Source organism: Anopheles funestus, unplaced genomic scaffold (genome assembly GCF_943734845.2).
Source record: "Anopheles funestus unplaced genomic scaffold, idAnoFuneDA-416_04 scaffold_12_ctg1, whole genome shotgun sequence".
Lineage (NCBI taxonomy): Eukaryota > Metazoa > Arthropoda > Insecta > Diptera > Culicidae > Anopheles > Anopheles funestus.
In genome coordinates this window covers 7,244-132,290 of record NW_026045352.1, presented here as the reverse complement: position 1 = coordinate 132,290, position 125,047 = coordinate 7,244, and the positions used below count along the sequence as shown (strand labels likewise).

The 125,047-nt window shown below is 46.9% G+C and overlaps 1 protein-coding gene and 2 long non-coding RNA genes across 3 annotated transcripts in view; 1 reads left to right on the top strand and 2 right to left on the bottom strand.

Moving 5' to 3' along the window:
* The first annotated feature begins 11,234 nt into the window (after positions 1 to 11,234).
* Positions 11,235 to 15,187, top strand: LOC125774492 (uncharacterized). Its single transcript, XM_049444666.1, has 4 exons — positions 11,235 to 12,140; positions 12,275 to 13,100; positions 13,365 to 13,793; positions 14,955 to 15,187. The coding sequence occupies exons 1-4, from the start codon at positions 11,235 to 11,237 to the stop codon at positions 15,185 to 15,187; spliced, it is 2,394 nt and encodes a 797-aa protein (XP_049300623.1).
* An 8,821-nt stretch (positions 15,188 to 24,008) lies between these two features.
* LOC125774483 (uncharacterized) lies at positions 24,009 to 106,469 on the bottom strand. The gene is made up of 3 exons (XR_007420959.1): positions 105,831 to 106,469; positions 56,654 to 56,919; positions 24,009 to 24,749 (listed from the first exon to the last, which is right to left on the bottom strand). It is a non-coding gene; the product is annotated as an uncharacterized LOC125774483 (long non-coding RNA).
* A 13,780-nt stretch (positions 106,470 to 120,249) lies between these two features.
* Positions 120,250 to 125,047, bottom strand: part of LOC125774482 (uncharacterized) — an 8,242-nt gene continuing 3,444 nt past the window's right edge. Inside the window, exon 3 of the long non-coding RNA XR_007420958.1 lies at positions 120,250 to 120,304. This is a non-coding gene — a long non-coding RNA (uncharacterized LOC125774482). The remainder of the gene's footprint in view (positions 120,305 to 125,047) is intronic.

Genomic DNA, 125,047 nt, shown 5'->3' with positions numbered 1-125,047 from the left:
ACCTTAGCCAAGACACCTTAGCCAAGACACCTTAGCCAAGACACCTTAGCCAAGACACCTTACCCAAGACACATTAGCCAAGACACCTTAGCCGAGACACATTAGCCAAGACACATTAGCCAAGACACCTTAGCCAAGACACATTAGCCAAGACACCTTAGCCAAGACACCTTAGCCAAGACACATTAGTCAAGACACCTTAGCCAAGACACCTTAGCCAAGACACATTAGCCAAGACACATTAGCCAAGACACCTTAGCCAAGACACCTTAGCCAAGACACATTAGCCAAGACACATTAGCCAAGACACCTTAGCCAAGACACCTTAGCCAAGACACATTAGCCAAGACACCTTAGCCAAGACACATTAGCCAAGACACCTTAGCCAAGACACCTTAGCCAAGACACATTAGTTAAGACACCTTAGCCAAGACACCTTAGCCAAGACACATTAGCCAAGACACATTAGCCAAGACACCTTAGCCAAGACACCTTAGCCAAGACACATTAGCCAAGACACATTAGCCAAGACACCTTAGCCAAGACACCTTAGCCAAGACACCTTAGCCAAGACACATTAGCCAAGACACCTTAGCCAAGACACCTTAGCCAAGACACCTTAGCCAAGACACCTTAGCCAAGACACCTTAGCCAAGACACCTTAGCCAAGACACCTTACCCAAGACACATTAGCCAAGACACATTAGCCAAGACACCTTAGCCAAGACACCTTAGCCAAGACACCTTAGCCAAGACACCTTAGCCAAGACACCTTAGCCAAGACACCTTAGCCAAGACACATTAGCCAAGACACCTTAGCCAAGACACATTAGCCAAGACACCTTAGCCAAGACACATTAGCCAAGACACCTTAGCCAAGACACCTTAGCCAAGACACCTTAGCCAAGACACCTTAGCCAAGACACCTTAGCCAAGACACATTAGCCAAGACACATTAGCCAAGACACATTAGCCAAGACACCTTAGCCAAGCACCTTAGCCAAGACACATTAGCCAAGACACATTTGCCAAGACACCTTAGCCAAGACACCTTAGCCAAGACACCTTAGCCAAGACACCTTAGCCAAGACACATTAGCCAAGACACCTTAGCCAAGACACCTTAGCCAAGACACCTTAGCCAAGACACCTTAGCCAAGACACCTTAGCCAAGACACCTTAGCCAAGACACCTTACCCAAGACACATTAGCCAAGACACATTAGCCAAGACACCTTAGCCAAGCACCTTAGCCAAGACACCTTAGCCAAGACACATTAGCCAAGACACCTTAGCCAAGACACCTCAGCCAAGACACCTTAGCCAAGACACATTAGCCAAGACACCTTAGCCAAGACACCTTAGCCAAGACACCTTAGCCAAGACACCTTAGCCAAGACACATTAGCCAAGACACCTTAGCCAAGACACATTAGCCAAGACACCTTAGCCAAGACACATTAGCCAAGACACCTTAGCCAAGACACCTCAGCCAAGACACATTAGCCAAGACACATTAGTCAAGACACCTTAGCCAAGACACCTTACCCAAGACACATTAGCCAAGACACCTTAGCCAAGACACATTAGCCAAGACACCTTTGCCAAGACACATTAGCCAAGACACCTTAGCCGAGACACATTAGCCAAGACACCTTAGCCGAGACACATTAGCCAAGACACATTAGCCAAGACACCTTAGCCAAGACACATTAGCCAAGACACCTTAGCCAAGACACCTTAGCCAAGACACATTAGTCAAGACACCTTAGCCAAGACACCTTAGCCAAGACACATTAGCCAAGACACATTAGCCAAGACACCTTAGCCAAGACACATTAGCCAAGACACCTTAGCCAAGACACCTTAGCCAAGACACCTTAGCCAAGACACATTAGCCAAGACACCTTAGCCAAGACACCTTAGCCAAGACACCTTAGCCAAGACACCTTAGCCAAGACACCTTAGCCAAGACACCTTAGCCAAGACACCTTACCCAAGACACATTAGCCAAGACACATTAGCCAAGACACATTAGCCAAGACACCTTAGCCAAGCACCTTAGCCAAGACACATTAGCCAAGACACCTTAGCCAAGACACATTAGCCAAGACACCTTAGCCAAGACACCTTAGCCGAGACACATTAGCCAAGACACATTAGCCAAGACACATAAGCCGAGACACATCAGCCAAGACACCTTAGCCGAGACACATTAGCCAAGACACATTAGCCAAGACACATTAGCCAAGACACATTAGCCAAGACACCATAGCCAAGACACCTTAGCCAAGACACATTAGCCAAGACACATTAGCCAAGACACATTAGCTGAGACACCTTAGCCAAGACACCTTAGCCGAGACACATTAGCCAAGACACCTTAGCCAAGACACCTTAGCCAAGACACCTTAGCCAAGACACATTAGCCAAGACACCTTAGCCAAGACACATTAGTCAAGACACCTTAGCCAAGACACCTTAGCCAAGACACCTTAGCCAAGACACCTTAGCCAAGACACATTAGCCAAGACACATTAGCCAAGACACCTTAGCCAAGACACCTTAGCCAAGACACCTTAGCCAAGACACCTTAGCCAAGACACATTAGCCAAGACACATTAGCCAAGACACCTTAGCCAAGACACCTTAGCCAAGACACATTTGCCAAGACACCTTAGCCAAGACACCTTAGCCAAGACACATTAGCCAAGACACATTAGCCAAGACACCTTAGCCAAGACACCTTAGCCAAGACACCTTAGCCAAGACACCTTAGCCAAGACACCTTAGCCAAGACACCTTAGCCAAGACACCTTAGCCAAGACACATTAGCCAAGACACCTTAGCCAAGACACCTTAGCCAAGACACCTTAGCCAAGACACATTAGCCAAGACACCTTAGCCAAGACACCTTAGCCAAGACACATTAGCCAAGACACCTTAGCCAAGACACCTTAGCCAAGACACCTTAGCCAAGACACCTTAGCCAAGACACATTAGTCAAGACACATTAGCCAAGACACCTTAGCCAAGACACCTTAGCCAAGACACCTTAGCCAAGACACCTTAGCCAAGACACCTTAGCCAAGACACATTAGCCAAGACACCATAGCCAAGACAACTTAGCCGAGACACATTAGCCAAGACACATTAGCCAAGACACCTTAGCCAAGACACATTAGCCAAGACACCTTAGCCAAGACACCTTAGCCAAGACACATTAGTCAAGACACCTTAGCCAAGACACCTTAGCCAAGACACATTAGCCAAGACACATTAGCCAAGACACCTTAGCCAAGACACCTTAGCCAAGACACCTTAGCCAAGACACATTAGCCAAGACACATTAGCCAAGACACCTTAGCCAAGACACCTTAGCCAAGACACCTTAGCCAAGACACATTAGCCAAGACACCTTAGCCAAGACACCTTAGCCAAGACACCTTAGCCAAGACACCTTAGCCAAGACACCTTAGCCAAGACACCTTAGCCAAGACACATTAGCCAAGACACATTAGCCAAGACACCTTAGCCAAGACACCTTAGCCAAGACACATTTGCCAAGACACCTTAGCCAAGACACCTTAGCCAAGACACATTAGCCAAGACACATTAGCCAAGACACCTTAGCCAAGACACCTTAGCCAAGACACCTTAGCCAAGACACCTTAGCCAAGACACCTTAGCCAAGACACCTTAGCCAAGACACATTAGCCAAGACACCTTAGCCAAGACACCTTAGCCAAGACACCTTAGCCAAGACACATTAGCCAAGACACCTTAGCCAAGACACCTTAGCCAAGACACATTAGCCAAGACACCTTAGCCAAGACACCTTAGCCAAGACACCTTAGCCAAGACACCTTAGCCAAGACACCTTAGCCAAGACACCTTACCCAAGACACATTAGCCAAGACACCTTAGCCGAGACACATTAGCCAAGACACATTAGCCAAGACACCTTAGCCAAGACACATTAGCCAAGACACCTTAGCCAAGACACCTTAGCCAAGACACATTAGTCAAGACACCTTAGCCAAGACACCTTAGCCAAGACACATTAGCCAAGACACATTAGCCAAGACACCTTAGCCAAGACACCTTAGCCAAGACACATTAGCCAAGACACATTAGCCAAGACACCTTAGCCAAGACACCTTAGCCAAGACACATTAGCCAAGACACCTTAGCCAAGACACATTAGCCAAGACACCTTAGCCAAGACACCTTAGCCAAGACACATTAGTTAAGACACCTTAGCCAAGACACCTTAGCCAAGACACATTAGCCAAGACACATTAGCCAAGACACCTTAGCCAAGACACCTTAGCCAAGACACATTAGCCAAGACACATTAGCCAAGACACCTTAGCCAAGACACCTTAGCCAAGACACCTTAGCCAAGACACATTAGCCAAGACACCTTAGCCAAGACACCTTAGCCAAGACACCTTAGCCAAGACACCTTAGCCAAGACACCTTAGCCAAGACACCTTAGCCAAGACACCTTACCCAAGACACATTAGCCAAGACACATTAGCCAAGACACATTAGCCAAGACACCTTAGCCAAGCATCTTAGCCAAGACACATTAGCCAAGACACCTTAGCCAAGACACATTAGCCAAGACACCTTAGCCAAGACACATTAGCCAAGACACCTTAGCCAAGACACCTTAGCCAAGACACCTTAGCCAAGACACCTTAGCCAAGACACCTTAGCCAAGACACCTTAGCCAAGACACATTAGCCAAGACACATTAGCCAAGACACATTAGCCAAGACACCTTAGCCAAGCACCTTAGCCAAGACACATTAGCCAAGACACATTTGCCAAGACACCTTAGCCAAGACACCTTAGCCAAGACACCTTAGCCAAGACACCTTAGCCAAGACACATTAGCCAAGACACCTTAGCCAAGACACCTTAGCCAAGACACCTTAGCCAAGACACCTTAGCCAAGACACCTTAGCCAAGACACCTTAGCCAAGACACCTTACCCAAGACACATTAGCCAAGACACATTAGCCAAGACACCTTAGCCAAGCACCTTAGCCAAGACACCTTAGCCAAGACACATTAGTCAAGACACCTTAGCCAAGACACCTTACCCAAGACACATTAGCCAAGACACCTTAGCCAAGACACATTAGCCAAGACACCTTAGCCAAGACACATTAGCCAAGACACCTTAGCCGAGACACATTAGCCAAGACACCTTAGCCGAGACACATTAGCCAAGACACATTAGCCAAGACACCTTAGCCAAGACACATTAGCCAAGACACCTTAGCCAAGACACCTTAGCCAAGACACATTAGTCAAGACACCTTAGCCAAGACACCTTAGCCAAGACACATTAGCCAAGACACATTAGCCAAGACACCTTAGCCAAGACACCTTAGCCAAGACACATTAGCCAAGACACATTAGCCAAGACACCTTAGCCAAGACACCTTAGCCAAGACACCTTAGCCAAGACACATTAGCCAAGACACCTTAGCCAAGACACCTTAGCCAAGACACCTTAGCCAAGACACCTTAGCCAAGACACCTTAGCCAAGACACCTTAGCCAAGACACCTTACCCAAGACACATTAGCCAAGACACATTAGCCAAGACACATTAGCCAAGACACCTTAGCCAAGCACCTTAGCCAAGACACATTAGCCAAGACACCTTAGCCAAGACACATTAGCCAAGACACCTTAGCCAAGACACCTTAGCCGAGACACATTAGCCAAGACACATTAGCCAAGACACATAAGCCGAGACACATCAGCCAAGACACCTTAGCCGAGACACATTAGCCAAGACACATTAGCCAAGACACATTAGCCAAGACACATTAGCCAAGACACCATAGCCAAGACACCTTAGCCAAGACACATTAGCCAAGACACATTAGCCAAGACACATTAGCTGAGACACCTTAGCCAAGACACCTTAGCCGAGACACATTAGCCAAGACACCTTAGCCAAGACACCTTAGCCAAGACACCTTAGCCAAGACACATTAGCCAAGACACCTTAGCCAAGACACATTAGTCAAGACACCTTAGCCGAGACACCTTAGCCAAGACACCTTAGCCAAGACACATTAGCCAAGACACATTAGCCAAGACACCTTAGCCAAGACACCTTAGCCAAGACACCTTAGCCAAGACACATTAGCCAAGACACCTTAGCCAAGACACATTAGCCAAGACACCTTAGCCGAGACACATTAGCCAAGACACTTTAGCCAAGACACCTTAGCCAAGACACCTTAGCCAAGACACCTTAGCCAAGACACCTTAGCCAAGACACCTTAGCCAAGACACATTAGCCAAGACACATTAGCCAAGACACCTTAGCCAAGACACCTTAGCCAAGACACCTTAGCCAAGACACCTTAGCCAAGACACATTAGCCAAGACACATTAGCCAAGACACATTAGCCAAGACACCTTAGCCAAGACACCTTAGCCAAGACACATTTGCCAAGACACCTTAGCCAAGACACCTTAGCCAAGACACATTAGCCAAGACACATTAGCCAAGACACCTTAGCCAAGACACCTTAGCCAAGACACCTTAGCCAAGACACCTTAGCCAAGACACCTTAGCCAAGACACCTTAGCCAAGACACCTTAGCCAAGACACATTAGCCAAGACACCTTAGCCAAGACACCTTAGCCAAGACACCTTAGCCAAGACACATTAGCCAAGACACCTTAGCCAAGACACCTTAGCCAAGACACATTAGCCAAGACACCTTAGCCAAGACACCTTAGCCAAGACACCTTAGCCAAGACACCTTAGCCAAGACACATTAGTCAAGACACATTAGCCAAGACACCTTAGCCAAGACACCTTAGCCAAGACACCTTAGCCAAGACACCTTAGCCAAGACACCTTAGCCAAGACACATTAGCCAAGACACCATAGCCAAGACAACTTAGCCGAGACACATTAGCCAAGACACATTAGCCAAGACACCTTAGCCAAGACACATTAGCCAAGACACCTTAGCCAAGACACCTTAGCCAAGACACATTAGTCAAGACACCTTAGCCAAGACACCTTAGCCAAGACACATTAGCCAAGACACATTAGCCAAGACACCTTAGCCAAGACACCTTAGCCAAGACACCTTAGCCAAGACACATTAGCCAAGACACATTAGCCAAGACACCTTAGCCAAGACACCTTAGCCAAGACACCTTAGCCAAGACACATTAGCCAAGACACCTTAGCCAAGACACCTTAGCCAAGACACCTTAGCCAAGACACCTTAGCCAAGACACATTAGCCAAGACACCTTAGCCAAGACACATTAGCCAAGACACATTAGCCAAGACACCTTAGCCAAGACACCTTAGCCAAGACACATTTGCCAAGACACCTTAGCCAAGACACCTTAGCCAAGACACATTAGCCAAGACACATTAGCCAAGACACCTTAGCCAAGACACCTTAGCCAAGACACCTTAGCCAAGACACCTTAGCCAAGACACCTTAGCCAAGACACCTTAGCCAAGACACATTAGCCAAGACACCTTAGCCAAGACACCTTAGCCAAGACACCTTAGCCAAGACACATTAGCCAAGACACCTTAGCCAAGACACCTTAGCCAAGACACATTAGCCAAGACACCTTAGCCAAGACACCTTAGCCAAGACACCTTAGCCAAGACACCTTAGCCAAGACACATTAGTCAAGACACATTAGCCAAGACACCTTAGCCAAGACACCTTAGCCAAGACACCTTAGCCAAGACACCTTAGCCAAGACACCTTAGCCAAGACACCTTAGCCAAGACACCTTAGCCAAGACACCTTAGCCAAGACACATTAGCCAAGACACCATAGCCAAGACACCTTAGCCGAGACACATTAGCCAAGACACATTAGCCAAGACACCTTAGCCAAGACACATTAGCCAAGACACCTTAGCCAAGACACCTTAGCCAAGACACATTAGTCAAGACACCTTAGCCAAGACACCTTAGCCAAGACACATTAGCCAAGACACATTAGCCACGACACCTTAGCCAAGACACCTTAGCCAAGACACCTTAGCCAAGACACATTAGCCAAGACACCTTAGCCAAGACACCTTAGCCAACACACCTTAGCCAAGACACCTTAGCCAAGACACATTAGCCGAGACACCTTAGCCAAGACACCTTAGCCAAGACACCTTAGCCAAGACACCTTAGCCAAGACACCTTAGCCAAGACACCTTAGAAAAGACACCTTAGCCAAGACACCTTAGCCAAGACACCTCAGAAAAGACACATTAGCCAAGACACATTAGCCAAGACACCTTAGCCAAGACACCTTAGCCAAGACACCTTAGCCAAGACACCTTAGACAAGACACCTTAGCCAAGACACATTAGCCAAGACACCTTAGCCAAGACACCTTAGCCAAGACACCTTAGCCAAGACACATTAGCTAAGTCACCTTAGCCAAGACACCTTAGCCAAGACACCTTAGCCAAGACACCTTAGCCAAGACACCTTAGCCAAGACACATTAGCCAAGACACCTTAGCCAAGACACATTAGCCAAGACACCTTAGCCAAGACACCTTAGAAAAGACACATTAGCCAAGACACATTAGCCAAGACACCTTAGCCAAGACACCTTAGCCAAGACACCTTAGCCAAGACACATTAGCCAAGACACATTAGCCAAGACACATTAGCCAAGACACATTAGCCAAGACACCTTAGCCAAGACACCTTAGCCAAGACACATTAGCCAAGACACCTTAGCCAAGACACATTAGCCAAGACACATTAGCCAAGACACATTAGCCAAGACACATTAGCCAAGACACCTTAGCCAAGTCACCTTACCCAAGACACATTAGCCAAGACACCTTAGCCAAGACACATTAGCCAAGGCACCTTAGCCAAGACACCATAGCCAAGACACCTTAGCCAAGACACCTTAGCCAAGACACCTTAGCCAAGACACATTAGCCAAGACACCTTAGCCAAGACACATTAGCCAAGACACCTTAGCCAAGACACCTTAGCCAAGACACATTAGTCAAGACACCTTAGCCAAGACACCTTAGCCAAGACACCTTAGCCAAGACACATTAGTCAAGACACCTTAGCCAAGACACCTTAGCCAAGACACATTAGTCAAGACACCTTAGCCAAGACACCTTAGCCAAGACACCTTAGCCAAGACACATTAGCCAAGACACATAAGCCGAGACACATCAGCCAAGACACCTTAGCCGAGACACATTAGCCAAGACACCTTAGCCAAGACACATTAGCCAAGACACATTAGCCAAGACACCATAGCCAAGACACCTTAGCCAAGACACATTAGCCAAGACACCTTAGCCAAGACACATTAGCCAAGACACATTAGCCAAGAGACCTTAGCCAAGACACCTTAGCCGAGACACCTTAGCCAAGACACATTAGCCAAGACACATTAGCCGAGACACCATAGCCAAGACACCTTAGCCGAGACACATTAGCCAAGACACATTAGCCAAGACACCTTAGCCAAGACACATTAGCCAAGACACCTTAGTCAAGACACCTTAGCCAAGACACATTAGTCAAGACACCTTAGCCAAGACACCTTAGCCAAGACACATTAGCCAAGACACATTAGCCAAGACACCTTAGCCAAGACACCTTAGCCAAGACACCTTAGCCAAGACACATTAGCCGTGACACATTAGCCAAGACACCTTAGCCAAGACACATTAGCCAAGACACCTTAGCCAAGACACCTTAGCCAAGACACCTTAGCCAAGACACCTTAGCCAAGACACATTAGCCAAGACACCTTAGCCAAGACACCTTAGCCAAGACACATTAGCCAAGACACCTTAGCCAAGACACCTTAGCCAAGACACCTTAGCCAAGACACCTTAGCCAAGACACATTAGCCGTGACACATTAGCCAAGACACCTTAGCCAAGACACCTTAGCCAAGACACATTAGCCAAGACACCTTAGCCAAGACACCTTAGCCAAGACACCTTAGCCAAGACACCTTAGCCAAGACACCTTAGCCAAGACACCTTAGCCAAGACACCTTAGCCAAGACACCTTAGCCAAGACACCTTAGCCAAGACACCTTAGCCAAGACACATTAGCCAAGATACTGAGTCGGTAGCAGTCAGTGCTAGCAGACGTGAAACTGTTAGCTCTGTTGTTATTCACTAGTGACTGTTGTAAAAGTGACGCTTATACGCCGAATTGTTTTAAACCCTAAAGTTTGGGTCGTGAGGTCGAAGTTCCAGTAGTGGTTTCCTTGGTTCAGCGGAGGATTGTGCTGTGATTTGGGCGTGATTCATTCCTGCGTCCCGGCGGTTACGCCCGGCGGACAGCATTGGTCAACACAAACCAGCTGCCTAGCCGACAAGTGATCACCTGGAGATCTGCTAAGTTGGTGCTGTGATTGGTGCGCTCAGTCCGTGAACGTTTTGTGTTTTGTTTGTAAACAGTCGGTGCGTGCTAGCAACAACAAAATTGATAGTCTCTGTTTGGGTTAAGTTGCGTCGATTTTCGCACATTGAGGCTCTGCTACGCTACGTTCATGCGTTGGTGTTAGTGTGCTCGGCCTAGTTGTTCCACAAACATTAGTGAAGAGAAGTGCTTGTTTGGTTTAGTGCTACGCGATCGTCGCCTCCGATCCTGTTTGACTCCCGAGAGTGTGAGTGTCGTGAGTTACCGCGAGTTTCCCCTCAGCGTGGCTTGGCCGCTGTTAAGCTCCTTCTACACGTCTGCTACTTCATGCACTAAATGAGTGCGCGTTGAAAAAATGAGTGAGCACGACACAAGCCAATCAAATGCAGGCTTGGGCACGGCGCTGAAGGACTTCTTCCGTAAGAGCAGCAAGACTGTACGCTCACCCCCTAGTGGGAACGTACAGAACAATGAAGCTGATTGCAGAGAAGAAGAAGTAGTGGCAGGTAAGGAAGTTACTGCCAGTTATGCAGGAGTGGCGAAAAATATCGCCTGCAGCCAGGGAGCCGGAACGGGGTGTGATGAAACCCAACCAGCGGCGGAAACGGGTGGTTCCATGCAAGTAGGCAGAAGTAAGCTGAAAGAAGCCCTGGAGACAGCGAGGGAGTTGCATCTCTTCACCAAAGACCGCAACGATGTTCACGCCCCCATCAAGAGGATGTCGGTTAAAATTTTAACCGATCTCAGCAGCGTGGAACGTGAACTACTTACATGGAAGATGCGAGTAGAAAGAGCATAAATGCTGCTTAGCGAGGCTAAATCGAGTTGCAGCGAGACGGTGACACCACTGACGCAAACCGCGGGTTCATCTAAACGGGGGAGAAGTGCGATAACCCCGGAAGTGGTACCATCGGTGCAGAAGAAGCCTAAAAGTGACGCTTCGGGGAACCTCGTAACCGAAACTCCCATAACCGAAACGTCCGACGAACTGCCGTGGACCACCATCGTTAAGCGGAGGCAGCAAGAGCCCAAGAAGACGACTACCGAGCAAGCGGGTAAGGCAGCAGTCCTGCCAAAGATGGCCTCTCAAACGCGCCACAAAACGGAAGCGATAGTAGTGGGGCTCAAAGAAAAGGAGTCGTACGCCGACATTCTGCGAAGGGTGAAGGCGGATCCGAAACTGCAATCGCTTGGGAAGCAAGTTTCCAAGGTTAGACGCACGAGGGAGGGAAACCTGATTTTCGAGCTGAAGCGAGACAATGCAGTAAGCGGTAGCGACTTCAAGGACCTGCTACAGGATTCCGTGGGAGAAGTCGGTCAGGTCACAGTGCGAGGAAATGTTGCGACACTTGAAATTCGCGACATAGACGAGGTGACTAGCCCGGAAGATGTTGAACGCGCGCTAAAAGCGAGATTCGAACTCGGTACCACTCGCCTCGACATCAACATAAAGCCGGCATTCAACGGAACGCAGACAGCCTGCATAAAAATGGCAGCCAAGCAAGCGCTGCTTATAGCGGCAGCGAGAGAGGTAGAAATTGACTGGTCAATTTGCCGAATCCACATTCTGCCACAATCGCGAAGGTGTTTCCGCTGCTGGGAATACAACCATGTGCAGCGAGACTGCAAGGGACCGGATAGGAGAAACAACTGTCTGCGGTGCGGCGAGGAGGGCCACCAGGCTCGCACGTGCACCAAACCGGCAGTATGCCTAGTATGTGCTCCAGGCAACAATGCTCACCAGGTCGGAGGAACGTATTGTCCAGCAGCCCAGAAAGCATGGAGATAGTGCAAGTAAACCTGAATCACTGCGAGGCTGCACAAGATCTTTTGTGTCAGGTAGTGGTTGAGGAAAAGGGCGATGTGGTCATTCTGTCGGAGCCGTATCAAGCACCGAAAGGCGGCAGCAACAACTGGGTTTCGGACAAAACAGGCAAGGCTGCAATCTGGGCTGCGGGAAGATTCCCGATTCAGAGAGTGGTCTCCTGTACATTCGAGGGTTTCGTGATCGCCGAAGTAAACGGAGTGTGCATCTGCAGCAGCTACGCACCGCCAAGCTGGGAGCTGAAAAGGTTCAACGAGATGTTGGACAACCTAGTCGCTGAACTCAGTGGGATTAGCGACGTGATCATCGCCGGAGACTTTAACGCATGGGCCGTTGAATGGGGGAGCATTCGCACGAACAACAGGGGAGAAGCGATACTGGAGAGTTTCGCCCGGCTGAACGTTGTCCTGGGAAACGTTGGCTCCACTCCTACATTCAGCAGGAACGACAGGACGTCGATTATCGACATTACGTTCTGTAGTCCCGTCCTGGCGCAACACCTAAACTGGCGAGTGAGCGATACGTATACCCTGAGCGATCATCGAGTTGTCCGGTATAGCATCGGGAAAAAGCGCATAACACTGCAGGTTCCGTCAAACAAAATGCGAGGCTGGAAAACCCGGATGCTCAACAAAGAACTTTTCTTGGAAGCGCTTAACTTCGGCGATTTTGGAATAGTTCGAAATGCTCCAGATCTTGTAGCTGCTCTGTCCACGGCGTGTGATGCCACGATGCCCCGTAGAAAGCCACCCCGTCATTCCCGTACTCCTGCCTACTGGTGGGACTCTACCATCGCGAAGTTCCGGTCTGATTGCTTGGCAGCCCGCAGAAAAATGCAACGTGAGAGGTGTCCGAAACGAAGACTGCAGCTGAGAGACGCCTACGTTACGGCTAGGTCGGTCTTAAAGAGAGAGATTAAGTCGAGCAAACGGCGTTACTTTCTTCAATTATGCGCAGCAGTCGCTCGGAAGCCATGGGGTTCTGCTTTCAAGGAGCTGATGGGGAAAGGCAGAACACATGAACCCGTCGAGCGTTGCCCTGTTGTGCTTAAAAGCATCATCGAAAGATTGTTCCCGACGCACAACCCTCCGGTACTAAACCCAGCGTTCACAGTCCCGGAGTCCGAACCTGAGCCGATTACAGTCGACGAGATCCTCAGGATCGCTGACCGCCTCAAACCAGGAAAAGCACCCGGGCCGGATGGACTTCCTAACGAGGCAGTCATGGTGGCCATGAAAGCGTATCCGGCAGTGTTCCAAACCGTGCTGCAGACCACTCTCCTGTCTGGGCAGTTCCCGTCGTTGTGGAAGAAGCAAAAGCTGGTTCTAATACCAAAGCCGGGCAAGCCACCGGGTGACCCGTCAGCCTTCAGGCCGTTGGGTCTCATCGACACCATGGCTAAGGTTCAGGAGATGACGCTTCTGGATCGTTTGGTTCAATACACGGAAGGCGAACACGGGCTTTCTGAGCGCCAGTTCGGTTTTCGGAAGAAGCGCTCAACGGTTGACGCAGTACTGGCGGTGCTCGAGAAAGGCAACGCAGCGTTTCGTCGGAAAAGGTGTGGTGCTCGCTACTGTGCAGTCGTCACTATAGACGTCAAAAACGCATTCAACAGCGCTAGTTGGGAGGCGATAGCAGTTGCGTTGGAGAACATGAGGGTTCCCCCGTATTTGTGCAGGGTGCTGAGGAGCTACCTCCACGGCCGCGTTTTGCAGTACGAAACAGGCGAGGGGGTTAAAACGTCCACCATTACAGCCGGAGTTCCACAGGGATCAGTTCTTGGTCCCACCCTGTGGAACGTCATGTATAACGGAGTACTAACCCTCGCTCTTCCTCCAAAAACTGAGCTCACCGGCTTTGCAGACGACATTGCGTTAACAGTCACCGGCGAATCCATCGAGGAGGTTAAGATGTTAGCCACGGATGCTGTCGGTAGAATCGATGAATGGATGAAAGCAGCCTGCTTAGAAATTGCGCACGCGAAAACAGAGTTCATACTCATCAGCAGCCATAAGGAAGTGCAGAAGGCATCGATACTGGTGGGCTCAGAGCACATTGAGTCCGTCAGGAATCTCAAATACCTTGGGATTCGAATCAATGACCGGCTGAAATTCAAGCACCATCTAGATGATGCATGCAATAAAGCCATGAAGACCGCAAATGCATTGGCATCATTCATGCCAAACATAGGTGGACCCAGCAGCAGCATACGACGTCTTCACGCAAGCGTTGCCATATCCGTTATAAGATATGGTGCGCCAGTCTGGGCGCATATTCTGTCGGAAAAGCAGCACCAGAATACTGTACGTAGAGTACATCGGCGATTGGCCATGCGTGTTGCTAGTGCTTACCGTACCATCTCGTACGATGCGGTTTGCGTGATATCGGGTATGATGCCCCTATGCATCATTCTTGAGGAGGACTTGGAGAATTTCCGGACGGCACGTGAGGGGGAACCTCTCACTGCAGCTGTGAAGAAACGCATCAGGGCAGAGACGACGCAGAAATGGCAGAGCAGCTGGTCAAGTTCATCAACAGGCAGATGGACCTATTCGCTGATTCCCGATGTTGCGGCATGGGTTGGAAGGACGCATGGTGACGTAGACTTCTTCGTCACGCAGATTCTTTCCGGCCATGGCTGCTTCCGGAGCTACTTGCATAGGTTTACGCACGCGTCTTCGCCGCGGTGCCCAGCTTGTCCGGACGCCGACGAGACGGCAGAACATGTCATGTTCGGCTGTCCAAGGTTCATCGCCGAACGTCAGCAGCTGAACGACATGTGCGATACGGAGGTTGGGCACTCAAACTTGGTGCAGCTGATGCTCCAGAACAGCAATATGTGGGAGGCTGCGTCGTCGATGATGCGCCAGGTCGTTACAAAGCTGCAGCGGTGGTGGAGAGAAGACCAGATGCATGGTCTTGCCTGAGTGTTTAGTGTGAAGTGTTGTGTTGTTTGTGTGTGCGTGTGTGACCGCCCAGTGTAAAACCTACATGTGCTCGAGAGTGTTATATGTTGCTAGTACGTACCAAGTAGACTAAGTGCACAGCACTGCCCCTCCCATGAAGTAATACCGCGAGGTGATTCCGTGGGAGGGTGCACAGGGTTCAAGGAGAGTTTTTTACTGGGTAAAAATCCCATGTCCCCCACTGTGGGTGTCTTTCGAAGATTTTAAACTCCTTGTAAAAAAAAAAAAAAAAAAAAAAAAAAAAAAAAAAAAAAAAAAAAAAAAAAAACATTAGCCGAGACACCTTAGCCAAGACACCTTAGCCAAGACACCTTAGCCGAGACACATTAGCCAAGACACATTAGCCAAGACACTTTAGCCAAGACACATTAGCCAAGACACCTTAGCCAAGACACATTAGCCAAGACACCTTAGCCAAGACACATTAGCCAAGACACCTTAGCCAAGACACCTTAGCCAAGACACTTTAGCCGAGACACATTAGCCAAGACACCTTAGCCAAGACACCTTAGCCAAGACACCTTAGCCAAGACACCTTAGCCAAGACACATTAGCCAAGACACATTAGCCAAGACACCTTAGCCAAGACACCTTAGCCAAGACACCTTAGCCGAGACACATTAGCCAAGACACATTAGCCAAGACACATTAGCCAAGACACCTTAGCCAAGACACCTTAGCCAAGACACCTTAGCCAAGACACCTTAGCCAAGACACTTTAGCCGAGACACATTAGCCAAGACACCTTAGCCAAGACACCTTAGCCAAGACACATTAGCCAAGACACCTTAGCCGAGACACATTAGCCAAGACACCTAAGCTAAGACACCTTAGCCAAGACACATTAGCCGAGACACCTTAGCCAAGACACCTTAGCCAAGACACCTTAGCCGAGACACATTAGCCAAGACACATTAGCCAAGACACTTTAGCCAAGACACCTTAGCCAAGACACCTGAGCCAAGACACCTTAGCCAAGACACATTAGCCAAGACACCTTAGCCAAGACACATTAGCCAAGACACCTTAGCCAAGACACCTTAGCCAAGACACCTTAGCCAAGACACCTTAGCCAAGACACCTTAGCCAAGACACTTTAGCCGAGACACATTAGCCAAGACACCTTAGCCAAGACACCTTAGCCAAGACACATTAGCCAAGACACCTTAGCCAAAACACATTAGCCAAGACACTTTAGCTAAGACATCTTAGCTAAGACACCTTAGCCAAGACACATTAGCCGAGACACCTTAGCCAAGACACCTTAGCCAAGACACCTTAGCCAAGACACCTTAGCCAACACACATTAGCCAAGACACCTTAGCCGAGACACCTTAGCCAAGACACCTTAGCCAAGACACCTTAGCCAAGACACCTTAGCCAAGACACCTTAGCCAAGACACCTTAGCCAAGACACATTAGCCAAGACACCTTAGCCAAGACACATTAGCCAAGACACCTTAGCCGAGACACATTAGCCAAGACACCTTAGCCAAGACACCTTAGCCAAGACACCTTAGCCAAGACACCTTAGCCAAGACACATTAGCCAAGACACCTTAGCCGAAACACATTAGCCAAGACACCTTAGCCAAGACACCTTAGCCAAGACACCTTAGCCAAGACACCTTAGCCAAGACACATTAGCCAAGACACCTTAGCCGAGACACATTAGCCAAGACACCTTAGCCAAGACACATTAGCCAAGACACATTAGCCAAGACACCTTAGCCAAGACACCTTAGCCAAGACACATTAGCCGAGACACCTTAGCCAAGACACCTTAGCCAAGACACCTTAGCCAAGACACCTTAGCCAAGACACCTTAGCCAAGACACATTAGCCAAGACACCTTAGCCAAGACACCTTAGCCAAAACACTTTAGCCAAGACACATTAGCCAAGACACCTTAGCCAAGACACCTTAGCCAAGACACCTTAGCCAAGACACCTTAGCCAAGACACATTAGCCAAGACACCTTAGCCAAGACACCTTAGCCGAAACACCTTAGCCAAAACACCTTAGCCAAGACACCTTAGCCGAGACACATTAGCCAAGACACATTAGCCAAGACACCTTAGCCAAGACACCTTAGCCGAGACACATTAGCCAAGACACCTTAGCCAAGACACTTTAGCCAAGACACATTAGCCAAGACACCTTAGCCAAGACACATTAGCCAAGACACCTTAGCCAAAACACATTAGCCAAGACATCTTAGCTAAGACACCTTAGCCAAGACACATTAGCCGAGACACCTTAGCCAAGACACCTTAGCCAAGACACCTTAGCCGAGACACATTAGCCAAGACACCTTAGCCAAGACACTTTAGCCAAGACACATTAGCCAAGACACCTTAGCCAAGACACCTTAGCCGAGACACATTAGCCAAGACACCTTAGCCAAGACACATTAGCCAAGACACCTTAGCCAAGACACCTTAGCCAAGACACCTTAGCCAAGACACCTTAGCCAAGACACCTTAGCCAAGACACCTTAGCCAAGACACTTAAGCCGAGACACATTAGCCAAGACACCTTAGCCAAGACACCTTAGCCAAGACACATTAGCCAAGACACCTTAGCCAAAACACATTAGCCAAGACACCTAAGCTAAGACACCTTAGCCAAGACACATTAGCGGAGACACCTTAGCCAAGACACCTTAGCCGAGACACATTAGCCAAGACACCTTAGCCAAGACACCTTAGCCGAGACACATTAGCCAAGACACATTAGCCAAGACACCTTAGCCAAGACACCTTAGCCGAGACACATTAGCCAAGACACCTTAGCCAAGACACTTTAGCCAAGACACATTAGCCAAGACACCTTAGCCAAGACACATTAGCCAAGACACCTTAGCCAAAACACATTAGCCAAGACATCTTAGCTAAGACACCTTAGCCAAGACACCTTAGCCGAGACACCTTAGCCAAGACACCTTAGCCAAGACACCTTAGCCAAGACACTTTAGCCGAGACACATTAGCCAAGACACCTTAGCCAAGACACCTTAGCCAAGACACATTAGCCAAGACACCTTAGCCGAGACACATTAGCCAAGACACCTAAGCTAAGACACCTTAGCCAAGACACATTAGCCGAGACACCTTAGCCAAGACACCTTAGCCAAGACACCTTAGCCGAGACACATTAGCCAAGACACATTAGCCAAGACACTTTAGCCAAGACACCTTAGCCAAGACACCTGAGCCAAGACACCTTAGCCAAGACACATTAGCCAAGACACCTTAGCCAAGACACCTTAGCCAAGACACCTTAGCCAAGACACCTTAGCCAAGACACCTTAGCCAAGACACTTTAGCCGAGACACATTAGCCAAGACACCTTAGCCAAGACACCTTAGCCAAGACACATTAGCCAAGACACCTTAGCCAAAACACATTAGCCAAGACACTTTAGCTAAGACATCTTAGCTAAGACACCTTAGCCAAGACACATTAGCCGAGACACCTTAGCCAAGACACCTTAGCCAAGACACCTTAGCCAAGACACCTTAGCCAACACACATTAGCCAAGACACCTTAGCCGAGACACCTTAGCCAAGACACCTTAGCCAAGACACCTTAGCCAAGACACCTTAGCCAAGACACCTTAGCCAAGACACCTTAGCCAAGACACCTTAGCCAAGACACATTAGCCAAGACACCTTAGCCAAGACACATTAGCCAAGACACCTTAGCCGAGACACATTAGCCAAGACACCTTAGCCAAGACACCTTAGCCAAGACACCTTAGCCAAGACACCTTAGCCAAGACACATTAGCCAAGACACCTTAGCCGAGACACATTAGCCAAGACACCTTAGCCAAGACACCTTAGCCAAGACACCTTAGCCAAGACACCTTAGCCAAGACACATTAGCCAAGACACCTTAGCCGAGACACATTAGCCAAGACACCTTAGCCAAGACACATTAGCCAAGACACATTAGCCAAGACACCTTAGCCAAGACACCTTAGCCAAGACACATTAGCCGAGACACCTTAGCCAAGACACCTTAGCCAAGACACCTTAGCCAAGACACCTTAGCCAAGACACCTTAGCCAAGACACCTTAGCCAAGACACATTAGCCAAGACACCTTAGCCAAGACACCTTAGCCAAAACACTTTAGCCAAGACACATTAGCCAAGACACCTTAGCCAAGACACCTTAGCCAAGACACCTTAGCCAAGACACATTAGCCAAGACACCTTAGCCAAGACACCTTAGCCAAAACACCTTAGCCAAGACACCTTAGCCGAGACACATTAGCCAAGACACATTAGCCAAGACACCTTAGCCAAGACACCTTAGCCGAGACACATTAGCCAAGACACCTTAGCCAAGACACTTTAGCCAAGACACATTAGCCAAGACACCTTAGCCAAGACACATTAGCCAAGACACCTTAGCCAAAACACATTAGCCAAGACATCTTAGCTAAGACACCTTAGCCAAGACACATTAGCCGAGACACCTTAGCCAAGACACCTTAGCCAAGACACCTTAGCCGAGACACATTAGCCAAGACACCTTAGCCAAGACACAATAGCCAAGACACATTAGCCAAGACACCTTAGCCAAGACACCTTAGCCGAGACACATTAGCCAAGACACCTTAGCCAAGACACATTAGCCAAGACACCTTAGCCAAGACACCTTAGCCAAGACACCTTAGCCAAGACACCTTAGCCAAGACACCTTAGCCAAGACACCTTAGCCAAGACACTTTAGCCGAGACACATTAGCCAAGACACCTTAGCCAAGACACCTTAGCCAAGACACATTAGCCGAGACACCTTAGCCAAGACACCTTAGCCAAGACACCTTAGCCGAGACACATTAGCCAAGACACCTTAGCCAAGACACATCAGCCAAGACACATTAGCCAAGACACCTTAGCCAAGACACCTTAGCCGAGACACATTAGCCAAGACACCTTAGCCAAGACACCTTAGCCGAGACACATTAGCCAAGACACATTAGCCAAGACACATTAGCCAAGACACCTTAGCCAAGACACCTTAGCCAAGACACCTTAGCCAAGACACCTTAGCCAAGACACTTTAGCCGAGACACATTAGCCAAGACACCTTAGCCAAGACACCTTAGCCAAGACACATTAGCCAAGACACCTTAGCCGAGACACATTAGCCAAGACACCTAAGCTAAGACACCTTAGCCAAGACACATTAGCCGAGACACCTTAGCCGAGACACCTTAGCCAAGACACCTTAGCCAAGACACCTTAGCCAAGACACCTTAGCCAAGACACTTTAGCCAAGACACTTTAGCCGAGACACATTAGCCAAGACACCTTAGCCAAGACACCTTAGCCAAGACACCTTAGCCAAGACACCTTAGCCAAGACACTTTAGCCAAGACACCTTAGCCAAGACACCTTAGCCAAGACACCTTAGCCAAGACACCTTAGCCAAGACACTTTAGCCGAGACACATTAGCCAAGACACCTTAGCCAAGACACCTTAGCCAAGACACATTAGCCAAGACACCTTAGCCGAGACACATTAGCCAAGACACCTAAGCTAAGACACCTTAGCCAAGACACATTAGCCGAGACACCTTAGCCAAGACACCTTAGCCAAGACACCTTAGCCGAGACACATTAGCCAAGACACCTTAGCCAAGACACAATAGCCAAGACACATTAGCCAAGACACCTTAGCCAAGACACCTTAGCCGAGACACATTAGCCAAGACACCTTAGCCAAGACACATTAGCCAAGACACCTTAGCCAAGACACATTAGCCAAGACACATTAGCCAAGACACTTTAGCCAAGACACCTTAGCCAAGACACCTGAGCCAAGACACCTTAGCCAAGACACATTAGCCAAGACACCTTAGCCAAGACACCTTAGCCAAGACACCTTAGCCAAGACACCTTAGCCAAGACACCTAAGCCAAGACACTTTAGCCGAGACACATTAGCCAAGACACCTTAGCCAAGACACCTTAGCCAAGACACATTAGCCAAGACACCTTAGCCAAAACACATTAGCCAAGACACTTTAGCTAAGACATCTTAGCTAAGACACCTTAGCCAAGACACATTAGCCGAGACACCTTAGCCAAGACACCTTAGCCAAGACACCTTAGCCAAGACACCTTAGCCAACACACATTAGCCAAGACACCTTAGCCGAGACACCTTAGCCAAGACACCTTAGCCAAGACACCTTAGCCAAGACACCTTAGCCAAGACACCTTAGCCAAGACACCTTAGCCAAGACACCTTAGCCAAGACACATTAGCCAAGACACCTTAGCCAAGACACATTAGCCAAGACACCTTAGCCGAGACACATTAGCCAAGACACCTTAGCCAAGACACCTTAGCCAAGACACCTTAGCCAAGACACCTTAGCCAAGACACATTAGCCAAGACACCTTAGCCGAGACACATTAGCCAAGACACCTTAGCCAAGACACCTTAGCCAAGACACCTTAGCCAAGACACCTTAGCCAAGACACATTAGCCAAGACACCTTAGCCGAGACACATTAGCCAAGACACCTTAGCCAAGACACATTAGCCAAGACACATTAGCCAAGACACCTTAGCCAAGACACCTTAGCCAAGACACATTAGCCGAGACACCTTAGCCAAGACACCTTAGCCAAGACACCTTAGCCAAGACACCTTAGCCAAGACACCTTAGCCAAGACACCTTAGCCAAGACACATTAGCCAAGACACCTTAGCCAAGACACATTAGCCAAGACACATTAGCCAAGACACCTTAGCCAAGACACCTTAGCCAAGACACCTTAGCCAAGACACCTTAGCCAAGACACATTAGCCAAGACACCTTAGCCAAGACACCTTAGCCAAAACACCTTAGCCAAAACACCTTAGCCAAGACACCTTAGCCGAGACACATTAGCCAAGACACATTAGCCAAGACACCTTAGCCAAGACACCTTAGCCGAGACACATTAGCCAAGACACCTTAGCCAAGACACCTTAGCCAAGACACCTTAGCCGAGACACAATAGCCAAGACACATTAGCCAAGACACCTTAGCCAAGACACCTTAGCCGAGACACATTAGCCAAGACACCTTAGCCAAGACACTTTAGCCAAGACACATTAGCCAAGACACCTTAGCCAAGACACATTAGCCAAGACACCTTAGCCAAAACACATTAGCCAAGACATCTTAGCTAAGACACCTTAGCCAAGACACATTAGCCGAGACACCTTAGCCAAGACACCTTAGCCAAGACACCTTAGCCGAGACACATTAGCCAAGACACCTTAGCCAAGACACTTTAGCCAAGACACATTAGCCAAGACACCTTAGCCAAGACACCTTAGCCGAGACACATTAGCCAAGACACCTTAGCCAAGACACATTAGCCAAGACACCTTAGCCAAGACACCTTAGCCAAGACACCTTAGCCAAGACACCTTAGCCAAGACACCTTAGCCAAGACACCTTAGCCAAGACACCTTAGCCAAGACACATTAGCCAAGACACCTTAGCCAAAACACATTAGCCAAGACACCTAAGCTAAGACACCTTAGCCAAGACACATTAGCGGAGACACCTTAGCCAAGACACCTTAGCCGAGACACATTAGCCAAGACACCTTAGCCAAGACACCTTAGCCGAGACACATTAGCCAAGACACATTAGCCAAGACACCTTAGCCAAGACACCTTAGCCGAGACACATCAGCCAAGACACCTTAGCCAAGACACTTTAGCCAAGACACATTAGCCAAGACACCTTAGCCAAGACACATTAGCCAAGACACCTTAGCCAAAACACATTAGCCAAGACATCTTAGCTAAGACACCTTAGCCAAGACACATTAGCCGAGACACCTTAGCCAAGACACCTTAGCCAAGACACCTTAGCCGAGACACATTAGCCAAGACACATTAGCCAAGACACTTTAGCCAAGACACCTTAGCCAAGACACCTGAGCCAAGACACCTTAGCCAAGACACATTAGCCAAGACACCTTAGCCAAGACACCTTAGCCGAGACACATTAGCCAAGACACCTTAGCCGAGACACATTAGCCAAGACACCTTAGCCGAGACACATTAGCCAAGACACCTTAGCCAAGACACCTTAGCCAAGACACCTTAGCCAAGACACCTTAGCCGAGACACATTAGCCAAGACACCTTAGCCAAGACACATTAGCCAAGACACCTTAGCCAAGACACCTTAGCCAAGACACATTAGCCAAGACACCTTAGCCAAGACACCTTAGCCAAAACACTTTAGCCAAGACACATTAGCCGAGACACATTAGCCAAGACACCTTAGCCAAGACACATTAGCCAAGACACCTTAGCCAAGACACATTAGCCAAGACACCTTAGCCGAGACACCTTAGCCAAGACACCTTAGCCAAGACACCTTAGCCAAGACACCTTAGCCAAGACACCTTAGCCAAGACACCTTAGCCAAGACACATTAGCCAAGACACCTTAGCCAAGACACATTAGCCAAGACACCTTAGCCGAGACACATTAGCCAAGACACCTTAGCCAAGACACCTTAGCCAAGACACCTTAGCCAAGACACATTAGCCAAGACACCTTAGCCAAGACACCTTAGCCAAAACACTTTAGCCAAGACACATTAGCCAAGACACCTTAGCCGAGACACATTAGCAAAGACACCTTAGCCAAGACACATTAGCCAAGACACCTTAGCCAAAACACATTAGCCAAGACATCTTAGCTAAGACACCTTAGCCAAGACACATTAGCCGAGACACCTTAGCCAAGACACCTTAGCCAAGACACCTTAGCCGAGACACATTAGCCAAGACACCTTAGCCAAGACACCTTAGCCAAGACACCTTAGCCAAGACACATTAGCCAAGACACCTTAGCCAAGACACATTAGCCAAGACACCTTAGCCAAGACACCTTAGCCAAGACACATTAGCCAAGACACACTAGCCAAGACACATTAGCCAAGACACCTTAGCCAAGACACCTTAGCCAAGACACATTAGCCAAGACACCTTAGCCAAGACACTTTAGCCAAGACACATTAGCCAAGACACCTTAGCCAAGACACCTTAGCCAAGACACATTAGCCAAGACACCTTAGCCAAGACACCTTAGCCAAGACACCTTAGCCAAGACACTTTAGCCGAGACACATTAGCCAAGACACATTAGCCAAGACACCTTAGCCAAGACACATTAGCCAAGACACCTTAGCCAAGACACATTAGCCAAGACACCTTAGCCGAGACACATTAGCCAAGACACCTTAGCCAAGACACCTTAGCCAAGACACCTTAGCCAAGACACATTAGCCGAGACACCTTAGCCAAGACACCTTAGCCAAGACACCTTAGCCGAGACACATTAGCCAAGACACCTTAGCCAAGACACTTTAGCCAAGACACATTAGCCAAGACACCTTAGCCAAGACACTTTAGCCAAGACACCTTAGCCGAGACACATTAGCCAAGACACCTTAGCCGAGACACATTAGTCAAGACACCTTAGCCAAGACACCTTAGCCAAGACACCTTAGCCAAGACACCTTAGCCGAGACACATTAGCCAAGACACCTTAGCCAAGACACATTAGCCAAGACACCTTAGCCAAGACACCTTAGCCAAGACACATTAGCCAAGACACCTTAGCCGAGACACATTAGCCAAGACACCTTAGCCAAGACACCTTAGCCAAGACACCTTAGCCAAGACACCTTAGCCAAGACACCTTAGCCAAGACACCTTAGCCAAGACACCTTAGCCAAGACACATTAGCCAAGACACCTTAGCCAAGACACATTAGCCAAGACACCTTAGCCGAGACACATTAGCCAAGACACCTTAGCCAAGACACCTTAGCCAAGACACCTTAGCCAAGACACATTAGCCAAGACACATTAGCCAAGACACCTTAGCCAAGACACCTTAGCCAAAACACTTTAGCCAAGACACATTAGCCGAGACACATTAGCCAAGACACCTTAGCCAAGACACCTTAGCCAAGACACATTAGCCAAGACACATTAGCCAAGACACCTTAGCCAAGACACCTTAGCCAAAACACTTTAGCCAAGACACATTAGCCGAGACACATTAGCCAAGACACCTTAGCCAAGACACATTAGCCAAGACACCTTAGCCAAGACACATTAGCCAAGACACCTTAGCCGAGACACCTTAGCCAAGACACCTTAGCCAAGACACTTTAGCCAAGACACCTTAGCCAAGACACCTTAGCCAAGACACCTTAGCCAAGACACATTAGCCAAGACACCTTAGCCAAGACACATTAGCCAAGACACCTTAGCCGAGACACATTAGCCAAGACACCTTAGCCAAGACACTTTAGCCAAGACACCTTAGCCGAGACACATTAGCCAAGACACCTTAGCCGAGACACATTAGCCAAGACACCTTAGCCAAGACACCTTAGCCAAGACACCTTAGCCAAGACACCTTAGCCAAGACACCTTAGCCAAGACACATTAGCCAAGACACCTTAGCCAAGACACCTTAGCCAAGACACATTAGCCAAGACACCTTAGCCGAGACACATTAGCCAAGACACCTTAGCCAAGACACCTTAGCCAAGACACCTTAGCCAAGACACCTTAGCCAAGACACCTTAGCCAAGACACCTTAGCCAAGACACCTTAGCCAAGACACATTAGCCAAGACACCTTAGCCAAGACACATTAGCCAAGACACCTTAGCCAAGACACATTAGCCAAGACACCTTAGCCAAGACACCTTAGCCAAGACACCTTAGCCAAGACACCTTAGCCAAGACACTTTAGCCGAGACACATTAGCCAAGACACCTTAGCCAAGACACCTTAGCCGAGACACCTTAGCCAAGACACCTTAGCCAAGACACCTTAGCCAAGACACATTAGCCAAGACACACTAGCCAAGACACATTAGCCAAGACACCTTAGCCAAGACACCTTAGCCAAGACACATTAGCCAAGACACCTTAGCCAAGACACATTAGCCAAGACACCTTAGCCGAGACACATTAGCCAAGACACCTTAGCCAAGACACCTTAGCCAAGACACCTTAGCCAAGACACCTTAGCCAAGACACCTTAGCCAAGACACCTTAGCCAAGACACCTTAGCCAAGACACATTAGCCAAGACACATTAGCCAAGACACCTTAGCCAAGACACATTAGCCAAGACACCTTAGCCGAGACACATTAGCCAAGACACCTTAGCCAAGACACCTTAGCCAAGACACCTTAGCCAAGACACATTAGCCAAGACACATTAGCCAAGACACCTTAGCCAAGACACCTTAGCCAAAACACTTTAGCCAAGACACCTTAGCCGAGACACATTAGCCAAGACACCTTAGCCAAGACACATTAGCCAAGACACATTAGCCAAGACACCTTAGCCAAGACACCTTAGCCAAGACACCTTAGCCAAGACACATTAGCCGAGACACCTTAGCCAAGACACATTAGCCAAGACACCTTAGCCAAGACACCTTAGCCAAGACACCTTAGCCGAGACACATTAGCCAAGACACATTAGCCAAGACACCTTAGCCAAGACACCTTAGCCAAAACACTTTAGCCAAGACACATTAGCCAAGACACCTTAGCCGAGACACATTAGCAAAGACACCTTAGCCAAGACACATTAGCCAAGACACCTTAGCCAAAACACATTAGCCAAGACATCTTAGCTAAGACACCTTAGCCAAGACACATTAGCCGAGACACCTTAGCCAAGACACCTTAGCCAAGACACCTTAGCCGAGACACATTAGCCAAGACACCTTAGCCAAGACACCTTAGCCAAGACACCTTAGCCAAGACACATTAGCCAAGACACCTTAGCCAAGACACATTAGCCAAGACACCTTAGCCAAGACACCTTAGCCAAGACACATTAGCCAAGACACACTAGCCAAGACACATTAGCCAAGACACCTTAGCCAAGACACCTTAGCCAAGACACATTAGCCAAGACACCTTAGCCAAGACACTTTAGCCAAGACACATTAGCCAAGACACCTTAGCCAAGACACCTTAGCCAAGACACATTAGCCAAGACACACTAGCCAAGACACATTAGCCAAGACACCTTAGCCAAGACACCTTAGCCAAGACACATTAGCCAAGACACCTTAGCCAAGACACTTTAGCCAAGACACATTAGCCAAGACACCTTAGCCAAGACACCTTAGCCGAGACACATTAGCCAAGACACCTTAGCCAAGACACATTAGCCAAGACACCTTAGCCAAGACACCTTAGCCAAGACACCTTAGCCAAGACACCTTAGCCAAGACACCTTAGCCAAGACACTTTAGCCGAGACACATTAGCCAAGACACCTTAGCCAAGACACCTTAGCCAAGACACATTAGCCAAGACACATTAGCCAAGACACCTTAGCCAAGACACATTAGCCAAGACACCTTAGCCAAGACACATTAGCCAAGACACCTTAGCCAAGACAAATCAGCCGAGACACATTAGCCAAGACACCTTAGCCAAGACACATTAGCCGAGACACCTTAGCCAAGACACCTTAGCCAAGACACCTTAGCCGAGACACATTAGCCAAGACACCTTAGCCAAGACACCTTAGCCAAGACACATTAGCCAAGACACATTAGCCAAGACACCTTAGCCAAGACACCTTAGCCAAGACACCTTAGCCGAGACACATTAGCCAAGACACCTTAGCCAAGACACTTTAGCCAAGACACATTAGCCAAGACACCTTAGCCAAGACACCTTAGCCGAGACACATTAGCCAAGACACCTTAGCCAAGACACTTTAGCCAAGACACATTAGCCAAGACACCTTAGCCAAGACACCTTAGCCGAGACACATTAGCCAAGACACCTTAGCCAAGACACATTAGCCAAGACACCTTAGCCAAGACACCTTAGCCAAGACACCTTAGCCAAGACACCTTAGCCAAGACACCTTAGCCAAGACACCTTAGCCAAGACACTTTAGCCGAGACACATTAGCCAAGACACCTTAGCCAAGACACCTTAGCCAAGACACATTAGCCAAGACACCTTAGCCAAAACACATTAGCCAAGACACCTAAGCTAAGACACCTTAGCCAAGACACATTAGCGGAGACACCTTAGCCAAGACACCTTAGCCAAGACACATTAGCCAAGACACCTTAGCCAAGACACATTAGCCGAGACACCTTAGCCAAGACACATTAGCCAAGACACCTTAGCCAAGACACATTAGCCAAGACACCTTAGCCAAGACACATTAGCCAAGACACCTTAGCCAAGACACATTAGCCAAGACACCTTAGCCAAGACAAATCAGCCGAGACACATTAGCCAAGACACCTTAGCCAAGACACATTAGCCGAGACACCTTAGCCAAGACACCTTAGCCAAGACACTTTAGCCGAGACACATTAGCCAAGACACCTTAGCCAAGACACCTTAGCCAAGACACATTAGCCAAGACACATTAGCCAAGACACCTTAGCCAAGACACCTTAGCCAAGACACCTTAGCCGAGACACATTAGCTAAGACACCTTAGCCAAGACACTTTAGCCAAGACACATTAGCCAAGACACCTTAGCCAAGACACATTAGCCGAGACACCTTAGCCAAGACACCTTAGCCAAGACACCTTAGCCGAGACACATTAGCCAAGACACATTAGCCAAGACACTTTAGCCAAGACACCTTAGCCAAGACACCTTAGCCAAGACACTTTAGCCGAGACACATTAGCCAAGACACCTTAGCCAAGACACCTTAGCCAAGACACATTAGCCAAGACACCTTAGCCGAGACACATTAGCCAAGACATCTTAGCTAAGACACCTTAGCCAAGACACATTAGCCGAGACACCTTAGCCAAGACACCTTAGCCAAGACACCTTAGCCGAGACACATTAGCCAAGACACCTTAGCCAAGACACTTTAGCCAAGACACATTAGCCAAGACACCTTAGCCAAGACACCTTAGCCGAGACACATTAGCCAAGACACCTTAGCCAAGACACATTAGCCAAGACACCTTAGCCAAGACACCTTAGCCAAGACACCTTAGCCAAGACACCTTAGCCAAGACACCTTAGCCAAGACACCTTAACCAAGACACCTTAGCCAAGACACTTTAGCCGAGACACATTAGCCAAGACACCTTAGCCAAGACACCTTAGCCAAGACACATTAGCCAAGACACCTTAGCCAAAACACATTAGCCAAGACACCTAAGCTAAGACACCTTAGCCAAGACACATTAGCGGAGACACCTTAGCCAAGACACCTTAGCCAAGACACCTTAGCCGAGACACATTAGCCGAGACACCTTAGCCAAGACACCTTAGCCAAGACACCTTAGCCAACACACATTAGCCAAGACACCTTAGCCGAGACACCTTAGCCAAGACACCTTAGCCAAGACACATTAGCCAAGACACATTAGCCAAGACACCTTAGCCAAGACACCTTAGCCAAGACACCTTAGCCAAGACACATTAGCCAAGACACCTTAGCCAAGACACATTAGCCAAGACACCTTAGCCAAGACACCTTAGCCAAGACACCTTAGCCAAGACACCTTAGCCAAGACACCTTAGCCAAGACACATTAGCCAAGACACCTTAGCCAAAACACATTAGCCAAGACACCTTAGCCGAGACACCTTAGCCAAGACACATTAGCCGAGACACCTTAGCCAAGACACCTTAGCCAAGACACCTTAGCCAAGACACCTTAGCCAAGACACCTTAGCCAAGACACTTTAGCCAAGACACATTAGCCAAGACACATTAGCCAAGACACCTTAGCCAAGACACATTAGCCAAGACACCTTAGCCAAGACACCTTAGCCAAGACACATTAGCCAAGACACCTTAGCCAAGACACCTTAGCCAAGACACCTTAGCCAAGACACTTTAGCCGAGACACCTTAGCCAAGACACATTAGCCAAGACACCTTAGCCAAAACACATTAGCCAAGACACCTAAGCTAAGACACCTTAGCCAAGACACCTTAGCCGAGACACCTTAGCCAAGACACCTTAGCCAAGACACCTTAGCCGAGACACATTAGCCAAGACACCTTAGCCAAGACACTTTAGCCAAGACACATTAGCCAAGACACCTTAGCCAAGACACCTTAGCCGAGACACATTAGCCAAGACACCTTAGCCAAGACACATTAGCCAAGACACCTTAGCCAAGACACCTTAGCCAAGACACCTTAGCCAAGACACCTTAGCCAAGACACCTTAGCCAAGACACCTTAGCCAAGACACTTTAGCCGAGACACATTAGCCAAGACACCTTAGCCAAGACACCTTAGCCAAGACACATTAGCCAAGACACCTTAGCCAAAACACATTAGCCAAGACACCTAAGCTAAGACATCTTAGCTAAGACACCTTAGCCAAGACACATTAGCCGAGACACCTTAGCCAAGACACCTTAGCCAAGACACCTTAGCCAACACACATTAGCCAAGACACCTTAGCCGAGACACCTTAGCCAAGACACCTTAGCCAAGACACCTTAGCCAAGACACCTTAGCCAAGACACCTTAGCCAAGACACCTTAGCCAAGACACCTTAGCCAAGACACATTAGCCAAGACACCTTAGCCAAGACACCTTAGCCAAGACACCTTAGCCAAGACACCTTAGCCAAGACACATAAGCCAAGACACCTTAGCCAAGACACCTTAGCCAAAACACCTTAGCCAAGACACCTTAGCCAAGACACCTTAGCCGAGACACATTAGCAAAGACACCTTAGCCAAGACACATTAGCTAAGACACATTAGCCAAGACACCTTAGCCAAGACACCTTAGCCAAGACACATTAGCCGAGACACATTAGCCAAGACACATTAGCCAAGACACCTTAGCCAAGACACCTTAGCCGAGACACATTAGCCAAGACACCTTAGCCAAGACACTTTAGCCAAGACACATTAGCCAAGACACCTTAGCCAAGACACCTTAGCCAAGACACCTTAGCCAAGACACCTTAGCCAAGACACATTAGCCAAGACACCTTAGCCAAAACACATTAGCCAAGACATCTTAGCTAAGACACCTTAGCCAAGACACATTAGCCGAGACACCTTAGCCAAGACACCTTAGCCAAGACACCTTAGCCGAGACACATTAGCCAAGACACCTTAGCCAAGACACTTTAGCCAAGACACATTAGCCAAGACACCTTAGCCAAGACACCTTAGCCGAGACACATTAGCCAAGACACCTTAGCCGAGACACATAAGCCAAGACACATTAGCCAAGACACCTTAGCCAAGACACCTTAGCCAAGACACCTTAGCCAAGACACATTAGCCAAGACACCTTAGCCAAAACACATTAGCCAAGACACCTTAGCCAAGACACCTTAGCCAAGACACATTAGCCGAGACACCTTAGCCAAGACACCTTAGCCAAGACACCTTAGCCGAGACACATTAGCCAAGACACCTTAGCCAAGACACTTTAGCCAAGACACATTAGCCAAGACACCTTAGCCAAGACACCTTAGCCGAGACACATTAGCCAAGACACCTTAGCCGAGACACATAAGCCAAGACACATTAGCCAAGACACCTTAGCCAAGACACCTTAGCCAAGACACCTTAGCCAAGACACCTTAGCCAAGACACCTTAGCCAAGACACCTTAGCCAAGACACCTTAGCCAAGACACCTTAGCCAAGACACATTAGCCAAGACACATTAGCCAAGACACCTTAGCCAAGACACCTTAGCCAAGACACCTTAGCCAAGACACATTAGCCAAGACACCTTAGCCAAGACACATTAGCCAAGACACCTTAGCCAAGACACCTTAGCCAAGACACCTTAGCCAAGACACCTTAGCCAAGACACCTTAGCCAAGACACCTTAGCCAAGACACCTTAGCCAAGACACATAAGCCAAGACACCTTAGCCAGGACACCTTAGCCAAAACACCTTAGCCAAGACACCTTAGCCAAGACACCTTAGCCGAGACACATTAGCAAAGACACCTTAGCCAAGACACATTAGCTAAGACACATTAGCCAAGACACCTTAGCCAAGACACCTTAGCCAAGACACATTAGCCGAGACACATTAGCCAAGACACATTAGCCAAGACACCTTAGCCAAGACACCTTAGCCGAGACACATTAGCCAAGACACCTTAGCCAAGACACTTTAGCCAAGACACATTAGCCAAGACACCTTAGCCAAGACACCTTAGCCAAGACACCTTAGCCAAGACACCTTAGCCAAGACACCTTAGCCAAGACACCTTAGCCAAAACACATTAGCCAAGACATCTTAGCTAAGACACCTTAGCCAAGACACATTAGCCGAGACACCTTAGCCAAGACACCTTAGCCAAGACACCTTAGCCGAGACACATTAGCCAAGACACCTTAGCCAAGACACTTTAGCCAAGACACATTAGCCAAGACACCTTAGCCAAGACACCTTAGCCGAGACACATTAGCCAAGACACCTTAGCCGAGACACATAAGCCAAGACACATTAGCCAAGACACCTTAGCCAAGACACCTTAGCCAAGACACCTTAGCCAAGACACATTAGCCAAGACACCTTAGCCAAAACACATTAGCCAAGACACCTTAGCCAAGACACCTTAGCCAAGACACATTAGCCGAGACACCTTAGCCAAGACACCTTAGCCAAGACACCTTAGCCGAGACACATTAGCCAAGACACCTTAGCCAAGACACTTTAGCCAAGACACATTAGCCAAGAAACCTTAGCCAAGACACCTTAGCCGAGACACATTAGCCAAGACACCTTAGCCGAGACACATAAGCCAAGACACATTAGCCAAGACACCTTAGCCAAGACACCTTAGCCAAGACACCTTAGCCAAGACACCTTAGCCAAGACACCTTAGCCAAGACACCTTAGCCAAGACACCTTAGCCAAGACACCTTAGCCAAGACACATTAGCCAAGACACATTAGCCAAGACACCTTAGCCAAGACACCTTAGCCAAGACACCTTAGCCAAGACACATTAGCCAAGACACCTTAGCCAAGACACATTAGCCAAGACACCTTAGCCAAGACACCTTAGCCAAGACACCTTAGCCAAGACACCTTAGCCAAGACACCTTAGCCAAGACACCTTAGCCAAGACACATTAGCCAAGACACATTAGCCAAGACACCTTAGCCAAGACACCTTAGCCAAGACACCTTAGCCAAGACACATTAGCCAAGACACCTTAGCCAAGACACATTAGCCAAGACACCTTAGCCAAGACACCTTAGCCAAGACACCTTAGCCAAGACACCTTAGCCAAGACACATTAGCCAAGACACCTTAGCCAAAACACATTAGCCAAGACACCTTAGCCAAGACACCTTAGCCAAGACACCTTAGCCAAGACACCTTAGCCAAGACACATTAGCCAAGACATTTTAGCCAAGACACCTTAGCCGAGACACATTAGCCAAGACACCTTAGTCAAGACACATTAGCCAAGACACATTAGCCAAGACACCTTAGCCGAGACACATTAGCCAAGACACCTTAGCCAAGACACCTTAGCCAAGACACATTAGCCAAGACACATTAGCCGAGACACCTTAGCCAAGACACCTTAGCCAAGACACCTTAGCCAAGACACATTAGCCAAGACACCTTAGCCAAGACACTTTAGCCAAGACACATTAGCCAAGACACCTTAGCCAATACACCTTAGCCAAGACACCTTAGCCAAAACACCTTAGCCAAGACACATTAGCCAAGACACCTTAGCCAAGACACCTTAGCCAAGACACATTAGCCAAGACACATTAGCCAAGACACCTTAGCCAAGACACCTTAACCAAGACACCTTAGCCGAGACACATTAGCCAAGACACCTTAGCCAAGACACATTAGCCAAGACACCTTAGCCAAGACACCTTAGCCAAGACACCTTAGCCAAGACACCTTAGCCAAGACACCTTAGCCAAGACACCTTAGCCAAGACACTTTAGCCGAGACACATTAGCCAAGACACCTTAGCCGAGACACCTTAGCCAAGACACATTAGCCAAGACACCTTAGCCAAGACACATTAGCCGAGACACCTTAGCCAAAACACCTTAGCCAAGACACCTTAGCCGAGACACATTAACCAAGACACCTTAGCCAAGACACCTTAGCCAAAACACATTAGCCAAGACATCTTAGCTAAGACACCTTAGCCAAGACACATTAGCCGAGACACCTTAGCCAAGACACCTTAGCCAAGACACCTTAGCCAAGACACCTTAGCCAAGACACCTTAGCCAAGACACATTAGCCAAGACACCTTAGCCAAGACACCTTAGCCAAGACACCTTAGCCAAAACACTTTAGCCAAGACACATTAGCCAAGACACCTTAGCCAAGACACCTTAGCCAAGACACATTAGCCAAGACACCTTAGCCAAGACACCTTAGCCAAGACACCTTAGCCAAGACACCTTAGCCAAGACACCTTAGCCAAGACACCTTAGCCAAGACACCTTAGCCAACACACATTAGCCAAGACACCTTAGCCGAGACACCTTAGCCAAGACACCTTAGCCAAGACACCTTAGCCAAGACACCTTAGCCAAGACACCTTAGCCAAGACACCTTAGCCAAGACACCTTAGCCAAGACACATTAGCCAAGACACCTTAGCCAAGACACATTAGCCAAGACACCTTAGCCAAGACACCTTAGCCAAGACACCTTAGCCAAGACACATTAGCCAAGACACCTTAGCCAAGACACCTTAGCCAAAACACTTTAGCCAAGACACATTAGCCAAGACACCTTAGCCGAGACACATTAGCCAAGACACCTTAGCCAAGACACATTAGCCAAGACACATTAGCCAAGACACCTTAGCCAAGACACCTTAGCCAAGACACATTAGCCGAGACACATTAGCCAAGACACATTAGCCAAGACACCTTAGCCAAGACACCTTAGCCAAGACACCTTAGCCAAGACACATTAGCCAAGACACCTTAGCCAAAACACATTAGCCAAGACATCTTAGCTAAGACACCTTAGCCAAGACACATTAGCCGAGACACCTTAGCCAAGACACCTTAGCCAAGACACCTTAGCCGAGACACATTAGCCAAGACACCTTAGCCAAGACACCTTAGCCAAGACACCTTAGCCAAGACACCTTAGCCAAGACACCTTAGCCAAGACACCTTAGCCAAGACACCTTAGCCAAGACACATTAGCCAAGACACCTTAGCCAAGACACCTTAGCCAAGACACCTTAGCCAAGACACCTTAGCCAAGACACATTAGCCAAGACACCTTAGCCAAAACACATTAGCCAAGACATCTTAGCTAAGACACCTTAGCCAAGACACATTAGCCGAGACACCTTAGCCAAGACACCTTAGCCAAGACACCTTAGCCAAGACACCTTAGCCAAGACACCTTAGCCAAGACACATTAGCCAAGACACCTTAGCCAAGACACCTTAGCCAAGACACCTTAGCCAAGACACCTTAGCCAAGACACCTTAGCCAAGACACCTTAGCCAAGACACTTTAGCCGAGACACATTAGCCAAGACACCTTAGCCAAGACACCTTAGCCAAGACACATTAGCCAAGACACCTTAGCCAAGACACATTAGCCAAGACACCTAAGCTAAGACACCTTAGCCAAGACACATTAGCCGAGACACCTTAGCCAAGACACCTTAGCCAAGACACCTTAGCCGAGACACATTAGCCAAGACACCTTAGCCAAGACACTTTAGCCAAGACACATTAGCCAAGACACCTTACCCAAGACACCTTAGCCAAGACACCTTAGCCAAGACACCTTAGCCAAGACACATTAGCCAAGACACCTTAGCCAAGACACCTTAGCCAAGACACCTTAGCCAAGACACCTTAGCCAAGACACCTTAGCCAAGACACATTAGCCAAGACACCTTAGCCAAGACACCTTAGCCAAGACACCTTAGCCAAGACACATTAGCCAAGACACCTTAGCCAAGACACATTAGCCAAGACACCTTAGCCAAGACACCTTAGCCAAGACACCTTAGCCAAGACACCTTAGCCAAGACACATTAGCCAAGACACCTTAGCCAAAACACATTAGCCAAGACATCTTAGCTAAGACACCTTAGCCAAGACACATTAGCCGAGACACCTTAGCCAAGACACCTTAGCCAAGACACCTTAGCCAAGACACCTTAGCCAAGACACCTTAGCCAAGACACCTTAGCCAAGACACATTAGCCAAGACACCTTAGCCAAGACACATTAGCCAAGACACCTTAGCCAAGACACCTTAGCCAAGACACCTTAGCCAAGACACCTTAGCCAAGACACCTTAGCCAAAACACATTAGCCAAGACATCTTAGCTAAGACACCTTAGCCAAGACACATTAGCCGAGACACCTTAGCCAAGACACCTTAGCCAAGACACCTTAGCCGAGACACATTAGCCAAGACACCTTAGCCAAGACACCTTAGCCAAGACACCTTAGCCAAGACACCTTAGCCAAGACACTTTAGCCGAGACACATTAGCCAAGACACCTTAGCCAAGACACCTTAGCCAAGACACATTAGCCAAGACACCTTAGCCAAAACACATTAGCCAAGACACCTAAGCTAAGACACCTTAGCCAAGACACATTAGCCGAGACACCTTAGCCAAGACACCTTAGCCAAGACACCTTAGCCAAGACACCTTAGCCAAGACACATTAGCCAAGACACCTTAGCCAAGACACATTAGCCAAGACACCTTAGCCAAGACACCTTAGCCAAGACACCTTAGCCAAGACACCTTAGCCAAGACACCTTAGCCAAGACACATTAGCCAAGACACCTTAGCCAAAACACATTAGCCAAGACATCTTAGCTAAGACACCTTAGCCAAGACACATTAGCCGAGACACCTTAGCCAAGACACATTAGCCAAGACACCTTAGCCGAGACACCTTAGCCAAGACACCTTAGCCAAGACACCTTAGCCAAGACACCTTAGCCAAGACACCTTAGCCAAGACACTTTAGCCGAGACACATTAGCCAAGACACCTTAGCCAAGACACCTTAGCCAAGACACATTAGCCAAGACACCTTAGCCAAAACACATTAGCCAAGACACCTAAGCTAAGACACCTTAGCCAAGACACATTAGCCGAGACACCTTAGCCAAGACACCTTAGCCAAGACACCTTAGCCGAGACACATTAGCCAAGACACCTTAGCCAAGACACTTTAGCCAAGACACATTAGCCAAGACACCTTAGCCAAGACACCTTAGCCGAGACACATTAGCCAAAACACCTTAGCCAAGACACCTTAGCCAAGACACCTTAGCCAAGACACCTTAGCCAAGACACCTTAGCCAAGACACCTTAGCCAAGACACCTTAGCCAAGACACATTAGCCAAGACACCTTAGCCAAGACACATTAGCCAAGACACCTTAGCCAAGACACCTTAGCCAAGACACATTAGCCGAGACACCTTAGCCAAGACACCTTAGCCAAGACACCTTAGCCAAGACACTTTAGCCAAGACACCTTAGGCAAGACACTTTAGCCAAGACACATTAGCCAAGACACCTTAGCCAAGACACCTTAGCCGAGACACATTAGCCAAGACACCTTAGCCAAGACACATTAGCCAAGACACCTTAGCCAAGACACCTTAGCCAAGACACCTTAGCCAAGACACCTTAGCCAAGACACCTTAGCCAAGACACCTTAGCCAAGACACTTTAGCCGAGACACATTAGCCAAGACACCTTAGCCAAGACACCTTAGCCAAGACACATTAGCCAAGACACCTTAGCCAAAACACATTAGCAAAGACACCTAAGCCAAGACACCTTAGCCAAGACACATTAGCCGAGACACCTTAGCCAAGACACCTTAGCCAAGACACCTTAGCCGAGACACATTAGCCAAGACACCTTAGCCAAGACACTTTAGACAAGACACATTAGCCAAGACACCTTAGCCAAGACACCTTAGCCAAGACACCTTAGCCAAGACACCTTAGCCAAGACACATTAGCCAAGACACCTTAGCCAAGACACCTTAGCCAAGACACCTTAGCCAAGACACATTAGCCAAGACACATTAGCCAAGACACCTTAGCCAAGACACCTTAGCCAAGACACCTTAGCCAAGACACATTAGCCAAGACACCTTAGCCAAGACACATTAGCCAAGACACCTTAGCCAAGACACCTTAGCCAAGACACCTTAGCCAAGACACCTTAGCCAAGACACCTTAGCCAAGACACCTTAGCCAAGACACATTAGCCAAGACACCTTAGCCAAAACACATTAGCCAAGACATCTTAGCTAAGACACCTTAGCCAAGACACATTAGCCGAGACACCTTAGCCAAGACACCTTAGCCAAGACACCTTAGCCGAGACACATTAGCCAAGACACCTTAGCCAAGACACTTTAGCCAAGACACATTAGCCAAGACACCTTAGCCAAGACACCTTAGCCGAGACACATTAGCCAAGACACCTTAGCCAAGACACATTAGCCAAGACACCTTAGCCAAGACACCTTAGCTAAGACACCTTAGCCAAGACACCTTAGCCAAGACACCTTAGCCAAGACACCTTAGCCAAGACACCTTAGCCAAGACACTTTAGCCGAGACACATTAGCCAAGACACCTTAGCCAAGACACCTTAGCCAAGACACATTAGCCAAGACACCTTAGCCAAAACACATTAGCCAAGACACCTTAGCCAAGACACATTAGCCAAGACACCTTAGCCAAGACACTTTAGCCAAGACACTTTAGCCAAGACACCTTAGCCAAGACACTTTAGCCAAGACACATTAGCCAAGACACCTTAGCCAAGACACCTTAGCCGAGACACATTAGCCAAGACACCTTAGCCAAGACACATTAGCCAAGACACCTTAGCCAAGACACCTTAGCTAAGACACCTTAGCCAAGACACCTTAGCCAAGACACCTTAGCCAAGACACCTTAGCCAAGACACCTTAGCCAAGACACTTTAGCCGAGACACATTAGCCAAGACACCTTAGCCAAGACACCTTAGCCAAGACACATTAGCCAAGACACCTTAGCCAAAACACATTAGCCAAGACACCTTAGCCAAGACACATTAGCCAAGACACCTTAGCCAAGACACTTTAGCCAAGACACTTTAGCCAAGACACCTTAGCCAAGACACCTTAGCCAAGACACATTAGCCAAGACACATAAGCCAACACACATTAGCCAAGACACCTTAGCCAAGACACCTTAGCCAGGACACATTAGCCAAGACACATTAGCCAAGACACATTAGCCAAGACACCTTAGCCAAGACACCTTAGCCAAGACACCTTAGCCAAGACACCTTAGCCAAGACACCTTAGCCAAGACACATTAGCCAAGACACATTAGCCAAGACACCTTAGCCAAGACACCTTAGCCAAGACACCTTAGCCAAGACACATTAGCCAAGACACCTTAGCCAAGACACATTAGCCAAGACACCTTAGCCAAGACACCTTAGCCAAGACACCTTAGCCAAGACACATTAGCCAAGACACCTTAGCCAAAACACATTAGCCAAGACATCTTAGCTAAGACACCTTAGCCAAGACACATTAGCCGAGACACCTTAGCCAAGACACCTTAGCCAAGACACCTTAGCCGAGACACATTAGCCAAGACACCTTAGCCAAGACACTTTAGCCAAGACACATTAGCCAAGACACCTTAGCCAAGACACCTTAGCCGAGACACATTAGCCAAGACACCTTAGCCAAGACACCTTAGCCAAGACACCTTAGCCAAGACACCTTAGCAAAGACACCTTAGCCAAGACACATTAGCCAAGACACATTAGCCAAGACACCTTAGCCAAGACACCTTAGCCAAGACACCTTAGCCAAGACACATTAGCCAAGACACCTTAGCCAAGACACATTAGCCAAGACACCTTAGCCAAGACACCTTAGCCAAGACACTTTAGCCAAGACACATTAGCCAAGACACCTTAGCCAAGACACCTTAGCCAAGACACCTTAGCCAAGACACCTTTGCCAAGACACCTTAGCTAAGACACCTTAGCCAAGACACCTTAGCCAAGACACCTTAGCCAAGACACCTTAGCCAAGACACATTAGCCAAGACACCTTAGCCAAGACACATTAGCCAAGACACCTTAGCCAAGACACATTAGCCAAGACACCTTAGCCAAGACACATTAGCCAAGACACTTTATCCAAGACACCTTAGCCAAGACACCTTAGTCAAGACACTTTAGCCAAGACACCTTAGCCGAGACACCTTAGCCAAAACACATTAGCCAAGACACCTTAGCCAAGACACCTTAGCCAAGACACCTTAGCCAAGACACATTAGCCAAGACACCTTAGCCAAGACACATTAGCCAAGACACCTTAGCCAAGACACCTTAGCCAAGACACCTTAGCCAAGACACCTTAGCCAAGACACATTAGCCAAGACACCTTAGCCAAAACACATTAGCCAAGACATCTTAGCTAAGACACCTTAGCCAAGACACATTAGCCGAGACACATTAGCCAAGACACCTTAGCCGAGACACATTAGCCAAGACACCTTAGCCAAGACACATTAGCCAAGACACCTTAGCCAAGACACCTTAGCCAAGACACCTTAGCCAAGACACCTTAGCCAAGACACCTTAGCCAAGACACTTTAGCCGAGACACATTAGCCAAGACACCTTAGCCAAGACACCTTAGCCAAGCCACATTAGCCAAGACACCTTAGCCAAAACACATTAGCCAAGACACCTAAGCTAAGACACCTTAGCCAAGACACATTAGCCGAGACACCTTAGCCAAGACACCTTAGCCAAGACACCTTAGCCAAGACACCTTAGCCAAGACACCTTAGCCAAGACACCTTAGCCAAGACACCTTAGCCAAGACACATTAGCCAAGACACCTTAGCCAAGACACCTTAGCCAAGACACCTTAGCCAAGACACATTAGCCAAGACACCTTAGCCAAGACACATTAGCCAAGACACCTTAGCCAAGACACCTTAGCCAAGACACCTTAGCCAAGACACCTTAGCCAAGACACATTAGCCAAGACACCTTAGCCAAGACACCTTAGCCAAGACACCTTAGCCAAGACACCTTAGCCAAGACACCTTAGCCAAGACACCTTAGCCAAGACACTTTAGCCGAGACACATTAGCCAAGACACCTTAGCCAAGACACCTTAGCCAAGCCACATTAGCCAAGACACCTTAGCCAAAACACATTAGCCAAGACACCTAAGCTAAGACACCTTAGCCAAGACACCTTAGCCGAGACACCTTAGCCAAGACACCTTAGCCAAGACACCTTAGCCAAGACACCTTAGCCAAGACACCTTAGCCAAGACACCTTAGCCAAGACACCTTAGCCAAGACACATTAGCCAAGACACCTTAGCCGAGACACATTAGCCAAGACACCTTAGCCAAGACACATTAGCCAAGACACCTTAGCCAAGACACCTTAGCCAAGACACCTTAGCCAAGACACCTTAGCCAAGACACCTTAGCCAAGACACCTTAGCCAAGACACTTTAGCCGAGACACATTAGCCAAGACACCTTAGCCAAGACACCTTAGCCAAGCCACATTAGCCAAGACACCTTAGCCAAAACACATTAGCCAAGACACCTAAGCTAAGACACCTTAGCCAAGACACATTAGCCGAGACACCTTAGCCAAGACACCTTAGCCAAGACACCTTAGCCAAGACACCTTAGCCAAGACACCTTAGCCAAGACACCTTAGCCAAGACACCTTAGCCAAGACACATTAGCCAAGACACCTTAGCCAAGACACCTTAGCCAAGACACCTTAGCCAAGACACATTAGCCAAGACACCTTAGCCAAGACACATTAGCCAAGACACCTTAGCCAAGACACCTTAGCCAAGACACCTTAGCCAAGACACATTAGCCAAGACACATTAGCCAAGACACCTTAGCCAAAACACATTAGCCAAGACATCTTAGCTAAGACACCTTAGCCAAGACACATTAGCCGAGACACATTAGCCAAGACACCTTAGCCGAGACACATTAGCCAAGACACCTTAGCCAAGACACATTAGCCAAGACACCTTAGCCAAGACACCTTAGCCAAGACACCTTAGCCAAGACACCTTAGCCAAGACACCTTAGCCAAGACACTTTAGCCGAGACACATTAGCCAAGACACCTTAGCCAAGACACCTTAGCCAAGCCACATTAGCCAAGACACCTTAGCCAAAACACATTAGCCAAGACACCTAAGCTAAGACACCTTAGCCAAGACACATTAGCCGAGACACCTTAGCCAAGACACCTTAGCCAAGACACCTTAGCCGAGACACATTAGCCAAGACACCTTAGCCAAGACACTTTAGCCAAGACACATTAGCCAAGACACCTTAGCCAAGACACCTTAGCCAAGACACCTTAGCCAAGACACCTTAGCCAAGACACCTTAGCCAAGACACATTAGCCAAGACACCTTAGCCAAGACACCTTAGCCAAGACACCTTAGCCAAGACACCTTAGCCAAGACACCCTAGCCAAGACACATTAGCCAAGACACATTAGCCAAGACACCTTAGCCAAGACACCTTAGCCAAGACACCTTAGCCAAGACACATTAGCCAAGACACCTTAGCCAAGACACATTAGCCAAGACACCTTAGCCAAGACACCTTAGCCAAGACACCTTAGCCAAGACACCTTAGCCAAGACACCTTAGCCAAGACACATTAGCCAAGACACCTTAGCCAAAACACATTAGCCAAGACATCTTAGCTAAGACACCTTAGCCAAGACACATTAGCCGAAACACCTTAGCCAAGACACCTTAGCCAAGACACCTTAGCCGAGACACATTAGCCAAGACACCTTAGCCAAGACACATTAGCCAAGACACATTAGCCAAGACACCTTAGCCAAGACACCTTAGCCGAGACACATTAGCCAAGACACCTTAGCCAAGACACATTAGCCAAGACACCTTAGCCAAGACACCTTAGCCAAGACACCTTAGCCAAGACACCTTAGCCAAGACACCTTAGCCAAGACACTTTAGCCGAGACACATTAGCCAAGACACCTTAGCCAAGACACATTAGCCAAGACACATTAGCCAAGACACCTTAGCCAAAACACATAAGCCAAGACACCTAAGCTAAGACACCTTAGCCAAGACACATTAGCCGAGACACCTTAGCCAAGACACTTTAGCCAAGACACCTTAGCCGAGACACATTAGCCAAGACACCTTAGTCAAGACACATTAGCCAAGACACCTTAGCCAAGACACCTTAGCCAAGACACCTTAGCCAAGACACCTTAGCCAAGACACCTTAGCCAAGACACATTAGCCAAGACACCTTAGCCAAGACACCTTAGCCAAGACACCTTAGCCAAGACACATTAGCCAAGACACCTTAGCCAAGACACATTAGCCAAGACACCTTAGCCGAGACACCTTAGCCAAGACACCTTAGCCAAGACACCTTAGCCAAGACACCTTAGCCAAGACACATTAGCCAAGACACCTTAGCCAAAACACATTAGCCAAGACATCTTAGCTAAGACACCTTAGCCAAGACACATAAGCCGAGACACCTTAGCCAAGACACCTTAGCCAAGACACCTTAGCCGAGACACATTAGCCAAGACACCTTAGCCAAGACACTTTAGCCAAGACACATTAGCCAAGACACCTTAGCCAAGACACCTTAGCCGAGACACATTAGCCAAGACACCTTAGCCAAGACACCTTAGCCAAGACACCTTAGCCAAGACACCTTAGCCAAGACACCTTAGCCAAGACACCTTAGCCAAGACACCTTAGCCAAGAAACTTTAGCCGAGACACATTAGCCAAGACACCTTAGCCAAGACACCTTAGCCAAGACACATTAGCCAAGACACCTTAGCCAAAACACATTAGCCAAGACACCTAAGCTAAGACACCTTAGCCAAGACACATTAGCCAAGACACCTTAGCCAAGACACCTTAGCCGAGACACATTAGCCAAGACACCTTAGCCAAGACACATTAGCCAAGACACCTTAGCCAAGACACCTTAGCCAAGACACCTTAGCCAAGACACCTTAGCCAAGACTCCTTAGCCAAGACACCTTAGCCAAGACACCTTAGCCAAGACACATTAGCCAAGACACCTTAGCCAAAACACATTAGCCAAGGCATCTTAGCTAAGACACCTTAGCCAAGACACATTAGCCGAGACACCTTAGCCAAGACACCTTAGCCAAGACACCTTAGCCGAGACACATTAGCCAAGACACCTTAGCCAAGACACTTTAGCCAAGACACATTAGCCAAGACACCTTAGCCAAGACACATTAGCCAAGACACCTTAGCCAAAACACATTAGCCAAGACATCTTAGCTAAGACACCTTAGCCAAGACACATTAGCCGAGACACCTTAGCCAAGACACCTTAGCCAAGACACCTTAGCCGAGACACATTAGCCAAGACACCTTAGCCAAGACACTTTAGCCAAGACACATTAGCCAAGACACATTAGCCAAGACACCTAAGCTAAGACACCTTAGCCAAGACACATTAGCCGAGACACCTTAGCCAAGACACCTTAGCCAAGACACCTTAGCCGAGACACATTAGCCAAGACACCTTAGCCAAGACACTTTATTCAAGACACATTAGCCAAGACACCTTAGCCAAGACACCTTAGCCAAGACACCTTAGCCAAGACACATTAGCCAAGACACCTTAGCCAAGACACCTTAGCCAAGACACCTTAGCCAAGACACCTTAGCCAAGACACCTTAGCCAAGACACATTAGCCAAGACACCTTAGCCAAGACACCTTAGCCAAGACACATTAGCCAAGACACCTTAGCCAAGACACATTAGCCAAGACACCTTAGCCAAGACACCTTAGCCAAGACACCTTAGCCAAGACACCTTAGCCAAGACACCTTAGCCAAGACACATTAGCCAAGACACCTTAGCCAAAACACATTAGCCAAGACATCTTAGCTAAGACACCTTAGCCAAGACACATTAGCCGAGGCACCTTAGCCGAGACACCTTAGCCAAGACACCTTAGCCGAGACACATTAGCCAAGACACCTTAGCCAAGACACTTTAGCCAAGACACATTAGCCAAGACACCTTAGCCAAGACACCTTAGCCGAGACACATTAGCCAAGACACCTTAGCCAAGACACATTAGCCAAGACACCTTAGCCAAGACACCTTAGCCAAGACACCTTAGCCAAGACACCTTAGCCAAGACACCTTAGCCAAGACACCTTAGCCAAGACACTTTAGCCGAGACACATTAGCCAAGACACCTTAGCCAAGACTCTTAGCCAAGACACATTAGCCAAGACACCTTAGCCAAAACACATAAGCCAAGACACCTAAGCTAAGACACCTTAGCCAAGACACATTAGCCGAGACACCTTAGCCAAGACACCTTAGCCAAGACACCTTAGCCGAGACACATTAGCCAAGACACCTTAGCCAAGACACATTAGCCAAGACACCTTAGCCAAGACACCTTAGCCAAGACACCTTAGCCAAGACACCTTAGCCAAGACACCTTAGCCAAGACACATTAGCCAAGACACATTAGCCAAGACACCTTAGCCAAGACACCTTAGCCAAGACACCTTAGCCAAGACACATTAGCCAAGACATCTTAGCCAAAACACATTAGCCAAGACATCTTAGCTAAGACACCTTAGCCAAGACACCTTAGCCAAGACACCTTAGCCAAGACACATTAGCCAAGACACCTTAGCCAAGACACCTTAGCCAAGACACCTTAGCCAAGACACCTTAGCCAAGACACATTAGCCAAGACACCTTAGCCAAAACACATTAGCCAAGACATCTTAGCTAAGACACCTTAGCCAAGACAAATTAGCCGAGGCACCTTAGCCGAGACACCTTAGCCAAGACACCTTAGCCGAGACACATTAGCCAAGACACCTTAACCAAGACACATTAGCCAAGACACCTTAGCCAAGACACCTTAGCCAAGACACCTTAGCCAAGACACCTTAGCCAAGACACCTTAGCCAAGACACTTTAGCCGAGACACATTAGCCAAGACACCTTAGCCAAGACTCTTAGCCAAGACACATTAGCCAAGACACCTTAGCCAAAACACATAAGCCAAGACACCTAAGCTAAGACACCTTAGCCAAGACACATTAGCCGAGACACCTTAGCCAAGACACCTTAGCCAAGACACCTTAGCCGAGACACATTAGCCAAGACACCTTAGCCAAGACACATTAGCCAAGACACCTTAGCCAAGACACCTTAGCCAAGACACCTTAGCCAAGACACCTTAGCCAAGACACCTTAGCCAAGACACATTAGCCAAGACACATTAGCCAAGACACCTTAGCCAAGACACCTTAGCCAAGACACCTTAGCCAAGACACCTTAGCCAAGACACCTTAGCCAAGACACATTAGCCAAGACACCTTAGCCAAGACACCTTAGCCAAGACACCTTAGCCAAGACACCTTAGCCAAGACACCTTAGCCAAGACACATTAGCCAAGACATCTTAGCCAAAACACATTAGCCAAGACATCTTAGCTAAGACACCTTAGCCAAGACACCTTAGCCAAGACACCTTAGCCAAGACACATTAGCCAAGACACCTTAGCCAAGACACCTTAGCCAAGACACCTTAGCCAAGACACCTTAGCCAAGACACCTTAGCCAAGACACATTAGCCAAGACACCTTAGCCAAAACACATTAGCCAAGACATCTTAGCTAAGACACCTTAGCCAAGACAAATTAGCCGAGGCACCTTAGCCGAGACACTTTAGCCAAGACACTTTAGCCAAGACACATTAGCCAAGACACCTTAGCCAAGACACCTTAGCCGAGACACATTAGCCAAGACACCTTAGCCAAGACACATTAGCCAAGACACCTTAGCCAAGACACCTTAGCCAAGACACCTTAGCCAAGACACCTTAGCCAAGACACCTTAGCCAAGACACCTTAGCCAAGACACCCTAGCCAAGACACCTTAGCCAAGACACCTTAGCCAAGACACATTAGCCAAGACACCTTAGCCAAAACACATAAGCCAAGACACCTAAGCTAAGACACCTTAGCCAAGACACATTAGCCGAGACACCTTAGCCAAGACACCTTAGCCAAGACACCTTAGCCGAGACACATTAGCCAAGACACCTTAGCCAAGACACATTAGCCAAGACACCTTAGCCAAGACACCTTAGCCAAGACACCTTAGCCAAGACACCTTAGCCAAGACACCTTAGCCAAGACACATTAGCCAAGACACATTAGCCAAGACACCTTAGCCAAGACACCTTAGCCAAGACACCTTAGCCAAGACACCTTAGCCAAGACACCTTAGCCAAGACACATTAGCCAAGACACCTTAGCCAAGACACCTTAGCCAAGACACCTTAGCCAAGACACCTTAGCCAAGACACCTTAGCCAAGACACATTAGCCAAGACATCTTAGCCAAAACACATTAGCCAAGACATCTTAGCTAAGACACCTTAGCCAAGACACCTTAGCCAAGACACCTTAGCCAAGACACCTTAGCCAAGACACATTAGCCAAGACACATTAGCCAAGACACATTAGCCGAGACACATTAGCCAAGACACATTAGCCAAGACATCTTAGCCAAGACACCTTAGCCAAGACACATTAGCCAAGACACCTTAGCCAAGACACATTAGCCAAGACACATTAGCCAAGACACATTAGCCGAGACACATTAGCCAAGACACATTAGCCAAGACGCCTTAGCCAAGACACCTAAGCCAAGACACCTTAGCCAAGACACATTAGCCAAGACACATTAGCCAAGACACATTAGCCGAGACACATTAGCCAAGACACATTAGCCAAGACATCTTAGCCAAGACACCTTAGCCATGACACATTAGCCAAGACACATTAGCCAAGACACCTTAGCCAAGACTCATTAGCCAAGACACATTAGCCAAGACACCTTAACCAAGACACATTAGCCAAGACACCTTAGCCAAGACACATTAGCCAAGACACCTTAGCCAAGACACATTAGCCAAGACATCTTAGCCAAGACACCTTAGCCAAGACACCTTAGCCAAGACACATTAGCCAAGACACCTTAGCAAAGACACCTTAGCCAAGACACATTAGCCAAGACACATTAGCCAAGACACCTTAGCCAAGACACCTTAGCCAAGACACCTAAGCCAAGACACCTTAGCCAAGACACATTAGCCAAGACACATTAGCCAAGACACATTAGCCGAGACACATTAGCCAAGACACATTAGCCAAGACATCTTAGCCAAGACACCTTAGCCATGACACATTAGCCAAGACACCTTAGCCAAGACACCTTAGCCAAGACTCATTAGCCAAGACACATTAGCCAAGACACCTTAACCAAGACACATTAGCCAAGACACCTTAGCCAAGACACATTAGCCAAGACACCTTAGCCAAGACACCTTAGCCAAGACACCTTAGCCAAGACACATTAGCCAAGACACCTTAGCCAAGACACCTTAGTCAAGACTCCTTAGCCAAGACACATTAGCCAAGACACCTTAGCCAAGACACATTAGCCAAGACACATTAGCCAAGACACCTTAGCCAAGACACCTTAGCCAAGACACCTTAGCCAAGACACCATAGCCAAGACACCATAGCCAAGACACATTTGCCAAGACACATTTGCCAAGACACCTTAGCTAAGACATTTTAGCCAAGACACCTTAGCCAAGACACATTAGCCAAGACACATTAGCCAAGACACCTTAGCAAAGACACCTTAGCCAAGACACATTAGCCAAGACACATTAGCCGAGACACATTAGCCGAAACACCTTAGCCAAGACACATTAGCCAAGACACATTAGCCAAGACACCTTAGCCAAGACACATTAGCCAAGACACCTTAGCCAAGACACAATAGCCAAGACACATTAGCCAAGACACATTAGCCAAGACACATTAGCCAAACACCTTAGCCAAGACACCTAAGCCAAGACACCTTAGCCAAGACACATTAGCCAAGACACATTAGCCAAGACACATTAGCCGAGACACCTTAGCCAAGACACATTAGCCAAGACATCTTAGCCAAGACACCTTAGCCATGACACATTAGCCAAGACACATTAGCCAAGACACCTTAGCCAAGACACATTATCCGAGACACCTTAGCCAAGACACCTTAGCCAAGACACATTAGCCAAGACACCTTAGCCAAGACACATTAGCCGAGACACATTAGCCAAGACACCTTAGCCAAGACACCTTAGCCAAGACACCTAAGCCAAGACACCTTAGCCAAGACACATTAGCCAAGACACATTAGCCAAGACACATTAGCCGAGACACATTAGCCAAGACACATTAGCCAAGACATCTTAGCCAAGACACATTAGCCATGACACATTAGCCAAGACACCTTAGCCAAGACACCTTAGCCAAGACACCTAAGCCAAGACACCTTAGCCAAGACACATTAGCCAAGACACATTAGCCAAGACACATTAGCCGAGACACATTAGCCAAGACACATTAGCCAAGACATCTTAGCCAAGACACCTTAGCCATGACACATTAGCCAAGACACCTTAGCCAAGACACATTAGCCAAGACACCTTAGCCAAGACACCTTAGCCAAGACACCTTAGCCAAGACTCCTTAGCCAAGACACATTAGCCAAGACACCTTAGCCAAGACACCTTAGCCAAGACACATTAGCCAAGACACCTTAGCCAAGACACCTTAGCCAAGACACATTAGCCAAGACACCTTAGCAAAGACACCTTAGCCAAGACACATTAGCCAAGACACATTAGCCAAGACACATTAGCCGAAACACCTTAGCCAAGACACATTAGCCAAGACACATTAGCCAAGACACCTTAGCCAAGACACATTAGCCAAGACACATTAGCCAAGACACAATAGCCAAGACACATTAGCCAAGACACATTAGCCAAGACACATTAGCCAAGACACATTAGCCAAACACCTTAGCCAAGACACCTAAGCCAAGACACCTTAGCCAAGACACATTAGCCAAGACACATTAGCCAAGACACATTAGCCGAGACACCTTAGCCAAGACACATTAGCCAAGACATCTTAGCCAAGACACCTTAGCCAAGAAACCATAGTCAAGACACATTAGCCAAGACACCTTAGCCAAGACACATTATCCGAGACACCTTAGCCAAGACACATTAGCCGAGACACATTAGCCAAGACACCTTAGCCAAGACACCTTAGCCAAGACACCTAAGCCAAGACACCTTAGCCAAGACACATTAGCCAAGACACATTAGCCAAGACACATTAGCCGAGACACATTAGCCAAGACACATTAGCCAAGACATCTTAGCCAAGACACATTAGCCATGACACATTAGCCAAGACACCTTAGCCAAGACACATTAGCCAAGACACCTTAGCCAAGACACATTAGCCGAGACACATTAGCCGAAACACCTTAGCCAAGACACATTAGCCGAGACACATTAGCCAAGACACATTAGCCAAGACATCTTAGCCAAGACACCTTACCCATGACACATTAGCCAAGACACCTTAGCCAAGACACATTAGCCAAGACACCTTAGCCAAGACACCTTAGCCAAGACACCTTAGCCAAGACTCCTTAGCCAAGACACATTAGCCAAGACACCTTAGCCAAGACACCTTAGCCAAGACACATTAGCCAAGACACCTTAGCCAAGACACCTTAGCCAAGACACCTTAGCCAAGACACATTAGCCAAGACACATTAGCCAAGACACATTTGCCAAGACACATTTGCCAAGACACCTTAGCTAAGACACCTTAGCCAAGACACCTTAGCCAAGACTCATTAGCCAAGACACATTAGCCAAGACACCTTAACAAAGACACATTAGCCAAGACACCTTAGCCAAGACACATTAGCCAAGACACCTTAGCCAAGACACATTAGCCAAGACATCTTAGCCAAGACACCTTAGCCAAGACACCTTAGCCAAGACACATTAGCCATGACACATTAGCCAAGACACCTTAGCCAAGACACATTAGCCAAGACACCTTAGCCAAGACACATTAGCCGAGACACATTAGCCGAAACACCTTAGCCAAGACACATTAGCCGAGACACATTAGCCAAGACACATTAGCCAAGACATCTTAGCCAAGACACCTTAGCCATGACACATTAGCCAAGACACCTTAGCCAAGACACATTAGCCAAGACACCTTAGCCAAGACACCTTAGCCAAGACACCTTAGCCAAGACTCCTTAGCCAAGACACCTTAGCCAAGACACCTTAGCCAAGACACCTTAGCCAAGACACATTAGCCAAGACACATAAGCCAAGACACATTAGCCAAGACACATTAGCCAAGACACATTAGCCAAGACACCTTAGCAAAGACACCTTAGCCAAGACACATTAGCCAAGACACATTAGCCAAGACACCTTAGCCAAGACACATTAGCCAAGACACCTTAGCCAAGATACCTTAGCCAAGACACCTTAGCCAAGACACATTAGCCAAGACACCTTAGCCAAGACACCTTAGCCAAGACACCTTAGCCAAGACACATTAGCCAAGACACCTTAGCCAAGGTACATTAGCCAAGACACATTAGGCAAGACACATAAGCAAAGACACCTTAGCCAAGACACATTAGCCAAGACACATTAGCCAAGACACATTAGCCAAGACACATTAGCCAAGACACATTAGCCAAGACACCTTAGCCAAGACACCTTAGCCAAGACACCTTAGCCAAGGTACATTAGCCGAGACACATTAGCCAAGACACATTAGCCAAGACACATTAGCCAAGGCACATTAGCCAAGACACCTTAGCCAAGACACCTTAGCCGAGACACATTAGCCGAGACACATTAGCCAAGACACATTAGCCAAGACACATTAGCCAAGACACCTTAGCCAAGACACCTTAGCAAAGACACCTTAGCCGAGACACATTAGCCAAGACACATAAGCCAAGACACCTTAGCCAAGACACCTTAGCCAAGACACCTTAGCCAAGACACCTTAGCCAAGACACATTAGCCAAGACACATTAGCCAAGACACATTAGCCAAGACACATTAGCCAAGACACCTTAGCCGAGACACATTAGCCGAGACACATTAGCCAAGACACATTAGCCAAGACACATTAGCCAAGACACCTTAGCCAAGACACATTAGCCAAGACCCATAAGCCAAGACACCTTAGCGAAGACACCTTAGCCAAGACACCTTAGCCGAGACACATAAGCCAAGACACATTAGCCAAGACACATTGACCAAGACACCTTTTCCAAGACACCTTAGCCGAGACACATTAGCCTACACATTAGCCAAGACACATTAGCCAAGACACTTTAGCCAAGACACTTTAGCTAAGACACCTTAGCCAAGACACATTAGCCAAGACACATTAGCCAAGACACCTTAGCCAAGACACCTTAGCCAAGACACATATGCCAAGACACATTAGCCAAGACACCTTAGCCAAGACACCTTAGCCAAGACACATTAGCCAAGACACCTTAGCCAAGACACATTAGCCAAGACACATTAGCCAAGACACCTTAGCCAAGACACATAAGCCAAGACACATTAGCCAAGACACATTAGCCAAGACACATTAGCCAAGACACCTTAGCCAAGACACATTGACCAAGTTACCTTAGCCAAGACACATTAGCCAAGACACCTTAGCCAAGACACATTAGCCAAGACACCTTAGCCAAGACACATTAGCCAAGACACCTTAGCCGATACACATTAGCCAAGACACATAAGCCAAGACACCTTAGCCAAGACACATTAGCCGAGACACATTAGCCAAGACACATTAGCCAAGACACATTAGCCAAGACACCTTAGCCAAGACACCTTAGACAAGACACCTTAGCCAAGACACCTTAGCCAAGACACCTTAGCCAAGACACCTTAGCCAAGACACTTTAGCTGAGACACATTAGCCAAGACACCTTAGCCAAGACACATAAGCCAAGACACATTAGCCAAGACACATTGACCAAGACACCTTAGCCAAGATACATTAGCCGAGACACATTAGCCTACACATAAGCCAAGACACATTAGCCAAGACACATTAGCCAAGACACCTTAGCCAAGACACATTGTCCAAGATACCTTAGCCAAGACACCTTAGCCAAGACACCTTAGCCAAGACACTTTAGCTGAGACACATTAGCCAAGACACCTTAGCCAAGACACATAAGCCAAGACACATTAGCCAAGACACATTGAATAAAAGACACCTTAGCCAAGACACATTAGCCGAGACACATTAGCCTACACATAAGCCAAGACACATTAGCCAAGACACATTAGCAAAGACACATTAGCCAAGACACCTTAGCCAAGACACCTTAGCCACGACACATTAGCCGAGACACCTTAGCCAAGACACCTTAGCCAAGACACATTAGCCAAGACACATTAGCCAAGACACATTAGCCAAGACACCTTAGCCAAGACACCTTAGACAAGACACCTTAGCCAAGACACCTTAGCCAAGACACCTTAGCCAAGACACATTAGCCAAGACACTTTAGCTGAGACACATTAGCCAAGACACCTTAGCCAAGACACATAAGCCAAGACACATTAGCCAAGACACATTGACCAAGACACCTTAGCCAAGATGCATTAGCCGAGACACATTAGCCTACACATAAGCCAAGACACATTAGCCAAGACACATTAGCCAAGACACATTAGCCAAGACACATTAGCCAAGACACATTAGCCAAGACACCTTAGCCAAGACACATTGACCAAGATACCTTAGCCAAGACACATTAGCCAAGACACATTAGCCAAGACACATTGACCAAGACACCTTAGCCAAGATACATTAGCCGAGACACATTAGCCTACACATAAGCCAAGACACATTAGCCAAGACACATTAGCCAAGACACATTAGCCAAGACACCTTAGCCAAGACACATTGACCAAGACACCTTAGCCAAGACACATTAGCCAAGACACATTAGCCAACACACCTTATCCAAGACACATTTGCCAAGACACATTAGCCAAGACACATTAGCCAAGACACATTAGCCAAGACACATTAGCCAAGACACCTTAGCCAAGACACATAAGCCAAGGCACATTAGCCAAGACACCTTAGCCGAGACACATTAGCCAAGACACATAAGCCAAGACACCTTAGCCAAGACACATAAGCCAAGACACATTAGCCAAGACACATTAGCCAAGACACATTAGCCAAGACACCTTAGATAAGACACCTTAGCCAAGACACCTTAGCCAAGACACCTTAGCCAAGACACATTAGTCAAGACACATTAGCCAAGACACATTAGCCAAGACACATTAGCCAAGACACATAAGCCAAGACACATTAGCCAAGACACATTAGCCAAGACACATTAGCCAAGACACCTTAGCCAAGACACATTGACCAAAACACCTTAGCCAAGACACATTAGCCAAGACACATTAGCCAACACACCTTATCCAAGACACATTTGCCAAGACACATTAGCCAAGACACATTAGCCAAGACACATTAGCCAAGACACATTAGCCAAGACACCTTAGCCAAGACACATAAGCCAAGACACATTAGCCAAGACACCTTAGCCGATACACATTAGCCAAGACACATAAAGCAAGACACCTTAGCCAAGACACATAAGCCAAGACACATTAGCCAAGACACATTAGCCAAGACACATTAGCCAAGACACCTTAGCCAAGACACCTTAGTCAAGACACCTTAGCCAAGACACATTAGTCAAGACACATTAGCCAAGACACATTAGCCAAGACACATTAGCCAAGACACCTTAGTCAAGACACCTTAGCCAAGACGCATAAGCCAAGACACATTAGCCAAGACACCTTAGTCGATACACATTAGCCAAGACACATAAGCCAAGACACCTTAGCCAAGACACATAAGCCAAGACACATTAGCCAAGACACATTAGCCAAGACACATTGACCAAGATACCTTAGCCAAGACACATTAGCCAAGACACCTTAGCCAAGACACATTAGCCAAGACACATTAGCCAAGACACATTGACCAAGACACCTTAGCCAAGATACATTAGCCGAGACACATTAGCCTACACATAAGCCAAGACACATTAGCCAAGACACATTAGCCAAGACACATTAGCCAAGACACCTTAGCCAAGACACATTGACCAAGATACCTTAGCCAAGACACATTAGCCAAGACACCTTAGCCAAGACACATTAGCCAAGACACATAAGCCAAGACACATTAGCCAAGACACCTTAGCCGATACACATTAGCCAAGACACATAAGCCAAGACACCTTAGCCAAGACACATAAGCCAAGACACATTAGCCAAGACACATAAGCCAAGACACATTAGCCGAGACACCTTAGCCGATACACATTAGCCAAGACACATAAGCCAAGACACCTTAGCCAAGACACATTAGCCAAGACACATTAGCCAAGACACATTAGCCAAGACACCTTAGCCAAGACACATTGACCAAGATACCTTAGCCAAGACACATAAGCCAAGACACCTTAGCCAAGACACATTAGCCAAGACACATAAGCCAAGACACATTAGCCAAGACACCTTAGCCGATACACATTAGCTGAGACACATTAGCCAAGACACCTTAGCCAAGACACATAAGCCAAGACACATTAGCCAAGACACATTGACCAAGACACCTTAGCCAAGACACATTAGCCGAGACACATTAGCCTACACATTAGCCAAGACACTTTAGCCAAGACACTTTAGCTAAGACACCTTAGCCAAGACACATTAGCCAAGACACATTAGCCAAGACACCTTAGCCAAGACACCTTAGCCAAGACACCTTAGCCAAGACACCTTAGCCAAGACACCTTAGCGAAGACACATTAGCCGAGACACATTAGCCAAGACACATTAGCCAAGACACATTAGCCAAGACACCTTAGCCAAGACACATTAGCCAAGACCCATAAGCCAAGACACCTTAGCGAAGACACCTTAGCCAAAACACCTTAGCCAAGACACCTTAGACAAGACACCTTAGCCAAGACACCTTAGCCAAGACACCTTAGCTAAGACACCTTAGCCAAGACACCTTAGCCAAGACACCTTAGCCAAGACACATTAGCCGAGTTACCTTAGCCAAGACACCTTAGCCAAGACACATTAGCCAAGACACATTAACCAAGACACCTTAGCCAAGACACATTAGCCAAGACACATTAGCCAAGACACATTAGCCAAGACACATTAGCCAAGACACCTTAGCCAAGACACATTAGCCAAGACACCTTAGCCAAGACACATTAGCCAAGACACATTAGCCAAGACACCTTAGCCAGGACACCTTAGCCAAGACACATTAGCCAAGACACCTTAGCCAAGACACATTAGCCAAGACACATTAGCCAAGACACCTTAGCCAAGACACATAAGCCAAGACACATTAGCCAAGACACATTAGCCAAGACACATTAGCCAAGACACCTTAGCCAAGACACATTGACCAAGATACCTTAGCCAAGACACTTTAGCCAAGACACCTTAGCCAAGACACATTAGCCAAGACACCTTAGCCAAGACACATTAGCCAAGACACCTTAGCCGATACACATTAGCCAAGACACATTAGCCAAGACACCTTAGCCAAGACACATTAGCCGAGACACATTAGCCAAGACACATTAGCCAAGACACATTAGCCAAGACACCTTAGACAAAACACATTAGCCAAGACCCATAAGCCAAGACACCTTAGCGAAGACACCTTAGCCAAGACACCTTAGCCAAGACACCTTAGACAAGACACCTTAGCCAAGACACCTTAGCCAAGACACATTAGCCAAGACACCTTAGCCAAGACACTTTAGCTGAGACACATTAGCCAAGACACCTTAGCCAAGACACATAAGCCAAGACACATTAGCCAAGACACATTGACCAAGACACCTTAGCCAAGACACATTAGCCGAGACACATTAGCCTACACAAAAGCCAAGACACATTAGCCAAGACACATAAGCCAAGACACATAAGCCAAGACACATTAGCCAAGACACCTTAGCCAAGACACATTGACCAAGACACATTAGCCAAGACACATTAGCCAAGACACCTTAGCCAAGACACATTAGCCAAGACACATTAGCCAAGACACCTTAGCCAAGACACCTTAGCCAAGACACATTAGCCAAGACACCTTAGCCAAGACACATTAGCCAAGACACATTAGCCAAGACACCTTAGCCAAGACACATTGACCAAGATACCTTAGCCAAGACACATTAGCCAAGACACCTTAGCCAAGACACATTAGCCAAGACACCTTAGCCAAGACACATTAGCCAAGACACCTTAGCCGATACACATTAGCCAAGACACCTTAGCCAAGACACATAAGCCAAGACACATTAGCCAAGACACATTAGCCAAGACACCTTAGCCAAGACACATTAGCCAAGACACCTTAGCCAAGACACATTAGCCAAGACACCTTAGCCAAGACACATTAGCCAAGACACCTTAGCCGATACACATTAGCTGAGACACATTAGCCAAGACACCTTAAGCAAGACACATAAGCCAAGACACATTAGCCAAGACATATTGACCAAGACACCTTAGCCAAGACTCATTAGCCGAGACACATAAGCCAAGACACATTAGCCAAGACACTTTAGCCAAAACACCTTAGCTAAGACACCTTAGCCAAGACACATTAGCCAAGACACATTAGCCAAGACACCTTAGCCAAGACACATTAGCCAAGACCCATAAGCCAAGACACCTTAGCGAAGACACCTTAGCCACGACACCTTAGCCAAGACACCTTAGACAAGACACATTAGCCAAGACACCTTAGCCAAGACACCTTAGCCAAGACACCTTAGCCAAGACACCTTAGCCAAGACACCTTAGCCAAGACACCTTAGCCAAGACACATTAGCCGAGACACATTAGCCAAGACACATTAGCCAAGACTCCTTAGCCAAGACACCTTAGCCAAGACAATTTAGCTAAGACACCTTAGCCAACACACGTTAGCCAAGACACATTAGCCAAGACACATTAGCCAAGACACCTTAGCCAAGACACCTTAGCCAAGACACATAAGCCAAGACACATTAGCGAAGACACATAAGCCAAGACACATTAGCCAAGACACCTTAGCCAAGACACATTAGCCAAGACACCTTAGCCAAGACACCTTAGCAAAGACACCTTAGCCAAGACACATTAACCAAGACACATTAGCCAAGACACATTAGCCAAGACACCTTAGCCAAGACACCTTAGCATAGACACATTAGCCAAGACACAATAGCCAAGACACATTAGCCAAGACACCTTAGCCAAGACACATTAGCCAAGACACATTAGCCAAGACACATTAGCCAAGACACCTTAGCCAAGACACATTAGCCAAAACACCTTAGCCAAGACACATTAGCCAAGACACATTAGCCAAGACACATAAGCCAAGACGCATTAGCCAAGACACCTTAGCCAAGACACCTTAGCCAAGACACATTAGCCAAGACACCTTAGCCAAGACTCGTTAGCAAAGACACATTAGCCAAGACACATTAGCTAAGACACCGTAGCCAAGACACATTAGCCAAAACACCTAAGCCAAGACACATTAGCCAAGACACATTAGCCGAGCCACATAAGTCAAGACACATTAGCCAAGACACCTTAGCCAAGACACATTAGCCAAGACACATTAACCAAGACACCTTAGCCAAGACACATAAGCCAAGACACCTTAGCCAAGACACATTAGCCACGACACATTAGCCAAGACACCTTAGCCAAGACACATTAGCCAAGACACATTAGCCAAGACACATTAGCCAAGACACCTTAGCCAAGACACATTAGCCAAGACACATTAGCCAAGACACATTAGCCAAGACACCTTAGCCAAGACACATAAGCCAAGACACATTAGCCAAGACACATTAGCCAAGACACCTTAGCCAAGACACATTGACCAAGATACCTTAGCCAAGACACATTAGCCAAGACACCTTAGCCAAGACACATTAGCCAAGACACCTTAGCCAAGACACATTAGCCAAGACACCTTAGCCGATACACATTAGCCAAGACACATAAGCCAAGACACATTAGCCAAGACACATTAGCCAAGACACATTAGCCAAGACACCTTAGCCAAGACACCTTAGCCAAGACACATTAGCCAAGACACCTTAGCCAAGACAAATTAGTCAAGACACATTAGCCAAGACACCTTAGAAAAGACACATAAGCCAAAACACATAAGCGAAGACACGTTAGCCAAGACACATTAGCCAAGACACATTGACCAAGATACCTTAGCCAAGACACATTAGCCAAGACACCTTAGCCAAGACACATTAGCCAAGACACCTTAGCCAAGACACATAAGCCAAGACACCTTAGCCGATACACATTAGCCAAGACACATAAGCCAAGACACCTTAGCCAAGACTCATAAGCCAAGACACATTAGCCAAGACACATTAGCCAAGACACATTAGCCAAGACACCTTAGCCAAGACACCTTAGCCAAGACACATTAGCCAAGACACCTTAGCCAAGACACATTAGTCAAGACACATTAGCCAAGACACCTTAGCCAAGACACATAAGCCAAGACACATTAGCCAAGACGCTTTAGCCAAGACACCTTAGCCAAGACACATTAGCCAAGACACATTAGCCAAGACACCTTAGCCAAGACACATTAGCCACGACACATTAGCCAAGACACCTTAGCCGAGACACCTTAGCTAAGACACAATAGCCAAGACACATTTGCAAAGACACATTAGAAAAGACACATTAGCCGAGACACATTAGCCAAGACACATTAGCCAAGACACTTTAGCCAAGACACATTAGCCAAGACACATTAGCCAAGACACATTAGCCAAGACACATTAGCCAAGACACATTAGCCAAGACACCTTAGCCAAGACACATAAGCCAAGACACATTAGCCAAGACACATTAGCCAAGACACCTTAGCCAAGACACATTAGCAAAGACACATTAGCCAAGACACCTTAGCCAAGACACATAAGCCAAGACACATTAGCCAAGACACATTAGCCAAGACACATTAGCCAAGACACATTAGCCAAGACACATTGACCAAGATACCTTAGCCAAGACACATTAGCCAAGACACCTTAGCCAAGACACATTAGCCAAGACACATTAGCCAAGACACATTAGCCAAGACACATTAGCCAAGACACCTTAGCCAAGACACATAAGCCAAGACACATTAGCCAAGACACATTAGCCAAGACACCTTAGCCAAGACACATTGACCAAGACACCTTAGAAAAGATACATTAGCCGAGACACATTAGCCGAGACACATTAGCCAAGACACCTTAGCCAAAACCCTTGAGCTAAGACACCTAAGCCAAGACACATTAGCCAAGACACATTAGCCAAGACACCTTAGCCAAGACACCTTAGCCAAGACACCTTAGCCAAGACACATAAGCCGAGACACATTAGCCAAGATACATTAGCCAAGACACATTAGCCAAGACACCTTAGCCAAGACACATTACCCGAGACACATTAGCCAAGAAACATTAGCCAAGACACCTTAGCCAAGACACATTAGAAAAAACACCTTAGCACAGACACATTAGCCAAGACACATTAGCCAAGACACATTAGCCAAGACACATTAGCCAAGACACATTAGCCAAGACACCTTAGCCAAGACACATTAGCCAAGACACCTTAGCCAAGACACATTAGCCAAGACACCTTAGCCAAGACACATTAGCCAAGACACCTTAGCCGATACACATTAGCCAAGACACATAAGCCAAGACACCTTAGCCAAGACACATAAGCCAAGACACATTAGCCAAGACACATTAGCCAAGACACATTAGCCAAGACACCTTAGCCAAGACACCTTAGCCAAGACACATTAGCCAAGACACCTTAGCCAAGACACATTAGTCAAGACACATTGGCCAAGACACCTTAGCCAAGACACATAAGCCAAGACACATAAGCCAAGACACATTAGCCAAGACACCTTAGCCAAGACACATTGACCAAGACACATTAGCCAAGACACCTTAGCCAAGACACCTTAGCCAAAACACCTTAGCCAAGACACATTAGCCAAGACACATTAGCCAAGACACATAAGCCGAGACACATTAGCCAAGATACATTAGCCAAGACACCTTAGCCAAAACACATTAGCCAAGACACCTTAGCCAAGACTCGTTAGCAAAGACACATTAGCCAAGACACATTAGCTAAGACACCGTAGCCAAGACACATTAGCCAAAACACCTAAGCCAAGACACATTAGCCAAGACACATTAGCCGAGACACATAAGTCAAGATACATTAGCCAAGACACCTTAGCCAAGACACATTAGCCAAGACACATTAGCCAAGACACCTTAGCCAAGACACATTAGCCAAGACACCTTAGCCAAGACACCTTAGCCAAGACACATTAGCCAAGACACCTTAGCCAAGACACATTAGTCAAGACACATTAGCCAAGACACCTTAGACAAGACACATAAGCCAAGACACATAAGCCAAGACACATTAGCCAAGACACCTTAGCCAAGACACATTGACCAAGATACCTTAGCCAAGACACATTAGCCAAGACACCTTAGCCAAGACACATTAGCCAAGACACCTTAGCCAAGACACATTAGCCAAGACACCTTAGCCGAGACACCTTAGCCAAGACACCTTAGCCAAGACACATTAGCCAAGACACATTAGCCAAGACACATTGACCAAGATACCTTAGCCAAGACACATTAGCCAAGACACCTTAGCCAAGACACATTAGCCAAGACACCTTAGCCAAGACACATTAGCCAAGACACCTTAGCCGATACACATTAGCCAAGACACATAAGCCAAGACACCTTAGCCAAGACACATAAGCCAAGACACATTAGCCAAGACACATAAGCCAAGACACATTAGCCAAGACACATTAGCCACGACACCTTAGCCAAGACACATTAGCCAAGACACATTAGCCAAGACACCTTAGCCAAGACACATTAGCCAAGACACCTTAGCCAAGACACATTAGCCAAGACACATAAGCCAAGACACATTAGCCAAGACACCTTAGCCAAGACACATAAGCCAAGACACATAAGCCAAGACACATTAGCCAAGACACCTTAGCCAAGACACATTGACCAAGACACATTAGCCAAGACACCTTAGCCAAGACACATTAGCCAAAACACCTTAGCCAAGACACATTAGCCAAGACACATTAGCCAAGACACATAAGCCAAGACACATTAGCCAAGACACATTAGCCAAGACACCTTAGCCAAGACACATTAGCCAAGACACCTTAGCCAAGACACATTAGCCAAGACACCTTATCCGATACACATTAGCCAAGACACATTAGCCAAGACACATTAGCCAAGACACATTAGCCAAGACACCTTAGCCAAGACACATTAGCCAAGACACATAAGCCAAGACACATTAGCCAAGACACATTAGCCAAGACACATTAGCCAAGACACATTAGCCAAGACACCTTAGCCAAGACACATAAGCCAAGACACATTAGCCAAGACACATTAGCCAAGACACATTAGCCAAGACACATTAGCCAAGACACATTAGCCAAGACACCTTAGCCAAGACACATTAGCCAAGACACATAAGCCAAGACACATTAGCCAAGACACATTAGCCAAGACACATTAGCCAAGACACCTTAGAAAAGACACATAAGCCAAAACACATAAGCCAAGACACCTTAGCCAAGACACATTAGCCAAGACACATTGACCAAGATACCTTAGCCAAGACACATTAGCCAAGACACCTTAGCCAAGACACATTAGCCAAGACACCTTAGCCAAGACACATTAGCCAAGACACCTTAGCCGATACACATTAGCCAAGACACATAAGCCAAGACACCTTAGCCAAGACACATAAGCCAAGACACATTAGCCAAGACACATTAGCCAAGACACATTAGCCAAGACACATTAGCCAAGACACCTTAGCCAAGACACATTAGCCAGGACACCTTAGCCAAGACACATTAGCCAAGACACATAAGCCAAGACACATTAGCCAAGACACATTAGCCAGGACACCTTAGCCAAGACACATTAGCCAGGACACCTTAGCCAAGACACATTAGCCAAGACACATAAGCCAAGACGCATAAGCCAAGACACATTAGCCAAGACACCTTAGCCAAGACACATTGACCAAGACACATTAGCCAAGACACCTTAGCCAAGACACATTAGCCAAAACACATTAGTCAGTACACAATAGCCAAGACACCTTAGCCAAGACACATTAGCCAAGACACATTAGCCAAGACACATAAGCCAAGACACCTTAGCCAAGACACATTGACCAAGATACCTTAGTCAAGACACATTAGCCAAGACACCTTAGCCAAGACACTTTAGCCAAGACACCTTAGCCAAGACACATTAGCCAAGACACCTTAGCCGATACACATTAGCCAAGACACATAAGCCAAGACACCTTAGCCAAGACACATTAGCCAAGACACATTAGCAAAGACACATTAGAAAAGACACATTAGCCGAGACACATTAGCCAAGACAAATTAGCCAAGACACTTTAGCCAAGACACATTAGCCAAGACACATTAGCCAAGACACATAAGCCAAGACACATTAGCCAAGACACATTAGCCAAGACACCTTAGCCAAGACACATTAGCCAAGACACCTTAGCCAAGACTCGTTAGCAAAGACACATTAGCCAAGACACATTAGCTAAGACACCGTAGCCAAGACACATTAGCCAAAACACCTAAGCCAAGACACATTAGCCAAGACACATTAGCCGAGACACATAAGTCAAGATACATTAGCCAAGACACCTTAGCCAAGACACATTGGCCAAGACACATTAGCCAAGACACCTTAGCCAAGACACATTAGTCAAGACACATTAGCCAAGACACCTTAGCCAAGACACATAAGCCAAGACACATAAGCCAAGACACATTAGCCAAGACACCTTAGCCAAGACACATTGTCCAAGATACCTTAGCCAAGACACATTAGCCAAGACACCTTAGCCAAGACACATTAGCCAAGACACCTTAGCCAAGACACATTAGCCAAGACACCTTAGCCGATACACATTAGCCAAGACACATAAGCCAAGACACCTTAGCCAAGACACATTGACCAAGACACATTAGCCAAGACACATTAGCCAAGACACATTAGCCAAGACACCTTAGCCAAGACACATTAGCCAAGACACCTTAGCCAAGACACATTAGCCAAGACACCTTAGCCAAGACACATTAGTCAGTACACAATAGCCAAGACACCTTAGCCAAGACACATAAGCCAAGACACATAAGCCAAGACACATTAGCCAAGACACCTTAGCCAAGACACATTGACCAAGATACCTTAGTCAAGACACATTAGCCAAGACACCTTAGCCAAGACACTTTAGCCAAGACACCTTAGCCAAGACACATTAGCCAAGACACCTTAGCCGATACACATTAGCCAAGACACATAAGCCAAGACACCTTAGCCAAGACACATAAGCCAAGACACATTAGCCGAGACAAATGAGTCAGGACACATAAGCCAAGACACCTTAGCCAAGACACATTAGCCAAGACACATTAGCAAAGACACATTAGAAAAGACACATTAGCCGAGACACATTAGCCAAGACAAATTAGCCAAGACACTTTAGCCAAGACACATTAGCCAAGACACATTAGCCAAGACACCTTAGCCAAGACACATTAGCCAAGACACATTAGCCAAGACACATTAGCCAAGACACATTAGCCAAGACACCTTAGCCAAGACACCTTAGCCAAGACACATTAGCCAAGACACATTAGCCAAGACACCTTAGCCAAGACACCTTAGCCAAGACACATTAACCAAGACACATTAGCCAAGACACCTTAGCCAAGACACATAAGCCAAGACACATTAGCCAAGACACATTAGCCAAGACACCTTAGCCAAGACACATTGACCAAGATACCTTAGCCAAGACACATTAGCCAAGACACATTAGCAAAGACACATTAGAAAAGACACATTTGCCGAGACACATTAACCAAGACACTTTAGCCAAGACACATTAGCCAAGACACATTAGCCAAGACACCTTAGCCAAGACACATTAGCCAAGACACCTTAGCCAAGACACATAAGCCAAGACACCTTAGCCGATACACATTAGCCAAGACACATAAGCCAAGACACCTTAGCCAAGACACATAAGCCAAGACACATTAGCCAAGACACATTAGCCAAGACACATTAGCCAAGACACCTTAGCCAAGACACCTTAGCCAAGACACATTAGCCAAGACACCTTAGCCAAGACACATTAGTCAAGACACATTAGCCAAGACACCTTAGCCAAGACACATAAGCCAAGACACATAAGCCAAGACACATTAGCCAAGACACCTTAGCCAAGACACATTGACCAAGACACATTAGCCAAGACACCTTAGCCAAGACAGATTAGCCAAAACACCTTAGGCAAGACACATTAGCCAAGACACCTTAGCCAAGACACCTTAGCCAAGATACATTGGCCAAGACACATTAGCCAAGACACATAAGCCAAGACACATTAGCCAAGACACATTAGCCAAGACACCTTAGCCAAGACTCGTTAGCAAAGACACATTAGCCGAGACACATTAGCTAAGACACCGTAGCCAAGACACATAAGCCAAAACACCTAAGCCAAGACACATTAGCCAAGACACATTAGCCGAGACACATAAGTCAAGATACATTAGCCAAGACACCTTAGCCAAGACACATTAGCCAAGACGCATTAGCCAAGACACCTTAGCCAAGAGACATAAGCCAAGACACCTTAGCCAAGACACATAAGCCAAGACACATTAGCCAAGACACATTAGCCAAGACACATTAGCCAAGACACATTAGCCAAGACACCTTAGCCAAGACACATTAGCCAAGACACATTAGCCAAGACACCTTAGCCAAGACACATTAGTCAAGACACATTAGCCAAGACACCTTAGCCAAGACACCTTAGCCAAGACACATTAGCCAAGACACATTAGCCAAGACACATAAGCCAAGACACCTTAGCCAAGACACATAAGCCAAGACACATTAGCCAAGACACATTAGCCAAGACACATTAGCCAAGACACATTAGCCAAGACACCTTAGCCAAGACACATTAGCCAAGACACCTTAGCCAAGACACATTAGCCAAGACACATAAGCCAAGACACATTAGCCAAGACACATTAGCCAAGACACATAAGCCAAGACACATAAGCCAAGACACATTAGCCAAGACACCTTAGCCAAGACACCTTAGCCAAGACACCTTAGCCAAGACACATTAGTCAGTACACAATAGCCAAGACACCTTAGCCAAGACACATAAGCCAAGACACATAAGCCAAGACACATTAGCCAAGACACATTAGCCAAGACACCTTAGCCAAGACACATTAGCCAAGACACCTTAGCCAAGACTCGTTAGCAAAGACACATTAGCCAAGACACATTAGCTAAGACACCGTAGCCAAGACACATTAGCCAAAACACCTAAGCCAAGACACATTAGCCAAGACACATTAGCCAAGACACATTGACCAAGACACATTAGCCAAGACACATTAGCCAAAACACCTAAGCCAAGACACATTAGCCAAGACACATAAGCCTAGACACATTAGCCAAGACACCTTAGCCAAGACACCTTAGCCAAGACACATTAGCTAAGACACCTTAGCCAAGACACATTAGTCAAGACACATTAGCCAAGACACCTTAGCCAAGACACATTAGCCAAGACACCTTAGCCAAGACACCTTAGCCAAGACACATAAGCCAAGACACCTTAGCCGATACACATTAGCCAAGACACATAAGCCAAGACACCTTAGCCAAGACACATAAGTCAAGATACATTAGCCAAGACACCTAAGCCAAGACACATTAGCCAAGACACATAAGCCAAGACACATTAGCCAAGACACATTAGCCAAGACACCTTAGCCAAGACACATTAGCCAAGACACCTTAGCCAAGACTCGTTAGCAAAGACACATTAGCCAAGACACATTAGCCAAGACACATTAGCCAAGACACATTAGCCAAAACACCTAAGCCAAGACACATTAGCCAAGACACATAAGCCAAGACACATAAGCCAAGACACATTAGCCAAGACACCTTAGCCAAGACACATTGACCAAGATACCTTAGCCAAGACACATTAGCCAAGACACCTTAGCCAAGACACATTAGCCAAGACACCTTAGCCAAGACACATTAGCCAAGACACCTTAGCCGAGACACCTTAGCCAAGACACATTAGCCAAGACACCTTAGCCAAGACACATAAGCCAAGACACCTTAGCCGATACACATTAGCCAAGACACATAAGCCAAGACACCTTAGCCAAGACACATAAGCCAAGACACATTAGCCAAGACACATTAGCCAAGACACATTAGCCAAGACACCTTAGCCAAGACACCTTAGCCAAGACACATTAGCCAAGACACCTTAGCCAAGACACATTAGTCAAGACACATTAGCCAAGACACCTTAGCCAAGACACATAAGCAAAGACACATAAGCCAAGACACATTAGCCAAGACACCTTAGCCAAGACACATTGACCAAGACACATTAGCCAAGACACCTTAGCCAAGACACATTAGCCAAAACACCTTAGCCAAGACACATTAGCCAAGACACATTAGCCAAGACACATAAGCCAAGACACATTAGCCAAGACACATTAGCCAAGACACCTTAGCCAAGACACATTAGCCAAGACACCTTAGCCAAGACTCGTTAGCAAAGACACCTTAGCCAAGACACATTAGCTAAGACACCGTAGCCAAGACACATTAGCCAAAACACCTAAGCCAAGACACATTAGCCAAGACACATTAGCCGAGACACATAAGTCAAGATACATTAGCCAAGACACCTTAGCCAAGACACATTAGCCAAGACACCTTAGCCAAGACACATTAGTCAAGACACATTAGCCAAGACACCTTAGCCAAGACACATAAGCCAAGACACATAAGCCAAGACACATTAGCCAAGACACCTTAGCCAAGACACATTGACCAAGATACCTTAGCCAAGACACATTAGCCAAGACACCTTAGCCAAGACACATTAGCCAAGACACCTTAGCCAAGACACATTAGCCAAGACACCTTAGCCAAGACACATTAGCCAAGACACCGTAGCCAAGACACATTAGCCAAGACACCTTAGCCAAGACACATTAGCCGAGACACATAAGTAAAGATACATTAGCCAAGACACCTTAGCCAAGACACATTAGCCAAGACACATTAGCCAAGACACCTTAGCCTAGACACATTAGCCAAGACACCTTAGCCAAGACACCTTAGCCAAGACACATTAGCCAAGACACCTTAGCCAAGACACATTAGTCAAGACACATTAGCCAAGACACCTTAGCCAAGACACATAAGCCAAGACACATAAGCCAAGACACATTAGCCAAGACACCTTAGCCAAGACACATTGACCAAGATACCTTAGCCAAGACACATTAGCCAAGACACCTTAGCCAAGACACATTAGCCAAGACACCTTAGCCAAGACACATTAGCCAAGACACCTTAGCCAAGACACATTAGCCAAGACACCGTAGCCAAGACACATTAGCCAAGACACCTTAGCCAAGACTCGTTAGCAAAGACACATTAGCCAAGACACATTAGCTAAGACACCGTAGCCAAGACACATTAGCCAAAACACCTAAGCCAAGACACATTAGCCAAGACACATTAGCCGAGACACATAAGTCAAGATACATTAGCCAAGACACCTTAGCCAAGACACATTAGCCAAGACACCTTAGCCAAGACTCGTTAGCAAAGACACATTAGCCAAGACACATTAGCTAAGACACCGTAGCCAAGACACATTAGCCAAAACACCTAAGCCAAGACACATTAGCCAAGACACATTAGCCGAGACACATAAGTCAAGATACATTAGCCAAGACACCTTAGCCAAGACACATTAGCCAAGACACATTAGCCAAGACACCTTAGCCAAGACACCTTAGCCAAGACACATTAGCCAAGACACATTAGCCAAGACACATTAGCCAAGACACATTAGCCAAGACACCTTAGCCAAGACACATTAGCCAAGACACCTTAGCCAAGACACATTAGCCAAGACACATAAGTCAAGACACATTAGCCAAGACACATTAGCCAAGACACATAAGCCAAGACACATAAGCCAAGACACATTAGCCAAGACACCTTAGCCAAGACACATTGACCAAGACACATTAGCCAAGACACCTTAGCCAAGACACATTAGCCAAAACACCTTAGCCAAGACGCATTAGCCAAGACACATTAGCCAAGACACATAAGCCAAGACACATTAGCCAAGACACATTAGCCAAGACACCTTAGCCAAGACACATTAGCCAAGACACCGTAGCCAAGACACATTAGCCAAGACACCTTAGCCGATACACATTAGCCAAGACACATTAGCCGATACACATTAGCCAAGACACATAAGCCAAGACACCAGAGCCAAGACACATTGACCAAGACACATTAGCCAAGACACCTTAGCCAAGACACCTTAGCCAAGACACATTAGCCAAGACACCTTAGCCAAGACACATTAGTCAAGACACATTAGCCAAGACACCTTAGAAAAGACACATAAGCCAAAACACATAAGCCAAGACACCTTAGCCAAGACACATTAGCCAAGACACATTGAACAAAGATACCTAAGCCAAGACACATTAGCTAAGACACCGTAGCCAAGACACATTAGCCAAAACACCTAAGCCAAGACACATTAGCCAAGACACATTAGCCGAGACACATAAGTCAAGATACATTAGCCAAGACACCTTAGCCAAGACACATTAGCCAAGACACCTTAGCCAAGACTCGTTAGCAAAGACACATTAGCCAAGACACATTAGCTAAGACACCGTAGCCAAGACACATTAGCCAAAACACCTAAGCCAAGACACATTAGCCAAGACACATTAGCCGAGACACATAAGTCAAGATACATTAGCCAAGACACCTTAGCCAAGACACATTAGCCAAGACACATTAGCCAAGACACCTTAGCCAAGACACCTTAGCCAAGACACATTAGCCAAGACACATTAGCCAAGACACATTAGCCAAGACACCTTAGCCAAGACTCGTTAGCAAAGACACATTAGCCGAGACACATTAGCTAAGACACCGTAGCCAAGACACATAAGCCAAAACTCCTAAGCCAAGACACATTAGCCAAGACACATTAGCCGAGACACATAAGTCAAGATACATTAGCCAAGACACCTTAGCCAAGACACATTAGCCAAGACGCATTAGCCAAGACACCTTAGCCAAGAGACATAAGCCAAGACACCTTAGCCAAGACACATTAGCCAAGACACATTAGCCAAGACACATAAGCCAAGACACCTTAGCCAAGACACATAAGCCAAGACACATTAGCCAAGACACATTAGCCAAGACACATTAGCCAAGACACATTAGCCAAGACACCTTAGCCAAGACACATTAGCCAAGACACATTAGCCAAGACACCTTAGCCAAGACACATTAGTCAAGACACATTAGCCAAGACACCTTAGCCAAGACACCTTAGCCAAGACACATTAGCCAAGACACATTAGCCAAGACACATAAGCCAAGACACCTTAGCCAAGACACATAAGCCAAGACACATTAGCCAAGACACATTAGCCAAGACACATTAGCCAAGACACATTAGCCAAGACACCTTAGCCAAGACACATTAGCCAAGACACCTTAGCCAAGACACATTAGCCAAGACACATAAGCCAAGACACATTAGCCAAGACACATTAGCCAAGACACCTTAGCCAAGACACCTTAGCCAAGACACATAAGCCAAGACACCTTAGCCGATACACATTAGCCAAGACACATAAGCCAAGACACCTTAGCCAAGACACATAAGTCAAGATACATTAGCCAAGACACCTAAGCCAAGACACATTAGCCAAGACACATAAGCCAAGACACATTAGCCAAGACACATTAGCCAAGACACATAAGCCAAGACACATTAGCCAAGACACCTTAGCCAAGACACCTTAGCCAAGACACATTAGTCAGTACACAATAGCCAAGACACCTTAGCCAAGACACATAAGCCAAGACACATAAGCCAAGACACATTAGCCAAGACACATTAGCCAAGACACCTTAGCCAAGACACATTAGCCAAGACACCTTAGCCAAGACTCGTTAGCAAAGACACATTAGCCAAGACACATTAGCTAAGACACCGTAGCCAAGACACATTAGCCAAAACACCTAAGCCAAGACACATTAGCCAAGACACATTAGCCAAGACACATTGAAAAAGACACATTAGCCAAGACACATTAGCCAAAACACCTAAGCCAAGACACATTAGCCAAGACACATAAGCCTAGACACATTAGCCAAGACACCTTAGCCAAGACACCTTAGCCAAGACACATTAGCCAAGACACCTTAGCCAAGACACATTAGTCAAGACACATTAGCCAAGACACCTTAGCCAAGACACATTAGCCAAGACACCTTAGCCAAGACACCTTAGCCAAGACACCTTAGCCAAGACACATAAGCCAAGACACCTTAGCCGATACACATTAGCCAAGACACATAAGCCAAGACACCTTAGCCAAGACACATAAGTCAAGATACATTAGCCAAGACACCTAAGCCAAGACACATTAGCCAAGACACATAAGCCAAGACACATTAGCCAAGACACATTAGCCAAGACACCTTAGCCAAGACACATTAGCCAAGACACCTTAGCCAAGACTCGTTAGCAAAGACACATTAGCCAAGACACATTAGCCAAGACACATTAGCCAAGACACATTAGCCAAAACACCTAAGCCAAGACACATTAGCCAAGACACATAAGCCAAGACACATAAGCCAAGACACATTAGCCAAGACACCTTAGCCAAGACACATTGACCAAGATACCTTAGCCAAGACACATTAGCCAAGACACCTTAGCCAAGACACATTAGCCAAGACACCTTAGCCAAGACACATTAGCCAAGACACCTTAGCCGAGACACCTTAGCCAAGACACATTAGCCAAGACACCTTAGCCAAGACACATAAGCCAAGACACCTTAGCCGATACACATTAGCCAAGACACATAAGCCAAGACACCTTAGCCAAGACACATAAGCCAAGACACATTAGCCAAGACACATTAGCCAAGACACATTAGCCAAGACACCTTAGCCAAGACACCTTAGCCAAGACACATTAGCCAAGACACCTTAGCCAAGACACATTAGCCAAGACACATTAGCCAAGACACCTTAGCCAAGACACATAAGCAAAGACACATAAGCCAAGACACATTAGCCAAGACACCTTAGCCAAGACACATTGACCAAGACACATTAGCCAAGACACCTTAGCCAAGACACATTAGCCAAAACACCTTAGCCAAGACACATTAGCCAAGACACATTAGCCAAGACACATAAGCCAAGACACATTAGCCAAGACACATTAGCCAAGACACCTTAGCCAAGACACATTAGCCAAGACACCTTAGCCAAGACTCGTTAGCAAAGACACCTTAGCCAAGACACATTAGCTAAGACACCGTAGCCAAGACACATTAGCCAAAACACCTAAGCCAAGACACATTAGCCAAGACACATTAGCCGAGACACATAAGTCAAGATACATTAGCCAAGACACCTTAGCCAAGACACATTAGCCAAGACACATTAGCCAAGACACCTTAGCCTAGACACATTAGCCAAGACACCTTAGCCAAGACACCTTAGCCAAGACACATTAGCCAAGACACCTTAGCCAAGACACATTAGTCAAGACACATTAGCCAAGACACCTTAGCCAAGACACATAAGCCAAGACACATAAGCCAAGACACATTAGCCAAGACACCTTAGCCAAGACACATTGACCAAGATACCTTAGCCAAGACACATTAGCCAAGACACCTTAGCCAAGACACATTAGCCAAGACACCTTAGCCAAGACACATTAGCCAAGACACCTTAGCCAAGACACATTAGCCAAGACACCGTAGCCAAGACACATTAGCCAAGACACCTTAGCCAAGACTCGTTAGCAAAGACACATTAGCCAAGACACATTAGCTAAGACACCGTAGCCAAGACACATTAGCCAAAACACCTAAGCCAAGACACATTAGCCAAGACACATTAGCCGAGACACATAAGTCAAGATACATTAGCCAAGACACCTTAGCCAAGACACATTAGCCAAGACACCTTAGCCAAGACTCGTTAGCAAAGACACATTAGCCAAGACACATTAGCTAAGACACCGTAGCCAAGACACATTAGCCAAAACACCTAAGCCAAGACACATTAGCCAAGACACATTAGCCGAGACACATAAGTCAAGATACATTAGCCAAGACACCTTAGCCAAGACACATTAGCCAAGACACATTAGCCAAGACACCTTAGCCAAGACACATTAGCCAAGACACCTTAGCCAAGACACATTAGCCAAGACACATAAGTCAAGACACATTAGCCAAGACACATTAGCCAAGACACATAAGCCAAGACACATAAGCCAAGACACATTAGCCAAGACACCTTAGCCAAGACACATTGACCAAGACACATTAGCCAAGACACCTTAGCCAAGACACATTAGCCAAAACACATCAGCCAAGACGCATTAGCCAAGACACATTAGCCAAGACACATAAGCCAAGACACATTAGCCAAGACACATTAGCCAAGACACCTTAGCCAAGACACATTAGCCAAGACACCGTAGCCAAGACACATTAGCCAAGACACCTTAGCCGATACACATTAGCCAAGACACATTAGCCGATACACATTAGCCAAGACACATAAGCCAAGACACCAGAGCCAAGACACATTGACCAAGACACATTAGCCAAGACACCTTAGCCAAGACACCTTAGCCAAGACACATTAGCCAAGACACCTTAGCCAAGACACATTAGTCAAGACACATTAGCCAAGACACCTTAGAAAAGACACATAAGCCAAAACACATAAGCCAAGACACCTTAGCCAAGACACATTAGCCAAGACACATTGACCAAGATACCTAAGCCAAGACACATTAGCCGAGACACCTTAGCCAAGACACATTAGCCAAGACACCTTAGCCAAGACACATTAGCCAAGACACCTTAGCCGATACACAATAGCCAAGACACATAAGCCAAGACAACTTAGCCAAGACACATAAGCCAAGACACATTAGCCAAGACACATTAGCCAAGACAGCTTAGCCAAGACACATTAGCCAAGACACATAAGCCAAGACACATAAGCCAAGACACATTAGCCAAGACACCTTAGCCAAGACACATTGACCAAGACACATTAGCCAAGACACCTTAGCCAAGACACATTAGCCAAAACACCTTAGCCAAGACACATTAGCCAAGACACATTAGCCAAGACACATAAGCCAAGACACATTAGCCAAGACACATTAGCCAAGACACCTTAGCCAAGACACATTAGCCAAGACACCTTAGCCAAGACTCGTTAGCAAAGACACATTAGCCAAGACACATTAGCTAAGACACCGTAGCCAAGACACATTAGCCAAAACACCTAAGCCAAGACACATTAGCCAAGACACATTAGCCGAGACACATAAGTCAAGATACATTAGCCAAGACACCTTAGCCAAGACACATTAGCCAAGACACATTGACCAAGACACATTAGCCAAGACACCTTAGCCAAGACACATAAGCCAAGACACCTTAGCCGATACACATTAGCCAAGACACATAAGCCAAGACACCTTAGCCAAGACACCTTAGCCAAGACACATTAGCCAAGACACATAAGCCAAGACACATAAGCCAAGACACATTAGCCAAGACACCTTAGCCAAGACACATTGACCAAGACACATTAGCCAAGACACCTTAGCCAAGACACATTAGCCAAAACACCTTAGCCAAGACACATTAGCCAAGACACATTAGCCAAGACACATAAGCCAAGACACATTAGCCAAGACACATTAGCCAAGACACCTTAGCCAAGACACATTAGCCAAGACACCTTAGCCAAGACTCGTTAGCAAAGACACATTAGCCAAGACACATTAGCTAAGACACCGTAGCCAAGACACATTAGCCAAAACACCTAAGCCAAGACACATTAGCCAAGACACATTAGCCGAGACACATAAGTCAAGATACATTAGCCAAGACACCTTAGCCAAGACACATTAGCCAAGACACATTAGCCAAGACACATTAGCCAAGACACCTTAGCCAAGACACCTTAGCCAAGACACCTTAGCCAAGACACATTAGCCAAGACACCTTAGCCAAGACACATTAGTCAAGACACATTAGCCAAGACACCTTAGCCAAGACACATAAGCCAAGACACATAAGCCAAGACACATTAGCCAAGACACCTTAGCCAAGACACATTGACCAAGATACCTTAGCCAAGACACATTAGCCAAGACACCTTAGCCAAGACACATTAGCCAAGACACCTTAGCCAAGACACATTAGCCAAGACACCTTAGCCGATACACATTAGCCAAGACACATAAGCCAAGACACCTTAGCCAAGACACATTGACCAAGACACATTAGCCAAGACACATTAGCCAAGACACATTAGCCAAGACACCTTAGCCAAGACACATTAGCCAAGACACCTTAGCCAAGACACATTAGCCAAGACACCTTAGCCAAGACACATTAGTCAATACACAATAGCCAAGACACCTTAGCCAAGACACATAAGCCAAGACACATAAGCCAAGACACATTAGCCAAGACACCTTAGCCAAGACACATTGACCAAGATACCTTAGCCAAGACACATTAGCCAAGACACCTTAGCCAAGACACTTTAGCCAAGACACCTTAGCCAAGACACATTAGCCAAGACACCTTAGCCGATACACATTAGCCAAGACACATAAGCCAAGACACCTTAGCCAAGACACATTAGCCAAGACACATTAGCCGAGACAAATAAGTCAGGACACATAAGCCAAGACACCTTAGCCAAGACACATTAGCCAAGACACATTAGCAAAGACACATTAGAAAAGACACATTAGCCGAGACACATTAGCCAAGACAAATTAGCCAAGACACTTTAGCCAAGACACATTAGCCAAGACACATTAGCCAAGACACCTTAGCCAAGACACATTAGCCAAGACACATTAGCCAAGACACATTAGCCAAGACACATTAGCCAAGACACCTTAGCCAAGACACCTTAGCCAAGACACATTAGCCAAGACACATTAGCCAAGACACCTTAGCCAAGACACCTTAGCCAAGACACATTAGCCAAGACACATTAGCCAAGACACATTAGCCAAGACACATAAGCCAAGACACATTAGCCAAGACACATTAGCCAAGACACCTTAGCCAAGACACATTGACCAAGATACCTTAGCCAAGACACATTAGCCTAGACACATTAGCAAAGACACATTAGAAAAGACACATTAGCCGAGACACATTAACCAAGACACTTTAGCCAAGACACATTAGCCAAGACACATAAGCCAAGACACCTTAGCCAAGACACATTAGCCAAGACACCTTAGCCAAGACACATAAGCCAAGACACCTTAGCCGATACACATTAGCCAAGACACATAAGCCAAGACACCTTAGCCAAGACACCTTAGCCAAGACACATTAGCCAAGACACATTAGCCAAGACACATTAGCCAAGACACCTTAGCCAAGACACCTTAGCCAAGACACATTAGCCAAGACACCTTAGCCAAGACACATTAGTCAAGACACATTAGCCAAGACACCTTAGCCAAGACACATAAGCCAAGACACAATAGCCAAGACACCTTAGCCAAGACACATAAGCCAAGACACATTGACCAAGACACATTAGCCAAGACACATTAGCCAAGACACATTAGCCAAAACACCTTAGCCAAGACACATTAGCCAAGACACATTAGCCAAGACACATAAGCCAAGACACATTAGCCAAGACACATTAGCCAAGACACCTTAGCCAAGACACATTAGCCAAGACACCTTAGCCAAGACTCGTTAGCAAAGACACATTAGCCAAGACACATTAGCTAAGACACCGTAGCCAAGACACATTAGCCAAAACACCTAAGCCAAGACACATTAGCCAAGACACATTAGCCGAGACACATAAGTCAAGATACATTAGCCAAGACACCTTAGCCAAGACACATTAGCCAAGACACATTAGCCAAGACACCTTAGCCAAGACACATAAGCCAAGACACCTTAGCCAAGACACCTTAGCCAAGACACATTAGCCAAGACACCTTAGCCAAGACACATTAGTCAAGACACATTAGCCAAGACACCTTAGCCAAGACACATTAGCCAAGACACATAAGCCAAGACACATAAGCCAAGACACCTTAGCCAAGACACATTGACCAAGATACCTTAGCCAAGACACATTAGCCAAGACACCTTAGCCAAGACACATTAGCCAAGACACCTTAGCCAAGACACATTAGCCAAGACACCTTAGCCGATACACATTAGCCAAGACACATAAGCCAAGACACCTTAGCCAAGACACATTGACCAAGACACATTAGCCAAGACACATTAGCCAAGACACCTTAGCCAAGACACCTTAGCCAAGACACATTAGCCAAGACACCTTAGCCAAGACACATTAGTCAAGACACATTAGCCAAGACACCTTAGAAAAGACACATAAGCCAAAACACACAAGCCAAGACACCTTAGCCAAGACACATTAGCCAAGACACATTGACCAAGATTCCTTAGCCAAGACACATTAGCCAAGACACCTTAGCCAAGACACATTAGCCAAGACACCTTAGCCAAGACACATTAGCCAAGACACCTTAGCCGATACACATTAGCCAAGACACATAAGCCAAGACACCTTAGCCAAGACACATAAGCCAAGACACATTAGCCAAGACACCTTATCCGAGACACCTTAGCTAAGACACATTAGCCAAGACACATTAGCAAAGACACATTAGAAAAGACACATTAGCCGAGACACATTAGCCAAGACACATTAGCCAAGACACATTAGCCAAGACACATTAGCCAAGACACATTAGCCAAGACACCTTAGAAAAGACACATAAGCCAAGACACCTTAGCCAAGACACATTAGCCACGACACATAAGCCAAGACACCTTAGCCAAGACACATTAGCCAAGACACATAAGCCAAGACACATTGACCAAGATACCTTAGCCAAGACACATTAGCCAAGACACCTTAGCCAAGATATATTAGCCAAGACACCTTAGCCAAGACACATTAGCCAAGACACCTTAGCCGATACACATTAGCCAAGACACATAAGCCAAGACACCTTAGCCAAGACACATAAGCCAAGACACATTAGCCAAGACACATTAGCCAAGACACATTAGCCAAGACACATTAGCCAAGACACATTAGCCAAGACACATTAGCCAAGACACCTTAGTCAAGAGACATTAGCCAAGACACCTTAGCCAAGACACATTAGCCAAGACACCTTAGCCAAGACACATTAGTCAGTACACAATAGCCAAGACACCTTAGCCAAGACACATAAGCCAAGACACATAAGCCAAGACACATTAGCCAAGACACCTTAGCCAAGACACATTGACCAAGATACCTTAGCCAAGACACATTAGCCAAGACACCTTAGCCAAGACACTTTAGCCAAGACACCTTAGCCAAGACACATTAGCCAAGACACCTTAGCCAAGACACATTAGCCAAGACACATAAGCCAAGACACCTTAGCCAAGACACATTAGCCAAGACACATTAGCCAAGACACATTAGCCAAGACACCTTAGCCAAGACACATTAGCCAAGACACCTTAGCCAAGACACATTAGTCAGTACACAATAGCCAAGACACCTTAGCCAAGACACATAAGCCAAGACACATAAGCCAAGACACATTAGCCAAGACACCTTAGCCAAGACACATTGACCAAGATACCTTAGCCAAGACACATTAGCCAAGACACCTTAGCCAAGACACTTTAGCCAAGACACCTTAGCCAAGACACATTAGCCAAGACACCTTAGCCGATACACATTAGCCAAGACACATAAGCCAAGACACCTTAGCCAAGACACATTAGCCAAGACACATTAGCCAAGACACATTAGCCAAGACACATAAGCCAAGACACCTTAGCCAAGACAAATTACCCAAGACACATTAGCAAAGACACATTAGAAAAGACACATTAGCCGAGACACATTAGCCAAGACAAATTAGCCAAGACACTTTAGCCAAGACACATTAGCCAAGACACATTAGCCAAGACACCTTAGCCAAGACACATTAGCCAAGACACATTAGCCAAGACACATTAGCCAAGACACATTAGCCAAGACACCTTAGCCAAGACACCTTAGCCAAGACACATTAGCCAAGACACATTAGCCAAGACACCTTAGCCAAGACACCTTAGCCAAGACACATTAGCCAAGACACATTAGCCAAGACACCTTAGCCAAGACACATAAGCCAAGACACATTAGCCAAGACACATTAGCCAAGACACCTTAGCCAAGACACATTGACCAAGATACCTTAGCCAAGACACATTAGCCAAGACACATTAGCAAAGACACATTAGAAAAGACACATTAGCCGAGACACATTAACCAAGACACTTTAGCCAAGACACATTAGCCAAGACACATTAGCCAAGACACCTTAGCCAAGACACATTAGCCAAGACACATTAGCCAAGACACATTAGCCAAGACACATTAGCCAAGACACCTTAACCAAGACACATAAGCCAAGACACATTAGCCAAGACACATTAGCCAAGACACCTTAGCCAAGACACATTAGCCAAGACACATTAGCCAAGACACCTTAGCAAAGACACATAAGCCAAGACACATTAGCCAAGACACATTAGCCAAGACACATTAGCCAAGACACCTTAGCCAAGACACATTGACCAAGATACCTTAGCCAAGACACATTAGCCAAGACACCTTAGCCAAGACACATTAGCCAAGACACCTTAGCCAAGACACATTAGCCAAGACACCTTAGTCAAGAGACATAAGCCAAGACACATTATCCAAGACACCTTAGCCAAGACACCTTAGCCAAAACACATTAGCCAAGACACCTTAGCCAAGACACATTAGTCAAGACACATTAGCCAAGACACCTTAGCCAAGACACATAAGCCTAGACACATAAGCCAAGACACATTAGCCAAGATACCTTAGCCAAGACACATTGACCAAGATACCTTAGCCAAGACACATTATCCAAGACACCTTAGCCAAGACACATTAGCCAAGACACCGTAGCCAAGACACATTAGCCAAAACACCTAAGCCAAGACACATTAGCCAAGACACATTAGCCGAGACACATAAGTCAAGATACATTAGCCAAGACACCTTAGCCAAGACACATTAGCCAAGACACATTAGCCAAGACACATTAGCCAAGACACCTTAGCCAAGACACCTTAGCCAAGACACCTTAGCCAAGACACATTAGCCAAGACACCTTAGCCAAGACACATTAGTCAAGACACATTAGCCAAGACACCTTAGCCAAGACACATAAGCCAAGACACATAAGCCAAGACACATTAGCCAAGACACCTTAGCCAAGACACATTGACCAAGATACCTTAGCCAAGACACATTAGCCAAGACACCTTAGCCAAGACACATTAGCCAAGACACCTTAGCCAAGACACATTAGCCAAGACACCTTAGCCGATACACATTAGCCAAGACACATAAGCCAAGACACCTTAGCCAAGACACATTGACCAAGACACATTAGCCAAGACACATTAGCCAAGACACATTAGCCAAGACACCTTAGCCAAGACACATTAGCCAAGACACCTTAGCCAAGACACATTAGCCAAGACACCTTAGCCAAGACACATTAGTCAATACACAATAGCCAAGACACCTTAGCCAAGACACATAAGCCAAGACACATAAGCCAAGACACATTAGCCAAGACACCTTAGCCAAGACACATTGACCAAGATACCTTAGCCAAGACACATTAGCCAAGACACCTTAGCCAAGACACTTTAGCCAAGACACCTTAGCCAAGACACATTAGCCAAGACACCTTAGCCGATACACATTAGCCAAGACACATAAGCCAAGACACCTTAGCCAAGACACATTAGCCAAGACACATTAGCCGAGACAAATAAGTCAGGACACATAAGCCAAGACACCTTAGCCAAGACACATTAGCCAAGACACATTAGCAAAGACACATTAGAAAAGACACATTAGCCGAGACACATTAGCCAAGACAAATTAGCCAAGACACTTTAGCCAAGACACATTAGCCAAGACACATTAGCCAAGACACCTTAGCCAAGACACATTAGCCAAGACACATTAGCCAAGACACATTAGCCAAGACACATTAGCCAAGACACCTTAGCCAAGACACCTTAGCCAAGACACATTAGCCAAGACACATTAGCCAAGACACCTTAGCCAAGACACCTTAGCCAAGACACATTAGCCAAGACACATTAGCCAAGACACATTAGCCAAGACACATAAGCCAAGACACATTAGCCAAGACACATTAGCCAAGACACCTTAGCCAAGACACATTGACCAAGATACCTTAGCCAAGACACATTAGCCTAGACACATTAGCAAAGACACATTAGAAAAGACACATTAGCCGAGACACATTAACCAAGACACTTTAGCCAAGACACATTAGCCAAGACACATAAGCCAAGACACCTTAGCCAAGACACATTAGCCAAGACACCTTAGCCAAGACACATAAGCCAAGACACCTTAGCCGATACACATTAGCCAAGACACATAAGCCAAGACACCTTAGCCAAGACACCTTAGCCAAGACACATTAGCCAAGACACATTAGCCAAGACACATTAGCCAAGACACCTTAGCCAAGACACCTTAGCCAAGACACATTAGCCAAGACACCTTAGCCAAGACACATTAGTCAAGACACATTAGCCAAGACACCTTAGCCAAGACACATAAGCCAAGACACAATAGCCAAGACACCTTAGCCAAGACACATAAGCCAAGACACATTGACCAAGACACATTAGCCAAGACACATTAGCCAAGACACATTAGCCAAAACACCTTAGCCAAGACACATTAGCCAAGACACATTAGCCAAGACACATAAGCCAAGACACATTAGCCAAGACACATTAGCCAAGACACCTTAGCCAAGACACATTAGCCAAGACACCTTAGCCAAGACTCGTTAGCAAAGACACATTAGCCAAGACACATTAGCTAAGACACCGTAGCCAAGACACATTAGCCAAAACACCTAAGCCAAGACACATTAGCCAAGACACATTAGCCGAGACACATAAGTCAAGATACATTAGCCAAGACACCTTAGCCAAGACACATTAGCCAAGACACATTAGCCAAGACACCTTAGCCAAGACACATAAGCCAAGACACCTTAGCCAAGACACCTTAGCCAAGACACATTAGCCAAGACACCTTAGCCAAGACACATTAGTCAAGACACATTAGCCAAGACACCTTAGCCAAGACACATTAGCCAAGACACATAAGCCAAGACACATAAGCCAAGACACCTTAGCCAAGACACATTGACCAAGATACCTTAGCCAAGACACATTAGCCAAGACACCTTAGCCAAGACACATTAGCCAAGACACCTTAGCCAAGACACATTAGCCAAGACACCTTAGCCGATACACATTAGCCAAGACACATAAGCCAAGACACCTTAGCCAAGACACATTGACCAAGACACATTAGCCAAGACACATTAGCCAAGACACCTTAGCCAAGACACCTTAGCCAAGACACATTAGCCAAGACACCTTAGCCAAGACACATTAGTCAAGACACATTAGCCAAGACACCTTAGAAAAGACACATAAGCCAAAACACACAAGCCAAGACACCTTAGCCAAGACACATTAGCCAAGACACATTGACCAAGATTCCTTAGCCAAGACACATTAGCCAAGACACCTTAGCCAAGACACATTAGCCAAGACACCTTAGCCAAGACACATTAGCCAAGACACCTTAGCCGATACACATTAGCCAAGACACATAAGCCAAGACACCTTAGCCAAGACACATAAGCCAAGACACATTAGCCAAGACACCTTATCCGAGACACCTTAGCTAAGACACATTAGCCAAGACACATTAGCAAAGACACATTAGAAAAGACACATTAGCCGAGACACATTAGCCAAGACACATTAGCCAAGACACTTTAGCCAAGACACATTAGCCAAGACACATTAGCCAAGACACCTTAGAAAAGACACATAAGCCAAGACACCTTAGCCAAGACACATTAGCCACGACACATAAGCCAAGACACCTTAGCCAAGACACATTAGCCAAGACACATAAGCCAAGACACATTGACCAAGATACCTTAGCCAAGACACATTAGCCAAGACACCTTAGCCAAGATATATTAGCCAAGACACCTTAGCCAAGACACATTAGCCAAGACACCTTAGCCGATACACATTAGCCAAGACACATAAGCCAAGACACCTTAGCCAAGACACATAAGCCAAGACACATTAGCCAAGACACATTAGCCAAGACACATTAGCCAAGACACATTAGCCAAGACACATTAGCCAAGACACATTAGCCAAGACACCTTAGTCAAGAGACATTAGCCAAGACACCTTAGCCAAGACACATTAGCCAAGACACCTTAGCCAAGACACATTAGTCAGTACACAATAGCCAAGACACCTTAGCCAAGACACATAAGCCAAGACACATAAGCCAAGACACATTAGCCAAGACACCTTAGCCAAGACACATTGACCAAGATACCTTAGCCAAGACACATTAGCCAAGACACCTTAGCCAAGACACCTTAGCCAAGACACCTTAGCCAAGACACATTAGCCAAGACACCTTAGCCAAGACACATTAGCCAAGACACATAAGCCAAGACACCTTAGCCAAGACACATTAGCCAAGACACATTAGCCAAGACACATTAGCCAAGACACCTTAGCCAAGACACATTAGCCAAGACACCTTAGCCAAGACACATTAGTCAGTACACAATAGCCAAGACACCTTAGCCAAGACACATAAGCCAAGACACATAAGCCAAGACACATTAGCCAAGACACCTTAGCCAAGACACATTGACCAAGATACCTTAGCCAAGACACATTAGCCAAGACACCTTAGCCAAGACACTTTAGCCAAGACACCTTAGCCAAGACACATTAGCCAAGACACCTTAGCCGATACACATTAGCCAAGACACATAAGCCAAGACACCTTAGCCAAGACACATTAGCCAAGACACATTAGCCAAGACACATTAGCCAAGACACATAAGCCAAGACACCTTAGCCAAGACAAATTACCCAAGACACATTAGCAAAGACACATTAGAAAAGACACATTAGCCGAGACACATTAGCCAAGACAAATTAGCCAAGACACTTTAGCCAAGACACATTAGCCAAGACACATTAGCCAAGACACCTTAGCCAAGACACATTAGCCAAGACACATTAGCCAAGACACATTAGCCAAGACACATTAGCCAAGACACCTTAGCCAAGACACCTTAGCCAAGACACATTAGCCAAGACACATTAGCCAAGACACCTTAGCCAAGACACCTTAGCCAAGACACATTAGCCAAGACACATTAGCCAAGACACCTTAGCCAAGACACATAAGCCAAGACACATTAGCCAAGACACATTAGCCAAGACACCTTAGCCAAGACACATTGACCAAGATACCTTAGCCAAGACACATTAGCCAAGACACATTAGCAAAGACACATTAGAAAAGACACATTAGCCGAGACACATTAACCAAGACACTTTAGCCAAGACACATTAGCCAAGACACATTAGCCAAGACACCTTAGCCAAGACACATTAGCCAAGACACATTAGCCAAGACACATTAGCCAAGACACATTAGCCAAGACACCTTAACCAAGACACATAAGCCAAGACACATTAGCCAAGACACATTAGCCAAGACACCTTAGCCAAGACACATTAGCCAAGACACATTAGCCAAGACACCTTAGCAAAGACACATAAGCCAAGACACATTAGCCAAGACACATTAGCCAAGACACATTAGCCAAGACACCTTAGCCAAGACACATTGACCAAGATACCTTAGCCAAGACACATTAGCCAAGACACCTTAGCCAAGACACATTAGCCAAGACACCTTAGCCAAGACACATTAGCCAAGACACCTTAGTCAAGAGACATAAGCCAAGACACATTATCCAAGACACCTTAGCCAAGACACCTTAGCCAAAACACATTAGCCAAGACACCTTAGCCAAGACACATTAGTCAAGACACATTAGCCAAGACACCTTAGCCAAGACACATAAGCCTAGACACATAAGCCAAGACACATTAGCCAAGATACCTTAGCCAAGACACATTGACCAAGATACCTTAGCCAAGACACATTATCCAAGACACCTTAGCCAAGACACATTAGCCAAGACACCTTAGCCAAGATACCTTAGCCAAGACACCTTAGCCAAGACACATTAGCCAAGACACATTAGCCAAGACACATAAGCCAAGACACATTAGCCAAGACACCTTAGTCAAGAGACATAAGCCAAGACACATTAGCCAAGACACCTTAGCCAAGACACCTTAGCCAAGACACATTAGCCAAGACACATTAGCCAAGACACATTAGTCAAGACACATAAGCCAAGACACCTTAGCCAAGACACATAAGCCAAGACACATTAGCCAAGACAGCTTAGCCAAGACACATTGACCAAGATACCTTAGCCAAGACACATTAGCCAAGACACCTTAGCCAAGACACATTAGCCAAGACACCTTAGCCAAGACACCTTAGCCAAGACACATTAGCCAAGACACCTTAGCCAAGACAGCTTAGCCAAGACACATTAGCCGAGACACATAAGTCAAGACACATAAGCCAAACACCTTAGCCAAGACACATTAGCCACGACACATATGCCAAGACACATTAGCCAAGACACATTAGCAAAGACACATTAGAAAAGACACATTAGCCGAGACACATTAGCCAAGACACATTAGCCAAGACACCTTAGCCAAGACACATTGACCAAGATACCTTAGCCAAGACAAATTAGCCAAGACACTTTAGCCAAGACACATTAGCCAAGACACATTAGCCAAGACACATTAGCCAAGACACATTAGCCAAGACACCTTAGCCAAGACACCTTAGCCAAGACACATTAGCCAAGACACATTAGCCAAGACACCTTAGCCAAGACACATTAGCCAAGACACATTAGCCTAGACACCTTAGCCAAGACACATAAGCCAAGACACATTAGCCAAGACACATTAGCCAAGACACCTTAGCCAAGACACATTGACCAAGATACCTTAGCCAAGACACATTAGCCAAGACACCTTAGCCAAGACACATTAGCCAAGACACCTTAGCCAAGACACATTAGCCAAGACACCTTAGCCGATACACATTAGCCAAGACACCTTAGCCAAGACACATTGACCAAGATACCTTAGCCAAGACACATTAGCCAAGACACCTTAGCCAAGACACATTAGTCAAGACGCATTAGCCGAGACACATTAGCCAAGACACATTAGCCAAGACACTTTAGCCAAGACACATTAGCCAAGACACATTAGCCAAGACACCTTAGCCAAGACACATTAGCCAAGACACATTAGCCAAGACACATTAGCCAAGACACCTTAGCCAAGACACCTTAGCCAAGACACATTAGCCAAGACACGTTAGCCAAGACACCTTAGCCAAGACACATTAGCCAAGACACATTAGCCAAGACACATTAGCCAAGACTCATAAGCCAAGACACATTAGCCAAGACACATTAGCCAAGACACCTTAGCCAAGACACATTGACCAAGATACCTTAGCCAAGACACATTAGCCAAGACACCTTAGCCAAGACACATTAGCCAAGACACATTAGCCAAGACACCTTAGCCAAGACACATTAGCCAAGACACATTAGCCAAGACACCTTAGCCAAGACACATTGACCAAGATACCTTAGCCAAGACACATTAGCCAAGACACCTTAGCCAAGACACATTAGTCAAGACACATTAGCCGTGAAAATTAACCAAGACAAATTAGCCAAGACACATTAGCCAAGACACTTTAGCCAAGACACATTAGCCAAGACACATTAGCCAAGACACCTTAGCCAAGACACATTAGCCAAGACACATTAGCCAAGACACATTAGCCAAGACACATTAGCCAAGACACCTTAGCCAAGACACCTTAGCCAAGACAAATTAGCCAAGACACATTAGCCAAGACACCTTAGCCAAGACACATTAGCCAAGACACATTAGCCAAGACAAATTAGCCAAGACTCATAAGCCAAGACACATTAGCCAAGACACATTAGCCAAGACACCTTAGCCAAGACACATTGACCAAGATACCTTAGCCAAGACACATTAGCCAAGACACCTTAGCCAAGACACATTAGCCAAGACACCTTAGCCAAGACACATTAGCCAAAACACCTTAGCCGATACACATTAGCCAAGACACCTTAGCCAAGACACCTTAGCCAAGACACAAAATAAAAGACACATTAGCCAAGACACATTAGCCAAGACACATTAGCCAAGACACATTAGCCAAGACACCTTAGCCAAGACACATTAGCCAAGACACATTAGCCAAGACACCTTAGCCAAGACACATTAGCCAAGACACCTTAGCCAAGACACATTAGCCAAGACACCTTAGCCAAGACACATTAGCCAAGACACCTTAGCCAAGACACATTAGTCAAGACACATTAGCCAAGACACCTTAGCCAAGACACATAAGCCAAGACACCTTAGCCAAGACACATTGACCAAGATACCTTAGCCAAGACACATTAGCCAAGACACCTTAGCCAAGACACATTAGCCAAGACACCTTAGCCAAGACACATTAGCCAAGACACCTTAGCCGATACACATTAGCCAAGACACATAAGCCAAGACACCTTAGCCAAGACACATTGACCAAGACACATTAGCCAAGACACATTAGCCAAGACACCTTAGCCAAGACACCTTAGCCAAGACACATTAGCCAAGACACCTTAGCCAAGACACATTAGTCAAGACACATTAGCCAAGACACCTTAGAAAAGACACATAAGCCAAAACACACAAGCCAAGACACCTTAGCCAAGACACATTAGCCAAGACACATTGACCAAGATACCTTAGCCAAGACACATTAGCCAAGACACCTTAGCCAAGACACATTAGCCAAGACACCTTAGCCAAGACACATTAGCCAAGACACCTTAGCCGATACACATTAGCCAAGACACATAAGCCAAGACACCTTAGCCAAGACACATAAGCCAAGACACATTAGCCAAGACACCTTATCCGAGACACCTTAGCTAAGACACATTAGCCAAGACACATTAGCAAAGACACATTAGAAAAGACACATTAGCCGAGACACATTAGCCAAGACACATTAGCCAAGACACTTTAGCCAAGACACATTAGCCAAGACACATTAGCCAAGACACCTTAGAAAAGACACATAAGCCAAGACACCTTAGCCAAGACACATTAGCCACGACACATAAGCCAAGACACCTTAGCCAAGACACATTAGCCAAGACACATAAGCCAAGACACATTGACCAAGATACCTTAGCCAAGACACATTAGCCAAGACACCTTAGCCAAGATATATTAGCCAAGACACCTTAGCCAAGACACATTAGCCAAGACACCTTAGCCGATACACATTAGCCAAGACACATAAGCCAAGACACCTTAGCCAAGACACATAAGCCAAGACACATTAGCCAAGACACATTAGCCAAGACACATTAGCCAAGACACATTAGCCAAGACACATTAGCCAAGACACATTAGCCAAGACACCTTAGTCAAGAGACATTAGCCAAGACACCTTAGCCAAGACACATTAGCCAAGACACCTTAGCCAAGACACATTAGTCAGTACACAATAGCCAAGACACCTTAGCCAAGACACATAAGCCAAGACACATAAGCCAAGACACATTAGCCAAGACACCTTAGCCAAGACACATTGACCAAGATACCTTAGCCAAGACACATTAGCCAAGACACCTTAGCCAAGACACTTTAGCCAAGACACCTTAGCCAAGACACATTAGCCAAGACACCTTAGCCAAGACACATTAGCCAAGACACATAAGCCAAGACACCTTAGCCAAGACACATTAGCCAAGACACATTAGCCAAGACACATTAGCCAAGACACCTTAGCCAAGACACATTAGCCAAGACACCTTAGCCAAGACACATTAGTCAGTACACAATAGCCAAGACACCTTAGCCAAGACACATTAGCCAAGACACCTTAGCCAAGACACATTAGCCAAGACACCTTAGCCAAGACACATTAGCCAAGACACCTTAGCCAAGACACATTAGTCAAGACACATTAGCCAAGACACCTTAGCCAAGACACATAAGCCAAGACACATAAGCCAAGACACATTAGTCAGTACACAATAGCCAAGACACCTTAGCCAAGACACATTAGCCAAGACACCTTAGCCAAGATATATTAGCCAAGACACCTTAGCCAAGACACATTAGCCAAGACACCTTAGCCGATACACATTAGCCAAGACACATAAGCCAAGACACCTTAGCCAAGACACATAAGCCAAGACACATTAGCCAAGACACATTAGCCAAGACACATTAGCCAAGACACATTAGCCAAGACACATTAGCCAAGACACATTAGCCAAAACACCTTAGTCAAGAGACATTAGCCAAGACACCTTAGCCAAGACACATTAGCCAAGACACCTTAGCCAAGACACATTAGTCAGTACACAATAGCCAAGACACCTTAGCCAAGACACATAAGCCAAGACACATAAGCCAAGACACATTAGCCAAGACACCTTAGCCAAGACACATTGACCAAGATACCTTAGCCAAGACACATTAGCCAAGACACCTTAGCCAAGACACTTTAGCCAAGACACCTTAGCCAAGACACATTAGCCAAGACACCTTAGCCAAGACACATTAGCCAAGACACATAAGCCAAGACACATTAGCCAAGACACATTAGCCAAGACACATTAGCCAAGACACATTAGCCAAGACACCTTAGTCAAGAGACATTAGCCAAGACACCTTAGCCAAGACACATTAGCCAAGACACCTTAGCCAAGACACATTAGTCAGTACACAATAGCCAAGACACCTTAGCCAAGACACATAAGCCAAGACACATAAGCCAAGACACATTAGCCAAGACACCTTAGCCAAGACACATTGACCAAGATACCTTAGCCAAGACACATTAGCCAAGACACCTTAGCCAAGACACTTTAGCCAAGACACCTTAGCCAAGACACATTAGCCAAGACACCTTAGCCAAGACACATTAGCCAAGACACATAAGCCAAGACACCTTAGCCAAGACACCTTAGCCAAGACACATTAGCCAAGACACATTAGCCAAGACACCTTAGACAAGACACATTAGCCAAGACACCTTAGCCAAGACACATTAGCCAAGACACATTAGCCAAGACACCTTAGCCAAGACACCTTAGCCCAGACACATTAGCCAAGACACATTAGCCAAGACACCTTAGCCAAGACACATTAGCCAAGACACCTTAGCCAAGACACATTAGCCAAGACACCTTAGCCAAGACACCTTAGCCAATACACATTAGCCGAGACACATAAGTCACGACACATAAGCCAAGACACATTAGCCAAGACACATTAGCCAAGACACCTTAGCCAAGACACATTAGCCAAGACACATTAGCCAAGACACCTTAGCCAAGACACATTAGCCAAGACACATTAGCCAAGACACCTAAGCCAAGACACATTGAACAAAATACCTTAGCCAAGACACATTAGCCAAGACACCTTAGCCAAGACACATTAGCCAAGACACATTAGCCGAGACACATTAGCCAAGACAAATTAGCCAAGACACTTTAGCCAAGACACATTAGCCAAGACACATTAGCCAAGACACCTTAGCCAAGACACATTAGCCAAGACACATTAGCCAAGACACATTAGCCAAGACACATTAGCCAAGACACCTTAGCCAAGACACATTAGCCAAGACACATTAGCCAAGACACCTTAGCCAAGACACATTAGCCAAGACACATTAGCCAAGACACATTAGCCAAGACACCTTAGCCAAGACACATAAGAAAAGACACATTAGCCAAGACACATTAGCCAAGACACCTTAGCCAAGACACATTGACCAAGATACCTTAGCCAAGACACATTAGCCAAGACACCTTAGCCAAGAAACATTAGCCAAGACACCTTAGCCAAGATACCTTAGCCAAGACACCTTAGCCAAGACACCTTAGCCAAGACACATTAGCCAAGACACATTAGCCAAGACACATTAGCCAAGACACCTTAGTCAAGAGACATAAGCCAAGACACATTAGCCAAGACACCTTAGCCAAGACACATTAGCCAAGACACATTAGCCAAGACACCTTAGCCAAGACACATTAGTCAAGACACATTAGCCAAGACACCTTAGCCAAGACACATAAGCCAAAACACATAAGCCAAGACACATTAGCCAAGACAGCTTAGCCAAGACACATTGACCAAGATACCTTAGCCAAGACACATTAGCCAAGACACCTTAGCCAAGACACATTAGCCAAGACACCTTAGCCAAGACACCTTAGCCAAGACACATTAGCCAAGACACCTAAGCCAAGACACCTTAGACAAGACACATTAGCCGAGACACATAAGTCAAGACACTTAAGCCAAACACCTTAGCCAAGACACATTAGTAACGACACATTAGCCAAGACACATTAGCCAAGACACATTAGCAAAGACACATTAGAAAAGACACATTAGCCGAGACACATTAGCCAAGACACATTAGCCAAGACACCTTAGCCAAGACACATTGACCAAGATACCTTAGCCAAGACAAGTTAGCCAAGACACTTTAGCCAAGACACATTAGCCAAGACACATTAGCCAAGACACATTAGCCAAGACACCTTAGCCAAGACACATTAGCCGATACACATTAGCCAAGACACATAAGCCAAGACACGTAAGCCAAGACACATTAGCCAAGACACATTAGCCAAGACACCTTAGCCAAGACACATTGACCTAGATACCTTAGCCAAGACACATTAGCCAAGACACCTTAGCCAAGACAAATTAGCCAAGACACATTAGCCAAGACACATTAGCCAAGACACATTAGCCAAGACACCTTAGCCAAGACACCTTAGCCAAGACACATTAGCCAAGACACATTAGCCAAGACACCTTAGCCAAGACACATTAGCCAAGACACATTAGCCAAGACACATTAGCAAAGACACCTTAGCCAAGACACATTAGCCAAGACACCTTAGCCAAGACACCTTAGCCAAGACACATTGACTTAGATACCTTAGCCAAGACACATTAGCCAAGACACCTTAGCCAAGACACATTAGCCAAGACACCTTAGCCAAGACACATTAGCCGAGACACATTAGCCAAGACACCTTAGCCAAGACACCTTAGCCAAGACACCTTAGCCAAGACACACTAGCCAAGACACATTAGCCAAGACACCTTAGCCAAGACACATAAGCCGAGACACATTAGCCAAGACACATTAGCCAAGACACATTAGCCAAGATACATTAGCCAAGACACATAAGCCAAGACACATTAGCCAAGACACCTTAGCCAAGACACCTTAGCCAAGACACATTAGCCAAGACACCTTAGCCAAGACACCTTAGCCAAGACACCTTAGCCAAGACACCTTAGCCAAGACACCTTAGCCAAGACACCTTAGTCAAGACACACTAGCCAAGACACATTAGCCAAGACACCTTAGCCAAGACACATTTGCCGAGACACATTAGACAAGACACCTTAGCCAAGACACCTTAGCCAAGACACATTAGCCTAGACACATTAGCCAAGACACATTAGCCAAGACACATTAGCCAAGACACATTAGCCAAGACACATTAGAGAAGACACATTAGCCAAGACACATTAGCCAAGACACATTAGCCAAGACACATTAGCCAAGACACATTAGCCAAGACACATTAGCCAAGACACCTTAGCCAAGACACCTTAGCCAAGACACCTTAGTCAAGACACACTAGCCGAGACACATTAGCCAAGACACATTAGCCTAGACACATTAGCCAAGACACCTTAGCCAAGACACCTTAGCCAAGACACCTTAGCCAAGACACATTAGCCGAGACACATTAGCCAAGACACATTAGCCAAGACACACTAGCCAAGACACATTAGCCAAGACACCTTAGCCAAGACACCTTAGCCAAGACACCTTAGCCAAGACACCTTAGCCAAGACACCTTAGCCAAGACACCTTAGTCAAGACACACTAGCCAAGACACATTAGCCAAGACACCTTAGCCAAGACACATTTGCCGAGACACATTAGACAAGACACCTTAGCCAAGACACCTTAGCCAAGACACATTAGCCTAGACACATTAGCCAAGACACATTAGCCAAGACACATTAGCCAAGACACATTAGCCAAGACACATTAGAGAAGACACATTAGCCAAGACACATTAGCCAAGACACATTAGCCAAGACACATTAGCCAAGACACATTAGCCAAGACACATTAGCCAAGACACCTTAGCCAAGACACCTTAGCCAAGACACCTTAGCCAAGACACCTTAGCCAAGACACCTTAGCCAAGACACCTTAGCCAAGACACCTTAGCCAAGACACATTAGCCAAGACACCTTAGCCGATACACATTAGCCGAAACACATTAGCCAAGACACCTTAGCCAAGACACCTTAGAAAAGACACATTAGCCAAGACACATTAGCCAAGACACCTTAGCCAAGACACCTTAGCCAAGACACATTAGCCAAGACACATTAGCCAAGACACCTTAGCCAAGACACATTAGCCAAGACACATTAGCCAAGACACCTTAGCCAAGACACATTAGCCGAGACTCATTAGCCAAGACACATTAGCCAAGACACATTAGCCAAGACACATTAGCCAAGACACCTTAGCCAAGACACCTTAGCCAAGAAACCATAGTCAAGACACATTAGCCAAGACACATTAGCCAAGACACATTAGCCAAGACACCTTAGCCAAGACACATTAGCCGAGACACATTAGCCAAGACACATTAGCAAGACACATTAGCCTAGACACATTAGCCAAGACACGTAAGCCAAGATACATTAGCCAAGACACCTTAGCCAAGACACCTTAGCCAAGACACATTGACCTAGATACCTTAGCCAAGACACATTAGCCAAGACACCTTAGCCAAGACACATTAGCCAAGACACCTTAGCCAAGACACATTAGCCGAGACACATTAGCCAAGACACCTTAGCCAAGACACCTTAGCCAAGACACCTTAGCCAAGACACACTAGCCAAGACACATTAGCCAAGACACATTAGCCAAGACACATTAGCCAAGACACATTAGCCAAGACACATAAGCCAAGACACATTAGCCAAGACACCTTAGCCAAGACACCTTAGCCAAGACACATTAGCCAAGACACCTTAGCCAAGTTACATTAGCCAAGACACATTAGCCTAGACACATTAGCCAAGACACCTTAGCCAAGACACCTTAGCCAAGACACCTTAGCCAAGACACATTAGCCGAGACACATTAGCCAAGACACATTAGCCAAGACACCTTAGCCAAGACACCTTAGCCAAGACACCTTAGAAAAGACACATTAGCCAAGACACTTTAGCCAAGACACATTAGCCAAGACACATTTGCCGAGACACATTAGACAAGACACCTTAGCAAAGACACCTTAGCCAAGACACATTAGCCGAGACACATTAGCCAAGACACATTAGCCAAGACACATTAGCCAAGACATCTTAGCCAAGACACATTAGAGAAGACACATTAGCCAAGACACATTAGCCAAGACACATTAGCCAAGACACATTAGCCAAGACACATTAGCCAAGACACATTAGCCAAGACACATTAGCCAAGACACCTTAGCCAAGACACCTTAGCCAAGACACCTTAGCCAAGACACCTTAGCCAAGACACCTTAGCCAAGACACCTTAGCCAAGACACATTAGCCAAGACACCTTAGCCGATACACATTAGCCGAAACACATTAGCCAAGACACCTTAGAAAAGACACATTAGCCAAGACACATTAGCCAAGACACATTAGCCAAGACACCTTAGCCAAGACACCTTAGCCAAGACACATTAGCCAAGACACATTAGCCAAGACACCTTAGCCAAGACACATTAGCCAAGACACATTAGCCAAGACACCTTAGCCAAGACACATTAGCCGAGACACATTAGCCAAGACACATTAGCCAAGACACATTAGCCAAGACACATTAGCCAAGACACCTTAGCCAAGACACCTTAGCCAAGAAACCATAGTCAAGACACATTAGCCAAGACACATTAGCCAAGACACATTAGCCAAGACACCTTAGCCAAGACACATTAGCCGAGACACATTAGCCAAGACACATTAGCCAAGACACCTTAGCCAAGACACATTAGCCAAGACACATTAGCCAAGACACATTAGCCAAGACACCTTAGCCAAGACACCTTAGCCAAGACACCTTAGCCAAGACACCTTAGCCAAGACACCTTAGCCAAGACACATTAGCCAAGACACCTTAGCCGATACACATTAGCCGAAACACATTAGCCAAGACACCTTAGCCAAGACACCTTAGAAAAGACACATTAGCCAAGAGACCTTAGCCAAGACACATTAGCCAAGACACCTTAGCCAAGACACATTAGCCGAGACACATTAGCCAAGACACCTTAGCCAAGACACATTAGCCGAGACACATTAGCCAAAACACATTAGCCAAGACATATTAGCCGAGACACATTAGCCAAGACACCTTAGCCAAGACACATTAGCCGAGACACATTAGCCAAGACACATTAGCCGAGACACATTAGCCAAGACACATAAGCCAAGACACCTTAGCCAAGACACCTTAGCCAAGAAACCATAGTCAAGACACATTAGCCAAGACACATTAGCCAAGACACATTAGCCAAGACACCTTAGCCAAGACACATTAGCCGAGACACATTAGCCAAGACACATTAGCCAAGACACCTTAGCCAAGACACATTAGCCAAGACACATTAGCCAAGACACCTTAGCCAAGACACCTTAGCCAAGACACCTTAGCCAAGACACCTTAGCCAAGACACATTAGCCGAAACACATTAGCCAAGACACATTAGCCAAGACACATTAGCCAAGACACATTAGCCAAGACACCTTAGCCAAGACACCTTAGAAAAGACACATTAGCCAAGACACATTAGCCAAGACATATAAGCCAAGGCACATTAGCCAAGACACCTTAGCCAAGACACCTTAGCCAAGACACCTTAGCCAAGACACATTAGCCAAGACACCTTAACCAAGACACCTTAGCCAAGACACCTTAGCCAAGACACCTTAGCCAAGACACTTTAGCCGAGACACATTAGCCAAGACACCTTAGCCAAGACACCCTAGCCAAGACACCTTAGCCAAGACACCTTAGCCAAGACACATTAGCCAAGACACCTTAGCCGAGACACATTAGCCAAGACACTTTAGCCGAGACACCTTAGCCGAGACACATTAGCCAAGACACCTTAGCCAAGACACCTAAGCCAAGACACCTTAGCCAAGACACCTTAGCCAAGACACCTTAGCCAAGACACTTTAGCCGAGACACATTAGCCAAGACACCTTAGCCAAGACACCTTAGCCAAAACACCTTAGCCAAGACACCTTAGCCAAGACACCTTAGCCAAGACACCTTAGCCGAGACACATTAGCCAAGACACATTAGCCAAGACACATTAGCCAAGACACCTTAGCCAAGACACCTTAGCCAAGACACCTTAGCCAAGACACATTAGCCAAGACACCTTAGTCAAGACACCTTAGCCAAGACACATTAGCCGAGACACATTAGCCAAGACACCTTAGCCAAGACACCTTAGCCAAGACACTTTAGCCGAGACACATTAGCCAAGACACCTTAGCCAAGACACCCTAGCCAAGACACATTAGCCAAGACACCTTAGCCAAGACACCTTAGCCAAGACACCTTAGCCAAGACACCTTAGCCAAGACACATTAGCCAAGACACCTTAGCCGAGACACATTAGCCAAGACACCTAAGCCAAGACACCTTAGCCAAGATACCTAAGCCAAGACACCTTAGCCAAGACACATTAGCCAAGACACTTTAGCCAAGACACATTAGCCAAGACACCTTAGCCAAGACACCTTAGCCGAGACACATTAGCTAAGACACCTAAGCCAAGACACTTTAGCCAAGACACCCTAGCCAAGACACCTTAGCCAAGACACCTTAGCCAAGACACCTTAGCCAAGACACTTTAGCCGAGACACATTAGCCAAGACACCTTAGCCAAGACACCTTAGCCAAGACACCTTAGCCAAAACACCTTAGCCAAGACACCTTAGCCAAGACACCTTAGCCAAGACACCTTAGCCAAGACACTTTAGCCGAGACACATTAGCCAAGACACCTTAGCCAAGACACCCTAGCCAAGACACATTAGCCAAGACACCTTAGCCAAGACACCTTAGCCAAGACACCTTAGCCAAGACACCTTAGCCAAGACACCTTAGCCAAGACACATTAGCCAAGACACCTTAGCCGAGACACATTAGCCAAGACACCTAAGCCAAGACACCTTAGCCGAGACACCGTAGCCAAGACACCTTAGCCAAGACACATTAGCCAAGACACTTTAGCCAAGACACATTAGCCAAGACACCTTAGCCAAGACACCTTAGCCGAGACACATTAGCTAAGACACCTAAGCCAAGACACTTTAGCCAAGACACATTAGCCAAGACACCTTAGCCAAGACACCTTAGCCAAGACACCTTAGCCGAGACACATTAGCCAAGACACCTTAGCCAAGACACATTAGCCAAGACACTTTAGCCGAGACACCTTAGCCGAGACACATTAGCCAAGACACTTTAGCCGAGACACATTAGCTAAGACACCTAAGCCAAGACACATTAGCCAAGACACCTTAGCCAAGACACATTAGCCAAGACACCTTAGCCAAGACACATTAGCCAAGACACCTTAGCCGAGACACATTAGCCAAGACACCTTAGTCAAGACACCTTAGCCAAGACACCTTAGCCAAGACACCTTAGCCAAGACACCTTAGCCAAGACACATTAGCCAAGACACCTTTGCCGAGACACCTTAGCCGAGACACATTAGCCGAGACACATTAGCCAAGACACCTTAGCCAAGACACCTTAGCCAAGACACCTTAGCCAAGACACCTTAGCCAAGACACCTTAGCCAAGACACTTTAGCCGAGACACATTAGCCAAGACACCTTAGCCAAGACACCTTAGCCAAGACACTTTAGCAGAGACACATTAGCCAAGACACCTTAGCCAAGACACCCTAGCCAAGACACCTTAGCCAAGACACCTTAGCCAAGACACATTAGCCAAGACACCTTAGCCGAGACACATTAGCCAAAACACCTTAGCCAAGACACTTTAGCCGAGACACATTAGCCAAGACACCTTAGCCAAGACACCTTAGCCAAAACACCTTAGCCAAGACACCTTAGCCAAGACACCTTAGCCAAGACACCTTAGCCAAGACACTTTAGCCGAGACACATTAGCCAAGACACCTTAGCCAAGACACCTTAGCCAAGACACTTTAGCCGAGACACATTAGCCAAGACACCTTAGCCGAGACACATTAGCCAAGACACCTTAGCCAAGACACCTTAGCCAAGACACATTAGCCAAGACACTTTAGCCGAGACACCTTAGCCGAGACACATTAGCCAAGACACCTTAGCCAAGACACTTTAGCCGAGACACATTAGCCAAGACACCTTAGCCAAGACACCTTAGCCAAAACACCTTAGCCAAGACACCTTAGCCAAGACACCTTAGCCAAGACACCTTAGCCAAGACACTTTAGCCGAGACACATTAGCCAAGACACCTTAGCCAAGACACCCTAGCCAAGACACCTTAGCCAAGACACCTTAGCCAAGACACATTAGCCAAGACACCTTAGCCGAGACACATTAGCCAAGACACTTTAGCCGAGACACCTTAGCCGAGACACATTAGCCAAGACACCTTAGCCAAGACACCTTAGCCAAGACACCTTAGCCAAGACACCTTAGCCAAGACACCTTAGCCAAGACACTTTAGCCGAGACACATTAGCCAAGACACCTTAGCCAAGACACCTTAGCCAAAACACCTTAGCCAAGACACCTTAGCCAAGACACCTTAGCCAAGACACCTTAGCCGAGACACATTAGCCAAGACACATTAGCCAAGACACATTAGCCAAGACACCTTAGCCAAGACACCTTAGCCAAGACACCTTAGCCAAGACACATTAGCCAAGACACCTTAGTCAAGACACCTTAGCCAAGACACATTAGCCGAGACACCTTAGCCAAGACACCTTAGCCGAGACACATTAGCCAAGACACTTTAGCCAAGACACATTAGCCAAGACACCTTAGCCAAGACACCTTAGCTGAGACACATTAGCTAAGACACCTAAGCCAAGACACTTTAGCCAAGACACCTTAGCCAAGACACCTTAGCCAAGACACTTTAGCCGAGACACATTAGCCAAGACACCTTAGCCAAGACACCTTAGCCAAAACACCTTAGCCAAGACACCTTAGCCAAGACACCTTAGCCAAGACACCTTAGCCGAGACACATTAGCCAAGACACATTAGCCAAGACACATTAGCCAAGACACCTTAGCCAAGACACCTTAGCCAAGACACCTTAGCCAAGACACATTAGCCAAGACACCTTAGTCAAGACACCTTAGCCAAGACACATTAGCCGAGACACCTTAGCCAAGACACCTTAGCCGAGACACATTAGCCAAGACACTTTAGCCAAGACACATTAGCCAAGACACCTTAGCCAAGACACTTTAGCCGAGACACATTAGCCAAGACACCTTAGCCAAGACACCCTAGCCAAGACACCTTAGCCAAGACACCTTAGCCAAGACACATTAGCCAAGACACCTTAGCCGAGACACATTAGCCAAGACACTTTAGCCGAGACACCTTAGCCGAGACACATTAGCCAAGACACCTTAGCCAAGACACCTTAGCCAAAACACCTTAGCCAAGACACCTTAGCCAAGACACCTTAGCCAAGACACCTTAGCCGAGACACATTAGCCAAGACACATTAGCCAAGACACATTAGCCAAGACACCTTAGCCAAGACACCTTAGCCAAGACACCTTAGCCAAGACACATTAGCCAAGACACCTTAGTCAAGACACCTTAGCCAAGACACATTAGCCGAGACACATTAGCCAAGACACCTTAGCCAAGACACCTTAGCCAAGACACCTTAGCCAAGACACATTAGCCAAGACACATTAGCCAACACACCGTAGCCAAGACACCTTAGCCAAGACACCTTAGCCAAGACACCTTAGCCAATACACCTTAGCCAAGACACCTTAGCCAAGACACCTTAGCCAAGACACCTTAGCCAAGACACCTTAGCCAAGACACCTTAGTCAAGACACCTTAGCCAAGACACCTTAGCCGAGACACATTAGCCAAGACACCTAAGCCAAGACACTTTAGCCAAGACACATTAGATAAGACACCTTAGCCAAGACACCTTAGCCAAGACACATTAGCCAAGACACCTTAGCCAAGACACCTTAGCCAAGACACCTTAGCCAAGACACCTTAGCCAAGACACCTTAGCCGAGACACATTAGCCAAGACACCTAAGCCAAGACACTTTAGCCAAGACACCTTAGCCAAGACACCTTAGCCAAGACACCTTAGCCAAGACACCTTAGCCAAGACACTTTAGCCAAGACACCTTAGCCAAGACACCTTAGCCAAGACACCTTAGCCAAGACACCTTAGCCAAGACACCTTAGCCAAGACACCTTAGCCAAGACACATTAGCCAAGACACCTTAGCCAAGACACCTTAGCCAAGACACCTTAGCCAAGACACCTTAGCCAAGACACCTTAGCCGAGACACATTAGCCAAGACACCTAAGCCAAGACACTTTAGCCAAGACACATTAGATAAGACACCTTAGCCAAGACACCTTAGCCAAGACACCTTAGCCAAGACACTTTAGCCAAGACACCTTAGCCAAGACACATTAGCCGAGACACATTAGCCAAGACACCTTAGCCAAGACACCCTAGCCAAGACACCTTAGCCAAGACACCTTAGCCAAGACACCTTAGCCGAGACACATTAGCCAAGACACCTAAGCCAAGACACCTAAGCCAAGACACTTTAGCCAAGACACATTAGATAAGACACCTTAGCCAAGACACCTTAGCCAAGACACATTAGCCAAGACACATTAGCCAAGACACCTTAGCCAAGACACCTTAGCCAAGACACCTTAGCCAAGACACATTAGCCAAGATACCTTAGCCGAGACACCTTAGCCAAGACACTTTAGCCGAGACACCTTAGCCGAGACACATTAGCCAAGACACCTTAGCCGAGACACATTAGCCAAGACACTTTAGCCGAGACACCTTAGCCGAGACACATTAGCCAAGACACCTTAGCCAAGACACCTTAGCCAAGACACCTTAGCCAAGACACCTTAGCCAAGACACTTTAGCCGAGACACATTAGCCAAGACACCTTAGCCAAGACACCTTAGCCAAGACACCTTAGCCAAGACACCTTAGCCAAGACACATTAGCCAAGACACCTTAGCCAAGACACATTAGCCAAGACACATTAGCCAAGACACATTAGCCAAGACACCTTAGCCAAGACACATTAGCCAAGACACATTAGCCAAGACACATTAGCCAAGACACATTAGCCGAGACATATTAGCCAAGACACATTAGCCAAGACACATTAGCCAAGACACCTTAGCCAATACACATTAACCAAGACACATTAGCCAAGACACCTTAGCCAAGACACCTTAGCCAAGACACCTTAGCCAAGACACCTAAGCCAAGACACATTAGCCAAGACACATTAGCCAAGACACCTTAGCCAATACACATTAGCCAAGACACCTTAGCCGAGACACATTAGCCAAGACACCTAAGCCAAGACACTTTAGCCAAGACACATTAGCCGAGACACCTTAGCCAATACACATTAGCCAAGACACCTTAGCCAAGACACCTTAGCCAAGACACCTTAGCCAAGACACCTTAGCCAAGACACCTTAGCCAAGACACATTAGCCAAGACACCTTAGCCAAGACACTTTAGCCAAGACACATTAGCCGAGACACCTTAGCCAATACACATTAGCCAAGACACCTTAGCCAAGACACCTTAGCCAAGACACCTTAGCCAAGACACCTTAGCCAAGACACCTAAGCCAAGACACTTTAGCCAAGACACATTAGCCAAGACACCTTAGCCAATACACATTAGCCGAGACACATTAGCCAAGACACCTTAGCCAAGACACCTTAGCCAAGACACCTTAGCCAAGACACATTAGCCAAGACACCTAAGCCAAGACACTTTAGCCAAGACACATTAGCCAAGACACCTTAGCCAATACACATTAGCCAAGACACCTTAGCCGAGACACATTAGCCAAGACACCTAAGCCAAGACACCTTAGCCAAGACACATTAGCCAAGACACCTTAGCCAAGACACCTTAGCCAAGACACCTTAGCCAAGACACAATAGCCAAGACACCTTAGCCGAGACACATTAGCCAAGACACCTTAGTCAAGACACCTTAGCCAAGACACCTTAGCCAAGACACCTTAGCCAAGACACCTTAGCCAAGACACCTTAGCCAAGAAACCTTAGCCAAGACACTTTAGCCGAGACACATTAGACAAGACACCTTAGCCAAGACACCTTAGCCAAGACACATTAGCCAAGACACATTAGCCAAGACACCTTAGCCAAGACACCTTAGCCAAGACACTTTAGCCGAGACACATTAGCCAAGACACCTTAGCCAAGACACCTTAGCCGAGACACATTTGCCAAGACACCTTAGCCAAGACACCTTAGCCAAGACACCTTAGCCAAGACACCTTAGCCAAGACACTTTAGCCAAGACACTTTAGCCAAGACACATTAGCCGAGACACATTAGCCGAGACACCTTAGCCAATACACATTAGCCAAGACACCTTAGCCAAGACACCTTAGCCAAGACACCTTAGCCAAGACACCTTAGCCAAGACACCTAAGCCAAGACACCTTAGCCAAGACACCTTAGCCAAGACACCTTAGCCAAGACACCTTAGCCAAGACACCTTAGCCAAGACACCTTAGCCAAGACACCTTAGCCAAGACACATTAGCCAAGACACCTTAGCCAAGACACCTTAGCCAAGACACCTTAGCCAAGACACCTTAGCCAAGACACATTAGCCAAGACACATTAGCCAAGACACCTTAGCCAAGACACCTTAGCCAAGACACATTAGCCAAGACACCTTAGCCAAGACACCTTAGCCAAGACAGCTTATCCAAGACACCTTAGCCAAGACACATTAGCCAAGACACCTTAGCCAAGACACCTTAGCTGAGACACATTAGCTAAGACACCTAAGCCAAGACACTTTAGCCAAGACACCTTAGCCAAGACACCTTAGCCAAGACACTTTAGCCGAGACACATTAGCCAAGACACCTTAGCCAAGACACCTTAGCCAAAACACCTTAGCCAAGACACCTTAGCCAAGACACCTTAGCCAAGACACCTTAGCCGAGACACATTAGCCAAGACACATTAGCCAAGACACATTAGCCAAGACACCTTAGCCAAGACACCTTAGCCAAGACACCTTAGCCAAGACACATTAGCCAAGACACCTTAGTCAAGACACCTTAGCCAAGACACATTAGCCGAGACACCTTAGCCAAGACACCTTAGCCGAGACACATTAGCCAAGACACTTTAGCCAAGACACATTAGCCAAGACACCTTAGCCAAGACACTTTAGCCGAGACACATTAGCCAAGACACCTTAGCCAAGACACCCTAGCCAAGACACCTTAGCCAAGACACCTTAGCCAAGACACATTAGCCAAGACACCTTAGCCGAGACACATTAGCCAAGACACTTTAGCCGAGACACCTTAGCCGAGACACATTAGCCAAGACACCTTAGCCAAGACACCTTAGCCAAAACACCTTAGCCAAGACACCTTAGCCAAGACACCTTAGCCAAGACACCTTAGCCGAGACACATTAGCCAAGACACATTAGCCAAGACACATTAGCCAAGACACCTTAGCCAAGACACCTTAGCCAAGACACCTTAGCCAAGACACATTAGCCAAGACACCTTAGTCAAGACACCTTAGCCAAGACACATTAGCCGAGACACATTAGCCAAGACACCTTAGCCAAGACACCTTAGCCAAGACACCTTAGCCAAGACACATTAGCCAAGACACATTAGCCAACACACCGTAGCCAAGACACCTTAGCCAAGACACCTTAGCCAAGACACCTTAGCCAATACACCTTAGCCAAGACACCTTAGCCAAGACACCTTAGCCAAGACACCTTAGCCAAGACACCTTAGCCAAGACACCTTAGTCAAGACACCTTAGCCAAGACACCTTAGCCGAGACACATTAGCCAAGACACCTAAGCCAAGACACTTTAGCCAAGACACATTAGATAAGACACCTTAGCCAAGACACCTTAGCCAAGACACATTAGCCAAGACACCTTAGCCAAGACACCTTAGCCAAGACACCTTAGCCAAGACACCTTAGCCAAGACACCTTAGCCGAGACACATTAGCCAAGACACCTAAGCCAAGACACTTTAGCCAAGACACCTTAGCCAAGACACCTTAGCCAAGACACATTAGCCAAGACACCTTAGCCAAGACACCTTAGCCAAGACACCTTAGCCAAGACACCTTAGCCAAGACACCTTAGCCGAGACACATTAGCCAAGACACCTAAGCCAAGACACTTTAGCCAAGACACATTAGATAAGACACCTTAGCCAAGACACCTTAGCCAAGACACCTTAGCCAAGACACTTTAGCCAAGACACCTTAGCCAAGACACATTAGCCGAGACACATTAGCCAAGACACCTTAGCCAAGACACCCTAGCCAAGACACCTTAGCCAAGACACCTTAGCCAAGACACCTTAGCCGAGACACATTAGCCAAGACACCTAAGCCAAGACACCTAAGCCAAGACACTTTAGCCAAGACACATTAGATAAGACACCTTAGCCAAGACACCTTAGCCAAGACACATTAGCCAAGACACATTAGCCAAGACACCTTAGCCAAGACACCTTAGCCAAGACACCTTAGCCAAGACACATTAGCCAAGATACCTTAGCCGAGACACCTTAGCCAAGACACTTTAGCCGAGACACCTTAGCCGAGACACATTAGCCAAGACACCTTAGCCGAGACACATTAGCCAAGACACTTTAGCCGAGACACCTTAGCCGAGACACATTAGCCAAGACACCTTAGCCAAGACACCTTAGCCAAGACACCTTAGCCAAGACACCTTAGCCAAGACACTTTAGCCGAGACACATTAGCCAAGACACCTTAGCCAAGACACCTTAGCCAAGACACCTTAGCCAAGACACCTTAGCCAAGACACATTAGCCAAGACACCTTAGCCAAGACACATTAGCCAAGACACATTAGCCAAGACACATTAGCCAAGACACCTTAGCCAAGACACATTAGCCAAGACACATTAGCCAAGACACATTAGCCAAGACACATTAGCCGAGACATATTAGCCAAGACACATTAGCCAAGACACATTAGCCAAGACACCTTAGCCAATACACATTAACCAAGACACATTAGCCAAGACACCTTAGCCAAGACACCTTAGCCAAGACACCTTAGCCAAGACACCTAAGCCAAGACACATTAGCCAAGACACATTAGCCAAGACACCTTAGCCAATACACATTAGCCAAGACACCTTAGCCGAGACACATTAGCCAAGACACCTAAGCCAAGACACTTTAGCCAAGACACATTAGCCGAGACACCTTAGCCAATACACATTAGCCAAGACACCTTAGCCAAGACACCTTAGCCAAGACACCTTAGCCAAGACACCTTAGCCAAGACACCTTAGCCAAGACACATTAGCCAAGACACCTTAGCCAAGACACTTTAGCCAAGACACATTAGCCGAGACACCTTAGCCAATACACATTAGCCAAGACACCTTAGCCAAGACACCTTAGCCAAGACACCTTAGCCAAGACACCTTAGCCAAGACACCTAAGCCAAGACACTTTAGCCAAGACACATTAGCCAAGACACCTTAGCCAATACACATTAGCCGAGACACATTAGCCAAGACACCTTAGCCAAGACACCTTAGCCAAGACACCTTAGCCAAGACACATTAGCCAAGACACCTAAGCCAAGACACTTTAGCCAAGACACATTAGCCAAGACACCTTAGCCAATACACATTAGCCAAGACACCTTAGCCGAGACACATTAGCCAAGACACCTAAGCCAAGACACCTTAGCCAAGACACATTAGCCAAGACACCTTAGCCAAGACACCTTAGCCAAGACACCTTAGCCAAGACACAATAGCCAAGACACCTTAGCCGAGACACATTAGCCAAGACACCTTAGTCAAGACACCTTAGCCAAGACACCTTAGCCAAGACACCTTAGCCAAGACACCTTAGCCAAGACACCTTAGCCAAGAAACCTTAGCCAAGACACTTTAGCCGAGACACATTAGACAAGACACCTTAGCCAAGACACCTTAGCCAAGACACATTAGCCAAGACACATTAGCCAAGACACCTTAGCCAAGACACCTTAGCCAAGACACTTTAGCCGAGACACATTAGCCAAGACACCTTAGCCAAGACACCTTAGCCGAGACACATTTGCCAAGACACCTTAGCCAAGACACCTTAGCCAAGACACCTTAGCCAAGACACCTTAGCCAAGACACTTTAGCCAAGACACTTTAGCCAAGACACATTAGCCGAGACACATTAGCCGAGACACCTTAGCCAATACACATTAGCCAAGACACCTTAGCCAAGACACCTTAGCCAAGACACCTTAGCCAAGACACCTTAGCCAAGACACCTAAGCCAAGACACCTTAGCCAAGACACCTTAGCCAAGACACCTTAGCCAAGACACCTTAGCCAAGACACCTTAGCCAAGACACCTTAGCCAAGACACCTTAGCCAAGACACATTAGCCAAGACACCTTAGCCAAGACACCTTAGCCAAGACACCTTAGCCAAGACACCTTAGCCAAGACACATTAGCCAAGACACATTAGCCAAGACACCTTAGCCAAGACACCTTAGCCAAGACACATTAGCCAAGACACCTTAGCCAAGACACCTTAGCCAAGACAGCTTATCCAAGACACCTTAGCCAAGACACATTAGCCAAGACACCTTAGCCAAGACACCTTAGCCAAGACACCTTAGCCGAGACACATTAGCCAAGACACCTTAGCCAAGACACCTTAGCCAAGACACCTTAGCCAAGACACCTTAGCCAAGACACCTTAGCCAAGACACCTTAGCCAAGACACTTTAGCCGAGACACATTAGCCAAGACACCTTAGCCAAGACACCTTAGCCGAGACACATTTGCCAAGACACCTTAGCCAAGACACCTTAGCCTTCTACACGTCTGCTACTTCATGTACTAAATGAGTGCGCGTGGAAAAAATGAGTGAGCACGACACAAGCCAATCAAATGCAGGCTTGGGCACGGCGCTGAAGGACTTCTTCCGTAAGAGCAGCAAGACTGTACGCTCACCCCCTAGTGGGAACGTACAGAACAATGAAGCTGATTGCAGAGAAGAAGAAGTAGTGGCAGGTAAGGAAGTTACTGCCAGTTACGCAGGAGTGGCGAAAAATATCGCCTGCAGCCAGGGAGCCGGAACGGGGTGTGATGAAACCCAACTAGCGGCGGAAACGGGTGGTTCCATGCAAGTAGGCAGAAGTAAGCTGAAAGAAGCCCTGGAGACAGCGAGGGAGTTGCATCTCTACACCAAAGACCGCAACAATGTTCACGCACCCATCAAGAGGATGTCGGTCAAAATATTATCCGATCTCAGCAGCGTGGAACGCGAACTACTTACATGGAAGATGCGAGCAGAACGAGCAGAAAAGCTGCTTAGCGAGGCTAGATCGAGTTGCAGCGAGACGGTGACACCACTGACGCAAACCGCGGGTTCATCTAAACGGGGGAGAAGTGCGATAACCCCGGAAGCTGTACCATTGATGCAGAAGAAGCCTAAAAGTGACGCTTCGGGGAACCTCGTAACCGAAACTCCCATAACCGAAACGTCCGACGAACTGCCGTGGACCACCATCGTTAAGCGGAGGCAGCAAGAGCCCAAGAAGACGACCACCGAGCAAGCGGGTAAGGCAGCAGTCCTGCCAAAGATGGCCTCTCAAACGCGCCATAAAACGGAAGGGATAGTAGTGGGGCTCAAAGAAAAGGAGTCGTACGCCGACATTCTGCGAAGGGTGAAGGCGGATCCGAAACTGCAATCGCTTGGGAAGCAAGTTTCCAAGGTTAGACGCACGAGGGAGGGAAACCTGATTTTCGAGCTGAAGCGAGACAATGCAGTAAGCGGTAGCGACTTTAAAGACCTGCTGCAGGATTCCGTGGGAGAAGCCGGTCAGGTCACAGTGCGAGGAAATGTTGTGACACTTGAAATTCGCGACATAGACGAGGTGACAAGCCTGGAAGATGTTGAACGCGCGCTTAAAGCGAGATTCGAACTCGGTACTACTCGCCTCGACATCAACATAAAGCCGGCATTCAACGGAACGCAGACAGCCTGCATAAAAATGGCAGCCAAGCAAGCGCTGCTTATAGCGTCAGCGAGAGAGGTAGAAATTGACTGGTCAATTTGCCGAATCCGCATTCTGCCACAATCGCGAAGGTGTTTCCGCTGCTGGGAATACAACCATGTGCAGCGAGACTGCAAGGGACCGGATAGGAGAAACAACTGTCTGCGGTGCGGCGAGGAGGGCCACCAGGCTCGCACGTGCACCAAACCGGCAGTATGCCTAGTATGTGCTCCAGGCAACAATGCTCACCAGGTCGGAGGAACGTATTGTCCAGCAGCCCAGAAAGCATGGAGATAGTGCAAGTAAACCTGAATCACTGCGAGGCTGCACAAGATCTTTTGTGTCAGGTAGTGGTTGAGGAAAAGGGCGATGTGGTCATTCTGTCGGAGCCGTATCAAGCACCGAAAGGCGGCAGCAACAACTGGGTTTCGGACAAAACAGGCAAGGCTGCAATCTGGGCTGCGGGAAGATTCCCGATTCAGAGAGTGGTTTCCTGTACATTCGAGGGTTTCGTGATCGCCGAAGTAAACGGAGTGTGCATCTGCAGCAGCTACGCACCGCCAAGCTGGGAGCTGAAAAGGTTCAACGAGATGTTGGACAACCTAGTCGCTGAACTCAGTGGGATTAGCGACGTGATCATCGCCGGCGACTTTAACGCATGGGCCGTTGAATGGGGGAGCATTTGCACGAACAACAGGGGAGAAGCGATACTGGAGAGTTTCGCCCGGCTGAACGTTGTCCTGGGAAACGTTGGCTCCACTCCTACATTCAGCAGGAACGACAGGACGTCGATTATCGACATTACGTTCTGTAGTCCCGTCCTGGCGCAACACCTAAACTGGCGAGTGAGCGATACGTATACCCTGAGCGATCATCGAGTTGTCCGGTATAGCATCGGGAAAAAGCGCATAACACTGCAGGTTCCGTCAAACAAAATGCGAGGCTGGAAAACCCGGATGCTCAACAAAGAACTTTTCTTGGAAGCGCTTAACTTCGGCGATTTTGGAATAGTTCGAAATGCTCCAGATCTTGTAGCTGCTCTGTCCACGGCGGGTGATGCCACGATGCCCCGTAGAAAGCCACCCCGTCATTCCCGTACTTCTGCCTACTGGTGGGACTCTACCATCGCGAAGTTCCGGTCTGATTGCTTGGCAGCCCGCAGAAAAATGCAACGTGAGAGGTGTCCGAAACGAAAACTGCAGCTGAGAGACGCCTACGTTACGGCTAGGTCGGTCTTAAAGAGAGAGATTAAGTCGAGCAAACGGCGTTACTTTCTTCAACTATGCGCAGCAGTCGCTCGGAAGCCATGGGGTTCTGCTTTCAAGGAGCTGATGGGGAAAGGCAGAACACATGAACCCGTCGAGCGTTGCCCTGTTGTGCTTAAAAGCATCATCGAAAGATTGTTCCCGACGCACAACCCTCCGGTACTAAACCCAGCGTTCACAGTCCCGGAGTCCGAACCTGAGCCGATTACAGTCGACGAGATCCTCAGGATCGCTGACCGCCTCAAACCAGGGAAAGCACCCGGGCCGGATGGACTTCCCAACGAGGCAGTCATGGTGGCCATGAAAGCGTATCCGGCAGTGTTCCAAACCGTGCTGCAGACCACTCTCCTGTCTGGGCAGTTCCCGTCGTTGTGGAAGAAGCAAAAGCTGGTTCTAATACCAAAGCCGGGCAAGCCACCGGGTGACCCGTCAGCCTTCAGGCCGTTGGGTCTCATCGACACCATGGCTAAGGTTCAGGAGATGACGCTTCTGGATCGTTTGGTTCAATACACGGAAGGCGAACACGGACTTTCTGAGCGCCAGTTCGGTTTTCGGAAGAAGCGCTCAACGGTTGACGCAGTACTGGCGGTGCTCGAGAAAGGCAACGCAGCGTTTCGTCGGAAAAGGTGTGGTGCTCGCTACTGTGCAGTCGTCACTAAAGACGTCAAAAACGCATTCAACAGCGCTAGTTGGGAGGCGATAGCAGTTGCGTTGGAGAACATGAGGGTTCCCCCGTATTTGTGCAGGGTGCTGAGGAGCTACCTCCACGGCCGCGTTTTGCAGTACGAAACAGGCGAGGGGGTTAAAACGTCCACCATTACAGCCGGAGTTCCACAGGGATCAGTTCTTGGTCCCACCCTGTGGAACGTCATGTATAACGGAGTACTAACCCTCGCTCTTCCTCCAAAAACTGAGCTCACCGGCTTTGCAGACGACATTGCGTTAACAGTCACCGGCGAATCCATCGAGGAGGTTGAGATGTTAGCCACGGATGCTGTCGATAGAATCGATGAATGGATGAAAGCAGCCTGCTTAGAAATTGCGCACGCGAAAACAGAGTTCATACTCATCAGCAGCCATAAGGAAGTGCAGAAGGCATCGATACTGGTGGGCTCAGAGCACATTGAGTCCGTCAGGAATCTCAAATACCTTGGGATTCGAATCGATGACCGGCTGAAATTCAAGCACCATCTAGATGATGCATGCAATAAAGCCATGAAGACCGCAAATGCATTGGCATCATTCATGCCAAACATAGGTGGACCCAGCAGCAGCATACGACGTCTTCACGCAAGCGTTGCCATATCCGTTATAAGATATGGTGCGCCAGTCTGGGCGCATATTCTGTCGGAAAAGCAGCATCAAAATACTGTACGTAGAGTGCAGCGGCGATTGGCCATGCGTGTTGCTAGTGCTTACCGTACCATCTCGTACGATGCGGTTTGCGTGATATCGGGTATGATACCCCTATGCATCATTCTAGAGTGAGGACTTGGAGAATTTCCGGACGGCACGTGCGGGGGAACCTCTCACTGCAGCTGTGAAGAAACGCATCAGGGCAGAGACGACGCAGAAATGGCAGAGCAGCTGGTCAAGTTCAACAACAGGCAGATGGACCTATTCGCTGATTCCCGATGTTGCGGCATGGGTTGGAAGGACGCATGGTGACGTAGACTTCTTCGTCACGCAGATTCTTTCCGGCCATGGCTGCTTCCGGAGCTACTTGCATAGGTTTACGCACGCGTCTTCGCCGCGGTGCCCAGCTTGTCCGGACGCCGACGAGACGGCAGAACATGTCATGTTCGGCTGTCCAAGGTTCATCGCCGAACGTCAGCAGCTGAACGACATGTGCGATACGGAGGTTGGGCACTCAAATTTGGTGCAGCTGATGCTCCAGAACAGCAATATGTGGGAGGCTGCGTCGATGATGATGCGCCAGGTCGTTACAAAGCTGCAGCGGTGGTGGAGAGAAGACCAGATGCATGGTCTTGCCTGAGTGTTTAGTGTGAAGTGTTGTGTGGTTTGTGTGTGCGTGTGTGACCGTCCAGTGTAAAACCTACATGTGCTCGAGAGTGTTATATGTTGCTAGTACGTACCAAGTAGACTAAGTGCACAGCAATGCCCCTCCCATGAAGTAATACCGCGAGGTGATTCCGTGGGAGGGTGCACAGGGTTCAAGGAGAGTTTTTTACTGGGTAAAAATCCCATGTCCCCCACTGTGGGTGTCTTTCGAAGATTTTAATTTCCTTGTAAAAAAAAAAAAAAAAAAAAACCTTAGCCAAGACACCTTAGCCAAGACACCTTAGCCAAGACACCTTAGCCGAGACACATTAGCCAAGACACCTTAGCCAAGACACCTTAGCCAAGACACCTTAGCCAAGACACCTTAGCCAAGACACCTTAGCCAAGACACCTTAGCCAAGACACTTTAGCCGAGACACATTAGCCAAGACACCTTAGCCAAGACACCTTAGCCAAGACACCTTAGCCAAGACACATTAGCCAAGACAGCTTAGCCAAGACACCTTAGCCAAGACACATTAGCCAAGACACCTTAGCCGACACACATTAGCAAAGACACCTTAGCCAAGACACCTTAGCCAAGACACCTTAGCCAAGACACATTAGCCAAGACACCTTAGCCAAGACACATTAGCCAAGACACCTTAGTCAAGACACATTAGCCAAGACACTTTAGCCGAGTTACATTAGCCAAGACACCTTAGCCAAGACACCTTAGCCAAGACACCTTAGCCAAGACACATTAGCCAAGACACCTTAGCCAAGACACATTAGCCGAGACACCTTAGCCAAGACACAATAGCCAAGACACCTTAGCCGAGACACATTAGCCAAGACACCTTAGCCAAGACACCTTAGCCAAGACACCTTAGCCAAGACACCTTAGCCAAGACACCTTAGCCAAGACACATTAGCCAAGACACCTTAGCCAAGACACCTTAGCCAAGACACCTTAGCCAAGACACCTTAGCCAAGACACCTTAGCCAAGACGCTTTAGCCGAGACACTTTAGCCAAGACACCTTAGCCAAGACACCTTAGCCAAGACACCTTAGCCAAGACACCTTAGCCAAGACACCTAAGCCAAGACACATTAGCCAAGACACCTCAGCCAAGACACCTTAGCCAAGACACATTAGCCAAGACACCTTAGCCAAGACACCTTAGCCAAGACACCTTAGCCAAGACACATTAGCCAAGACACCTTAGCCACGACACCTTAGCCAAGACACCTTAGCCAAGACACCTTAGCCTAGACACCTTAGCCAAGACACCTTAGCCGAGACACATTAGCCAAGACACCTTAGCCAAGACACCTTAGCCAAGACACCTTAGCCAAGACACCTTAGCCAAGACACCATAGCCAAGACACTTTAGCCGAGACACATTAGCCAAGACACCTTAGCCAAGACACCTTAGCCAAGACACATTAGCCAAGACACATTAGCCAAGACACCTTAGCCAAGACACCTTAGCCGACACACATTAGCCAAGACACCTTAGCCAAGACACCTTAGCCAAGACACCTTAGCCGAGACACATTAGCCAAGACACCTCAGCCAAGACACATTAGCCAAGACACCTTAGCCAAGACACCTTAGCCAAGACACATTAGCCAAGACACCTTAGCCAAGACACCTTAGCCAAGACACCTTAGCCAAGACACCTTAGCCAAGACACCTTAGCCAAGACACCTTAGCCAAGACACCTTAGCCAAGACACTTTAGCCAAGACACCTTAGTCAAGACACATTAGCCGAGACACATTAGCCAAGACACCTTAGCCAAGACACATTAGCCAAGACACCTCAGCCAAGACACCTTAGCCAAGACACATTAGCCAAGACACCTTAGCCAAGACACCTTAGCCAAGACACCTTAGCCAAGACACCTTAGCCAAGACACCTTAGCCAAGACACCTTAGCCAAGACACCTTAGCCAAGACACATTAGCCAAGACACCTAAGCCAAGACACATTAGCCAAGACACCTCAGCCAAGACACCTTAGCCAAGACACCTTAGCCAAGACACATTAGCCAAGACACATTAGCCAAGACACCTTAGCCAAGACACATTAGCCAAGACACCTTAACCAAGACACCTTAGCCAAGACACATTAGCCAAGACACATTATCCAAGACACATTAGCCAAGACACATTAGCCAAGACACCTTAGCCAAGACACATTAGCCAAGACACATTAGCCAAAACACCTTAGCCAAGACACCTTAGCCAAGACACATTAGCCAAGACACCTTAGCCAAGACACCTTAGCCAAGACACCTTAGCCAAGACACTTTAGCCGAGACACATTAGCCAAGACACCTTAGCCAAGACACCTTAGACAAGACACATTAGCCAAGACAGCTTAGCCAAGACACCTTAGCCAAGACACCTTAGCCAAGACACCTTAGCAAAGACACCTTAGCCAAGACACCTTAGCCAAGACACCTTAGCCAAGACACATTAGCCAAGACACCTTAGCCAAGACACCTTAGCTAAGACACATTAGCCAAGACACATTAGCCGAGACACATTAGCCAAGACACCTTAGCCAAGACACCTTAGCCAAGACACCTTAGCCAAGACACATTAGCCAAGACACCTAAGCCAAGACACTTTAGCCAAGAAACATTAGCCAAGACACCTTAGCCAAGACACTTTAGCCAAGACACATTAGCCAAGACACATTAGCCAAGACACCTTAGCCAAGACACCTTAGCCAAGACACCTTAGCCAAGACACCTTAGCCAAGACACCTTAGCCAAGACACCTTAGCCAAGACACCTTAGCCAAGACACCTTAGCCAAGACACATTAGCCAAGACACCTTAGCCAAGACACCTTAGCCAAGACACCTTAGCCAAGACACCTTAGCCAAGCCACCTTAGCCAAGACACCTTAGCCAAGACACATTAGCCAAGACACATTAGAAAGGACACCTTAGCCGAGACACATTAGCCAAGACACATTAGCCAAGACACCTTAGCCAAGACACCTTAGCCAAGACACCTTAGCCAAGACACCTTAGCCAAGACACCTTAGCCGAGACACATTAGCCAAGACACATTAGCCAAGACACCTTAGCCAAGACACCTTAGCCAAGACACCTTAGCCAAGACACATTAGCCAAGACACTTTAGCCAAGACACATTAGCCAAGACACCTTAGCCAAGACACATTAGCCAAGACACCTTAGCCAAGACACATTAGCCAAGACACATTAGCCAAGACACCTTAGCCAAGACACCTAAGCCAAGACACTTTAGCCGAGACACATTAGCCAAGACACATTAGCCAAGACACCTTAGCCAAGACACATTAGCCAAGACACATTAGCCAAGACACATTAGCCGAGACACATTAGCCAAGACACATTAGCCAAGACACCTTAGCCAAGACACCTTAGCCAAGACACCTTAGCCAAGACACCTTAGCCAAGACACATTAGCCAAGACACATTAGCCAAGACACCTTAGCCAAGACACCTTAGCCAAGACACATTAGCCAAGACACATTAGCCAAGACACCTAAGCCAAGACACTTTAGCCAAGACACATTAGCCAAGACACCTTAGCCAAGACACATTAGCCAAGACACATTAGCCAAGACACATTAGCCGAGACACATTAGCCAAGACACATTAGCCAAGACACCTTAGCCAAGACACCTTAGCCAAGACACCTTAGCCAAGACACCTTAGCCAAGACACATTAGCCAAGACACATTAGCCAAGACACATTAGCCAAGACACATTAGCCGAGACACATTAGCCAAGACACATTAGCCAAGACACCTTAGCCAAGACACCTTAGCCAAGACACCTTAGCCAAGACACCTTAGCCAAGACACCTTAGCCAAGACACCTTAGCCAAGACACATTAGCCAAGACACATTAGCCAAGACACCTAAGCCAAGACACTTTAGCCAAGACACATTAGCCAAGACACCTTAGCCAAGACACCTTAGCCAAGACACATTAGCCAAGACACATTAGCCGAGACACATTAGCCAAGACACCTTAGCCAAGACACCTTAGCCAGGACACCTTAGCCAAGACACCTTAGCCAAGACACCTTAGCCAAGACACATTAGCCAAGACACATTAGCCAAGACACCTTAGCCAAGACACCTTAGCCAAGACACCTTAGCCAAGACACATTAGCCAAGACACATTAGCCAAGACACCTTAGCCAAGACACATTAGCCAAGACACCTTAGCCAAGACACCTTAGCCAAGACACATTAGCCAAGACACTTTAGCCGAGACACATTAGCCAAGACACCTTAGCCAAGACACCTTAGCCAAGACACCTTAGCCAAGACACCTTAGCCAAGACACCTTAGCCGAGACACCTTAGCCAAGACACCTTAGCCAAGACACCTTAGCCAAGACACCTTAGCCAAGACACCTTAGCCAAGACACCTTAGCCAAGACACCTTAGCCAAGACACCTTAGCCAAGACACATTAGCCAAGACACATTAGCCAAGACACCTAAGCCAAGACACTTAAGCCAAGACACATAAGCCAAGACACCTTAGCCAAGACACCTTAGCCAAGACACATTAGCCAAGACACATTAGCCAAGACACATTAGCCAAGACACCTTAGCCAAGACACCTTAGCCAAGACACCTTAGCCAAGACACCTTAGCCAAGACACCTTAGCCAAGACACCTTAGCCGAGACACATTAGCCAAGACACCTTAGCCAAGACACCTTAGCCAAGACACCTTAGCCAAGACACCTTAGCCAAGACACTTTAGCCGAGACACATTAGCCAAGACACCTTAGCCAAGACACCTTAGCCAAGACACATTAGCCAAGACACATTAGCCAAGACACCTTAGCCAAGACACATTAGCCAAGACACCTTAGCCAAAACACATAAGCCAAGACACCTTAGCCGAGACACATTAGCCAAGACACCTTAGCCAAGACACCTTAGCCAAGACACCTTAGCCAAGACACCTTAGCCAAGACACTTTAGCCGAGACACTTTAGCCAAGACACCTTAGCCAAGACACCTTAGCCAAGACACCTTAGCCAAGACACCTTAGCCAAGACACCTTAGCCAAGACACATTAGCCAAGACACCTAAGCCAAGACACTTTAGCTAAGACACATTAGCCAAGACACCTTAGCCAAGACACCTTAGCCAAGACACATTAGCCAAGACACATTAGCCAAGACACATTAGAAAGGACACCTTAGCCGAGACACATTAGCCAAGACACATTAGCCAAGACACCTTAGCCAAGACACCTTAGCCAAGACACCTTAGCCAAGACACATTAGCCAAGACACCTTAGCCGAGACACATTAGCCAAGACACATTAGCCAAGACACCTTAGCCAAGACACATTAGCCAAGACACCTTAGCCAAGACACATTAGCCAAGACACTTTAGCCAAGCCACATTAGCCAAGACACCTTAGCCAAGACACCTTAGCCAAGACACATTAGCCAAGACACATTAGCCAAGACACCTTAGCCAAGACACCTTAGCCAAGACACTTTAGCCAAGACACCTTAGCCAAGACACCTTAGCCAAGACACCTTAGCCAAGACACCTTAGCCAAGACACCTTAGCCAAGACACTTTAGCCGAGACACATTAGCCAAGACACCTTAGCCAAGACACCTTAGCCAAGACACATTAGCCAAGACACATTAGCCAAGACACATTAGCCAAGACACTTTAGCCGACACACATTAGCCAAGACACCTTAGCCAAGACACCTTAGCCAAGACACCTTAGCCAAGACACCTTAGCCAAGACACTTTAGCCGAGACACATTAGCCAAGACACCTTAGCCAAGACACCTTAGCCAAGACACTTTAGCCAAGACACCTTAGCCAAGACACCTTAGCCAAGACACATTAGCCAAGACACATTAGCCGACACACATTAGCCAAGACACCTTAGCCAAGACACCTTAGCCAAGACACCTTAGCCAAGACACCTTAGCCAAGACACTTTAGCCGAGACACATTAGCCAAGACACCTTAGCCAAGACACCTTAGCCAAGACACAATAGCCAAGACACCTTAGCCGAGACACATTAGCCAAGACACCTTAGCCAAGACACCTTAGCCAAGACACCTTAGCCAAGACACCTTAGCCAAGACACCTTAGCCAAGACACCTTAGCCAAGACACCTTAGCCAAGACACCTTAGCCAAGACACTTTAGCCAAGACATCTTAGTCAAGACACATTAGCCGAGACACATTAGCCAAGACACCTTAGCCAAAACACCTTAGCCAAGACACCTTAGCCAAGACACCTTAGCCAAGACACATTAGCCAAGACACCTTAGCCGAGACACATTAGACAAGACACCTTAGCCGAGACACATTAGCCAAGACACCTTAGCCAAGACACCTTAGCCAAGACACATTAGCCTAGACACCTTAGCCAAGACACCTTAGCCAAGACACCTTAGCCAAGACACCTTAGCCAAGACACCTTAGCCAAGACACATTAGCCAAGACACCTTAGCCAAAACACATAAGCCAAGACACATTAGCCAAGACACATTAGCCAAGACACATTAGCCAAGACACCTTAGCCAAGACACATTAGCCAAGACACCTTAGTCAAGACACCTTAGCCAAGACACCTTAGCCAAGACACCTTAGCCAAGACACCTTAGCCAAGACACATTAGCCAAGACACCTTAGCCAAGACACCTTAGCCAAGACACCTTAGCCAAGACACATTAGCCAAGACACCTTAGCCAAGACACATTAGCCAAGACACCTTAGCCGAGACACATTAGCCAAGACACCTTAGCCAAGACACCTTAGCCAAGACACCTTAGCCAAGACACCTTAGCCAAGACACTTTAGCCGAGACACTTTAGCCAAGACACCTTAGCCAAGACACCTTAGCCAAGACACCTTAGCCAAGACACCTTAGCCAAGACACCTTAGCCAAGACACATTAGCCAAGACACCTAAGCCAAGACACTTTAGCTAAGACACATTAGCCAAGACACCTTAGCCAAGACACCTTAGCCAAGACACATTAGCCAAGACACATTAGCCAAGACACATTAGAAAGGACACCTTAGCCGAGACACATTAGCCAAGACACCTTAGCCAAGACACCTTAGCCAAGACACCTTAGCCAAGACACATTAGCCAAGACACCTTAGCCGAGACACATTAGCCAAGACACATTAGCCAAGACACCTTAGCCAAGACACCTTAGCCAAGACACCTTAGCCAAGACACATTAGCCAAGACACTTTAGCCAAGCCACATTAGCCAAGACACCTTAGCCAAGACACCTTAGCCAAGACACATTAGCCAAGACACATTAGCCAAGACACCTTAGCCAAGACACCTTAGCCAAGACACCTTAGCCAAGACACATTAGCCAAGACACCTAAGCCAAGACACTTTAGCTAAGACACATTAGCCAAGACACCTTAGCCAAGACACCTTAGCCAAGCCACATTAGCCAAGACACCTTAGCCAAGACACATTAGCCAAGACACCTTAGTCAAGACACCTTAGCCAAGACACCTTAGCCAAGACACCTTAGCCAAGACACCTTAGCCAAGACACATTAGCCAAGACACCTTAGCCAAGACACCTTAGCCAAGACACCTTAGCCAAGACACATTAGCCAAGACACCTTAGCCAAGACACATTAGCCAAGACACCTTAGCCGAGACACATTAGCCAAGACACCTTAGCCAAGACACCTTAGCCAAGACACCTTAGCCAAGACACCTTAGCCAAGACACTTTAGCCGAGACACTTTAGCCAAGACACCTTAGCCAAGACACCTTAGCCAAGACACCTTAGCCAAGACACCTTAGCCAAGACACCTTAGCCAAGACACATTAGCCAAGACACCTAAGCCAAGACACTTTAGCTAAGACACATTAGCCAAGACACCTTAGCCAAGACACCTTAGCCAAGACACATTAGCCAAGACACATTAGCCAAGACACATTAGAAAGGACACCTTAGCCAAGACACATTAGCCAAGACACCTTAGCCAAGACACCTTAGCCAAGACACCTTAGCCAAGACACATTAGCCAAGACACCTTAGCCGAGACACATTAGCCAAGACACATTAGCCAAGACACCTTAGCCAAGACACCTTAGCCAAGACACCTTAGCCAAGACACATTAGCCAAGACACTTTAGCCAAGCCACATTAGCCAAGACACCTTAGCCAAGACACCTTAGCCAAGACACATTAGCCAAGACACATTAGCCAAGACACCTTAGCCAAGACACCTTAGCCAAGACACATTAGCCAAGACACCTTAGCCAAGACACCTTAGCCAAGACACCTTAGCCAAGACACATTAGCCAAGACACCTTAGCCAAGACACCTTAGCCAAGACACCTTAGCCAAGACACATCAGCCAAGACCCATTAACCGAGACACCTTAGCCAAGACACATTAGCCAAGACACATTAGCCAAGACACCTTAGCCAAGACACATTAGCCAAGACACCTTAGCCAAGACACATTAGCCAAGACACCTTAGCCAAGACACCTTAGCCAAGACACATTAGCCAAGACACATTAGCCAAGACACCTTAGCCAAGACACATTAGCCATGACACATTAGCCAAGACACATTAGCCAAGACACATTAGCCAAGACACATTCGCCAAGACACCTTAGCCAAGACACATCAGCCAAGACACCTTAGCCAAGACACATTAGCCAAGACACATTAACCAAGACACATTAGCCAAGACACATTAGCCAAGACACCTTAGCCAAGACACATTAGCCAAGACACATTAACCGAGACACCTTAGCCAAGACACATTAGCCGAGACACCTTAGCCAAGACACATTAGCCAAGACACCTTAGCCAAGACACATTAGCCAAGACACATTAGCCAAGACACCTTAGCCAAGACACCTTAGCCAAGACACATTAGCCAAGACACCTTAGCCAAGACACATTAGCCAAGACACCTTAGCCAAGACACCTTAGCCAAGACACATTAGCCAAGACACCTTAGCCAAGACACCTTAGCCAAGACACATTATCCAAGACACATAAGCCAAGACACATTAGCCAAGACACATTAGCCAAGACACATTAGCCAAGACACATTAGCCAAGACACATTAGCCAAGACACATTAGCCAAGACACATTAGCCAAGACACCTTAGCCAAGACACCTTAGACAAGACACCTTAGCCAAGACACATAAGCCAAGACACATTAACCGAGACACCTTAGCCAAGACACATTAGCCGAGACACCTTAGCCAAGACACATTAGCCAAGACACATTAGCCAAGACACATTTGCCAAGACACATTAGCCAAGACACCTTAGCCAAGACACATTAGCCAAGACACCTTAGCCAAGACACCTTAGCCAAGACACATTAACCAAGACACCTTAGCCAAGACACCTTAGCCAAGACACCTTAGCCAAGACACCTTAGCCAAGACACCTTAGCCAAGACACATTAGCCAAGACACCTTAGCCAAGACACCTTAGCCAAGACACATTAGCCAAGACACATTAGCCGAGACACATAAGCCAAGACACATTAGCCAAGACACCTTAGCCAAGACACCTTAGCCAAGACACATTAGCCGAGACACATTAGCCAAGACACCTAAGCCAAGACACCTTAGCCTAGACACCTTAGCCAAGACACATTAGCCAAGACACCTTAGCCAAGACACATTAGCCAAGACACATAAGCCAAGACACCTTAGCCAAGACACATTATCCAAGACACCTTAGCCAAGACACATTAGCCAAGACACATTAGCCAAGACACCTTAGCCAAGACACATTAGCCAAGACACATTAGCCAAGACACCTTAGCCAAGACACATTAGCCAAGACACCTTAGCCAAGACACCTTAGCCAAGACACCTTAGCCAAGACACATTAGCCAAGACACCTTAGCCAAGACACATTAGCCAAGACACCTTAGCCAAGACACCTTAGCCAAGACACCTTAGCCAAGACACATTAGCCAAGACACATTATCCAAGACACCTTAGCCAAGACACCTTAGCCAAGACACATTAGCCAAGACACCTTAGCCAAGACACATTAGCCAAGACACCTTAGCCAAGACACATTAGCCAAGACACCTTAGCCAAGACACCTTAGCCAAGACACATTAGCCAAGACACATTAGCCAAGACACCTTAGCCAAGACACATTAGCCATGACACATTAGCCAAGACACATTAGCCAAGACACATTAGCCAAGACACATTAGCCAAGACACCTTAGCCAAGACACCTTAGCCAAGACACCTTAGCCAAGACACCTTAGCCAAGACACATTAGCCAAGACACCTTAGCCAAGACACATTAGCCAAGACACCTTAGCCAAGACACATTAGCCAAGACACATTAACCGAGACACCTTAGCCAAGACACATTAGCCGAGACACCTTAGCCAAGACACATTAGCCAAGACACCTTAGCCAAGACACATTAGCCAAGACACATTAGCCAAGACACCTTAGCCAAGACACCTTAGCCAAGACACATTAGCCAAGACACCTTAGCCAAGACACATTAGCCAAGACACCTTAGCCAAGACACCTTAGCCAAGACACATTAGCCAAGACACCTTAGCCAAGACACCTTAGCCAAGACACATTATCCAAGACACATAAGCCAAGACACATTAGCCAAGACACATTAGCCAAGACACATTAGCCAAGACACATTAGCCAAGACACATTAGCCAAGACACATTAGCCAAGACACCTTAGCCAAGACACCTTAGACAAGACACCTTAGCCAAGACACATAAGCCAAGACACATTAACCGAGACACCTTAGCCAAGACACATTAGCCGAGACACCTTAGCCAAGACACATTAGCCAAGACACATTAGCCAAGACACATTTGCCAAGACACATTAGCCAAGACACCTTAGCCAAGACACATTAGCCAAGACACCTTAGCCAAGACACCTTAGCCAAGACACATTAACCAAGACACCTTAGCCAAGACACCTTAGCCAAGACACCTTAGCCAAGACACCTTAGCCAAGACACCTTAGCCAAGACACATTAGCCAAGACACCTTAGCCAAGACACCTTAGCCAAGACACATTAGCCAAGACACATTAGCCGAGACACATAAGCCAAGACACATTAGCCAAGACACCTTAGCCAAGACACCTTAGCCAAGACACATTAGCCGAGACACATTAGCCAAGACACCTAAGCCAAGACACCTTAGCCTAGACACCTTAGCCAAGACACATTAGCCAAGACACCTTAGCCAAGACACATTAGCCAAGACACATAAGCCAAGACACCTTAGCCAAGACACATTATCCAAGACACCTTAGTCAAGACACATTAGCCAAGACACATTAGCCAAGACACCTTAGCCAAGACACATTAGCCAAGACACATTAGCCAAGACACCTTAGCCAAGACACATTAGCCAAGACACCTTAGCCAAGACACCTTAGCCAAGACACCTTAGCCAAGACACATTAGCCAAGACACCTTAGCCAAGACACATTAGCCAAGACACCTTAGCCAAGACACCTTAGCCAAGACACCTTAGCCAAGACACATTAGCCAAGACACATTATCCAAGACACCTTAGCCAAGACACATAAGCCAAGACACATTAGCCAAGACACCTTAGCCAAGACACCTTAGCCAAGACACATTAGCCAAGACACCTTAGCCAAGACACCTTAGCCAAGACACCTTAGCCAAGACACCTTAGCCAAGACACATTAGCCAAGACACATTAGCCGAGACACATAAGCCAAGACACATTAGCCGAGACACATTAGCCAAGACACATTAGCCAAGACACCTTAGCCTAGACACCTTAGCCAAGACACATTAGCCAAGACACCTTAGCCAAGACACATTAGCCAAGACACATTAGCCAAGACACCTTAGCCAAGACACATTATCCAAGACACCTTAGCCAAGACACATTAGCCAAGACACATTAGCCATGACACCTTAGCCAAGACACATTAGCCAAGACACAATAGCCAAGACACATTAGCCAAGACACATTAGCCAAGACACATTAGCCAAGACACATTAGCCAAGACACATAAGCCAAGACACCTTAGCCAAGACACATTAGCCAAGACACCTTAGCCAAGACACCTTAGCCAAGACACATTAGCCAAGACACCTTAGCCAAGACACCTTAGCCAAGACACCTTAGCCAAGACACATTAGCCGAGACACATTAGCCAAGACACATTAGCCAAGACACCTTAGCCTAGA

Excerpts from the sequence above, each read along its gene's own strand:
- LOC125774492 (XM_049444666.1), top strand. The coding sequence starts at position 11,235 with ATGCTGCTTAGCGAGGCTAAATCGAGTTGCAGCGAGACGGTGACACCA. Across the intron at positions 12,141-12,274 it reads GCACGTGCACCAAACCGGCA|GTAGTGGTTGAGGAAAAGGG; the intron begins GTATGCCTAGTA and ends CTTTTGTGTCAG. Across the intron at positions 13,794-14,954 it reads ACTGGCGGTGCTCGAGAAAG|CTTGTCCGGACGCCGACGAG; the intron begins GCAACGCAGCGT and ends CGCGGTGCCCAG.